The sequence below is a fragment of the Blennius ocellaris genome (genome assembly GCF_963422515.1).
Source record: "Blennius ocellaris genome assembly, chromosome: 15".
In the NCBI taxonomy this organism is placed as follows: Eukaryota; Metazoa; Chordata; class Actinopteri; order Blenniiformes; family Blenniidae; genus Blennius; species Blennius ocellaris.
Window position 1 is genome coordinate 1,896,012 of NC_137664.1, and position 144,179 is coordinate 2,040,190.

General features: G+C 43.6%; 4 protein-coding genes across 4 annotated transcripts in view; 3 read left to right on the forward strand and 1 right to left on the reverse strand.

The window, feature by feature from the left end:
• myo18b (myosin XVIIIB) overlaps positions 1–26,728 on the forward strand; it is a gene marked incomplete at its 5' end in the record, with an annotated part of 28,940 nt that extends 2,212 nt beyond the window's left edge. Inside the window, 30 exon segments of the mRNA XM_080509862.1 lie at positions 2,679–2,769; positions 3,504–3,696; positions 4,806–4,886; positions 5,186–5,306; positions 5,403–5,550; positions 6,115–6,298; positions 6,479–6,647; positions 6,998–7,107; positions 7,179–7,373; positions 8,260–8,403; positions 9,138–9,227; positions 9,298–9,417; positions 9,673–9,781; positions 10,128–10,252; positions 10,379–10,533; positions 11,580–11,703; positions 12,045–12,245; positions 13,560–13,670; positions 14,718–14,822; positions 15,023–15,184; positions 15,299–15,412; positions 16,293–16,409; positions 16,522–16,605; positions 16,769–16,906; positions 18,482–18,667; positions 20,907–21,040; positions 22,101–22,142; positions 23,559–23,726; positions 23,796–24,733; positions 26,609–26,728. Of these exon segments, the coding sequence (XP_080365988.1) occupies positions 2,679–2,769; positions 3,504–3,696; positions 4,806–4,886; positions 5,186–5,306; positions 5,403–5,550; positions 6,115–6,298; positions 6,479–6,647; positions 6,998–7,107; positions 7,179–7,373; positions 8,260–8,403; positions 9,138–9,227; positions 9,298–9,417; positions 9,673–9,781; positions 10,128–10,252; positions 10,379–10,533; positions 11,580–11,703; positions 12,045–12,245; positions 13,560–13,670; positions 14,718–14,822; positions 15,023–15,184; positions 15,299–15,412; positions 16,293–16,409; positions 16,522–16,605; positions 16,769–16,906; positions 18,482–18,667; positions 20,907–21,040; positions 22,101–22,142; positions 23,559–23,726; positions 23,796–24,723 (4,649 nt within the window). The 3' untranslated portion in view covers positions 24,724–24,733; positions 26,609–26,728.
• Positions 26,729–40,886: 14,158 nt separating this feature from the next.
• On the forward strand, positions 40,887–101,506 carry sez6l (seizure related 6 homolog (mouse)-like; the record flags this gene model as incomplete). Its single annotated transcript, XM_080509863.1, is given in 19 exon segments — positions 40,887–40,956; positions 70,580–70,605; positions 76,567–76,877; positions 78,114–78,129; positions 78,132–78,266; positions 79,334–79,529; positions 82,806–82,991; positions 83,855–84,026; positions 84,690–84,856; positions 86,699–86,893; positions 88,210–88,348; positions 89,603–89,799; positions 94,598–94,792; positions 96,067–96,258; positions 97,882–98,076; positions 99,096–99,131; positions 99,406–99,520; positions 100,340–100,445; positions 101,477–101,506. Coding segments are annotated over 19 exon segments (2,679 nt in total).
• Positions 101,507–106,968: 5,462 nt separating this feature from the next.
• On the forward strand, positions 106,969–109,204 carry ubc (ubiquitin C). Its single transcript, XM_080509614.1, has 2 exons — positions 106,969–107,032; positions 107,842–109,204. The coding sequence occupies exon 2, from the start codon at positions 107,849–107,851 to the stop codon at positions 108,992–108,994; it is 1,146 nt and encodes a 381-aa protein (XP_080365740.1). The 5' UTR covers positions 106,969–107,032; positions 107,842–107,848; the 3' UTR covers positions 108,995–109,204.
• A 3,124-nt stretch (positions 109,205–112,328) lies between these two features.
• slc4a5b (solute carrier family 4 member 5b) lies at positions 112,329–143,963 on the reverse strand (the record flags this gene model as incomplete). Its single annotated transcript, XM_080509864.1, is given in 28 exon segments — positions 112,329–112,581; positions 118,159–118,376; positions 119,248–119,421; positions 119,543–119,611; positions 119,688–119,760; positions 121,375–121,553; positions 121,691–121,842; positions 121,845–121,851; positions 122,807–122,920; positions 123,977–124,090; positions 124,730–124,786; positions 124,789–124,923; positions 126,185–126,243; positions 126,579–126,669; positions 127,685–127,865; positions 129,144–129,277; positions 129,360–129,534; positions 130,511–130,636; positions 131,652–131,806; positions 131,912–131,999; positions 132,921–133,078; positions 134,109–134,164; positions 135,285–135,392; positions 135,561–135,716; positions 136,241–136,401; positions 137,074–137,203; positions 142,442–142,657; positions 143,900–143,963. Coding segments are annotated over 28 exon segments (3,603 nt in total).
• Between the last annotated feature and the right edge of the window lie 216 nt (positions 143,964–144,179).

Here is a 144,179-nt window from a genome sequence, read left to right on the forward strand (position 1 = left end):
AGGAGGAGGAGGAAGAGGAGGTGAAGGCAGAGGAGGAGGGTGAGGAGGAAGTGGAGGAGGAGGAGGAAGTGGAGGAGGAGGAGGAGGAAGAGGAAGAAGAGGAAAAGGAGGGGGAGGAGGAAGAGGGGGCAGAGGAGGAGGAGGAAGAGGAGGAGGAAGAGGAGGAGGAGGGGGAGGAGGAGGAGGAGGGGGCAGAGGAGGAGGAGGAGGGAGGAGGAGGAGGAGGAGGAGGAGGAGGAGAGGAGGAGGAGGAGGAGGATGAGGAGAAGAGGAAGTGGAGGAGGAGGAAGAAGAGGTGGAGGAAGAAGAGGAGGAGGGGGAGGATGAGGAGGAGGAGGAAGAGGGGGCAGAGGAGGAGGAAGAGGAGGAGGCTGAGGAGGAGGAAGAGGAGGAAGAGGGGGAGGCTGAGGAGGTGAAGGCAGAGGAGGAGGGTGAGGAGGAAGTGGAGGAGGAGGAGGAGGAAGAGGAGGTGAAGGCAGAGGAGGAGGGTGAGGAGGAAGTGGAGGAGGAGGAGGAAGTGGAGGAGGAGGAGGAAGTGGAGGAGGAGGAGGAGGAGGAGGAAGAGGAAGAAGAGGAAAAGGAGGGGGAGGAGGAAGAGGGGGCAGAGGAGGAGGAGGAAGAGGAGGAGGAAGAGGAGGAGGAGGGGGAGGAGGAGGAGGAGGGGGCAGAGGAGGAGGAGGAGGAGGAGGGGGAGGAGGAGGAGGAGGAGGAGGAGGAGGAGGAGGAGGAGGAGGAGAGAGGAGGATGAGGATGAGGAGGAGGGGGCAGAGGAGGAGGAGGAAGTGGAGGAGGAGGAAGAGGAAGTGGAGGAGGAGGAAGAAGAGGTGGAGGAAGAAGAGGAGGAGGGGGAGGATGAGGAAGAGGAAGAAGAGGAGGAGGAAGAGGGGGCAGAGGAGGAGGAAGAGGAGGAGGCTGAGGAGGAGGAAGAGGAGGAAGAGGGGGAGGCTGAGGAGGTGAAGGCCAGAGGAGGAGGGTGAGGAGGAAGTGGAGGAGGAGGAGGAGGAAGAGGAGGTGAAGGCAGAGGAGGAGGGTGAGGAGGAAGTGGAGGAGGAGGAGGAAGTGGAGGAGGAGGAAGTGGAGGAGGAGGAGGAAGTGGAGGAGGAGGAGGAGGAGGAGGAAGAGGAAGAAGAGGAAAAGGAGGGGAGGAGGAAGAGGGGCAGAGGAGGAGGAGGAAGAGGAGGAGGAAGAGGAGGAGGAGGGGAGGAGGAGGAGGAGGGGGCAGAGGAGGAGGAGGAGGGGAGGAGGAGGAGGAGGAGAGGAGGAGGAGGAGGAGGATGAGGAGGAGGGGGCAGAGGAGGAGGAGGAAGTGGAGGAGGAGGAAGAAGAGGTGGAGGAAGAAGAGGAGGAGGGGGAGGATGAGGAAGAGGAAGAAGAGGAGGAGAAGAGGGGGCAGAGGAGGAGGAAGAGGAGGAGGCTGAGGAGGTGAAGGCAGAGGAGGAGGGTGAGAGGAAGTGGAGGAGGAGGAGGAGGAAGAGGAAAAGGAGGAGGAGGAAGAGGAGGTGAAGGCAGAGGAGGAGGGTGAGGAGGAAGTGGAGGAGGAGGAGGAAGTGGAGGAGGAGGAGGAGGAGGAAGAGGAAGAAGAGGAAAAGGAGGGGGAGGAGGAAGAGGGGGCAGAGGAGGAGGAGGAAGAGGAGGAGGAAGAGGAAGAGGAGGAGGATGAGGAGGAGGAGGGGGAGGAGGAGGAAGAAGTGGAGGTGGAGGAAGAGGAGGAGGAAGAGGATAAGGAGGAGGAGGAGGAGGAGGAGGAGGGGGAGGATGAGGAAGAGGAAGAAGAGGGAGGAGGAAGAGGGGGCAGAGGAGGAGGAAGAGGAGGAGGCTGAGGAGGAGGAAGAGGAGGAAGAGGGGAGGCTGAGGAGGTGAAGGCAGAGGAGGAGGGTGAGGAGGAAGTGGAGGAGGAGGAGGAGGAAGAGGAGGTGAAGGCAGAGGAGGAGGGTGAGGAGGAAGTGGAGGAGGAGGAGGAAGTGGAGGAGGAGGAAGTGGAGGAGGAGGAGGAAGTGGAGGAGGAGGAGGAGGAGGAGGAAGAGGAAGAAGAGGAAAAGGAGGGGGAGGAGGAAGAGGGGGCAGAGGAGGAGGAGGAAGAGGAGGAGGAAGAGGAGGAGGAGGGGGAGGAGGAGGAGGAGGGGGCAGAGGAGGAGGAGGAGGAGGAGGGGGAGGAGGAGGAGGAGGAGGAGGAGGATGAGGAGGAGGGGGCAGAGGAGGAGGAGGAAGTGGAGGAGGAGGAAGAAGAGGTGGAGGAAGAAGAGGAGGAGGGGGAGGATGAGGAAGAGGAAGAAGAGGAGGAGGAAGAGGGGGCAGAGGGAGGAGGAAGAGGAGGAGGCTGAGGAGGTGAAGGCAGAGGAGGGAGGGTGAGGAGGAAGTGGAGGAGGAGGAGGAGGAAGAGGAAAAGGAGGAGGAGGAAGAGGAGGTGAAGGCAGAGGAGGAGGGTGAGGAGGAAGTGGAGGAGGAGGAGGAAGTGGAGAGGAGGAGGAGGAGAGAGGAAGAAGAGGAAAAGGAGGGGGAGGAGGAAGAGGGGGCAGAGGAGGAGGAGGAAGAGGAGGAGGAAGAGGAAGAGGAGGAGGATGAGGGAGGAGGAGGGGTGAGGAGGAGGAAGAAGTGGAGGTGGAGGAAGAGGAGGAGGAAGAGGATAAGGAGGAGGAGGAGGAGGAGGAGGAGGATGAAGGTGTCTCTCCTCTCTCCAGGTCCCAGGTTAACAGCAGTTCAGTGTGTCGACGGTTTGGCCTCCGGACTTTATGAGGAACTTTTCACCGCCGTCGTTTCCCTCATCAACAGGTAGACACTCATTCATTCATTCATTGATTCATTGATTCCATTCATTCATTCATTCACTCGTTCATTCATTCACTCGTTTCAGTCGTTTGTTTGTTCATTCACTCGTTCATTTTGTTCATTCATTCATGCATTCATTCATTCATTACTACGTCCACTTCTTAATGAACTCATCTGTCATCAACAGGTATGTGCACATCTGTCTCAGGTATGTGCACATCTGTCTTTCATCCATCCATCCATCCATCCATCCATTGATTCATCCATCCATCATTTTATCACCATCCATTCATCTCCACATGCAACATTTCATTCCTTCATTCCTTCATCTACTCATCATCACTCCATCCATAACTGCATTCCTCAGTTTGTCCATTCCTCTTTTTATTCATTCATTCACTCATCCAGCCACCCATTGATTGATTGATTGATTTATTTATTTCATTCATTCCATCCTTCCTTCCTTCTCTGATCCATCCATCCATTAATTCCACCGTCTATGTTTCCGTCCCTCCACCCTCCGTCCATGTTTTTTTTGTTTTTCCTCCACTGAAGTGACAGAAGTTCAACATCGTGACGTCACACGAGTTTCCCCCCTCAGACTCACGAGACAGAACCTCGTTGTGTCAGTCAGCTGTGGAGCCACCTGTTGTTTTTCTGCCACGCGGAGGGGGGCGGGGCCTGCGAGTGACGCAATGTCTGTGTGTGTGTGTGTGTGTGTGTGCGCGCGCGTGCAGGGCCCTGAGCGGCCAGCAGCTCGCGCTGGCCTCCGTCATGGTGGTGGACACGCCGGGCCTGAGGAACCCCCGCCACTGGGCGGCGGATCGCGGCGCCGGCTGGGCGGAGTTTTGCCACAACTACCTGCAGGAGCGGCTGCTGGAGCGGCAGCACGCGCACACCTTCACTCACCCGCTGGAGCGGTACGCCCAGGTAACACACACACACACACACACACACGCACGCACGCACGCACGCACACACACACACACACACACACACACACACACACACACACACACACACACACACACACACACACACCGGGAGAACGTGCAGACTCAGCGAAAAAAAAAAAACACAAACTCGGCTTCACTGTTAAACAATCGACTTTATTATTTTAAAAACTTGAGATTTAAACTTCTGATTTTATTATTATATATAATCTCTGTGGATATTATTATATATTGGTATTTAGTTCGTTTTAGAGGGAGAACTTATTCTCTCTCTCATTTAATTATATATATATATATTTCTTTTTTTTATTTATTTTTTGTTTTATTTTATTTCTTTAAGCTTGAGGTTTAAGCCTCTGATTTTCATTATTATATATAATTTCTCTGGATATTGTTATATATTAGTATGCACTTTTTATAGGGAGAGCATGTAAACTCTTTCTCTCTGTATGTATATATATATATGTACACATACACCATATATTTGTATGTTTATACATATATATGTAGTGTGTGCATGCACACTCTATATATGTTATTTTTGTATTTATATACATATATGTATATATGTATGTATTCTATATATGTGTGTATATATATGTGTGTGCTTGTGTGTATATATATATATATATATATATATTTTTTTAAGCTTTTTAAAGCTTTTTTTTATCAATATATATTATTTCTGCCAGAACAGCCTAGCAAATATATATATATATATATATATATATAACTTGAGATTTAAATTTAAGATTTTATTATTAATAGTATTATATAGGAAGTAAAGAAACAGTTTGAATTCAGGACAATAGATCTGTTTATAAAATATTAATCTCAGGTTGATATAATAAATCAACCCTTCTTTGATTATTTCACTTCTAAAAACAACTTTTCTTAATTTCTATGTTTATTTTCATCCCGACAAACACACGATAGTTAAATCGCCATCATTTTCCCCAAATGCAGATTTTCTACGGTCTCAGGAAGCACTGACGTATGTTTGTTTTTGTTTTTTTAATAAAGACCCTCCTTCTTTAATTTTTTCTTCAAAACGTCAAGCTTCCATAAACATCCGCTGCGTTTCAGGAGAACGTCCAAGTGGAGTTCGAGTGCCCAGAGAGCAGCCCCACCGAGGTCGTGTCCGCCATCGACCAGCCGCCTCCGCAGGTAAAACGCCCGGGAACGACGGTGGCCAACGTGTATATATATATATATAGACAGAAATATCACAATTATTAACTCAACCATCTGCATTTCTAATGAAAGACCAGCGACGTTAAGACTCTCAGGTGACGTCACACCTGCTGTCGGAGTTCTGGGGTCTGAATTTCACCATCGACACCATGTTTATATGAAACAGCAGTGGGCCCAGTATAAAACCTTGAGGAACTCCTAATCTGTTTTTTTTCCCCCTTTTAGCTTTGATTTTGATTTTCTATGTGTGTGTGTGTGTGTGTGTGTTCCAGGTCCGCGCCGCAGAAGGAGACCCCAGAGGTCTGTTGTGGGTCCTGGATGAGGAGATGGCGACGCCGGCCTCCACAGAGAACAACGCCGTGGAGCGAGTCTGTCAATATTACAGCAACACCGGTAAAACTAACAAACAAAACACCAGAAGACGAACGTGTGCATGAGTGTGTGTGTGTGTGTGTGTGTGTGTTGACGCACGGCGCCCCCTGTCTGCAGTGCGTCAGTGCGAGCAGCCGCTGCAGTGCGAGGTCAACCACCTGATGGGCGGTGACCCCGTCCGCTACGACCTGACCGGGTGGTTCGGTCTGATCCAGAACAACCCGTCTGCTCTCAACGCCATCTGTCTGCTGCAGAACTCCACCATGTGAGTCCCGGCGCCGAAACCGCCAATCCCCCCCCCCCCCCCGGGGGCGCCGCGCTCCCAAGCGTGAAGTCAGATCTCTCAGCGTAACACCCTGCTAACAGCTCCACGCAGGAAGACGTCTGATTGGGGATTCGGGAATCAGCGGAGTGTATCGTCTTCTTTTATCGACCCTTTCAGGACTTTCCTGTACGTTAATATACTCTTTCACGCAAAAGCCTCGTTCACGCCGCAGGCAAATGCGACACAATAATGCAACCGCCTCGGAGGAAGCGCCGCCGGCAAAATGTTCAAAGCTGTGCCCTCGATTTTCTGGGACCCCTTTATCGCACAACCACTTGAAAATCAATCTACACGCCCTGATCAGCGTTGCCAGATCTGGCGCGGTATCCAGCAATTGGGGAGCCTAAGGGCCAGTCGGAGGGGGGGGGGTTCCATATCGTTTGGGCTTGAAATGGTGAGTCAGATCTGGCAACCCTGGATGAAATCGAGTCGTTATGTGGTCCCCGGAGCTAAGTTAGAATGTGAGACTTTTGTGGGAACGTTCCGCCTCTCGTCTCTCCCCAGCGACGCCGTGAAGGCCTTGTTCAGTCCCCGGATCTCGCTGCCCCCTCTGTGCCGGGGCCTGGGGGGTCTGGAGGGCGGCAGCCAGCGCTCCCTGCAGAGGAACGGCACCGTCAGGAAGACCTTCAGCGGCGGCATGGCGGCCATTCGACGGCACTCGGCGTGCATCGCCGTGAAGCTGCAGGCCGTGAGTGACCGACTCCGTCCCACAAAAATCTGACCAAACCTCTTGGTAAAGCGGGCCGAGAGCGGAGCCCTGAGGAACTCCACACGTTTATCCATTCTCTTCTCTGTGTGTTTGTCACCTGAGAGTTTCCTCCCCCACCCGTTCATTCTCTGGCTGAACTCTCTGGCCCCGCCCCCTCAGGACGCTCTGGTGAATGTGATTCGTCGAGCCCGGCCGGTCTTCCTGCAGTGCGTGAGCGCCAAGTGCGACGGCGGCGGTGGCGGCGGCGGCGGCAGCTTCGACGTGCCGGCTCTCCGAGTGCAGCTGCACTCCACTCAGATCCTGGCGGCGCTGCAGCTCTACCGCACAGGTCGGTGGTCGTCTCTGACGATACGTAACTAAACGGGTCCAGGATCTTAGGGGAGTGTTCACAATTCCCCGGTTTGGTCCGGATCACAGTCTCTTCAGAATTATAATAATAGTGGGAATTTGGAAAATATCTCGCGGAAATCTCTCGAGAAAGAAGTAGTGAGGAAGATTCTTATTGATTTCTGGAAGACTTTATATCGCGGTTGTTTGAGGCTACCCTTTAGCCACGAGCTAACTAGCCTAGCCAGTCCCGGATTATCAGAAAGTAAAAGGCCCCTTAAAGACTCGCCTGGTATTTTTTTTTTTTTTCTTCGTTTCCGTGGCTTGAGCTGAACCTTTTCTCCCTCGCAGGTTACCCCGAACACATGAGCCTGAGCGACTTCAGGTGTCACTTCCAGGCGCTGTCGCCGCCCATCATGAAGCGCTACGCCTCCATGTTCGTCAGCCACGACGAGAGAAAGGTGAGGCGGCGAGCGTGAGGAGGTTCTCCGACCATGGCGTGAATACGGTTCCGTGTGTGTGTGTGTGGCAGGCAGTGGAGGAGCTGCTGGTGGAGCTGGACGTGGACAAGAGGAGCGTGGTGGTGGGCGCCGGCAGCGTGTTCATGAAGCGCGGCGTGCTGCGCTACCTGGAGCAGCAGAGGGAGCAGCAGGTCTCCGGATGGCTGGTCCGCCTGCAGGCCGCCTGCCTCGGGCACCTCGCACGGCAGATGTACCGCAAACTCAAGGTGAGTGAGGGGGTGGTGGGGTGGGGTGCGGTGGAGGGGGTTATAATCAAGAATCAAGCTAACAAAAATTAAAAAATTAGCTCATGGTGATAGCATCTCTCATTCTTTTTCTTTGTTGTTTGCATCTTGTAGTTTTTTTTTTCCAACACACAACATGACAACCTGAGACATAAGTCAAAAATAAACATGCTAAAATTGCAACAATTTTTTTTAAATTATCCCCAAAAACAGCAATAATAATAATAATAATAATAATAATAATAATAACAATAATAATACAAATAGAAAAGAAATTCAAATGGCCCAAAAAATCTACAAAAAATGGCAAAAAAAACTACTTAAAATTTTATGAGTAACTTTAAAAAAAAAAAGTTTGAAATTGTTAAAACTGCAAAAAAAATTCAATTGAAAAAGTTGTTGAAAATATTTAAAATGGCAAAAAAAAAAGAAAAATAAAATACTTACAAACTTTAAAAATGGAAAAATATCTAAAAACAACCATAAGAAGTCACATGAACATATATAGAAAGATAAGTTCCTATTTTTACTAGAAAATAACGGCCAAGATGTTTCACACTAAATGGCTTAAAATAGTTGAACTTGCGAAAACAGCGAAATATGTTAAAAACAGTTGAGCATGCTAAAAACTGTTTAAATAGCTAAAAAATAATAATAAAACAGCTAAACATGTGAGAAATGGCTAGACATGCTAAAAGCTAAATGGGCTAAAAAATAATCAAACCTAAAAATGTTAAAATAGCTAAAAACCAAAAACTTAAACTTTGTTAAAAAAAAAATATATATTTTAGGTCGGTTAAAACAGCTGAACGTATTAAAATATTTTAACTCTGTGTGTGTGTGCGTGTGTGTGTGTGTGTGTGTGCAGGTGCAGCAGATGGCGGTCAGGTGTCTCCAGAAGAACCTGCGCGCTCTCAGGACGGCCTCCAGGTGGAGCTGGTGGAAACTCTTCTGCAGGATTCGCCCGATGCTCGACGTCAACATGGACAATGAGCGTCTCCGAAACAAAGAGGTTCGGGACGATTCACGACTCGTTTACGCCACATTTGAAGTGAAACAGACGTATCGTTTTTTGCACTTTGGCGATAGTTCGCGTTTTACACGGAAAACGTTTACGCTTTCGCTTGAAATCGCCGAGTGAGCGCAGCCTCATACTGAACGAATCCTAGATACAGCTCGGGGTTTTTGACCGATCATCGGCGGCGGCGCTTTAAGAGCCTGAAAACTGTGTCGTTTTGAAAAAAGTTGTGAAAAAAGAGTGGAGGAATTAGAAAACGCCGCCTCGGTTTTGACGTGCGGACGATGATGTCATCGCCCCGCCTCTTCACCCGATAGCCCCGCGTCCCTCTCCGCGACATCACTGAGTATTAGCCCAGCGATAGCATTAGCGTAGCAGCTTCAGCTAAAAGTCAGCTTTAGCATCATTGATGAATGGTGGGAACAGTTTTGGTTAAAGGTTAGCGTTAGCATCATTAAAGAAACTTCAATAGGAGCTTAGCGTTAGCATCATTGATCAATAATGGGCATGTTTTTACCCCAAATGTTGTCATTAATAAGTAGTTAGCTGGATTATTGCTGCGTCAGCATTAGCAACGGGCACAGCTACGACGTTAGCATTACTCATGAGTCGTTATTTCAGCCTTCAGAGTCATTATGGTCTAGCGCTAGTTTTAATATTTAATTGAGTGTGTGTGTGTGTGTGTGTGTGTGTGTGTGTGTGTGTGTGTGTGTGTGTGTGTGTGACAGGATGAGATTTCAGCTTTGAGACGGCGTCTGGAGAAGTCGGAGAAAGAGAGAAACGAGCTGAGACAGACCACCGACAGTCTGGAGACCAAGGTGACACACACACACACACACACACACACACACACACACACACACACACTGATCGGTTCCCGTTGTGCAGATCACGGCTGTGACCTCGGAGCTGAGTGACGAGCGTTTCCGTGGCGACGCAGTGGGTCAGGCTCTGGATGTGGAGCGGGCCGAGAGGCTTCGGCTCAGCAGAGAAAATAAAGACCTGCAGGTATTACTCTCACTCCTTCACTCTCACTCCTTCACTCTATCACTCCATCACTCTATCACTCTATCACTACTCTCTGACTCACTGCATCACTCCGTGACTCATTCTGTCCCTCTCCGTCACTGACTCTGTGATTCGCTCTGTGACTCACTCCGTCACCCTGTGACTCACTACCCCACTCCGTGACTCCGTGACTCCACCCCCCCACCCCCCCCCCCCGGCCGACTCTCACACCCCCCCGCTGACTCCTCCCCGCAGGCTCGTCTGGACCAGCTGAAGGTTGCCATGGAGACAGTGGAGAAGCAGCTGGACGAGGAGAAGCAGAGGGCGGAGCTCGCCGGGAGTCAGAGAGCAGGAGCGGCGTCAGGTAGGAGGAGGAGGAGGAGGAGGAGGAGGAGGAGGAGGAAGAGTCCTCCAATCTCCCACCATACTGTCAAAAACGCTCACAACACTTTGCGGACAAACGAAACTTTTCAGACGTTCATGCGATCAAAGTAATGGAAGAAAAAGAAACATTAATATTCATATTTAACGTAGATTGTAATCGTACCTGACAACGTTGACTTTACTTGATTACTCCTGGTTCGTGAAACGTTGACGTGTCAAAATAAGAGCCCAAAAACAAAACAAGCAAAAAAAGCCACTTTGAATATTTAAAAAAAGAAAAGTTTGTGTCCCGAGAGGAAAAGTAAATGTGCAGCGCCGCCCCGCAGAGAGCGAGCTGGCCATGCAGCTGGAGTGCTGCCAGACGGAGGTGGACTTCCTGCGCCGGCGGCTGAAGCAGACGGAGGAGAAGGTGGAGGCGGAGCGACAGACGCGACAGCAGCTCGACGCCAAGGTGAGGCCGGACGCCACGGAGGCTCGGCGGAGGGGGGGGGGGGGGGGGGGGGGGCGAGCAGGCCTGACACTGATGAAGCTGTGTGTGTGTGTGTGTGTGTGTGTGTGTGTGTGTGTGTGTGTGTAGGTGTCCTCGCTGCAGGCCCAGCTGGAGCAGTCCAGGAGAAGCGCGACGGACCTGAAGCGTCACTGCCGCCGTGTGACCTCTGACCTTCAGGACGCCCGAGTTCTCACCGACAACCTGCAGAGCCGCATGCATGAGCTGGAGCGCAAGCAGAGGAGGTTTGTGTTTCACCACTTCCTGTTTCCATTTTGCGTCACTACTTCCTGTTACTGCTTCCTGTTTACCACTTCCTGTTTCCATTTCAAGTTACACTTCCTGTTCACCACTTCCTGTTTTGATTTCAAGTTACACTTCCTGTTACTGCTTCTTGTTCACCACTTCCTGTTTCCATTTCAACTTATACTTCCTGTTACTGCTTCCTGTTCACCACTTCCTGTTTCCATTTCAAGTTACACTTCCTGTTCACCACTTCCTGTTTCCATTTCAAGTTACACTTCCTGTTCACCACTTCCTGTTTCCATTTCAAGTTACACTTTCTGTTACTGCTTCCTGTTTATCACTTCCTGCTTAGTCACTACTTCCTGTTACTGCTTCCTGTTTATCACTTCCTGCTTAGTCACTACTTCCTGTTACTGCTTCCTGTTTATCACTTCCTGCTTAGTCACTACTTCCTGTTACTGCTTCCTGTTTATCACTTCCTGCTTAGTCACTACTTCCTGTTACTGCTTCCGGTTTATCACTTCCTGGTTACTACTTCCTCTTACTGCTTCCTGTTTACCACTTCCTGCTTCCATTTCTAGTCACTACTTCCTGTTAACCATTTCCTTTCCCCACTTCTTCTTTCAACTTCCTGTTACCACTTCCCATTACCACCACCCGTTATCACTTCCTGTTTACACTTCATGTTGACTTCTTCCTATTTCAACCTCCTTTTTTCCAACGTTCTGTTTGCACTTCCTGTTTATTTAGTCCCTGTGTACATTTCCACCATATATATGGTCTGCACATACATAGCAATATTGTTGTTTATTTTACAAACATCAACCTGATTTTACATAATATAATATAATGAAATATGATATGATATGATATGATATATAAAATAACTGTGCAAATAACTTTTTTTTACTATTTTACCTAAGCTAACAGGATTTAGTCTTTGTTTGGAGGTATTCTACTATATATATATATATACGACCCGTTAGGACCTTCCTGGTGACGTGAACTGGTACTTAGCGACAGGAGTTTGTGTTTCTGCGTTCAGGTTTGACAGCGAGTTGACTCAGGCCCTGGAGGAGGCGGATAACGAACGTGAGCAGAAGGACAAAGCCCTGCAGGAGAACACGGCGCTGGGATTCGAACTCTACACCCTGAGGAACACCCTGCAGGTTCGGCCGCACGTTTGGATCGAGCGAGGCGTTTAAGGGGTCAGGGTCTATCCTGCTCTCTCTGCTTTAGCGTTAGCGTTAGCTTTAGCGTGAGTGGAAGCCTTTGTCATAAAATAAGATATCAAGTATTTCCCTAAATTCCTGTTTGCTTGAGAAATAGTACCTCATTGGCGTAAATAAAAACTGTAAAGGAGTCGGAGTAGAAATGAAGGCGACTGATGCTCTAACCTCTACTTCAGACTTCCATCTGTCCTTCTATCCTTCCTTCATCCATCCATTTATTCATCAATCAACATTCCCCCAGGAGTCTTACCGTCAACCGTCCCTGGTGTCTTTTTCAGGAGAGCCATTTGGAGGCGGAGCGTCTGCAGAAGCAGAAAGACGAGTTGTGCGCTCAGATCCGGGACCTCAGCCTGCCGGTGGACCTCGCCACGGAGTCGCTGCCCGACCTGAAGAAGCAGCTGCGCCTGCTGGAGGGTCAGTCCGGAGAGCGGGCGGAGGAGGTGACCAGGCTGGCCGCCAGGATCCAGCAGCAGGAGCAGGTCAGTGTGGGTCCGGAGAGTCTACGTACCCTGGAGTACTGTCCATCCAGGAGAGTCTATGTACCCTTGAGTACTGTCCATCCCGGAGACTCTACGTACCCTGAAGTACTGTCCATCCCAGAGCCTCTACGTACCCTTGAGTACTGTCCATCCAGGAGACTCTACGTACCCTGGAGTACTGTCCATCCAGGAGACTCTGCGTACCCTGGAGTTCTGTCCATCCAGGAGACTACGTACCTTTGAGTACTGTCCATCCAGGAGACTCTACATACCCTGGAGTGCTGTCCATCCAGGAGACTACGTACCTTTGAGTACTGTCCATCCAGGAGACTCTACGTACCCTGGAGTACTGTCCATCCAGGAGACTACGTACCTTTGAGTACTGTCCATCCAGGAGACTCTACGTACCCTGGAGTACTGTCCATCCCAGAGACTCTATGTACCCTGGAGCACTGTCCATCCAGGAGACTCTACGTACCCTGGAGTACTGTCCATCCAGGAGACTACGTACCTTTGAGTACTGTCCATCCAGGAGACTCTACGTACCCTGGAGTACTGTCCATCCCAGAGACTCTATGTACCCTGGAGCACTGTCCATCCAGGAGACTCTACGTATCCTGGAGTACTGTCCATCCAGGAGACTCTGCGTACCCTTGAGTGCTGTCCATCCCGGAGACTCTATGTACCCTGGAGTACTGTCCATCCCGGAGACTCTACGTACCCTGGAGTACTGTCCATCCAGGAGACTCTACGTACCCTGGAGTACTGTCCATCCTGGAGACTCTACGTACCCTGGAGTACTGTCCATCCAGGAAACTCTACGTACCCTGGAGTACTGTCCATCCCGGAGACTCTACTTATCCTGGAGTACTGTCCATCCCGGGGACTCTACTTATCCTGGAGTACTGTCAATCCAGGAGACTCTACGTACGAAGAAGAAGAAGAAGAAGAGAAACAGTCATCAGGGACGATGAGAGCTTGACGGTTGTGCAACTTTATGGATGCAAACTGCCGTTAAACCCCAGAAGAAGAAGTGTGGTGGTTATTTATGTTTATCTTAGGCAGTATTTAGGCTCATTTTGCTGCAGTTTCGGGCTTTTATCACATTAGATCTGCACTTTTAGGTGCTTTTGAACTGAATCTCTAGCTTTTCAATTGGAATCTGGCTCGTTTCTTAACCTGCTGAAGTGAATCTTCAGTATTAAAGTGGCAGGAGACAGTCGACACTTTGTCGAAAAACCGATTTCTTCATCTTTTACTGAAAAACTTTTGAAATGAGGACTTTCCACTGTGACGTGTCGTTCCCTCCGGCAGGTCCACATGAGGTTCGAGATGGAGCTGGAGAGGATGAAGCAGATCCACCAGAAGGAGCTGGAGGACAAAGACGAGGAGCTGGAGGACGTCCACAAGTCCTCTCAGAGACGGGTGCTGTCCTCTTTCTTCTATCTAAATAAATTTATTTTCAGCATTCATCCAGAGAAAAGCACTTAAACAAACACAACCAGTCATATGAATTTATCTGATGTACATGTTTGTGTTTTAATTTTATCAAGTGGTTTTACCTATTTTAGTCATTTTTTGCAGATTTACTGCTGTTAAGCCATTTTTAGCAATTTTAGCTGTTTTTACCTAATTCCTTTGAACCTTTTCTAGTGGTTTTAGCTATTTTGGCTTTTTTAAGCAGTTTTAGCATTTTACCTATTTCAGCTATTTTTATTTGAAGCAACTTTACTGTTGTGAAACATTTAATACATTTTAGCCGTTTGTTTGTTTTGCCATAAAGTCCCTCCAGCAGATTCCCAATTTAAAAAAGTACTTCCCATAAAACGAATCACTTAAAACAAGATAAAACAAGACACAACACTGATTTCCAACCAAAGTCCATGTTTTTACAAAGAAACAGGAATTTGTCTCCATCAAACTGTTTGTTTCGCTAAACTGACGCCATTTTGGGGAAACCTGCCGCAAGGGTTTCTGGGAAAATTAAAGATGGCATAGCGGCAGCTCCAGCCGGAATATCGACAACGTTTGACCGATTCAGCACAAAAAACAAACTGTTATTAGACATTTTAGCTGTTTAACTTTTTTGTGTTTTAACTTTTTCAATTAGAATTTAAGTCACTTCATCAATTGAAATGTAGTTTTTCTTCAAACCTTTTGTACTGGTTTGACCATTTTTAGCCATTTTACTGTTACATTTTGCTGTTAGCTACGTAGCGACTTAGCTGTTTTATCTGTTTGTGTTTGAACTTGTTGTAGTTTTTACATACGTTTAAGCAGTTTCGTCTATTTCCCTTTAAACTTTTCTAGTTGGTGGAGCTGTTTTAGCCTTATTATTATAAAAAAAAAAGATAATTTTCTCATTTAGTTCCTATCTTTGACAGACGTTGGAGAGTCGTCTGAATCTCGTGTGTGTGTGTGTGTGTGTGTGTGTGTGTGTGTGTGTGTGTGTGTGTGTGTGTGTGTGCGCAGCTGAGGCAGTTGGAGATGCAGTTGGAGCAGGAGTACGAGGAGAAGCAGATGGTGATTCACGAGAAACACGACCTGGAGGGACTCATAGCGACGCTCTGTGACCAGGTGCACACACACACACACACACACACACACACACACACACACACACACACACACAGGAAGTGGCCGTTTCTCACTCGCGGTATGCGATCTTGAACGCCGTATAAAACTCTTGTAGAGCCGCTGGCTCCTCGGCCGTCGTCGGCACAGTGTTTGGCGTAGCGCAGTAACGCGGCGGTGGCGTCCCCCTCCCCCCCCCCCAGGTGGGCCACCGGGACTTTGACGTGGAGAAGAAGCTGAAGAGGGACCTGAAGAGGACTCACGCCCTGCTGGCCGACGCCCAGCTGCTCCTCGCCACCCTGGACGGCTCGGGCCACGCCGCGCCCAACGGCAGCAAGGAGCAGCTGGAGAGGCTGCACTTCCAGGTGCGGCGGCCGCCTCCCCCTGCTCCCCGTGCTGGTTTTTGAATATCTATTTTTTGGAAAATATTGTTTTTTAACGCGTGACGCGTCGGGTGTGTGTTTGTCGCGTCCGGCCAGCTGGAGGAGAGCGAGGCCAGCCGGCTGGAGGCCGAGAGCATCCAGACCACGCTGACCCAGGAGCTGGACAACTCTCAGGTGGAACTGGAAAACATCTGCAAGCAGAAGAGTGTGGTGAGAGTTTTAGAAAGAGTGAAGAGCGTGGTGAGAGTTTTAGAAAGAGTGAAGAGCGTGGTGAGAGTTTTAGAAAGAGTGAAGTGAAGTGTACCTACCAACCTACCTACTGTACATTTCCAACTACCTACCTGACTACCAACTTACTGTACCTACCCGTCTACTGTACCTTTCCACCTACCTAACTACCGACCTACCTACCTACCTACTGTACCTACCTCTATCTACCTACTGTACCTTTCCACCTACCTACCTACTGTACCTTACACCTACCTACCTCCCTACTGTGTCTTTCCATCCACCTACCTACCTACCTACCTACCTACCGACCTACCTATTGTACCGACCTGTACCTACCTCTACCTACCTACTGTATCTTTCCACCTACAACCTACCTACCTACCTACTGTACCTACCTCCACCTACCTTCTGTACCTTTACACCTACCTACCTACTTACTGTAGCGTTCCACCGACCTATCTACCTACCTACCTACCTATCTACCTACTGTACCAACCTCTACCTACCTACTGTACCTTTCCACCTACCTACCTACTGAGCTACCCACTGTACTTACCCACCTACACACCTACTTACCTCCTACTGTACCTACCGACTGTACCTTCCTTCCTACCTTCTATTGGGAATCTGTGAACTTTGCGTGAACTTTGCATGTCTTCACGTATCCAGAAACGTTAAAAGGTTAAAATGTGACACTTGACGACACGTTGAACCAAGTGAATCTTTTAGAAACCCGGCCGAACCGGCCGGCGGACTCCCACTTACCGTCATTCCCACCTGCCGCCTTTAAATGTCACAAAATCGTAACGGCGGCCGTCGGTTCGGGGCGTCTGACCGTTTTTTTTACCCGTTGCTGCAGGTGGACGAGCAGCTGCTGCTGCTGCAGCACGAGAAGGCCGACCTGCTGAAGAGGCTGGAGGAGGACCAGGACGACCTGAACGAGCTCATGAAGAAGCACAAGGCGCTCATCGCACAGGTGCCCCGCCGCTTCCCCCCCCCTCCCCCGCTCGCCGATTCAGCTCGCGCCTCGTCGGAGCCCAATGTAAACCCCGCGCTCTCCCTCGCCCACCTTGTGTTTTACTCCCCAGTCCTCCAGCGACATCTCGCAGATCCGGGAGCTGCAGGCGGAGCTGGAGGAGGCCAGGAAGCAGAAGCAGTCGCTGCAGGAGGAGGTAACCCGCCTCACGTGATCGCAGGTTTATGGAGCAGCTCCTAATGGGTCGTTTTACCTCCCGTGTCTTGGTGTAACCATGAGCGTCCGCCGCCGCCCTAAAACGCAACGTCCGCTCCCATCAATTGGCTGTTCTGAGTGGCTCGCCTCTCGCTCCCCTGCAGCTCCAGCAGAGCGTGTCCAGGGTGCAGTTCCTGGAGTCGTCCACCGTGGGGCGCAGCATCGTCAGTAAACAGGAGGCCAGAGTCTGTGACCTGGAGAACAAGCTGGAGTTCCAGAGAGGACAAGTCAAGAGATTTGAGGTAGCGTCAGATCCCCCCCCCCCCCCCCCCCCCCCCCCCCCCCCCCCCCCACCCCCCCCCCCCCCCCCCCCCTTTATTTTCTTTTACTCCTTTCTTTATTTCTTCTATTCTTTTTTTCCCCTTTTCCTTTCACCTTTCCTTTTTTCTTTACTCCTTTTTTACTTTCTTTCCTTTTTTCCTCAATCTCTTTTTTCTTTTCCCCTCTTCCTTTTCTTTATCTCTTTTTCAATTATTTTCTTTTCTTTTCCCCTTTATCTTTTTTCCTTTCTTTTCATTTTTCTTCTTTTTTACCTTTAAAAAAATGTATTGTGGTTTCTGACCGCCATGCTGCATGGTGTGGTTCTGGCTGTGGCTCTTGGTGTGGCTGTGGGTGGGGTTCTGGGTGTGGTTGTGGGTGTGGCTCTTGATGTGATTGTGGCTCTGGGTGTGGTTCTGGGTGTGACTGTGGTTCTGGGTGTGGCTCTGGGTGTGGCTGTTGGATGTGGTTCTGTGTGGTTCTGGGTGTGGCTGTGGTTCTGGGTGTGGTTCTGGGTGTGGTTCTGGGTGTGGCTCTGGGTGTGGCTCTGGGTGATTCTGGGTGTGGTTCTGGGTGTGGTTCTGGGTGTGGCTCTGGGTGTGGCTCTGGGTGTGGCTCTGGGTGTCACTCTGGGTGTGGCTCTGGGTGATTCTGGGTGTGGTTCTGTGTGTGGCTCTGGGTGATTCTGGGTGTGGTTCTGTGTGTGGCTCTGGGTGATTCTGGGTGTGGTTCTGGGTGTGGCTCTGGGTGTGGCTCTGGGTGTGGTTCTGTGTGTGGCTCTGGGTGTGGTTCTGGGTGTGGCTCTGGGTGTGGCTCTGGGTGTGGCTCTGGGTGTGGTTCTGTGTGTGGCTCTGGGTGTGGTTCTGTGTGTGGCTCTGGGTGATTCTGGGTGTGGTTCTGGGTGTGGCTCTGGGTGTGATTCTGGGTGTGGTTCTGGGTGTGGCTCTGGGTGTGGCTCTGGGTGTGGTTCTGTGTGTGGCTCTGGGTGATTCTGGGTGTGGTTCTGTGTGTGGCTCTGGGTGTGGTTCTGGGTGTGGCTCTGGGTGTGATTCTGGGTGTGGTTCTGGGTGTGGCTCTGGGTGTGGCTCTGGGTGTCACTCTGGGTGTGGCTCTGGGTGATTCTGGGTGTGGTTCTGTGTGTGGCTCTGGGTGATTCTGGGTGTGGTTCTGTGTGTGGCTCTGGGTGATTCTGGGTGTGGTTCTGTGTGTGGCTCTGGGTGTGGTTCTGGGTGTGGCTCTGGGTGATTCTGGGTGTGGTTCTGTGTGTGGCTCTGGGTGTGGTTCTGGGTGTGGCTCTGGGTGTGGCTCTGGGTGTGGTTCTGTGTGTGGCTCTGGGTGTGGTTCTGTGTGTGGCTCTGGGTGATTCTGGGTGTGGTTCTGGGTGTGGCTCTGGGTGTGGTTCTGGGTGTGGTTCTGTGTGTGGTTCTGGGTGTGGTTCTGTGTGTGGCTCTGGGTGTGGCTCTGGGTGATTCTGGGTGTGGTTCTGGGTGTGGTTCTGGGTGTGGCTCTGGGTGTGGCTCTGGGTGTGGTTCTGGGTGTGGCTCTGGGTGTGGTTGCAGGTGCTGGTGCTGCGGTTGAGGGACAGCGTGGTCCGTCTGGGCGAGGAGCTGGAGCAGAGCGCCCAGGCCGAGGCCCGGGAGAAGGAGAACGCCCGCTACTTCCAGCAGCGTCTGCAGGACATGAGGCTGGAGATGGAGGAGCTGAGCCTGAGGGAGCAGGACAGCAGCCGCCGGCGCATGGAGCTGGTAGGACGCCGCCTCCTCCTCCTCCTCCTCCTCCTCCTCCTCCTCCTCCTCCTCCTCCTCCTCTAATTCAAACTTAGAACTCGTTATAAACTCCCCTTGTGACGTTCTGACCGGTACGGATGCTGATTGGCTGCAGGGACTGTCAATCATGACGAGAGGCTTCAATGCTCATTCGGCTAACGGCTAATGGCTAAAATAGAAATTAAAAAAACGACGGGGAAGTGAAACACTGCTGAATGAATGTAGGAACCTTAACGACTCGTCTCATTGGACGATTCCACGAAGCAACTCTGGATTTCCTTCTTTACGCCAGACGACTCACACGTCCCATCAATGACATGATAGAGAGAGAGAAGGAGGAGGAGAGAGAGAGAGAAGGAGGAGGAGAGAGAGAGATGGAGAGCATGAATGGATGAAGGAAAAATTTAATAAATCAATAAATAGAAATCAATGTAGATTTTCCATCGTACTCCTCCTCCTCCTCTCCTCCTTCTTCTTCTTCTTCTTCTTCTTCTCATTCACTGCAGATTTTCTCTGACCTCTGAGCCGAGCTGCCGAGACGGAGCTTCAATAATAATTATTCAGTTATGAGCACAAAGCAACTGACACAGACAGACACACACACACACACACACACACACACACACACTCCTCTTCCTCCTCGTCTCCATCATCCCTCCCTCATCCTGCTTTCTCTCTCTGACTGTGATTAATCCTCATTGTCTCTTCAAGGTTATGAGCACACACACACACGCACACACACACACACACACACACACACACACACACACACACACACACACACACACACACACACACACACACACACACACACACACACACACACTATCATAAATGCTTATGTGTCGCTATGACAACGGCTGCACCCACACCCGTCTCCTCAAAGCCAACGAAGCCAATAACTTTGAAAGCCTAGTGTGTGTGTGTGTGTGTGTGTGTGTGTGTGTGTGTGTGTGTGTGTGTGTGTGTGTGTTCGGGGGATCTAAGTCTATTCAAACACTCATACTGTGGACATTTCTCGTCCTTGGGGGACGTCAGTCCCTCATTAGGTGAATTTTTTTTTTTAAATGTTTGTTAAGTTGAAGACGTCAGAATGTAGAAGTTCTTCTCCCAGAATCCAGACGGGAAAACTGATGCTGCAGCGCCCCCTAGGAGAGCCAAAGCACCCCCAAGAAATGCGAAATGAAAATTTAAATTAATTTTTTTTAATCAGTGGTTTATTTAGATTATTTTTTAGGTGTGAAGATTCTAATTTGTTGCCTGGTTAATTAATCAATGCAGCAATAAAACATTTTTTAACTAAAAAGCCATGTGATGTGATTCAACCAATCGCTGCATTGACCTTTGAACTCACAGCTTCCTGTTAGTACGAGCACATCTTTCCTGGCGAATGGTAACTAATAGTGACACATGGAGCGCTTTTTGCAAAAAAAAAAAAAAAAAAAAAAAAAGTGAGAATTGAATTTGACATTGGAACTCTGACTCCTGGTTCTCTCTTATTTTTTTATAATTCGATCATTGAACCAGATATTTTTCCTTCCAGTGGAGCCTTGAAGACGTGTGTGTGTGTGTGTGTGTGTGTGTGTGTGTGTGTGTGTGTGTGTGTGTGTGTGTGACAGGGAAAGAAAATAAATCGGAAAAAAAATAAAGCGCAGACGAGATGACTGAATAAATCACTCCGTTCTCGCCATGTCAGCCTGGTATGTAACAGTTTCCCCTAAACGACCCTGACGGCGGTGGGTCACGGGGGTGGGGTGGGGGGGGGGGGTTGGTGGGAGGAGCTGAGCGCAGCGGCGGAGGAGGAAATGCCGCCGGGACGCTCAGAATTTGACTGATGAGGTAATATGGGCTCCAGTGGAGGTAATTGTTGAGGCGGGCTGAGCAGGTGGGGGGTGGGGGGGTAGGGGGGGTGGGGGGATGAGGGGGTGGAAGGGTGGGTCCTCGGTTGACCTCGGCTGAAGGTGGTGCTCGTCCTTTAATCCAGTGATTCCAACCCTTTTTCTGATTCCCGCCATCGTAAACTCACACGCCTTGACCGTTTGCCGATGTCGTGAGTCTGCCGGGCCACACGGGGGAGCTGTTGCTGATTTAAAAAAAATGAAATCTTAACTTTAAAATGGAAAGGAACTATTTGCCACGGCGGATGTGTGAGGTGGGGGATGGGGGGGTTGGAGCCTCTATAAAACAAAGTTTGGCGGTGCCGCTGGTTTGTCTGCAGGACATGCAGGTGGAGGAGCTGAGCGCCGTGCGGCAGACGCTGCAGGCCGACCTGGAGACGTCCATCCGCCGCATCGTGGACCTGCAGGCCGCCCTGGAGGAGGTGGAGTCCAGCGACGAGAGCGACTCCGAGAGGTGAGCGCCACCCGGGGCCGGACTCGCCGTCGGCGTACGTCAAAGGCGCCTCCATACTTTCCACCACCGCAGCGTCGGACACGGAACCGTCCATGCGAGATTTCAAGTTTTCACGTCGGCCCACGCGTTCAGGAACGTAAAGCGACGAACCTCGAAATGTTTCAAGAGACACCAAGAGATACAGAGCCGGTATCGCCGATATCGATCCGATCCAATACTTTTTAATTTATTTATTTTAAATTGAAAAATAGACATTTACAGTCATTCCAATGTGCTTTTATAGAGAAAATAGAAAAGCCCAACACTTTTTAATATTCAATGCATCATGGATTTACTAAATTTGGATACATTTTCATGACTTTGAAGTGTTCTTATTATTATCCTGTGGTTTGTTAATTATTTAAAACCGAGAACATAATTTGGGAAAAGTTTATAGGTAAGCAGAAAATACTTTCGTATCGTTCTAATCAGAATCAGAATGATTTTATTAATCCCCTGGGATGACTCCCTCGGGGAAATTCAAGTTCCAGCAGCTTTTTACAGGACAGGAGCCGCACACAGAGAGCAAAAGAATAAAGGATAAAATAAAATGGGATAATTCTAAAAAAAAATTATAAATAATAATTGTGTACAATATTATATAGACTCTTAACTAACCTTTACTAATGAGAAATAGCAAAAGAAAATAAAAACCCAAATATATAGAAGTGTAAAGTGACGCTTTCAAACATCAAACCAATTTTCTCTCATACATTAGATTTTTTAAATTTTTTAAACATTTTTAAATAAACAAAGTGTACAAATCTATGACGCTACAAATTATTAGAGTAGGTATCGATGTCATCAGTATTTGGACCAATCCGCCCACGACGAGGAGAAATCTATTGTTGTCCTTCGCGAGGGGGGGAGTAGGGGGAGGGGAGGGGGTGTTACGATATTATACACGATAATACAACGCGCTCCCGGCGGATGCGGAAAGTCTGAACTGGCCTTTACGTTTTACACCATCTGGTCTGTTTGGCGAAAACTCAACCTTTCACCGCTCTGTCCTTCAATGCAGCGTGAAAACTGCTGTGGAGTCCCTGACTCGCAACAAAGACCTGTAAGTGTGTGTATGCGCGCGCGTGTGTGTGTGTGTGTGTGTGTGTGTGTGTGTGTGTGTGTGTGTGTGTGTGTGTGTGTGGGCTGGTGCTCTAAAATCTGTTAAAATTAGCATAGAAGAGACTTTGGTTCCCTTAATGAGTAAACGTGATATACGGACAAAAACAATTGTGATGCACGATGTTATTGGCTCAAGCAGTTTTAATATAATTGCTCGATGTGAATGTATTAGCAGATGTAATAACAAGCTGCTGAAGTGGTGCTTGAAACTCAAAAAAAATTTTTTTTTAATGTGGCATGTTTTATTTAAGCTGAAAGGGGTGTAATTCCCTTACAATGCTAATTAAATGTTTGAAAAGTGTTTTTGTTTGATTCTGCTTCTGCTGCCGAGGCATGGTGACGAGAGGAGGGATAAAAAAAAAAAAAAAACATCTTCCAGACGCTGGAAAAATGTAGACATTGTTCTTTCTCGAGACTATTTTCCTTCAAAAAGTGCGTCATGAAAAACAACAACATAGGATGTATTTATTTACTTTATTTATTTCTCAGTTCCGAAGCTCTGACATTTTTCATGCTTTGTCAGTCAAATCCAGTCGTTATGTTGTTTACGTCTGCGTATATTTTTTTATTTTTGTAAACTTTTCGCAAAAACTACCAACTTAAATCGCATAAAGTCTTCAGGGATGATTTGTCGTCATCCATAACAAATCGATATATAGATTTTTTTTGTGGGGGGGGCCTCCAGGAGAGGTGAGGTATTTACACAGCGGAGCTCCGCGGTGAGCCACTCAGCCGCCGCTAGCCGCCGGCGACTAGCACATTTGCTAACTTAGCTCGTGGCTAATGTGTCGCTTCGGCAAGTATCGAGAAATACTGGTGTGAGAGTATTGACTCGGGTGGTTTGTTTACCTGTGATGTTGCTACCTGGCGGGCTAGCTAGCATTGAGACGAGCTAATGGCTAACATGCTAGCGATGCTAACTCGGAAAGAAATGTGGCGTTGGCGAAGGCCTGCGCTCTCCCGACTTTCTTTCTACGGTACTGTAGCACATCTTGGCTGGCATGCGAGCCCTCGATAGACCTGAATGAGTGCTCGCTGGGGTCAAAGGTCAGTAGGGATGGGGGGAGGGGTCACAATATTATTTTACAAAAAGTAGCAAACTGGACGATGTGGCCGAGATTCACAGCGGCGCCTGGTTTGTCGGATTTGTATCACGGTCCAGATCATGAAAGCCAGGGTGCCGTCCTGATTGTGAACCCCCAACCCCCACCCCGCCCCCCTGCCCCCCCAGCTTGCCTGATTGTTGGAGATGCGCCTGCATGCAGTTGATGCTGTTAATGCTGACTCAGCAGCGGAACGGCGGCAGCATTGAGCTCCTCCCCCCTTGCTCAGTGTTTTTTTTTTGTTGCTCCTGCAGCGACTCCGTGTCCAGCGTGGGCTCCGTCGGGACGGAGGACGTCGGCGAGGGGATCCGGACCCGGTTGGGAGTACCGAGGGGAGGATCCCGCGTCGGGGGCGGCTCCTCCTACGGCGACGACGGCGGGCGCCGGTCGGTCGCCGACACCACGAGCACCTACAGCTTCCGGTGAGTCCGGAGTTTCTCCGGTTCTCGTGAGAAAAGCCCCGTTACTCATTGCTCTTCCCGTCTGCACAGGTCCTGCGTGGACGACGACGGATCCGAGGCGGGAGCGGGAAGCAGAGGTCTGGGCCGGGCGCCGTCCTCGTCCGCCCTGTCCGAGCTGCTGGACGGCCTCCGGAAGCGCCGGGCCGGCGGCGACGCGTCCGAAGCGCCGGGCAGCGCCGTTTCCCTGCCGGTCTACCAGACCACGGCGGCCGCCGCGCTCAGGCGCAGGGCGTCGGCCGCGTCCCTGAGCCCGGAGGACGTCCAGGAGCCGCGGCCCGGCCCCAGCATCCTCAAGCCGCCCTCGCCGCTGCTGCCGCGCGCCTCCAGCTCCCGTTCCATCGCCGAATCCGCCGCCTCCGCCACGTCCGGAGTCAGACTCTCGCGCTTCAACTCCAGCGACTCGGTGCTGTCGCTGCCGTCGCTGCCGCGCCTCTCGTCCCTGTCGTCGCCCGTCGCCGCCCGGCACCAGCCGCCCTCGCTGTCCATCCCGGAGGAGGGTCCCGACGAGCCGCCGCGCTCCCTGACCGCGCCCGCCCGGCGCTCCCCTCAGGCGCCGCGGCGCTGCGTGCTCGCGGCAGAGAACGGCGGCGAGGGCTCCCTGGGGGCCGAGCCCATGGTCTTCCAGAACCGGCGCCTGGCGGCGGACCGCGACGACGCGGCGTCCGACATCCTGCCCGCCATCCGGCGGGCGCAGTCCGCCAGCAGCCTGGCCGGCTCGGTGCGGGGGGGCCGCCGGGCGCTCAGCGTGCACTTCGGCGAGCTGCCGCCGTCCACGCGCAGCAGGAGGGGCTCCGACACGGAGTCGTCCAGCTCGGGGGGATCCGGCGGGAGCTCGCAGGGCGGCGGGCCGAGGCGGCGCCTCGACAGGCCGCGGGGGGAGCGGCTGGAGGCGGAGGGCAGCGAGGGCGGAGACGTGGCCTCCGTCATGAAGAGATACCTGAAGAAGGAGGTGGACTGAAGCACATCAGGCGAGTTCTTTTGGGTTTTTGTTTTTTTTTCATTGTTGGGCAGGTCATGTCAAATACCGCTGCAATACTATCTGACACCACCAGGTGTCACTGTGTGACATCAGAACTTACTCGTCTATTTTAGCTAGGATTCTCTCTGGAGCGACTGGACGGAGCGATGAGCATCAGGAAACACTGAACCAATGAAATGAAAACATGTCGGAGGAAGAGATCGGAGCGTTTCAGCAAATAAATCTGAATTTGACCTTTAAAAGTAAAATCGTAACGTTTCACAAAGTCAAAAACCGCAAAAGAAGAGAAAGAGGAGAGATTCAGAAAAGATTGTCTGATAAAAGACGACAACACAGAATCACGTCCACAGATAAAGTAGGGTTGTATCAGGTAGTACGCTATATTAGAGTGCAGTATGATAAAATACAGTGAAATTGTATATTGTAGAATAGCATGATGCAGTGTAGTATAGTGTACAGTGTAATGTGGTGCGGTATAGTGTAGTATAGTCTAGTGTAGTATAATGTAGTGTAGCATAGTATGATTTTACATTGTATGTATGATGTAGTGCATTGGACTTCAGTATAGTATAGTGTAGTATAGTATAGTATGACGTTGTGCGGCATAGTGTAGTATAGTCTAGTGTAGTATAATGTAGTGTAGCATAGTATGATTTTACATTGTATGTATGATGTAGTGCATTGGACTTCAGTATAGTATAGTATAGTATGACGTTGTGCGGTATAGTGTAGTATAGTATAGTACGACGTGCAGTATACTATAGTACACTATGGTATGGTATAATACAGTATAGTGTAGTACAGTGTAGTGCAATATGGTATGGTTTAATAAAGTATAGTACAGTATGTTATGGTATAATACAGTATAGTATAGTACAGTATGATATAGTATAGTATAGTACAGTATAGTGCAGTATGTTATGGTATAATACAGTATAGTATAGTATGATATAGTATAGTATAATACAGTATAGTACAGTATACTATAGTATAGTACAGTATGATATAGTATAATACAGTATGATATAGTATAATACAGTATAGTATAGTACAGTATAGTGCAGTATGGTATAATACAGTATAGTATAGTACAGTATGGTATAGTATAATACAGTATAGTACAGTATAATATAGTATAGTACAGTATGATATAGTATAATACAGTATAGTATATTACAGTGTAGTGCAGTATGGTATAATACAGTATAGTACAGTATAATATAGTATTGTACAGTATGATATAGTATAATACAGTATAGTATATTACAGTGTAGTGCAGTATGGTATAATACAGTATAGTACAGTATAATACAGTATAGTACAGTATAATACAGTATAATATAGTATAGTACAGTATGATATAGTATGATACAGTATAGTATATTACAGTTTAGTGCAGTATGGTATAATACAGTATAGTACAGTATAATACAGTATAGTACAGTATAATACAGTATAGTACAGTATAATATAGCATAGTACAGTATGATATAGTATAATACAGTATAGTATATTACAGTTTAGTGCAGTATGGTATAATACAGTATAGTACAGTATAATACAGTACTTCATAGTAAACGTTGGTTCTGCGTTGAAGTTGTCGTTGTGAGTGTAGAGTAATGTGAGAACCTCCAGGTTCTCTCAGGAAGTCGAATCCTTCCAGGCGTCAATAAAGTGACGCTGCTGCTTGTGATTTGAGTCCAAACCTGCTGGTTCCTCCGGGACGTTCAACACACTGCAGGTATTTCCAGTCCAGACGGCGAGGTGTTTGATAGGAACAGGCTGAGACCTGCAGCGCACGCTTCCTTTATCACTTCCTGTTCCATCCTGACCGTCTGTTTTTTTGTTTTTTTTTTATCTCCAGCAGCCTCCAGCTGTGAGCCTCAGAGTCTGCAGGAGGCCGGACCGACCCCCAGCTCCCAGTCCTCCAATCAATTCTGTTTGTATAGGAATAATAATAAAAAAAATTTAAAAACCAAAAAAAAAACTCTTACATTATTGATTTAATCTGCGATTTCTTTCCATGTGGTGTCATTTCTTTAAACCCTCAAACAGTCAGGAGAAAATAAGAATGCAAAAAAAACATGTTTTGTTTCTTTCGCATTTAAATAATTTCAGCTGAGGAAAGAAAACGAGCCTCATCTAATTCTATTATTTATGTGGGATTATACTCCTGCATTATCTCTTGAAAAGAACAAAAAAAAAAAACTTACAGGAGCAACAACATTTAATTTTTGGCCAAACTAGTTGGTGACGGAAGGTCAAGTTTTGATAAATTAAATAAAAGTGCTGGCAAATCAAAAATTCCAAGATGGCCCCCATTTTTCCAAGATGGCTGCCACTGCTTGAAGAAAGCTGAAAAAAGAAGATTTTTTTTTAACATCTTGATGTAAAAAATGTAATTGTCTTTCTCAGCTTATTCCTTGATACACAGGCAATTTAATTCCCGAATATTTTTTTTTTTTACATTATGATGATTGATTAATACAAATATGAAATTTGGCAAAAATTGTTTATTGTTGGAGACGTTCAGAAAAAGTGCTAAAAATCCAATATGGCGGCCATATGCAATGTATGGCGGAATCTAAGATTTATTTTTCAAAATAAATCCCGTTCAACCTGATCTGAGGCAGAGAAATCTGAATTGTGGACGTACAGAATCCCTCTTTAAATCTGTATGAAATTACACAGTGTTTCAAGGTAACATCAGAAAGACAAATAATTCAATTAATTCACACCAAGATGTAAAAAAGTTTTTTTAATGGCCTCATTTTTTCATGCACAGGTGGCCATCTTGGAAAAATGGTGGCCATTTTGGAATTTGTGATGACGCGCACATTTAGTTTTTCTTTCGTTTTTAAATCAAAATGTGACTTCCTGTCTCCATTCACACCAAATGTAAAAAACTGAATGCAGCTGCTCCACTAGAGTCCAGTAGAGCGACTCTGAAAACGGGTAAAAGTATTTAAAAAATAAACAACACAAGGAACAAGAGAAACACCAGGGAAAAACAAAGATAAAGGTCTCGTTCACACTGCAGGGAAATGAGAATCGATTCAGATTTTTTTTCACTCACAGTGACTCATATTGTGAGTTAAATTCCAATTCCAGGTCTCGTTCATATGTGGAACCACTTTTGATATATATTTTGACTGCTTCTTCGTCTGAGTAGCGCCGGAGGAAGCAGCTCCTCCAGAATAAAAACTGTGCTCTTATTCCCCCCCCCTCATTTTCCTTCTTTCCCTCCTCAAGTGGTCTTGATTCTCTATTTAACAACCACTTGACAATGAATCTCCAGCTGACCTGAGTTGCCAGATTTGGCGAGAATCAGGTATTCAGGAGCCAAACTCTCTTTACCTTTTAACTTTATTTTGTGTGTTCATGGTGCGTTTTTTTTTTTTTTTTTTTAATTACACATATATTAGTTTTACAATACTACAATTCCTACACAGATTTGGGCTGTTTCTTTTTTTTTTTTTTTAATTGAGGTGTTTGAGTTTTTTACATTGTGGGCGGAGCCTAACTCTGGATCTGGCAGCTAAACAGCAGGAAGGGGAGGTGTGAAGAGGGGGAGAGGCAGGTGAAGCACCTGAGGCTGATGAACAGGTGAAAGAGAAGACAAGTGGATGATTGGAAGAGCAGAAGTACTTCAGAACCGACTATTCAGAGGTACTGTCAATATCTGCAGTGGTTGTTGTGATGTTACTTTAGCATATTTAAGTTATTCTTTCTCTCTTTACAATCATGTTGTTTTTCTTTCTCTCAGATTTCATGAAGCTCATTCCATTGATTGTTTACGTATTTGAACAGGAGCTAAAACTCAATCTTATATGCCCTCTTTCTTCAAAACACAAAAGAAAAAAAATTTAATTAAACATATATATAAACTCAAGTATGGGTATCGAATGGCTAAAGTTGATTATTAATTAAAAGTGGTAGAAAGAAATATAGACGTGCTTCTTAATACTTGGATGTTAAAATTCCGTATGAACACACACACAAACAAATATGTATTTATAAATAAGCGAGTCTGGAGGGTAGAGAAGTGCTTTGGAAATGTTTTCACTATTTAAAAAAAAAAAAAAAGGAAACTCGTCGCCCATCTGTTGTTGAGTTCATCTGGAGGAAAAGTTCTTGAATAAAACGATCCAGTTAAAAAAAACAATCTGCAGCCGGGAGTCGTCTGAGAGCAGCAGACGACCGTCTGGCCAAAAAACAATCCCAAATCTGTTCATCAAACTTACCTGGAGAGAAAATATGTACATATAGATTTTAATTAGTTATAAAAATTATGAGATGGAAGCTTACAAGATATGCAAAATAAAAAAAAAACAAGAAATCTATCTTTGTATCACAAGCCAACATAAAGGTTATTACTCATCAAATGACGTTTACATTAAAATATCTAATTAATGAAGATGATTGTTGTGCATTTAGACCGAAAAATGAGATTACCGTATTGTCTGTAATGTACTTTTAGTTTATAAAACTGGTCAAATCAACCAAACGCATACAGTGGTATCGAGTATGTATAGATATTTCTTAAGTATAAATCACTTCTGAAAAGTCACATGATCAGCCTGACAGGAAAAAAAAGTAACTTCTAGTCCAGGAAATACGGTAATTACACCAGACTACCATGTTCCATGAGATACTTCATTGTACTCCGTCGCCTCATTCACTCGAGGTTAACCGATGTCGCTAAATGTCCAGTAGGTGTGAATAGGATTGTATATAGTCGTATATAATTTACGTCACGAGCCAACCTGAAAACAACAAGTACCTTATACTCTGGAAAATACGGTAATTGATTCCGAAGCCAAACTAACAATATTAATTAATTTGATTGTATTTAAAGTTTGTATAATATTACTGGTTTTTCGAAACACTAACAAATATTAGCATGTGCTCATATTAGCAACAAGCTGTTAACTGATAACTAGTAAAAAGTGAGAAAATACGTAATTCACTCAAGTTTAGTTGGACACGTTTATCATTAAGCTTTCACTAAATTATACGTGTGTAAACTTTTTATCTTAATTTCATTCTTAATTGTATAATTTTTTTATTGGGGGGGTAAAAATGTGTAAAAACTGGTAAAACAGCTTAAAGAAAACCTACAATTAGTATTTCTAAAAGAAATAAAAAGCTGTAAAAATGAACCTGTAAAGCTGCTTTTTAAATGTTAAAACAGCTAAAATATTAAGTTGTCTCAACAATGCTGGAAATAAAAATCAGATGAAACGACTAAAATCAGGTTTTAAAAAATCTAAAAATGCAACGTGAATCATAATAGAAAGCTCTTTAAAGTTCTTCTGCGGGAACTTTAAAGGTTCGACGTGTTTTTATTCCGGCTCTAGTTAAATTCAGATTTGGTTTAAAGTGACAGGAAAGGCTTCGGACCTTCAGAGCGACTGATCTACCGTCACACATCTTCTATTAGAAGTGTGACGTGACGCAAAAGAGTTTCGTGTTTAGTTTTTTTCCTGCCTGAGAGCAGCAGCGATCGATCCTCCTTTATTTTTTTTTTTAACCACAAATAGAAGAGAAGGAAACACACTGCGGTGTAAACGACACGTCCTGTCGCTCAGAAAATGCTTCATCCATCTCTTCGGCTGCTGCTGCAGCTGCTCCCTCCTCCTCCTCTTCCTCCTCCTCTTCCTCCTCTCTGATCATCTGGCGCAAACAGATTCATCAAACGCTAATCGACTGATCAGAAGTCCCATGGTGGAGAGAGGGAGAGAGAGAGAGAGAGAGAGAGACTGATGATCGGATCAGATCTTCCACTTCTTTGTCTTCTAGCAGCATCTTTGTTCTGGATTCCGTCTCTTCTGGATAATTACTGGCTTGTTGTTTTTTTTTTAAATTTTCCCAGTGATTCTGACTTTTTTTTTCGTTGTTTTTTTTGGTTTCCCTCTCCAGAAACTCCAGTTCCACTGCAATATTAACCCTTCACGCGACGCGCCACATTTTGTTCTGGTAAATATCGTCACCGTCAATCACATCTCTCTCTTGAAAAGCTGGAGAAGGAAATCGGACACAAATCCTCCTTTCTTCAATAGTTCTTGTTGAAATATTTATTTATCTTTTCTGGTTTTTGGTTCCCCGATTTTCACCCCCATGGACAATTAAATGTCTTGTGTTTTGTTATTTCAATATTAAAACGTGGACCTATAGTCTGGACAATACGGTAATTTGAAGGGCTGCTATATTTTCAGATCTACAAGTTGCACTTTTCCTTTAGTAGCCTCGCTGCTCATACAAACGAGGATTAAGAAGCAAAGTATATATCAAAATATTGCTGTAAATACCATCTGGAGCCACTAGATGTCACTGTATGACAACCGAGGATAAATAAAACAACCGAAAAACGAAGACGATGATCAAAGGAAATTCGCAGAAGGTTTGTTTTGCAGCTGCTAGGCGAGTATTTTTTTCGGTTTACAAATGTGTTTGTAGAACGATTGAAGCACAAATGGACTTTTAGGAGCAGAAAGCCAAGAGAAAGGGTTTCAAAGGCGTCGAGCCCGGGGAGAGCCTCTCCACTTCGACGGGGGATTAGGATTGGGATTGAACCTCCAACCCCTGGAATTGAGAGGCGATCCACTCCAACAGCTGCGCCGCAGCAGCGCTTTCAATTTTCCATCCGTCTTCTTGACGGGCTTCATCCAGGTCAGGGTCACGGATAGTTGGAAGTCTATCGCCGCTTCCGTCTGGGCAAGTGGCCAGTCTATTTTACACACACACACATACATACACACGCACACACACACACACACTGAAGCTTGCAGCCAATTTAGTAACAATTACGTTTACAAGCATGCCTTTGGATTGTTGGAGAACAAAAAAAACTGCTCATGCAAGAAAATAAAGCATTTATATTTCAGAAAAATAACGCACCTTTTTGAAGTGAATCCAATGTATATGCCAGAAAGAATATATATTATGTAATATATAAGGTCCACTAATAATAAATTCTGAGAGGTGCACTGACTGCAAGCTTCTTGAGTTACCGTATTATATAGACTATAGGTCACCCAACCAGCCCAAAAAACTGAGCTTTGTTTCTAGAGCACTTTAAAAAACAGCCGGGACAAAGTGCTGTACATAAATAGACATAAAAGTTAAACAAATAAATAAATATGAGCTGCCATCAGTTAAAAACAATAAAAAAAAGTGCTATGAAATGGCGACAAATAAAACATTCTCAAGCTGGTGTAAAAGCCAAGGAATAAAAATGTCTTAAGATTAGTTTCATGAATAAACCGTGAAGGGGCCGGTCTGATGTACGGTGAGAATTAATTCCATAACTTTGGGGCGTCAACATAAAAAAAAAAAAAAAAAAGTGCAACTTGTATTCCAGAAAATATGGTAAAATCGTACAACTGCCACACGGTAGCAGATACGTCTAGTTGAGTCGTCACCTGGTATTGACACGCATCCAGTCTCCCTTAAATCGGCTTTAAATGTGTATCTATATATAAAATACTTGCGGGGGGCTATGCTATCGATAGCATAGCGATAGCATATTGATAGCATAGCTGTCGTTGTAAAAATAAAAATTAAAAACCATAGTGGAGCCGTCTACAAACATCGACGCCGCAGAGCAACGCGGAGATTTAAAATTAAATATGGGGTCGTTTGTAAATCATATGGGGGGGGGGGGGGGGTCGAAGTTCATACTGGTACCGTTGGCGGTTGAATTTAACACTTTATGATATTAGCCTCTTGTGGCAACGAGCACAATCAAAACCTCCCATTTTGGGGGTGGCGCCCCCTTGTGGGCGATTGCGGATTGAAACAAATAGCCCACACACACACACACACACACACAGAAAAACCTCTTTAACTTTCAAGCTACAGATTTTTAGGCAACTTTCAACGGAGGACCGAAGCCGTTATTCTTGTTTTGACGGGGAAACCCCGGGATTCCCGTGTCATGACTCCTTTAACGAACTTCGAAAGCTCAAATTTAAACGGTTGTTGGCACAAAGCCAGAATCGTACCATCGGTATTCCGCACGGGGCCGCTCCTGTACAAGAAGCGAGACCCTCCGGTTGCCGGGCGGAACAGGCGCACAGCTGCCACATCAGTAGGAGACCTTCCTCTGTGATTACACCTCGTTGTCGCCGCTCCGTCCAGCCGGCGTGAGCAGAAATCATGTATATTGAGCCTGATTGTCCTCCCTTGTAATTGCCTCATGATTTACAGCGATACCCCTCCCCACCCCTCCTCCCCCCCCTTCACCGCTGCTTGTTTCGCTCACTTCCCGATGCCTCTCGGATGGACTCGGCGTGATTGAGCGCGCCAGCGGCGGCTAACGACCTCAGATAAATTCCCCCCTTGATGTTTTCCGCCGAGCCCTCTTAATGAAATTGATGAGGGAAGGCAAATAAAATTAAAATCCCCGGCAATTAATAATTGAAGCATCTGCCGCACGCCAGCCACGTCCGCAGACCTTTTTGTTCAAGGCAGGGGGGGGGGGGGGGGGGGGGGATGTTGGGTCGCGGCGCTGCCACCCCCCATTGTGCGTTATCTGACTGCTGCAGGCCGCCGCAGTCACACGTGGCTTGTTGGGGGGAATCTTAACAATAGAGGAGCTGCACAGGATCTCCACTTTAGCAAATCTCCGCCGCCTCGGGGCGTCTTAACTCGGAGCACACACACGTTTTCAAAAGCCCCAGACAGGCGGCGGGTGAATCGTGTTGCTCAATGACCTAAAATATCGACAGGCTTTTGTGGGACGCGTCATTGTGAACACCGGCGTAATGCGCCTCCGCTTCCTCTTCTTTTCTTTCGTTCTTTTTTTCTCTCTCCCCGTTAACCCCGATGTTCCGCGTCGCCTCTTCGGAGAGGACGTTGCCCCAGAAATTATGTTTCTGTGTCACTGATTAGTTTTTGCAAATTTTCGTCCCGTTTGTGAGCCACACTTCAACTTCAAAACCCTCCAGATGGAGTCGCTCTTAGATAATAATAATAATAATAATAATAATAATAATGCATTCGTCACCACCGTTCAACACCAGGGGGCAGTGGAATGCCGATGTTACCGTACCGAACCGTACCATAATGTACTATATCGTACTGTACTGCACCATACCGGAACGTATTGTACTATACCATAGTGAAGGTACCATAACATATATCGTACTGTCCTGTACTGTCCTATACCGAATCGCACCAAACCGTACCATAACGTACTGTACTCAAGCACATCGATGTAAATTGTGAAATATAGTCCGACTGGAATGGCGTGTGGAAACGCAATGCGTAAAGTCTGGAAGGGCCGAAAACGTGGCTGAACTGTGATTCCTAGAAATAAGATCATTAAATGTGATAAAAAAAAAAAGAAGAGTGTCAGTGTCATAGAGTGGCGGTAACGCTTTATTTAACGGCGCGTCTTGTTGCTCCAGAATCGAAAAGTGACCTCTGAACCTCTGAACCTCTCGTCACGCAACAGGAAGGAGAGTCGGACCGTAGAGGCAGGCTGTCGCTAAGCTCTGGTTCACTGCAGAGGCTTTACTCCCCCCCCACCCCCTACCCCCCTCCCCTTCCAATCCTCGCCTCCCTCGCATGCCTCCGTGAAGAAAACACACACCAGCAGCGTGAGAACCAGAAGGGATGGCAGGAACGTAGAGAGATAAAAGAGATGAGATCTGGGGTAAGATGGGGGGGGGGGGGGGGGGGGAGATTACCGAGCGAGATGCTCTGAGGACTGATGACACAGCGAGCCGGCCGGGAGAGGCTGGTGGGGGAACGATCCCTCCCTAGAATAATGGTATTGCCTCTCTTTCGGAGGCCGTTGTCCAATCCTTTCATTCTCTGCCGATCAGAGATGCTGGGCAGACGACCACACTGCTCACACGGGGCACCAAAAAAAAAAAAAAAACCCCAACAACAATAACACGAGGCTGAATAAGGGTTTGCTGTCTGTGTGTTTCGGAGGATACGATCCTCATTTCTGTCGGTTATGTCAACTTTTCACTCGGCACAGTGGGAACGGAGCGGAGCAGCGGGAACGACTGAGCACGAAAGACAAAACCTTTGGAGGAAGATACACACTGACAGGAATGACGGCCGGAAGCTACTGGAACTAACAGGGAAACGTCGTCGGCATGAGAGTCGACTTTAAATCAGTGCAACTAAAAAAAAAAAAAAGTTTTTTTGTTGTTTCATCAGAAAGTGAATGTGGGTTGAAGGCGGTGAGCAGCGCCCCCTCTGGCAGGTGTGAAGGTTGTCGCAGTGAAAGTGACAGTTTTACGTGTTACTTTGTGGTTTTACGCGGCAGTTGATAGTAGAGAAAATAGTCGTAGTGTTTTGGGAGTGTGTTTACTTGAAGCCACTGAAAATACAACTTTTTGAAATCGGCTTTCAAGGTGGAACTTATTGAAAAACGCGGATTTTGTGAAACTGCTACTGTGTGTGTGCACCACGGTCGTAGTTAAGAGTTCTTCTGCACGTGCTCATTAGAAAAATGCGGCTTGTTAAAAATGCTCCGTCTCCATGAAGGCGGTAACAGCACAACTTTTTGAAAACGTTCCGACTAAAAAGCTGCATGGAAACTGGGGAAAACTCCACTATTTGAAAATGCTTTCATGCCTAAGTATAAACTGGGCAACTTTTTGAAAATGATCTGTCCTTCACAGGGAAACTGGGGGAAATGCAACTTTTTGAAAACACTCCAACTCTGTCTTCAAGGATACAGGGAAAATGTAACTTTTTGAAAAGTATTTGTCTCTGTGGAAACGGATATAATGCAACATTTTGAAAATGCTCCGTCTCCATGGAAATAGGATAAAGCTATGCTGCATTTGTGTGTGTGTGTGTGTGTGTGTGTGTGTGTGTGTGTGTGTGTGTGTGTGTGTGTGTGTGTGTGTGTGTGTGTGTGTGTGTGTGTGTGTGTGTGTGTGTGTGTGTGTGTGTGTGTGTGTGTGTGGTTTCAATACAAAAGCAAACACTGCCAACTAGTGGCCTGGCATGCTAACTACATCGTTTTCAATGTTTGTCATTTCGATGCAAATTGGCATTGTCTTTTAAAATGTCAGTGTAAATGCAAAATAGCAACATTTCAGCAATTAATTCTACATTCCTTCAATTTTTTTCCCCCTCCCGAATGGAAACATCTTCAAAACAAGTTGATTCAAGATCTTTTTCTCATCTCTTCCTCTCATGTTTGAGCTTTTCTTAATTTTTTGGGAGGGGGGAGGGGTGTTTGGTCTCTTCCGGCTTCTGAGGGAAATTCGAGGCTCTTTAGCTGCTTAATGTTCCACTGTGTTCTCCGGCGAGCGTCTGACTGCGTCCGTCTGCCGCGTGTGAACGGCAAGCGTTCAAACACAAAGACGGGGGGGGGGGGGGCAGCCGAGTCACAAACGAGAAATAATGAGCTGGAAGACGCTCAAGTGCTCCGCAGACGTCAGTTGTTGATCACTTCCACCAGTCATTTCACGGATTGCTTTCATTCCCCCATAACAGACACACGAGTATAATCTTCTGCAGTATCACGGTGGCATCGCGAGCTGCGCCTGGATACGATGCGTAGCTGAGGATTATTAATGATTCAGTGTTATCGCATTAAAAATGAAGCCTTCAGACACACATGAGGGGAACCAGAGGAAGTCTGTCCATCTGTCTGTCGGCGTTTCTCGAGGTTTTTTTTTTTCAAAGGGAAAAAATAATAAATATAAACATGCTCATTAGATGCTGCTGTGACAGATGTCTCACTCCTCCCGGTTGTTTTGTAACTTTGAGTTACTGACGCATCTGGAGGAAACGACGAGACATGAAACCTCTCAAGACGGGGGGGGACGCCAACGCTGGACGGGGTCGGACAAAATGCCACTGAAGAGACGATTCCGGCTCGGCAGTGTTCGTCTTCAACTCACTACGACGGAATAAAAGAACCTTCAGGAGAAAACCTGGGAATCCAGAACCTTTCACATTCTGACAGTCCAGGACTCGGTTCACTTGGGAGGGGGCGGAGCCAAGAATCTTCATTTGGTGAAGGCCGGATCAAAGCGCTTGGGGAAACGTCCTGCAGTTACACCAGCCACTGGCTAGGGGGTGCTGTCACCTGAAACAAACACTGACCAGAGAGGAAGTAAAGAAAAAAAAAACACTCATTGATTGGTCTGGACCAACAGAGGAAGTGTTTATCCCGTCGTGGCTAGGCTAGTTAGCTAGTGGCTAATGGGTAGCCACAAACACCCGCGATATAAAGTCTTCAGACCCTAAAATCAATGGGTCTTCAATCGATGAGATGTTTTCCAACTTTTAGTAGGTCAAGTCCTCTCCCTCCCCCCGCTGGAAACGAACTGAGGAATGAGAACACGCCCTCAAGTCTTGACAGATTTCAGGAGTGGCAAAAATTACTGTAACTTTGCTTAAAAGTAATTAATACGTTTGTTCCGTTTCAGTCTTACACGAAACTGATCCGACAGGAAAAAACAAAACAAACCTTGGTTCTGCAGAAGGGACTAGCATCAGTAGCAGGAGGTCCGCCATTGTTGATGTGAAGTGGCGTCGCGGAGAGGGTCTGTAGGTTATCGGGTCGGAAGGCGGGGCGATGACGCCTTCGTTGTCGGTGAATGTGCGTCTTGTCCGTCCACACGTCAAAGCCGAGGCGGCATTTTTAAAAAACGTCCCTACTCTGGAACCCGTTTTTCCTAAACGCCACGCCATGTAGACGATCGGACAAAAACGATGCGGTTACACGAAACGACCCGGTGGCGAAGACGAGGACTGATTTAGACTCCATTCACTCAACACCCCTCCAAGATGCCGCCATGTTCGGTACTTGGACCACAAGAAGTATCTTTGATGGCGGCGAAGGGTCGGGAGCAACAAAAAGCTTCTTCCTTGGCAAGCCGGGTTGGAAAAAGTGACGGTTGCAGTGACTCCGACAACCGAAACACGATGAAATAGACGGTTTCACTCTCTGACAACGGATTCTGTGGACCGGACTCTACCTGGACCGTACGTCTGACGCCCCTCCAGGGCCAAAGGGGGAATACCTCCCTAAAGATGGAAGGAAAACCAAAATGGATGAAGGGATCCTCTCCGTCCTGCCTTCCTTATCTCGCCGATACTCACTCGGCCCGTTCGAGCTGCGATTGGTCGGCTCCCAAACATGTTCGCCTTCATGTTCTTGCCAAGAATTCGGGATGTCGTAATCTCCTAATCTGACACAGTGACCATCTTATCAGGCAGAAACACGGCGCCACATTAGATCCGCCACTCGCTGGATTTACTCACGTTACGCTGTATAAAGTGGATTTCGGGCTTTAGCTACCTCCGCTGATTTCCTTAAGCCTCTCTGGGACGCTGATAGAAATACATGGAATTTAACCCCCTTTTGTAGGACTCCGATCAAAAACTGTAAATGTGAAGAACTGACGAGAATACTTTTTTAAAGCTTCAAGTCTTTCAACGCTTTTCAAGGACGACTTAATTTACCGGATCCGACCTCCGTGGCTTCTTCATTCCACAATGAACGGTTTCAAAGTGCATCACATTGTTACCGTCTATCACATTCACCCGTTCACTGGCGGTGTTGTAGTACTCTGGGGTGGCCTTGGTTTTCACACCACATTTTCAAGGTCTGGACTTCGTCGGGGTTCCTTAAAGACTTAGTTTCGGGTTTGACTTGGTTTCTGTCTCATAATGTCTTGGTCTTGGGTTTTTCTTGGTCTTGGCATACCCTGGTCTTAGTCTTGGCCCCATAAAGTCTTGGTGTTGACTTGATGGTGGGATGTCCTGGTCTTGGTCTTGACATGATTTCAGCTCCTTAAAGTCTTCGTCTTTGGATGCTCTAGTCTTGACTTGGTCTTAACCCCATAAAGTCTTGGTCTTTACTTGATCCCTGCCCCAGAAAGTGCTGGTCTTGCCATGCCCTTGTCTTGGTTTTAACTTGGACTTGGGGTGCTCTGGTCTTGGTCTTGGTCTGGGTCTTGACTCAGCCCTTAACATCTTGGTCTTGGCTCCTTAAAGTCTCTGGTCTCGATATTTATTTTGCATTAAATCCAAAACATGTGATTTGATCAACAGTTCCATGAACCAAACGGGGCAAAAGTACAGCAGCTGAAAAGAAAGTAAAAGTACCACCTTGGATTACTTTAAAATAGTAGTTGATGCCTTTATGTTGAAATCCTTACTGTTGTAACCATGGTAATTGTGTTGTGATGTCAGTGTAGACACGCCCAGAGAACCCTTTATGGTGCCCCGATTTAATGAAAAAAACCAGCATAAATAACTTTTCAAAACATATAAACATAATATAATTTGACAAAAATGAGTTGGAAAGTGTAAAACCAACCAGTCATATATATATATATATATATATATATATATATTATCTAAACACTACAGAGGGCTGTGATTCCACCTTATGATGCATTAATTTGCCCATAAAAGACACATTTGAGTGAGTTTAAGCCTAAAACAGTCATCGTTACATGTATAGTTTGTACAATCAGGGTTTGTTTTGTGGAAACCATTTTTTTTTTTTTTAAACTAAACATCCACACTGCGAAGACGCAGCAACGACAACGCGAGCGTGAAATTAAACTTCAAAACACGGGAGGGGAACGTGACCTCCCCCCGACCTTATCTCCAGAATTAAACTTTTAAAAATCCTCTCCGACAAGCGTGCAAACGCAAGCTGTGCTGCGTTACAGTGAAATTAAAACATCCGACGAGCTGGAAGAAGGAGAAAAAAAAAAAGAAAAGGGAAATCGTCTCCGCCGAGGCCCAGTGCGACGTCAGTTTGCGGCTTACAATTGATTGCATCAGTGCTAATAATCTAATAATGGAAAAATAAAATTAAAAAAACAGAGGCTTTTTGTGCACCGGGAGCAGGAAGTGTTGGCGTCGGGCCACGCGACAGAAAACAAAGAATTTTGTATTTAAACAATTCTCGTCATTCCGTTTGAGACTATTTAACGATCTTGTGTCATTTTATTGCACTTTTACATTTTTCAACGCAACTTCTTTGACATAATTCGCACTGAATTCTGCTTCTTCTTTATGCAGAAAGTTTCCTTTTAATTGTTGTTTAAACTAGTTATTTTTGTCCTTTGTATATCGTCATCCTGTCTTCAGGAACACTGGATTGTGGGTTTTCTAGTATTTGGTGTTTTAAAACAGCGAATTAAACGGTGTAAAGATAATGAGATTTTTTTTTTTTGTTGTGTGGATGAATTTTTAAAAAAGTGACTTAAATTATTCACGCTCTGAAAACGAATGTCTGGTAGTTTGAACAAATATTTTTGACTTCATTGCTCGATGTATTAGTGGCGAGACGACTAGCTTGAATTTTTATTGTTGATTTCACAGATTCAATTCTCTGATCATTGGTGGTTGTGTTACCAAGTTGTCGTATCCATCCCTCCATCCCTCCATCCCTTCTTCCACTTTTTTCTGGTTTTGGTGCTTTTATTTTGACAGTCACAGTAACAACAATCCCGCCTGGTCTCTGTCCACAAGAATAACCTTGTTAGTGTGTGTGTGTGTGTGTGTGTGTGTGTGTGTGTGTGTGTGTGTGTGTGTGTGTGTGTGTGTGTGTGTGTGTGTGTGTGTGTGTGTGTGTGTGTGTGTGTGTGTGTGTGTGTGTGTGTGTGTGTGCGCGCGCGACATAAATAAATTCTGCAAAAAGTTGCCTTATCTGTGCCAGAAGATGCAGTGGAATATTTTTATCAGTGTAGTGCTCACACACACACACACACACACACACACACACACACACACACACACACACACACACACACACACACACACACACAGCAAAAGTTTCATTATCATTAAGGTCAGGCTTTCTGTGTGTGTTTATGTGTGTGTTAGAGAGAGAGAGAGGAGGGGCGGGTGAGAGAGAGCGAGAGAGGAGGAGGAGGAGAGAGAGAGAGTGAGGGAGGGAGGGAGAGGACAGGACAGGAGAGGAGAGGAGAGGAGGAGGACAGCTCGGGAGTCTGGAGGAAGCTGCTCTGACATGCGGAGCCTCTTCCGACGGCTCCTGACTGCAGCAGAGCACCGCGCGCCCCGCTGAGCCCACCCTCTCCTTCCCCCCCCGGTTCCTCCTCCTCCTCCTCCTCCTCCGGTACCCCCCCACCCACCCCCCCTGCTGCGTCTGGACCGGCCCCGGTGCCGCCGCCATGCCGCTCCGGTACCGGCTCCCCGCGCTGCTGTGGATCGGACTGCTGTGGAGCGGCGGCGCGTCGGGAGGTAACGGCTCGTTTTTTTTTTTTACGCACGTCGTTTTGAAGGAGGAGAAAAAAAAGAAAGAAAAAAAAAACAACCCCCAAAAAAATTCCTCCTCATATTGATGATTTTGAAAGTCGTCCTTCCAGGGGATCCCTCGGCTTGTTGTGGATCAAATCTCGTAGGATGGGAGAGAGAAAAGAGTGTGTGTGTGTGTTTATTTATGTGTGTGTGTGTGTGTGTCTTTGAAGTCTAGAAATAAAACGCCGTTGCGGGCTATTTACTGTGCGCGCAACCCAGTTTGGCACAACGCACGCGCCATGTGGACCGGAGCCCACGCGTGTGCGTGGGAGCCGCGATCAAGCGTGGGGGGAGAGAGGGAGAGAGAAAGGAAGAGAGAGAGAGAGAGAGAGAGAAATCACCTGTCAACAAGCTCTGCAGACGTTTTTTTTTTTCTTTCCCTTTCTTAAACACGCACGAGGAGACGTGAGGAGGAGGATGGATGGATGGATGGAGGAGGAGGAGGAGGAGGAGGGGGGGTGGATGGATGGATTGAGGGAGGGGGGGGATTCCTCCAGTCTGAGCGCGTGCACGCAGCAAAGTTGATGTTTGAGGCTGGCAGATGGACGTTTTCCAGGTTTCCTCTGAAGGAAGAGGAGTGGAGGTTGGGTTTTTTTTAAACAGTGTGTGCGTGTGTTCGTGCGTGTGCTCGTGCGTATGTGCGGGGGGGGGGGGGGGGGGTGACCTTGGTGATCTGCAGGGACTTCACACGCTCCAGGTTTTCTCATGGGATCAATGCATCGGAATTCTGGTTTCAAACGGCACAATGGAGTAAAAGAAAAACAAATATATTCTGAAAACCTGAATTAACGAGAAGAAAAACTTTTATATACAACTTGCAATTAACCCTTTTTTCAAAAAGTGTGATCTTAAATATATATACATATATATATATAAGCTACAATCGTTGAAAGTGAACATTCATTTGCGCTCAGCGTTTGCGTTTGTACTCTACATTCTTTACATTTGTTTTTTTGATATAGAGCAAACATTGCAGTACCACCAGTGGCCATTAGGGGGCAGGGTTGAGAGTAGAAGAGTCACAGAACTAGTGGAAGAACCTTGATGTGTTAACCTACGTGAACAGGCGCCATTACTTTAGATTATTGTGATTTTTTTTCCTGTTCTTCTTGGCCTGAACGTTGATCCAGATCGGGAAGCGTGATGTTTGTGAAAATCGATTTATCGGCGACGTCTCGCCACGCCGCCGTCGAACGTTAATGGATTCTCTCTGTTTGTCGGGATTGGATCGTTTGTTTGTTTACATCTTGAGCTCTCGGCGATGCAGAGACGTTGGCTTGTATCTGTTTTTGCTTTTTCGTTTCTCTTGTTTTGATCACTGTTGTTACTTTTGCACCTCTTTTAGTCATTTTATGGATATTTTTCCTGTTTTCTTTCTCCTTTTTTGCTTTTCCTTGATCACTTTGCCTCATGCAGATCAGTTTCCATTCATTTTGGGTTTTTTTAGACTCCATTTGTTGCAGTACTTTGCTTCATTCTTGTCATTTTTTACAGTGTTTTCGTCTCTTAGTGGCCGATTTTCATCTGCTTTGAGTTTTTAGTGGTAATTTGTACATTATTTTCTGATCAGTTTTAGGGAATTAGTTTTTTTTCTTCATATTTTTGTGCTTTATTTTGGTCATTTTTGTATATTTCTGCTCATTTCTTGTGCATTCTCGGTGTTTTCAACCTTTTGGGGTGGATTCTTATTATAACTAGATCTTTGAGGTCATTTGTGTTTCGTATATTTGAGATCTTTTTTACTAGCTTGTTGCCGTTTTCTGTTCATTTTACGATTCATTGGCCATTTCTGTGTCCTTTCTGCATCATTTTGCATTCTGTCCCGTTGCGATCGACAACAAATAGTCACACTTTAATTCCCATTTTGGTCTTTTGTGGCTTTTTTTTGCTTGTTTTTCTGTCTTAATTGGGAATCTGATCTATTTTTACGTCTCCGGTTTGAATTTCACATCTCTTTATATTGTGATTGACAACAAGCGCCCACACTTTCATTCCCGTGGCTGGTTTTGACTCATTATATGTGTTTTAGCCCATAATTGCATTATAACAGACATTTGGAAAACATAATTATACTCGAGGCGAACGTTGTAAACGTTGCAAACGTTGCTCTTTTAATTATTTTGACGTGATTCAGAGGTTCTAATTGACCGTCGGTGTAACTTGCGATGTATTTAATTCTCTCCGAGGTTTGAGTTTGAACGCGTGAACTCCCATCTACCGTCACTAGAAATCCAAGGAGTCGCGAATAGACCAGCCTTTATTTTGAATCAACATTTCTTCTTATTTTTTCTGCCCTTTTTTTTTCTTTCGAGGGAAAAAAAAACCAAACTAAAGGAAATCAATAAATTTAGCTTTTACTGGACCGAAGTCGTTTTTATTTTCTGCTTTTGTTTGGGCAGAAAATTGTCAACGTGACCTGTGTGACTTTTACTTCGCTGCGGCGTGTGGAGGCCGTTAAAAAAAATAGAAGGAGAAAAAAAAAACAAAAAACAGACTCCTTCGACCTTCAAGGTCCAACCGTCACAATAAGGAAAATGTCCTCCTGACGCACACACACACACACACACACACACACACACACACACACACACACACACACACACACACACACACACACACACACACACACACCAATCACTTCCCAGCAGGCTTCAGTTTTCTTGTTAATCCTCGTCACTCCTGTCTGTCCCCGTGCTCATGTACAAGTGTTCGATCTTCTACACACACACACACACACACACACACACACAAACACACACACACACACATACATGTACCTACACACACACACACACGTACTCATTGACATGTGCTGCCTCACTGGTTTCATCTCTCGGTCGGGGATTGTGTTTAATGAGCTTCCCCACCAGAGATGTAATGTCACAGCCGCATGTGTTCACTTGTGTGTGTGTGTGTGTGTGTGTGTGTGTTGTTTTTTAATGCACAGATTGTTGTGTGTGTGTGTGCTCGGGTTTCTCGGGGTGAGAGATGTAATCTGCGTTGAAAGACAGGCCGACGGTGGAGATTCGCTCGCCGCCGAGACGCCCTCGTCTGAGGAGAGATAGATCCTCTCCTCCGTCCTCCGACCACCGTCCATCTTCTAATCCGCCTTTCTCCTCTCATCACATCACCTCCCCGCTCGTCTTCCTCGTCCTCGGTGTGTGAGAGAGAGAGAGGGGGGGGAGAGAGAGAGGGAGAGTTTCCTCTGGCTAGAATAAGCTGGGACTCATTACTCCAGCAGATCCCCGGGCTGCAAACTTTCGGAGGTTTGGTTGCCAACTCGGCGTCGGAGGGGAAGTTTGAGGAAGAGCCGCTCGGAATATCAAACTGTTCCCGACAACGTGAGGCTCTTCCAGCTCTCTGAGGCTGTTCTGTCCCCCCCCCCCCTCCCCCGGGGCCACGCTCCGGCTTTCTGTGGTTTTGTTTTGTAGATTTGCTTCAGATTGGATTGTTCAGCCCGCGATGCTGAAAATCACATTGTTACAGGAATCAGTGTGGTAAACGGAGCAAAATATACAATGTACTGAAAGAAGCCAGATATACAATGTACTGAAAGTAGCAAAATATACAATATACTGAAAGAAGCAAAATATACAACGTACTGAAAGAAGCAAAATATACAATGTACTGAAAGAAGCGCAATACAAAATATACTGAAAGAAGCCAAATATACAATGTACTGAAAGAAGCCAAATATACAATGTACTGAATGAAGCGCAATACAAAATATACTGAAAGTAGCAAAATATACAATATACTGAAAGTAGCAAAATATACAATGTACTGAAAGTAGCAAAATATACAATGTACTGAAAGAAGCGCAATACAAAATATACTGAAAGTAGCAAAATATACAATATACTGAAAGTAGCAAAATATACAATGTACTGAAAGAAGCCAAATATACAATGTACTGAAAGAAGCGCAATACAAAATATACTGAAAGTAGCAAAATATACAATATACTGAAAGAAGCAAAATATACAATGTACTGAAAGAAGCCAAATATACAATGTACTGAATGAAGCGCAATACAAAATATACTGAAAGTAGCAAAATATACAATATACTGAAAGTAGCAAAATATACAATATACTGAAAGTAGCAAAATATACAATGTACTGAAAGAAGCCAAATATACAATGTACTGAATGAAGCGCAATACAAAATATACTGAAAGTAGCAAAATATACAATATACTGAAAGTAGCAAAATATACAATGTACTGAAAGAAGCGCAATACAAAATATACTGAAAGTAGCAAAATATACAATGTACTGAAAGTAGCAAAATATACAATGTACTGAAAGAAGCCAAAAATACAATGTACTGAAAGAAGCCAAATATACAATGTACTGAAAGAAGCGCAATACAAAATATACTGAAAGTAGCAAAATATACAATGTACTGAAAGAAGCCAAATATACAATGTACTGAAAGAGGCGCAATACAAAATATACTGAAAGTAGCAAAATATACAATATACTGAACGTAGCAAAATATACAATATACTGAAAGAAGCCAAATATACAATGTACTGAAAGAAGCCAAATATACAATGTACTGAAAGAAGCAAAATATACAATGTACTGAAAGAAGCCAAATATACAATGTACTGAAAGAAGCCAAATATACAATGTACTGAATGAAGCGCAATACAAAATATACTGAAAGTAGCAAAATATACAATATACTGAAAGTAGCAAAATATACAATGTACTGAAAGAAGCGCAATACAAAATATACTGAAAGTAGCAAAATATACAATATACTGAAAGTAGCAAAATATACAATGTACTGAAAGAAGCCAAATATACAATGTACTGAAAGAAGCGCAATACAAAATATACTGAAAGTAGCAAAATATACAATATACTGAAAGTAGCAAAATATACAATATACTGAAAGAAGCAAAATATACAATGTACTGAAAGAAGCCAAATATACAATGTACTGAAAGAAGCCAAATATACAATGTACTGAATGAAGCGCAATACAAAATATACTGAAAGTAGCAAAATATACAATATACTGAAAGTAGCAAAATATACAATGTACTGAAAGAAGCCAAATATACAATGTACTGAATGAAGCGCAATACAAAATATACTGAAAGTAGCAAAATATACAATGTACTGAAAGTAGCAAAATATACAATGTACTGAAAGAAGCCAAATATACAATGTACTGAAAGAAGCGCAATACAAAATATACTGAAAGTAGCAAAATATACAATGTACTGAAAGAAGCACAAACAAAAATACAATATATACACTGTATATACATGTATATATACATGTATATATACAACTATACACTGATTATACAATATAATAAAAGAAGCCAAATTTATCGTATACTTGAAAAATATGAATTTAACAGGAAATGGAAACTATGAATGAAGTGTGCAAAAAAATCTTTTGAAGCAGCAGTATGTAGGTAGAGGTGTGTAACAAATACTGCACATGGTAACGATGCTGGATATAGATATAGATAGATAGACTTCATTGTCGCCCCAAACCAATGACGGGACAGAATCTCTCTATAGAAAACTCACAAGTTGCTGTCAGAAGGACTTGAGCTTTTTCAGGGTTAAAATATCTTTATTTCTAATGCTACGTTTAAGAATGCTAACCTATAGCCATGTTTCCAGGATAAATAGTTGTAAAAACAGAATTGTTAAAAAAAAAAAAAAAACAACTCGTGACTCGTTTTGTTTTTTGTATTTTTTGCTCAGCTTTTGGTCTCCACCACATTCACACTGTAAACAATGGAGGCCAAATATGAGTTATGAACACTAAATTTGAGATGAAAGGTACATTTTGCTTGGGGAAAACTCTTAAGATAACCTTTTTAAATCTTGATCAAGACGATACTGTGAAATCAAGGACGAGAAATAAGTATAGAACTTTTAAAATTATCCATCATATCTACATATAATTAGCAGTTCACTTCCACGCACTGAAAGGTTAATTAATTTTTACCGGAACTGGGAATCAACGTAATTACCTTCACCAACAAAAGTTGGAAACAAAACAGTTATGTTTTTTTGTCTGCATTTGTTTATTTCCTGGCTTGTACGTGTGTATTTTTTTACCACCTTCTCTCAAAAGCTATTGACCCAAGTTTTAATGAAATATTCAGAGGTTCAGGTTCCTTTTAAATTCTGAGCGCGACCGAGTCAAAGGTCGAAATCACAAAAAGGTCAAACAAGTATCTTCACCATTACGTATTCCGTTTCTGTCCCGCTGATGTCGAACCGACGCCAGAATGTTCAGTTTTCCATTCCCTCTCCTCCGATATGTCACATGATGCGGTGATGTCACTACCCCGGTCGGTGGTCGGGGGAGGGGGGGGGGGGTGGGCGCCCCAAGAATGTTTGTACGCGTTGTACATCGGTGTCAAACGTGAAGTAATTCAAAACGACCACGACGAGTAACGCAAGGAGCGGCGTGGTGGATCACGTAACCTTCTATTAAAGTCTATTGGTTTCCATGGTGACAAATGTGGCGTTGGCGACGGTTCTGCGCTTCGGTAATGTGTTTTAAATATCGATAAATCCGACTGCAAACATGCTGGTTGTTTACTTTCTTCTCTCTTTTTTTTATTTCAAAGTATTTTTCGACCTCAAATTGTCTGAATGTGTTCGCGGGCGGCGTAATTCAAAAGCGGCGTTCCTGTGAGACAAAAGCAGGAACGAGTGGCGACAGAAAGCGGGAGGAAGTTTGGAGGTGACCCCGTTTTTAATCAGCGCCGCTCTCGTCCCGGCGGCGGCGGCGGCGGTGGCGGCACAGGTGGGCTTAGAGAGGTTTAACCTTTCGTTTCTGGGAGCGCTCCCCGGAATACAAACTGCTGATTAGCGCCGGCGTACCGATCGCTGTGCCGCTAATGAAGCGCTAACGTCGTGTTTCTCATCATCGCGGCTCGGCGGCTTTTGAAATGCTTTCAGCTCATTATTTAGTACAGAATTGTAGAACGTTAATATTTAGGCCATGTTTACGTGATGTTCTTAGGAGAAAAAACAGTTTACATGGAAACGGCAGAACCGCTGTGAATGATGTCGTTAGCATGTTGGGCCATGAGTCGGCGCTGTTGTTTCTTTTTATAAGGAAACTACAGATTAAAACGCTGTTAGCATTAACAATGGTAGAACACGGACATTCTAGTGGACAAGTTGGATTGTTAATGTGGTGACTGTCAAAATAAAACTACCAGGTTGGATTGTTATTACGGTGACTGTCAAAATAAAACTACCAGGTTGGATTGTTAATACGGTGACTGTCAAAGTAAAACTACCAAGTTGGATTGTTATTATGGTGACTGTCAAAATAAAACCACCAAGTTGGATTCTTATTACCGTGACTGTAAAAATAAAACTACCAAGTTGGATTGTAATACGGTGACTGTCAAAATAAAACTACCAAGTTGCCTTGTTGTTATGGTGTCTGTCAAAATAAAACCACCAAATTGGATTGTAAAACGGTGACTGTCAAAATAAAACTACCAAGTTGCATTGTTGTTATGGTGTCTGTCAAAATAAAACCACCAAATTGGATTGTAAAACGGTGACTGTCAAAATAAAACTACCAAGTTAGATTCTTATTACCGTGACTGTAAAAATAAAACGACCAAGTTGGATTGTTAATAAGGTGACTGTCAAAATAAAACTACATTGTCCCAGGAGAACCTGGACCGGGAGTCATGACACCACGGAGGAAACATTGTTCCGATTGTCTCTACTGAGCATGTGCAGAACAAGTAATCATTTCCACAGAGACGGAGTCGGAGCATTTTTTTCTTTTTCTTTTTCTTTTTTAATTGTGTTTTCCAGCGGCTCCGAGCTCCAACAAAAGTTTTCCAATTTGACTTGAAAATGTGTAAACGGAGCCTGACTTGACGTGTTTTTAGAGGCATAAAATGCTAATTTGGCGGCACCCCTTGTGGAAGTGCTGTGTCGGTTTGAAAAAACAAAAAAAAACCCAAAGTAAAAGCTTTCCTTCCCTCCAGACGGCTGCAGGTGAGAGATCAGCCCGGCGGCGCGTCACAACTCACCTGCAGAGACTCCCGGAGTCACGTCGCTCCATTAGATCGCATTAAAAAACCATGTTATCATTGAATTATAATTACCACTGTGAGAAGGGACTTCTTTTAAAAAAAAAAAAAACCCTTGTCTTGTTGCATTTAATTAGATTCCGAGATCTGAGGCGGCGGCGGCGGCGGAATAAAACAGCCATGAGCTGTCGGGTTCAGGCGTAATGGGGGCACACAAAAAAAAAATCTTTCTGGTTATTAAAAACGTGTCAAAGAGTCAAACGCCACGTCTTCCTCCACTCTTCCGCTCTGCAGAGCCGCTCACTTCTTCCTGCTGCCCTGGATACTCACCAGAGCGCTAAAAACTGCAAGTCGGTTCAATTCCTGACACGTTCAGGGGGGAAAAAAGTATTTTCTGTGAATTATATGTCGTGTTTTGTGTTATAGCATTAGTGTTAGCATGTTAGGCTAGTTGCTATTTTTTTAACAGGAGACGGAGAAACATTAGCATTAGCATGCTATGCTGCTTAATAGTGAGGGAAGGGGAAAGAAAAGTAGCTGACACACACACACACGCACGGTTGGTAGAAAGGTTAGCACATTGTCACTTTGATCTTTTAATCTGCCTTTTTACGGGATTTGCTGACTCATCACAAATCCCACAAAGCCGTCGTCCTTCATCCGAACGGCATTTTGTTTGCAGATAAACGATCCGGCTCCAAATCAAACTCCCCTCCGATCCTTCAAACTCCAGACCGTCGGCGTTTTTTTTTTTCCGCTCTCTGCATTAAAAAAAAAAAAAAAAAAAAAAAACGAGCCACTTTAGGTGGATTTGTGCATAGCGAACGAAACCGTCGTCTCCCTAGAGTCTCCGGAATCGATGTAGGAAGTCGTGTCGAGCTTTTCAGAAAATAAAATGCACACGTCAATGAAACGGTTTGCAAAAGAGTCGGAGGGAGGGGGGGGGGGGGGGGGGGTGCAGGGTGATGGCGATTGATCAGACGGATAAGTAAAAGACGTTTTTTTTTTTTTTTTTTTACAGTCGATGCTGAACATAGAAATCAATACATTTTAAAACTGTACTGCTACGTTTTTTTTCCGTTTTTTTTTTTTTTTTTAATCCGGCATATTATCTGAGATGCGTTCAATGAGGCTTCAGAGTGTCGGTCATCGGAGTTTTTTAATTTCTATTTTTTATTTTTTATTTTAGTGATGCACATTACGAAATGTCAGCTTTAGTGTTTGACCAACTTTAATGCAGCGCTTGTGAGGCGTTTATGGACCGTTCAGAAAGTCCGTCATTTGGGTTTTTGTAAATTTTTGAGTGAGGATCTGACGACAGTTTTGGGAAATTCTCAGTGATGCGTTTAGGGACGGCTTAAAGTGTTTAAAGACTTGTTTGCTGCTCGGTCAAGAAAAAAAAAACTCAAACCGTTAAGTCTTTTGGAATCTTTCAAGTTTACCACCTGAGAGACGGAGTCGTAATGTTTTCAAAACCACCCCCCCCCCCCCCAGTTCCATGGAGACTGTTTCTAAAAAGTTTCCCACGGAGACGGAATCACGGCTTGATTTTCCAGCTTGCGTTTTTACACCGTTTCCGTGGTGATGGGTCTCCGAAAAGTTGCATTATTTCCCATTTACATGTCGATGGAGTCCAAGAATTTTCGAAAAGTTGTCATTTTCAGTGTGTGCGAGTGCCGTTGTTGTGGAAACGGGCCAAACGTCTGCAAAATCTTCGTGTTTTTACGTAAAATATTTGTTTGAAAAAAACAAAATGCGACTTACGGCTCAAAATTTCAAACAAATTCAGGTGTGATGTATGTATGATGAAATATAGATTACCTATATTGTGTAAAAAAAAATTTTCTAAAGTACAAATGTTTAGGGTTCATGTACAGGTATATATGTGCACTTGAATTGTCACGTGCATGAAATTAATTAAATTAATTAATTGCTAAAGGTGGAATATGAGTAGAAAAATATAGTTTCTTTAATTACGTGTGTGTGTGTGTGTGTGTGTGTGTGTGTGTGTGTGTGTGTGTGTGTGTGTGTGTGTGTGTGTGTGTGTGTGTGTGTGTGTGTGTGTGTGTGTGTGTGTGTGTGTGTGTGTGTGTGTGTGTGTGTGTGTGTGTGTGTGTGTGTGTGTGTGTGGGCGCGCGCGTGTGTGTGTGTGCGTGTGTCCTGCAGCTGGATGAGGGTCGTCACTCATCAGAACCAGAAGCTGCAGCCTCCTGGTTCCTCACACACTCCGACATATGGCCGCCGGCTGCAGACGACAACATGTGGCTGAATTATTCAGAGGCGGGGGTTGGAGCTGTGGTTGTTTTTGAAAGGGGGGGTGGGGGGGTGCTAACCTCCCTCCTCCCTGCTCGGCGTCGACTTCTAAGGACGCCTGGAGCGCCGGCAGGTCTCACCGACCGCGATGCTCCACTGCTCAGACCTCTGTGCAGCTATGCGTGTGCGTGTGTGCGTGTGTGTGTGTGTGTGTGTGTGTTTGTTGTCGAGTGCGAGTTATCGTTGGCCGCCTCAGTATCCGGGATTATCCTCTCCAGGATGACTGCAGGACTGCACAGATGCTGCTGACACTCCTCTACAATGGAAGCAATTAACTGAAGCTTAACTTTGTGTATGTCTGTTTTAAGCCGCGTGTGTGTACGTGTGTGTGTGTGTATGTGCGTGTGTGTGTGAGAGAGACGGTTTGATTTCGTCCATTTAATGTGCGGTTGTGTTTTTTTTAAACTTTTTTTCTTAACTCAAGCGCAGTGCAGAATGTCGAGCCGCTGTCTCAGATCTTCTGCGTTCTGTGTAGCTGAATATTCGCAGTTTGAGTAGTGTGTACTGGTGTGTACTAGTGTGTACTGGTGTGTAATTACAAAAAAAAAAATAAGGGATTAAGTTGCTTCCTCATTCCAGCACAGAAACAGGAAGTGGTTTTCTCAGTGGGGTTGCGGCACAGCAGCATACGGCATCAATCACGGCTAGAATATTGGATCAAATTGCACCAAAGCTACTCGATTATGTATAAAAATCTGAGTTTTCTTTCCGTTGAGCGTTAGCACCACGGCGCGCCGTCGAAATGGCGCTTCAAGGACACATCAGAGTGTCGTCGTCATGGATGTTGGAAATCCCGACGTGGTATTTGAGGAAAAGTTCAGACTGTTATTTAAGCTTGGGGGAGGGGGAGTTCAACGGCGTCGGCCATGTAGCGTCAGAGGCTAGGTTAGCGGCGGCAGTGTTTTTTTTTTCGTGTTTCCACGGCAACACGCTCTACATATGTTACTGCTCAGAAAACACAATTCCAGTCATTTAGCGTCATCAGTGAGGCGTTCAAGGACACTTCAAAGTGTCGGCCATTCGATATTTTGTAGATTTTTAGAAGGTTGAATTGAATACAGAACGTCAGTAACTTAGCATTAGCAGTGTGGTTAGCGACGGCTGTGAATGCGCCATCTGAGAGGCGTTCAAGGACAGTTTGGAGTGTCGGCCATTCGAGATTTTGTAAATTTTTAGAACGCTAAATTGAATACAGAACGTCGGTCATTTAGCATTAGCAGTGTGGTTAGCGACGGCCGTGAATGCTCCATCTGAGAGGCGTTCAAGGACAGTTTGGAGTGTGGGTCATTTAGGATTAGGAGGTGTTTATGGACCGTTTAGAATATATGATTTCAGTTATTTAGCATTAGCACCTTTGTTAGCAACATCGGCAGTAAAAGTGCAATCTGAGAGGCGTTCAAGGACATTTTGAAGTTTCGGTCATTTAAGAATTTGGATGTTTTTAGAAGGTTAAATTGAATACAGAATGTCGGTCATTTAGCATTAGCAGTTTTGTTAGCGGCGACGGGGAATTCTCCATCTGAGGCGTTCAAGGACAGTTTGGAGCGTCGGCCATTTGAGATTTTGGAAGTTTTTGCAAGAACAGCTCAGAATATAGAATATCGATCATTTAGCATTAGCGGCTTGGTTAGCATTGGCAACGGGAGACATTTACGAATGTCGGGTAATTTGATAAATTAGCGCTTTCGGATGCAGAGATTTGTTGATTTGCATTTTAGAAAAGGCCATTCCCTCGTCATTCCAGGTAAAATAAGTGTGTCTCAGTGTGTTCTGCTGCGTAACAGAGCTCCCATAACAACGGTCCATTTGCCCGGGAAAAAAAAAAAAGAAGTGTTAAACTGCAGCAAGTGAAACTGGAATGTAGCGGCCGGTTTAATAAGCTGCGGTCGTTTCCGTCTCGGAGGTCTGCTTCTGCAAAACTATTCGTCAGTTTCTTTCATTTCAGCGCTCGGAGAGATTAAAGGCAGATTTAGTGGAGCGGCGATCTGCAGTGTCGATGTCGCTGAGCTGCTGGTGGGGAGGTGGTGAGGTGGTGAAGTGGTGAAGTGGTGAGGTGGTGAACTGGGGAGGTGGTGAGGTGGTGAAGTGGTGAGGCGGTGAGGTGGTGAAGTGGTGAGGCGGTGAGGTGGTGAGGTGGTGAGGCGGTGAGGTGTTGAAGTGGTGAGGTGGTGAGGCGGTGAGGTGGTGAAGTGTTGAAGTGGTGAGGTGGGGAGGTGGTGAAGCGGGGAGGTGGTGAGGCGGTGGGGTGGTGAAGTGGTGAGGCGGTGAGGTGGTGAGGTGTTGAAGTGGTGAGGTGGGGAGGTGGTGAAGCGGGGAGGTGGTGAAGTGGGGAGGTGGTGAAGTGGGGAGGTGGTGAAGTGGTGAGGTGGTGAAGTGGGGAGGTGGTGAAGTGGTGAGGTGGTGAAGTGGGGAGGTGGGGAAGCGGTGAAGTGGGGAGGTGGGGAGGTGGTGAAGTGGGGAGGTGGTGAAGTGGGGAGGTGGTGAAGTGTTGAGGTGGTGAAGTGGTGAAATGTTGAGGTGGGGAGGTGGTGAAGCGGTGAGGCGGTGAAATGTTGAAGCGGTGAGGTGTTGAAGTGGTGAGGTGGTGAAGCGGGGAGGTGGTGAAGTGGTGAAGTGGTGAGGTGGTGAAGCGGGAGGTGGTGAAGTGGTGAGGTGGTGAAGTGGTGAAGTGGTGAAATGTTGAGGTGAGGAGGTGGTGAAGCGGTGAGGCGGTGAAATGTTGAAGCGGTGAGGTGTTGAAGTGGTGAGGTGGTGAAGCGGGGAGGTGGTGAAGTGGTGAAGTGGTGAGGTGGTGAAGCGGGGAGGTGGTGAAGTGGTGAAGTGGTGAGGTGGTGAAGCGGGAGGTGGTGAAGTGGTGAGGTGTTGAAGTGGTGAAGTGGTGAAATGTTGAGGTGAGGAGGTGGTGAAGCGGTGAAGCGGTGAAGCGGGGAGGTGGGGAAGCGGTGAAGCGGGGAGGTGGTGAAGCGGGGAGGTGGTGAAGTGGTGAGGTGGTGAAGCGGTGAAGCGGGGAGGTGGTTAAGTGGGGAGGTGGGGAGGTGGTGAAGCGGGGAGGTGGTGAAGCTGTGAGGTGGTGAAGCTGTGAGGTGGTGAGGTGGTGAAGTGGTGAGGTGGTGAAGTGGTGAGGTGGTGAAGTGGTGAGGTGGTGAAGTGGTGAGGCGGTGAGGTGGGGAGGTGGTGAAGCTGTGAGGTGGTGAAGCTGTGAGGTGGTGAGGTGGTGAAGTGGTGAGGTGGTGAAGTGGTGAGGTGGTGAAGTGGTGAGGTGGTGAAGTGGTGAGGCGGTGAGGTGGGGAGGTGGTGAAGCGGGGAGGTGGTGAAGCTGTGAGGTGGTGAGGTGGTGAGGTGGTGAAGTGGTGAGGTGGGGAGGTGGTGAAGCGGGGAGGTGGTGAAGTGGTGAAGTGGGGAGGCGGTGAAGTGGTGAAGTGGTGAGGTGGTGAAGCGGTGAGGCGGGGAGGTGGTGAAGTAGTGAAGTGGTGAGGTGGTGAAGCGGTGAGGCGGGGAGGTGGTGAAGTGGTGAAGCGGTGAGCTTCCCGGGACGAGGCTCCCTCCTCGGTCTCTGTAGCGTCGTTCCAGGTCTCATTGTGTTTCTCCCACATTTCCCCCGTTTGCTCTCCTCATTAGCTGCTGATTATCTCCAGGAGAGTCTCTCACTTTGAGTTCGGCGGGCGATTAACTGCCGGGCAAGGTGGACGTTAAGATAACCAAACAACGTGTAACGACGACTAGAAATGTAGCGATGACTCAAAATGTGACGACTCAAACTGTTACTACGACTCAAAATGTAACAGTGACTCAAAATGTGACGACGACTCAAAATGTAAGTGACTCAAAATGTAACAATGACTCAATGTAACAATGACTAAATGTAACAGTGACCAAATGTAACAGTGACCAAATGTAACAGTGACCAAATGTAACAGTGATTCAAAATGTAACAATGACTCAAAGTAACAATGACTCAAAGTAACAGTGACTCAAAATGTGACAGTGACTCAAAATGTGACAGTGACCAAATGTAACAATGACTCAAAATGTAACCACAACTCAATGTAACAATGACTCAATGTAACAGTGACTCAAAATTTTACAATGACTCAAAATATAACGACCTAAAATCTAACAATGGCTGTAGTTTCACGCTGGTTCTGGCTGTAGTTTCACACTGGTTCTGGATGTAGTTTAACACTGGTTCTGGCTGTAGTTTAACACCGGTTCTGGATGTTGTTTAACACCGGTTCTGGCTGTAGTTTCACACTGGATCTGGCTGTAGTTTAACGCTGGTTCTGGCTGTAGTTTAACGCTGGTTCTGGCTGTAGTTTCACACTGGTTCTGGCTGTAGTTTCACACTGGTTCTGGCTGTAGTTTGGGACGGCTCATGGATGTATTCCAGGGAATCTCTGCGCTGCCGGTGGATGTTCTCCACTCGTTCATCGACTCCGACATGTTTTGAGAATATCGACGGTCTTTGAGAAAACATCAAGCTCCTCCTCGAGGCTGGAGGATCCTGGCTGGAGGAACCAGTTCAGAGCCTCCGAGGCTCCGTGACGAGCCGAGCAGCAGCCGAGACAAAAAAAACAAACGATGAAATCCTCGGAGGAGGAGAGAAATATCTCCGCGCTCCAAGACAAATCTATATTTAATGCCCGACGCTGCACAAGCAGCCAAGGAGAGGCATTGAAGATGTTGTTCATTTTCTGCTCGGCGGCAAATGATGGATTGTGATTCCGGGGAGAGATTTGATACGGCTGCCTGGGATTAGAGTGACAATTTGGATTTTCAGTGCGACTGAGTAGCGCGTGCACAAAACTCGCCGCCACACTTTGCCTTGTCAAAGTCACTCAGAGCAGATTGGCACAATCAAGAGTGTCTTGCCGCCAAAGCCTGCATAAAAAAGGTTAATATTTCAGTTCCCATTTGCCTCAAAGCTTTACGCTAAGCCGGCGCGCCGCTCCCTCGTCTATCTGCCTTTGATACAAGGATCCCGCTGAAGCAGGTCTGTCGACGGCAAAAGGGTGTGTGTGTGTGTGTGTGTGTGTGTGTGTGTGTGTGTGTGGTAATCCACGATGCTCGCGGCGGCGCTGATAGCTGCGCCTGTCAGGCTGTTGAGTCGCCGCGTTTGTCTCCGGGCTGCAGGCGAGCCGAGCATGCTGGGATTGAGAAGATACGTCCCGTCTCGTCTCTGCGATTGGCCTGTGATCCAGCCCAAAACTACCTTAAAATACCCCCAAAACTACCTTAAAATACCTCCAAAACTACATTAAAATACATCTAAAACCAGCCCCAAACTACCTTAAAATACTTCCAAAACTACCTTAAAATACCTCCAAAACTACCTTAAAATACCTCAAACTACCTTAAAATACCTCCAAAACTACCTTTAAACTACATCCAAAACTGCAATAAAATACATCCAAAACCAGCCCAAAACTACCTTAAAATACATCCAAAACTGCAAAAAATACATCCAAAACTACCTTTAAACTACATCCAAAACTACAATAAAATACATCCAAAACTACCTTAAACTACATCCAAAACTACCTTTAAACTACATCCAAAACTGCAATAAAATACATCCAAAACCAGCCCAAAACTACCTTAAAATACATCCAAAACTACAATAAAATACATCCAAAACTACCTTTAAACTACATCCAAAACTTCAATAAAAAAACATCCAAAACCAGCTGAAAACTATAATAAATCACATCTGAAACCAGCGCCAAACTACCCTAAAATACATTATAAAAAAACAGCCCAAAACTACAATAAAAATACATCCAAAACGAAAGTTTGCCCATAACTATGATAAAATACTTTAAAACCAGTGCAAAACTGTCTTAAAATACATCCAAAACCAGCTCAAAACTATAATAAAAAAACCATCCAGTTGCAGTGAAGCAGGTCTGTCGATCACAGAACTGTCTCTGTGTGTGTGTGTGTGTGTGTGTGTGTGTGTGTGTGTGTGTGTGTGTGTGTGTGTGTGTGTGTGTGTGTGTGTGTGTGTGTGTGTGTGTGTGTGTGTGTGTGTGTGTGTGTGTGTGTGTGTGTGTGTGTGTGTGAGCACCGTTGTTGTGGAAACGGACCAAACGCCTGCAACAGTTTCGTGTTTTTACTTAAAATATTCATTAAGAAAACAAAAAAATGCAACTCACGGCTCAAATATGTAAAACGAACGAGGGGGACGATATTAGACGCGCTAATCCGCGGCGCCGCGTTTGTCTCCGGGCTGCAGACGAGCCGAGTATGCTGGGATTGAGACGCTGCTCTCTGATTGGCCGTCGGTCTGAGCTGCGAGGATCGACGGTGCAGCGCTCCAACGCTCCAACGCTCGGGGGAGGGGGGGTGTTGATTGATTGATTCCTGTCACGGGGGGGGGTGCGTGTGCAGACTCCTCACACCAGCCAAAGCTCCTCGGAGCTTTTGAAGAAATTCACGGTCCGACAGTTTTGCGGCTGCGCGATGAATTCCAAGGCTGAGGAGAGACGACGGCGGCGGCTTCCTTCCAGACGACGGCTGCCGGTCACGCTCTGATGTGGACCACGCTGGTACGTGTCAGACTCAACCACTGTTGCAGGGAAAAAGAGAGAAAAAAAAAAGTTTTTTTTTTTTCGCTCTTCGTTTTAAACCTCCATGAAATCAGCCACAATATTAAAACTGGTCCGACATTGTGGAGGGAAAAGTTTTCAGCCAGAGGATCCCTGACGAGTCGTTGATCCCTGGTGGAACCTGGAGGCCGAGTCAGCACTTTGAGGTGTTTCTCAAGCATTTTATCTTCACCCAAAACCAGTCCAAAACTACCATAAACTACATCCAGAACCAGTCCAAAACTACCATAAACTACATCCAAAACCAAACCAGTCCAAAACTATCATAAACTACATCCCGAAACAGTCCAATACGACCATAAACTACATCCAAAACGAAACCAGTCCAAAACTATCAAACTACATCCAAAACCAAACCAGTCCAAGACTACCATAAACTACATCCAAAACCAAACCAGTCCAAAACTACCATAAACTACATCCAAAACCAAACCAGTCCAAAACTACCATAAACTACATCCAGAACCAGTCCAAAACTACCATAAAATGCATCCAAAACTAAACCAGTCTAAAACTACCATAAAGTACATCCAGAACCAGTCCAAAACTACCATAAATTACATCCAGAACCAGTCCAAAACTACCATAAACTACATCCAGAACCAGTCCAAAACTACCATAAACTACATCCAAAACCAAACCAATCCAAAACTACCATAAATTACATCCAGGACCAGTCCAAAACTACCATAAACTACATCCAGAACCAGTCCAAAACTACCATAAACTACATCCAAAACCAAACCAGTCCAAAACTACCATAAAATGCATCCAAAACCAAACCAGTCCAAAACTACCATAAACTACATCCAAAACCAAACCAGTCCAAAACTACCATAAACTACATCCAAAACCAAACCAGTCCAAAACTACCATAAACTACATCCAGAACCAGTCCAAAACTACCATAAAGTACATCCAAAACCAAACCAGTCCAAAACTACCATAAACTACATCCAGAACCAGTCCAAAACTATCATAAAGTACATTCAAAACCAAACCAGTCCAAAACTACCATAAACTACATCCAGAACCAGTCCAAAACTACCATAAACTACATCCAAAACCAAACCAGTCCAAAACTACCATAAACTACATCCAAAACCAAACCAGTCCAAAACTACCATAAACTACATCCAGAACCAGTCCAAAACTACCATAAAATGCATCCAAAACTAAACCAGTCCAAAACTACCATAAAGTACATCCAGAACCAGTCCAAAACTACCATAAATTACATCCAGAACCAGTCCAAAACTACCATAAACTACATCCAGAACCAGTCCAAAACTACCATAAACTACATCCAAAACCAAACCAATCCAAAACTACCATAAATTACATCCAGGACCAGTCCAAAACTACCATAAACTACATCCAGAACCAGTCCAAAACTACCATAAACTACATCCAAAACCAAACCAGTCCAAAACTACCATAAAATGCATCCAAAACCAAACCAGTCCAAAACTACCATAAACTACATCCAAAACCAAACCAGTCCAAAACTACCATAAACTACATCCAAAACCAAACCAGTCCAAAACTACCATAAACTACATCCAGAACCAGTCCAAAACTACCATAAAGTACATCCAAAACCAAACCAGTCCAAAACTACCATAAACTACATCCAGAACCAGTCCAAAACTATCATAAAGTACATTCAAAACCAAACCAGTCCAAAACTACCATAAACTACAGCCAAAACCAAACCAGTCCAAAACTACCATAAACTACAGCCAAAACCAAACCAGTCCAAAACTACCATAAACTACATCCAGAACCAGTCCAAAACTACCATAAAATGCATCCAAAACTAAACCAGTCCAAAACTACCATAAAGTACATCCAGAACCAGTCCAAAACTACCATAAATTACATCCAGAACCAGTCCAAAACTACCATAAACTACATCCAGAACCAGTCCAAAACTACCATAAACTACATCCAAAACCAAACCAATCCAAAACTACCATAAATTACATCCAGGACCAGTCCAAAACTACCATAAACTACATCCAGAACCAGTCCAAAACTACCATAAACTACATCCAAAACCAAACCAGTCCAAAACTACCATAAAATGCATCCAAAACCAAACCAGTCCAAAACTACCATAAACTACATCCAAAACCAAACCAGTCCAAAACTACCATAAACTACATCCAAAACCAAACCAGTCCAAAACTACCATAAACTACATCCAGAACCAGTCCAAAACTACCATAAAGTACATCCAAAACCAAACCAGTCCAAAACTACCATAAACTACATCCAGAACCAGTCCAAAACTATCATAAAGTACATTCAAAACCAAACCAGTCCAAAACTACCATAAACTACAGCCAAAACCAAACCAGTCCAAAACTACCATAAACTACAGCCAGAACCAGTCCCTCTACACTGACGATGTGTGAAGGCAGGTCATGATGAAATGTGATTCACTGCTGATTCGTCAACAATTCCCTGGACTTCATAAACTACCCTGATCGTAGCGTTGAACAAGTTCTACAGTGGAAAGATGTTCTTCCACATCTGGTTTTCCATCGCTGCCCAATCCAATGCTGGGGTGTTTGACCTTTGACCCTTCGGCCGCCGCCATGGATCCATTTCTTTCTTCGATCGGACGTCGTGAATCAAATTCTTCAGGCGTTTCCATCTTTTACAGACGATTCCTGTCGGATATTTTTCCCTCAAAGCGACGACGTTTGATCGTTTTCTCACAAAGCTGCTGCTTCAAAATAAAAGAAGATAAAAAGAGAATAACAGCGGGGTCGTCGACCGAGAAGGTCGACTGCGATCGATCCACGTCTGGCTGCACATCCTGGACTATATAACTCCTCGTCCTATATATCAATACATACGTATATAAATATATAAATATATATATAAAGCCCATAATAGACATGAGGGACATGTAAAGATGGAAGAATGTGGATCGGCTGCTTTTAAAGCGCATAAAGAATTCTGTACGGTGAGAGCTGGAGCGAGGCTGTTCTGGACGGGTCGTTTAGAAATCTCAACGAGGAGGAAGAGGAGAAGGAGGAGGAGGAGGAGGAGGAAGAGAAGATTATTAATTGACTTTTCACACAGAACAGAAGTTTGTTTTGTTTCGCTCTATATTCTGTTGCTCTCCGTGTTGACATTTGGCTCATGAACACCTCCAGGTTCAAGCCCCTCCCCCGCCCCCTCGGTGACCCCCCCCCCCCACTCTCTCTCTCCTCCACCCCTCAGTGCTGCTCGCTCGCCCTTCTTTCACTATTGATGGAGGCGGCGGAGAAGAGACACGTCCACCTTTTCTTTTATTTATGAATAAAAAGCTGAGAGCTGCGCATACCTGCGAGAGACACACACACACACACACACACACACACACACTCGATACTGTGAAATACTCTCACAACGTAGTACTGCCATTTTATCGACAGTATTGTATTAGTTTAATGTTGTTGTGTAGTAATTGTAATAGTAGAAGTAGTGATATTAGTAGTTTTCGTGGTATTTATATTAGTAGTAGAAGTACTGATATCAGTAGTAGTAGTTTTTGTGGTATTTATATTAGTAGTAGTTGTAGTAATAGTAGAAGTAGTGATATTAGTAGTAGTAGAAGTACTGATATTAGTTGTAGTAGTTTCTGTGGTATTTATATTAGTAGTAGTTGTAGTAATAGTAGAAGTAGTGGTATTTATACTGGAAGTAGTTGTAGCAGTAATTGTTGTAGTAGGAGTAGTTGTAATAATATTGGAAGTAGTAGTAGTAATTGTAGTAGTAGTTTTTGTGGTATTCATATTGCTAGTAGTTGTAGTAGTAATTGTAATAGAAGTAGTGATATTAGTAGTTTTTGTGGTATTTATATTAGTAGTAGAAGTAGTGATATTAGTAGTTTTTGTGGTATTTATATTAGTAGTAGAAGTAGTGATATTAGTAGTTTTTGTGGTATTTATATTAGTAGTAGAAGTAGTGATATTAGTAGTTTTTGTGGTATTTATATTAGTAGTAGAAGTAGTGATATTAGTAGTTTTTGTGGTATTTATATTAGTAGTAGAAGTAGTGATATTAGTAGTTTTTGTGGTATTTATATTAGTAGTAGAAGTAGTGATGTTAGTAGTTTTTGTGGTATTTATATTAGTAGTAGAAGTAGTGATAATAGTAGTTTTTGTGGTATTTATATTAGTAGTAGAAGTAGTGATATTAGTAGTTTTTGTGGTATTTATATTAGTAGTAGAAGTAGTGATATTAGTAGTTTTTGTGGTATTTATATTAGTAGTAGAAGTAGTGATATTAGTAGTTTTTGTGGTATTTATATTAGTAGTAGAAGTAGTGATGTTAGTAGTAGTAGTATAAGTAGTGATATTAGTAGTTTTTGTGGTATTTATATTAGTAGTAGAAGTAGTGATGTTAGTAGTTTTTGTGGTATTTATATTAGTAGTAGAAGTAGTGATATTAGTAGTTTTTGTGGTATTTATATTAGTAGTAGAAGTAGTGATATTAGTAGTTTTTGTGGTATTTATATTAGTAGTAGAAGTAGTGATATTAGTAGTTTTTGTGGTATTTATATTAGTAGTAGAAGTAGTGATGTTAGTAGTTTTTGTGGTATTTGTTTGTAGTAGAAGTAGTGATATCAATAGTTTTTGTGGTATTTACATTAGTAGTAGTTGTAGTAATAATTGTACTAGTAGAAGTAGTGATATTAGTAATTTTTGTGGTATTTGTTTGTAGTAGAAGTAGTGATATCAATAGTTTTTGTGGTATTTACATTAGTAGTAGTTGTAGTAATAATTGTACTAGTAGAAGTAGTGATATTAGTAGTAGTAGTGGTATTCATTTATATTAGTAGGAGTTTTATAACAGTTTTATTTCAGAACATGTAAACAAACATCAACACATCAGGAACGTTGGTGAGAGAGAGAGAGAGAGGAGAGAGAGAGAGAGAGAGAGAGAGAGAGAGAGAGAGAGAGAGAGAGAGAGAGAGAGAGAGAGAGAGAGAGAGAGAGAGGAGAGAGAGAGAGAGAGAGAGAGAGAGAGAGAGAGAGAGAGAGAGAGGAGAGAGAGAGAGAGAGAGAGAGAGAGAGAGAGAGAGAGAGAGAGAGAGAGAGAGGCCCCCACCCCCCCAGAGAGAGAGAGAGAGAGCCCCCCCCCCCCCCCAACTGGAGGCATGCAGGAGTGTGAGGAGCGTTTCAATGACTTGTGGCTGCGAAGGAAGTCACACTGCAATGTTTCTGCTCAGCCAAGCGGCACACACACACACACACACACACACACACACACACACACACACACACACACACACACACACACACACACACACACACACACACATTAGTATGACTGCTGCGTACTCGTTAAGAGACCTCATTGACTGTACCCCCCCCCCCCCCCCACACACACACATGACATTTGCACTTAATCCAGTCTTAATTCTTAATCTGAGCTCTAAAACCTCTAAGACCTTCAACCCTTCGTTCATCAAACTCCTGAAAAGAAGAGAAAATGTTGCGGCTCCTGGAAAAAAAAAAAAAAAAAAAAAAAAATGTCTTCCTCTTCCTTCTTTTCTTTTTCGGGACATTTAATCCTCCTGGGGATTAAATGTTTTTTGCGTAAGAACACACACACACACACACACACACACACACACACACACGAAAACTTCTCTACTTTTTCTTTCCGTTTGTTCTCCGCTACACACGTGCACGCTCTCGCCACACGTGCACGCTCTCGCCACACGTGCACGCTCTCGCCACACGCGCAAACGGGAGAAAATACAACTTTTCGTAAAGTCTCCGCCTCCGTCTCCATGGAAACGGAGGAAAACGCTCTCTCCCCCGAAACCCTGCTGCTGCTGCTGCTGCACGTCGTCGTAGCGACCAGTTCTTCTCGCACACGCTCAGTAGAGCCAATCAGAGGCGTCTCGACCCCCGGGCTTATGTTCCCCTGGGACCTGGTGCTTTTATTTTGACGGTCACCGTATTAAACAATCCAATTTGTTCGCCTGTCTAATCAAGTGTCCGTGTTTCCCCCCCGGTGTGGATGTTTAGAACTTACTGTTCTCTGCTGCTTGTGTTGTTGTTGTTGTTGTTTTTTTTCAATTACAAAACCAAACAACTGGTTTTTTTTAGACGTCGGAGGCTCTTTGCTCAAAACTGATCCGAGGCAGATCTTTGTACATTTTTCACTAATTTATTAACTGCCTGACATTAAAGTCCTAATGAAATGAAAATTCGACCTCCAAAACACTCCAGAGACATTTTCTATGCCAACTGGCTGAAGGATAAAATGTTAAAACACGGCAATCTGCGAGAAAATAGCCGATAAATGGCGCTATTTCCTCTGCTGGGCGGAGCTTCTGACAATAATAGAGTGACATCACGAGTTGTGCACACGCCCAAGTTGTGTTTACATTATGGAGGATCAGAGTTTTGACCACGAAGAGGCTGAATTTAACCAGATTTCATCATCATCGTGAAGAAGACAGAGAAGGTGGTTCTGCCATCAGTGACCCCGTCTGGAACATGTTTGAGAAGTAGAAGACGCTTCGTCCTCCATTCGTCCTCGTCTCCTCGCCTCAGCAGCCGCCAGTTTTCACCTTTGAGGCTTTGAGGCTCCGGACTTTTGGCAGAACGACCGGCTTCCTGGATCCAACACGTCCAAGAGCTTTTCCCACTGCGGAATCACCGAAGATGAGTCCAGGTATTACTTTATCGTCTACTAGCCGCCTGAGCTAGCGGCTTCCGCTAGCCGCCCGAGCTGGCGGTTCCCGCTAGCCGCTAGCCGCCCGAGCTAGCCGCTCCCGCCGCCCGTGCTCCTTTTCTCCTCTCTCGGTCTCTTCCAGGCTCAATCTTTCATCAAGGCTCATAAAACGCCGACTATAACTTCAAAACACTGTAAAAACTTGGATATTTAAGAGGAAACAAGCCGATATAAACACAACAGATCGAGATCTGCACAACTCTTGACGTCACACATAGGCTCCGCCCACAACGGCCCATGAAGAAGAAGGATTCCCCCGACTTCCTCGGCTGGAGATTGAAAATTCAAATAACTTTATTATGCGACAACCGTGGCGGGGCAGAGTCGGAGGAACCTTACAAGTAGAACCCCAACTGTCGTTTTTTTGCAAAGCGGTGTTTTACATTTCACTGGGACTTTAAGACGTACTTTGTTCAACGCTCAAACTACTGTGTTTTTTTTATCCTCGTTTTTAGTTTCGCTTTTGAAGCGAAACCCTTCCGGATAGTCCTCCTTTACTCAGCCTGGTTTTATTTCTCCCCTTCCAACATTTCCGACTTGTAAATGGACCAGTTATTTGCAGCTTCCAGGTCACGTTGGGAGACTTCAAAAGCGGAATCAAGGGTGAATTTTGTTTTTTGTGGCAGAAATCAGGCTTAGAAAAAATGTTAATAAATAAATAATGTAGACTGAACAAATGTGAGAGTAAATTACAGGCAAAAAAAAAAAAGCCTCACTGGTAAATTTTAATAGTGATGTTTTATTTAGCGGGTGCGTTCTACAGTGAGAACGTTTCCCCATCAGGCCGCGGACGCAGAGCAACAAAGCGGCATGAAATGAAAGTACAGAACTTGAATAAATACTCTTCCCTCGCTGCAGCAGGAAAGAAAAAAAGAAAAAAAAAATCAAAGCTTGTGTAACTTTCTGTCTGCCGCATGACGAGAGAGAGAGGGAGAGAGATGGAGAGAGAGAGAGAGAGATGGAGAGAGAGAGAGATGGAGAGAGAGAGGGAGAGACTGTTCAATCTGAGTGTTTGAGACAAACAGTGTTTGACGGTGGAATCGGGAGCAGTAGAGGTTTCAGAGATGAGAAGAATCAAATCGGAATCATGAGAGATGATGTAGAACGCAGTAGAAATGATGTAGAATGCAGTAGAAATGGTAGAACGTAGTAGAAATGGTGTAGAACGCAGTAGAAATGGCAGTAGAAAGCAGTAGAAATGATGTAGAATGCAGTAGAAATGGCAGTAGAAATGATGTACAACGCAGTAGAAATGGTAGAACGCAGTAGAAATGGTGTAGAACACAGTAGAAATGGTAGAACGCAGTAGAAATGGCAGTAGAAATGGTAGAACACAGTAGAAATGGCAGTAGAAAGCAGTAGAAATGATGTAGAATGCAGTAGAAATGGCAGTAGAAATGGCAGTAGAAATGATGTACAACGCAGTAGAAATGGTAGAACGCAGTAGAAATGGTGTAGAACGCAGTAGAAATGGCAGTAGAAATGGTAGAACGCAGTAGAAATGGTGTAGAACGCAGTAGAAATGGCAGTAGAAAGCAGTAGAAATGATGTAGAATGCAGTAGAAATGGCAGTAGAAAGCAGTAGAAATGATGTAGAATGCAGTAGAAATGGCAGTAGAAATGGTAGAACGCAGTAGAAATGGTAGAACGCAGTAGAAATGGCAGTAGAAAGCAGTAGAAATGATGTAGAATGCAGTAGAAATGGCAGTAGAAATGGTAGAACGCAGTAGAAATGGTAGAACGCAGTAGAAATGGCAGTAGAAAGCAGTAGAAATGATGTAGAATGCAGTAGAAATGGCAGTAGAAATGATGTAGAACGCAGTAGAAATGGCAGTAGAAAGCAGTAGAAATGATGTAGAACGCAGTAGAAATGGCAGTAGAAAGCAGTAGAAATGATGTAGAATGCAGTAGAAATTGCAGTAGAAATGGTAGAACGCAGTAGAAATGGTAGAACGCAGTAGAAATGGCAGTAGAAAGCAGTAGAAATGATGTAGAATGCAGTAGAAATGGCAGTAGAAATGATGTACAACGCAGTAGAAATGGAAGTAGAAAGCAGTAGAAATGATGTAGAACGCAGTAGAAATGGTAGAACGCAGTAGAAATTGTGTAGAACACAGTAGAAATGGCAGTAGAAATGGTAGAACGCAGTAGAAATGGTAGAACGCAGTAGAAATGGCAGTAGAAATGGTAGAACGCAGTAGAAATGGCAGTAGAAAGCAGTAGAAATTATGTAGAATGCAGTAGAAATGGCAGTAGAAATGATGTAGAACGCAGTAGAAATGGTAGAACGCAGTAGAAATGGTAGAACGCAGTAGAAATGATGTACAATGCAGTAGAAATGGTAGAACGCAGTAGAAATGGTGTAGAACGCAGTAGAAATGGCAGTAGAAATGGTAGAATGCAGTAGAAATGGTAGAAAGCAGTAGAAATGGTGTAGAACGCAGTAGAAATGGTAGTAGAAACGATGTAGAACACGGTGGTTTTGGAGATTTGGGCCTCGATTGAAGAACTCGTATCCTGTGTTTGATCAGAACTGCAGACAAACACATCCATCACGTGTGTGTGTGTGTGTGTGTGTGTGTGTGTGTGTGTGTGTGTGTGTGTGTGTGTGTGTGTGTGTGTGTGTGTGTGTGTGTGTGTGTGTGTGTGTGTGTGTGTGTGTGTGTGTGTGTGTGTGTGTGTGACCACTGCTGCAGTTTTCACTTTGTCGAGCGAAATGACAGTTTTATTTTATTTTATTTTTTCTTTATTTATTTTATTATATTTAATTTTATATTTTAATAGCTTTTTTTAATACATTTTTTAATTAATTAATTAATATAAAATGTTCAGAGCAAATCAAGAGGAATTTATATATATTTACAGTGGAAATAAATAATAATTTTGGCTTCACAAAAAATTACAATATGACTTAATATTTTTGCGCGGTAGAATAAAATGGAAAATGTGTCCCATGAAAATTAAAATGTTACAAAAAAAAAAAAGAAGACCGGGAGGGTTTTGATTGGTGACACTGAAGTAATTCCAACGCAAAGTCCTCAATATATTTCTGGTAATGGATTTTTTTTTTTTCTAAGCCGGGTTTATTTCATCAGCATGTTTTGACGTTAATTAAAGTGGATTTTTTTCAGGCCTGGAAACTGTTTCCCCTCCGACTTGTTCAAACTTCTGGACGGATGAAACACACACACTTCATTTATTCTCATTTAACAGCAGCAGATGAGTACAAGTACGCTTCTGTAAAGGAGGGAGGAACATTTACTCTTGTCAGGAGGGAAATATTGAGAGAATATTGAAGATGAAGAAAGCAGGTTTCAAATCCACACTGGAAAAAATGAAGAAAAACCCCCAAAAAAAGTCGGATCCAGTTTTAGTTGTTGACGTTTGTCTCAATGAACCTTCCTGAAGTAAAATCCTCATTCCTCGTCCCGACTCGATCGAACGTCGTCGATACTTTGAACTGCAAGACGCCATCTTGAATTTCCCAGAAGCCCCGGCGGTCCGGCGGTCTGACCTCGGCTCCCTGGGTCAGGAAGTGAAATGAAGCAGACGGGCTGCTTTTTTTTTTTTTTTTTTAATGTTCGTTCGTTCTGTTCGCTGGAACAAATACGAGCGTTCACGTAGAATTCAGTCGTTGGAAACACAATCGAGGATAAAATCGGTGACGAAAAGAGAAAGAGGTGAAAAGAGACGAGACTCGATGAAGGACGAGTCGATTGTTGTTCTCCGAACGTTTGTCTGCTGAGTTTAGAAAAGATTGAAATACAGGAGAGAGAGAGAGAGAGAGAGAATGAGATGAGAGAGAAATGAGAAGAGAGGGGACGAGAGATAAATGAAGGAATGAGAGATGAGAGAGGGAACAAGAGAGGAGAGAGAATGAAGATTAGGAGCGAGAGAGGAGAGGGAATGAGAAAAGGAATGAGAGAGGAGGGAAGAATAAGAGATGAGAGGGGACGAGAGGATTGAGAGATGAGAGAGGGAATGAGAGAGAGGGGGGATGAAAGATGAGAAGAAGCGAGAGAGGAGAGGGAACGAGAGATGAGAGAAGAATGAGATGAGAGGGGACGAGAGATAAATGAATGGGAGGGAATGAGAGAAGGAATGAGAGATGAGAGAGGGAACGAGAGAGGAGAGACGGAATGAGAGATGTGAGAAGGAACGACAGAGGAGAGAAGAATAAGAGATGAGAGGGGACGTGAGGGAATAAGAGATGAGAGGAACGAGAAAAAGGGAGGGAATGAGAGAAGAGATGAGAGAGGGGATAAAAGATGAGAAGGAGCGAGGGGGGAGAGGGAATGAGAGATGAGAGAAGGCTGAGATGAGAGGGGGTGAGAGATGAATCAAGGAATGGGAGGGAATGAGAGAAGGAATGAGAGATGAGAGAGGAGAAGGAACAAGAGAGGAGAGAGAATGAAGATGAGGAGCGAGAGAGGAGAGGGAATGAGAGATGTGAGAAGGAATGACAGAAGAGAGAAGAATAAGAGATGAGAGGTGACAAGAGGGGATGAGAGGAATGAGAGATAAATGAAGGAAAGAGAGGGAATGAGAGAAGGAATGAGTGAAGGGATGAGAGCGGAGAAAGAATAAGAGGAGAGGGGATGAGAGAAGGAATGAGAGATGAGAGGAACGAGATAAAAGAAGGAAAGGGTGGGAATGAGGGATGAGAGGAACGAGATAAAAGAAGGAAAGGGTGGGAATGAGAGATGAGAGGAACGAGATAAAAGAAGGAAAGGGTGGGAATGAGAGATGGGAGGAACGAGATAAAAGAAGGAAAGGGTGGGAATGAGGGATGAGAGGAACGAGATAAAAGAAGGAAAGGGTGGGAATGAGAGATGAGAGAGGGAACAAGAGGAAAGAGGAGAGGGGATGAAAGATGAGAAGGAGCGAGAGAGGAGAGGTAACAAGAGATGAGAGAAGGGATGAGAGAGGAGAGAAGAATAAGAGATGAGAGGGGACAAGAGAGGGAATGAGAGATGAGAGGGACGAGATAAAAGAAGGAATGAGAGAAGGAATGAGAGAGAGAGATTAAAGTTTCTTCATCAGGCTGAAGACGAGAAGCAACAGTTTCTGGAACTTTCTGTCTGTTCCCTGTGATAAACACACACACACACACACACACACACACACACACACACACACACACACACACACACACACACACACACACACACACACACCCTGAGGAGCAGCAGTAACGGCCTTCAGCTCGGCGTTTCTCTGCAGAGTCTTCATCACCGGATCGTTCCGGATAAATCCCAGGCAGCACGTTTGTGTAACTCGACACTGTATCGTTTTCTATACTATCGTTTTCTACACTGTATCGTTTTCTACACTTTCGTTTTCTACACTGTATCATTTTCTACACTGTATCGTTTTCTACACGAGTCACAGTCGTTTGGTAGTTTGACGCTCAGATTTGCTCGACAAGCCGGGATCCCGTGTTTTGTTTTTTGTTTTTTTATCGCAAGTTGAAAATGGCGTCGGAGGAAAGAAGAGCAGGTGGTGCTCGGTACTTCCAGGAAATGGTTTGTCGCCTCAGGCGACACTCTGAAGTACTTCTGTGTCTCCGCAGTGGAAGAATGTCATAAATAAAAACAAAAAATAAAAAACAACAACCTGGCAATAAGTTTCACACTTTCAGGTTTATATGAGCAAGTCTGGAGAAAGTGGGGAAAAAAAAAAATGCTGATGACGCGTGTTTTTTTGTTTCGTATGCACACGTATGCATCATTACCGTATTTGCTGGACTATAGTTCTTAGTTATTTGGCCGAGTCGTGGAAAAATGCGCATCACAAAATGACAAATGTATTTTTCCCCCTCTTTGTGACGCCTTTCTTTTTAACAGGTGTGACCTATAGTCCAGGAAATACGGTAATTTGTGGTTAGTACATATAAAGGGATGTTTCACTACCATATTTTCTGGACTATAAGTTGTTTTAAAAAAAATTGTTTTTTCATGCCACTTATAAAAGGAAACAATACATATCCAAATATACAGTTTATATCATCTGTGAAATCTGCAAGAGTTAAATGCAAATTATACATGTACTTTTCTGCTTTTCCTTTTTAAACATGTCTTATAATCTAGAAAATATGGTATTTGCTTCACTACCGTATTTTCTAGACTACATTTCTGTTTAGATATTTGGGTGGTCGTGTGTAAAAATGCTAAAATGTCCATCGGGAAATTAGAATGCAGTTTTAACAGATGTGACTTATAGTCCAGACAATATGGTAATTCATGGTTAGTACACACAAAGGTATACTTACAACTGGATTGTAGTTCTGTTTAGTTATTTGGCCATGAATTTTTATTTTTTTTTAATGTGCATCACAAAATGACAATTGACTTGTTGTACATATATTTTTCCTCATCATGACACATTTTTCAACAGATGTGACTTATAGTCCAGAAAATATGGTAATTTAATGAAAAAGACCAAGTCCATGGAGGGATTGTGTTCCGGGGAGCTGATTTATTTATTTTTTTTTAATAATAACTATCAGAATAACAATACACAAAAAATTATATCTTACAAATTGACACCCAAAATTTGCCTGGAATGCTAACTACACGGCTTTCGTCGTGCCAACGCAGAACTTTACTAAAACGATCGAGATTTATCGGTAGTAACGACGACGACGGATGATGGCTAGATGTACCGGTATGGACGATAAAATCAGGATACCGCAAGTCGTGCCGCTACGTTCTTCTTCTTGGAGAGGTCGCCCGCTTTACTGCCCTTTTTTCCTTTGGACCTTTGAAACATCAAAGCATTCAGCAGTCATAAAGAGAAAAAAAACCATAGAGGTTTGATCTCACCACCCACCAAGTCGTGGCGGTGGTCTGACCTTTCGCCCGCGCAGGTTCTTAGCTAAACGGTCGATGGCGGCGTGGGCGTCGGGGATTCGTCCTCGCGGTTCCATCAGCTTCTCCATCAGCTTCTCCATCCAGTCCCTCCAGCGGAGGTGGCGTTGCTACGCTTTAATAGGCTGAAGTAGATCTTGTCAAAAAAATGAAAACTTTCACCTTCGTGCCTCTGTTGTTGTTTTGTTTCACCACACTGTAGTGATTTTTTTTTTTTTTTCACTTTTTGGGAATTCCTTCATCATAGATTCATAAAACTCTCAGCACAGATTCTTAGCATTCATTATTTAGACTCCCAATATTTTTCTGTTCTTGGAGCCGCAGAGGAAGATTCTAGCGAAACAGTGGAGCCAAAAGCACAAGACGTTTCCGGGATCTGCTCTAGTTTGTGAAAGTGTCTCATTCTGCTGTTATTTCACGTACAGTAGCTGTGATTAGCAATAGCATTATCCTACATCCCAAATAACTGTGATTATCATTAGCATTATCCTACATCCAAAATAGCTGTGATTAGCATTAGTATTATCCTACACCCCAAATAACTGTGATTATCATTAGCATTATCCTACATCCACAATAGCTGTCATTAGCATCCTCCTTCAGATTATGGAGCATCTTCCTCCTCTAACATCAGGTTATAGAGCATCTTCCTCATCTAACATCAGATTATAGAGCATCTTCCTCCTCTAAATTCAGATTATAGAGCATCTTCCTCCTCTAACATCAGATTATAGAGCATCTTCCTGCTCTACCGTCAGATTATAGAGCATCTTCCTCCTCTAACGCCAGATTATAGAGCATCTTCCTCCTATTAACATCCAGATTATAGAGCATCTTCCTGCTCTACCGTCATATTATAGAGCATCTTCCTCCTCTAACGTCAGAATATAGAGCATCTTCCTCCACTAACATCCGATTATTGAGCATCTTCCTCCTCCAATGTCACATTATAGAGCATCTTCTTCCGCTAACGTGAGATTATAGAGCATCTTCCTCTTCCAATGTCCGATTGTAGAGCATCTTCCTCCGCTAACGTCAGATTATAGAGCATCTTCCTCCTCTAACATCAGATTATAGAGCATCTTCCTCCTCTAACACCAGATTATAGAGCAGTATCAAACAGAAGAAACAACTAGTTTTCTTCTGCACGCGAGGCCAATCTAAGTTTTCAGATTAAAGTACGTAGAACCAAAGTTTCCAGGAAAAGAAAAGCAGTGATGTAATGAGGGGCTGCGGCTCTTTCATCCAGACGAGCGCTTCTCAGACGGCGGCGGCGGCGGCGACGAGTGTTTTATCTCGGACCTCGCAGGCGGAGACCTTCATCTCCCACAATCCCACCTACTTGGCTCTAAAGTGTTTAATCTGCCGCTTCTCTTTCGCGGCTCCGGTTGCGTCACGTGACCTCGGCGTTATTATTCCACGTTTATCGCCTCCCTGTTGTCGTCGTCGTTGTTGTTGTTGTTGTTGCTGCTGCTTTTCTGCTGCAGCGCCGCCACACAGCGCCGACTCATCGCTCTCCGGGGCCTTTTGAAAAGAGACCTGAAGGTTTTTCAGATAATCTTCACGTCGTCGGCTGGAGGCTTCCACTTAGTTCAGGGCTCTGCAGACCTTTATGAAAAAATAACTTTTGTCTGGAGCTGCAATATTTGAAAGGGGGAAAAAATAAGAAAAACTGTCTGATGTTACATGACTGGAATTTAGAACATCAGGTGTTTTTCTTTTAAGTATATTTTTTGTTCATTTGAGGTCACTTGTGTAATAATAATAATAATTATTATTATAATGATCATAGTGACAATAGTAAGAAGAATTATTTATTAATTATCGGTTTTTATTGTAGATTTTTTTTGGTCACATTTTTTTACTGGAGCTATTTTAACATTAGAAATTAGAATTTCTAATAATTGCCAATTTTTTCCCTTTTTTGTGCTGATGTATGTATTGATTATCAATATTGGCAATAATAAATAGTAGTAATAATAATAATAATCTTTTTATTTTATTTTTTTGGGATGTTTTACTTTTGCTTTTTTGGTTAATTTAGTGCATTGTTTACTCTTTATTGATCATTTTTTTTTAATTTGAGCTATTTTTACTCTTAGAAATTAGAATTTATAATAATGGCCAGTTTTTCCTTTTTTGTACTGATTTGAGGTTTTTATTTATTTATTTATTTATTTGTTTATTATCGATGATGGCGATAATCATAATACATAGTAATAATTATTATTTTCTTTTTTGGGATTATTTACTTTTTTATTTATCGTTTACTTTTTTTAAATTTAAATTTTAGAAATTTGTATTTCTAGTATTTCCAGTTTTTCCTTTTTTTGTACTGATTTATTTATTTGCCATTGTAGCCCTTTCAATTTTTTTATTTTTTTTGATGCAATTTCTACAAGTTCGGCTGTTCTACCTTTTTTTCCAGCTAACCTTTTTTTTAACCCAGAAGATAAAAGTCCTTTAAAAAAAAAAATGACTTCTTCACTTCTTTTTTTATATATTTTGGTTTGTGTTTCTGGGCCGTCGGCCGTCACAACAGCAAACGTCACGACACGTTTCCCTCAAAAGAAACAAACAACAACTCCACATCTGGGTTTCAATTATTCACCCGATGAGTGACGGCAGCATGAAAACATGACGGGGAATTAATGATACAAGGTTTTTCCGGCCGGATCTTATTAAAGAATATAAACTTCAATAGATGTAAAAACAACAACAAGAATTGAATTGAAAACAAAACAAAACAAACCACATGAAGTCAAGTCAAATTCTTCAACTTTAAAACAACAGTGTGAATGCTGAAGTATTTTCTCTTTATTTTAATGTTGTATAAGTTTTTCGTTTGGTCTCTTTATTGTCATTTTGAGAAAGTTTTAGCGTCATTTTCTATTTCTTTGTCGTCAGTTTGTGTCTTTCAAGGTCATTTTATATCATTTCAAGGTTATTTTGTTATATTTTAGGTTGTATTTTCTCTTGTTTCTTCTCTTTGCAGTCACGTTGTTGTTTTTATATTTATGGTCGTAGCGCTGAGCGTGCCGGAGGACCTTATTGGATTTGTTCTTTTTTTTTGTTTTTTTCTGCCCGAACACGTTTTTGACACCTTGGCATTCATAACTTTTTGAAAATGTCGATAATTTGTCAAGAGTTACACTCGTGACTTGTCAACTGGCTCAACGGCGCCACCTGCAGGACGACCGGCAACAAGTAACTTTTCCCTCCGTCGGGTTACAAACATTGGAAAACAAAACAAAAAAATAAATAAATAAAACGTGTTTTTCGTTATTTGACTTAAATTCCAGGCCTCGTCTCAAATGAAAACATGTTGTAGCGTCTCTGTTTCAGGAAAGTTTCGCATTCACACGGCAGCGTTTTGCGAACGATGTTGGTTTCCATGGAAACGGCAGAAAATGCTTGAAAATGATGTAGTTTGCATGTCGGGCCACTAGGGGGAGCCGTGCACATGCAGTCGTCTTTTTTTTTTTTTATGTAATTTTTTTTTTTTTTTTTACAAAAAGTTTATGTTTAAGTTTCTTTGTGTTTATATATTTTGGCGTATTTGTGATTCTTTGTGTGTTTTGGGGCTCAATTTCAGTTTCTCGTCACTTTGTTATTATTTAGTTTCTTAAATTTTCCTTTTCCGCCAAATAATAATCTCTTTTTTTTGTCATTTTTGTCTCTTTTTATGGCCACTTTATTTCAATTTGTAGTGATTCGGTGTCTCTTTATGGCCGTTTCCTACTGACGTGTGGCCGTTCTGCGCCTCCATGTCCCGTTTTTTTAACGCCTTTCTGGGCCGACTGGTCTCTTTGTGGTCGACCTGTGCCGTTTTACGTTCGACGTGCGTGTCTTTGTCACTTTTACATTCTGAAATCTGGCCGATATTTTTAGGTTTTGTGGCTTACAAAGCCACCAGGGGGGGGGGGGGGGGGGGGGGAATCATAAAATAGTTGGAGGTGATTCTGTGTCTGCAGGAGGTCACTGTATGTGGACGACTCTTTATTCTCCTCTTCGTCGCCGTGGAAAAAGCCGGCGAAGTTTTCGCCTCCGAGCTTCTTTAACACTCGTATTTTAGACGACAGATCTGTTCATTAGGAGGAGAGTGGACTGCAGTGTGTGTGTATGCGTGTGTGTGTGTGTGTGTGTGTGTTTGTGTGTGTGTGTGAGTGTGTGTGTGTGTGTGTGTAAGTGCTGCTGTGTGCTGTTTTTGAACTAAGCTGCTGGAGATGGCACTTTAGCATGCACAGCAGAGCGCAGTGCCTCTCTGTGCATTTCTTACCCCCCCCCCCCCCCCCGTGTGTGTGTGTGTGTGTGTGTGTGTGTGTGTGTGTGTGTGTGTGTGTGTGTGTGTGTGTGTGTGTGTGTGTGTGTGTGGAAGACCACTGCTGCAGTTTTCACTTTGTCGTTAACACACTTCAATAATCAACACGTAGCAGGGTCAATATTACCTGAGCGAAATGACAGTTTTATTTTATTTTATTCTATTCTATTCTATTTTATTCTGTTTAATTTAATTTTATATTTAATTTAATTTTATTTAATTTTATTTTTAATTTTATTTATTTTTTTATTTTATTTTTTATTTGATTTGATTTGATTTTTGATTTTATTATATTTTATTTTTGATTAAAATGTTTGATTACATTTAATTATTTTTTTATTAATTTATTAATTTATTGATTTATATAAAATGTTCAGAGCAAATCAAAAGCAAATTTATATATATTTACAGTGGAAATAAATAATAATTTTGGCTTCACAAAAAATAATTTGGTCGAGCGCAGTGCCTCTGTGCACCCCCTCCCCGTGTGTGTGTGTGTGTGTGTGTGTGTGTGTGTGTGTGTGTGTGTGTGTGTGTGTGTGTGTGTGTGTGTCAGTAACAGAATCAGTGGCTCTTCTCTCACATCATTTTCTTTCTTCCTCTGATGTGTTTCGGTCATTTATTTCCTCCTCACCCCCTCCAGATGCCGAAGCCCCCCCGGCCCCCCCCCTCCACGGCGGTGGTGCCCCCGCAGGGGTCCCCGAAGGAGGGCTCCCCCCGCGGCCGGGGCCCCGGCCTGCTTCAGTCGGTGCTGGCCCAGAGGGGACGCCTGGTCCCCCCCCAGAGGGGGGACGTCCTCCCCTCCGCCCTGCCCCACAACCTGCTGCCCCTCCTGGGCAGAGGCCTGAGCGTGGGCTCCCTCCCCGGCGGGGCTTTGCTGAGGAGGGCCAAAGCCCCGGCGCCGGCTGCGGCGCCGGCTGCGGCGCCGGGCCCCACCGACCCGCCCCCTCCCCCGCCCACACACACAAACACACACTCCACGCCCACATACACACACACAGCCGAGGAAGAGAAGGAGGAGGAGGAGGAGGAGGAGGAGGAAGAGGGGGAGGCGGAGAGCGCCGCGACGGGCACGATGGCCGACCTGGACACAGAGACTCCGTCAGCAGGTAACCATGGTAACACTCACACCTGATCAGGGAGTAACGAGTGTAATCCCATTACTTATAGCTACATCAAGTAATATAAAATTAAGTAACTTGAGTAATCCTATTACTAGTAGCTACATCAAGTAATAAAAAAATGAAGTAACTTAAGTAATCCTATTACTTATAGCTACATCAAGTGATGAAAAAATGAAGTAGCTTGTGTAATCTCACTACTTGTAGCTACATCAAGTAATAAAAAATGAAGTAACTAGTGTAGTCTCATTACTTGTCGCTACATCAAGTAATATAAAATGAAGTAACTTGAGTAATCCTATTACTTGTAGCTACATCAAGTGATAAAAAATTAAGTAACTAGTGTAATCCCATTACTTATAGCTACATCAAGTAGCTCTGATTGTTAGCTTCAGCATTAGCACAATACTGCTAACAATAGCATTCACGCTATCCAAAGTGCCGTATTGCCCCATCTCTGTTAGCTGTTGGCATTAGCATCCTTTAGAGTTGTCGTCTCTCCATCTCTGACTGTTGTAATGACCATTAGCTTCATCTACACTTTGCTGTTCCTCTCCACCTCCGATGGTTAGCTTTAGCATTACCGCCGTCCACAGCTGCTGTTTTAGCGTTGCGCCGTTGTTGCTCGTGAACGTGGAGCGTTGATTCCTGATAACTGGAGACGGTGACGCGAAAGGTGGCATTAGCGTTAGCGCGTTAGCTGAGGCTCACAGTAGCAGCTTAATAAACACGTATTTTCATAGGAAGATGAATGTCGAAACGTTAAAAGAACAAAATGCGGTTTAGGAACAATAAAGATATGAATAAGCAGCAGAGTGCGATTGTTGAAAAAAAAAAAAAAAAAAAAGAGTCCGGGCCGCGTGGCGCTTTAGCTCCCTGTAATTTCCGTCATTAATTATACGCGGCGGGGGATTTCCGCCGCGTTCCCAGGAAGGCTCACATTAGAGGGATTACAAGGCCGAGCGGCGGCGAACAAAAACACAACAAAATGGCAACAATGGCGGCTGAACTTCTCCGCTCGCTCGCTCTCTCTCTCTCTCTCTCTCTCTCTCTCTCTCTCTCTGTCTCTCTCGCTAACTCAGCCGCCGCCAGCTGCTCGCTCAATTTCTCCGACGCCGAGGGCTACATCGACTCCGCTGACGAGCCGCCGCCGCCCGACGGCACCACGTTGCGCTGCATCTACACGGTGACCGTGTACACCGGGTACGGCGTGGAGCTGCAGGTACACACACCACACACACACACACACACACACACATGCACACACCACACACACACACACACACAGCTGACTTGTAAGGATGTTTTCCACCGAAGTGGAGATGAACTCGGCCTCCTAGTGGAGGTCGAGGATACTGCGCTGGAAAACACATGAAAAAAAGTTGCTTATATATATTGTTTTTTTTTGTTGTTGTTTTTTTTTTTTTTTTTTGCAAAATTGTGTATTTTTTTTACATTTTTATGTACTTTACTGCCCGCCCCAAATGGTGATGGAAATTCCTCTTTAACACAACAACACATTTAAAACGCACTTAAGACATAAGTACGTAAAGGAAATGTTAAATGAAAATAGGATATGGTCGATATATTGCCAAAAACTTTTGAAAAAAAGTCATAATTAATTATCATTATTATGAAAAATTGTTGAGATAATAGTTAATTTCATAATTAATCCTAACGTGCGGCATAAAAATATCGGCTGACTAATGAAAAAAGAGCATTTGTAGGAAGAAATCATGTTAATTAGGTAGAAATTTGCAAAAAAATTTAAATAAAAAAGGATTCAAATGATTCATGACTTATCATTTGAAATGACGATAAATCAAAACAAAAATATTAAATAAAGCTGCGAAAAAAAACGTCTTTGGTAAAATTATCTTATTTCATATTTAATCGTAAAGTTCTGCATAAAAATATGGAATGATTAATGAAAAAAACTATTTGTAGGAAAAAAACATGTTAATAAGGTAGAAATTTGCTAAAGATTAAAATTGTGGGGAGAAAAAAGGATTTTAAATCACTTTTATTATTTAAAATGCTGATAAATATAAACAAAAATATGCACCATATTTTTTTTTAAAAAAAGAAAAAAGATAAAGCAGAAAAAAGTCTTTTTTAATTTAAGATAAGATAATTTTTGCAAAGAAATGTTTTGTCTGAAGATATAGGAACAAATATGATATGTTTAAAAAAAATTTTTTTTAAATATCATATTCATTCCCATAAGCGTGAAACTCAATCTGCACGTGGTGCTTTATTTTGGAATCCTGCATGACGTTTTATTCGCAGGTGAAGAGCGTGAACCTGTCGGACGGCGAGCAGCTGTCCATCCGCGGCGTGGACGAGCGCGGCGCCCTGCTGGTCCTGGCCAATCACACGCTGCTGGTGGAGGGTCAGGTGATCCGCAGTCCCACCAACACGCTGTCCGTCTACTACCGCTCCTCGCCGGAGGGGAGCCTGGGCGTCTTCCAGCTGCACTACCAGAGTGAGAAACGAGCTCCGGCTCCGGAGTCACGGCCGCGTTTTACACGCAGCCCAGGGTTTTGTTAAAAGGGACATTTCCAGCCTATAAGAAAGGATCGTTTTAAAAAGTCTTCATTTATGCTGTTTTCAAAACTATCTACTATTAATTAAATAAACTATTTACGCCAGATCGTTTTAAAAAAAAACATTTGAATTTTTATGCGAGATCGTTTTCAAAAAAATCTTTATTTACACCAGATGTTTAAAAAAAATTTTTTTTTACACCAGATGGTTTTCCCCAAAGACATAATTTAAACTACATTGTTTTTTTTGTTTTTTTAGTCTTAATTTACACCAGATTGTTTTTGAAAAATCTTAATTTACACCAGATGTTTGAAACTAATTTTTTTTTACACCAGATGGTTTTCCCCAAAGACATAATTTACACTAGATTGTTTGTTTTATTAAATCTTAATTTACACGAGATGTTTAAAAAAAAAAAAAGTTTTAAAACAGATGGTTTTTGCAAAAGACATCATTTCAACTAGATTGTTTAAAAAAATCTTAATTTACATCAGCTCGTTTTCAGAAAATCTTTATTTACACCAGATTGTTTAAAAATAAGTTGGGTTTTTTTTTACACTAGATGGTTTTCCCCAAGACCTAATTTACACTAGATTGTTTAAAAAAAAATCTTAATTTATATCAGATTGTTTTTGAAAAATCTTCATTTTACACCAGATCATTAAAAAGTAATAATTCAATAATCCCAGCATGTTTTCCAAAAATCTTCATTCACACCAGATCGTTTTTAGAAAACCTTCATTTAAACCAGATTGTTTTTCAAATATATTCATTTACAAGAATCCACATTAAAAACCTGCTTCAGGGTTATTTTAGTTGCCAGTTGTTTCCTGTTCAGCAATAATGATGCAATTTGTTTGTTTGTTTGTTTGTGTGACGAATGAAGCAGAGAGATTCTGATTGGCTATCGTGGCTTTGTGCTTCTCGCTACACTGCCCCCTACAGGCCTGGCATGCTCACACCAGCTCCTGTATATGCAGGAAGGAAGTTTTTAATTTTTAATTTTTCTTTCCGGAAGAGCGGGGGAATCCTAAGACACCGGCTCGTTTTCAGATATCGTCATTTTTAGCCGCGCTTTAAGCGTAAAAGGGCTTTGGAAACACCCGGCGACGTGTGAACGAGTGAAACACAAACACGCCATTGAGCTCCAATAAAAGCACAGCGCCGTCATTAGGCCGTAAGAGGATGTCGGCGCTCCGCATACGCGCTTAATTGCATAATCAGAAATCTTGTGGGCTAATCGCTCTGCATGGTGATTGAATCTGTCGTGTGAATTAGCTGATTAGAGGTCTGATTAATCGGCTCTCGTCTCATTAGGAGTGTGTGTGAGCGCGCTTGTGTGTGTGTGTGAGTGTGTGTGTGTGTGTGTGTGTGTGTGTGTGTGATGGCTATGACAAAGTGTTGAAATCCACCGCCGCCATTAATCACAGCCGTCTCATCCTCTCACGTCAGCAGAGGAAGTGATTGAGATGAAAGGAAGGAGGGGAAAACAACAAAATCATCACAATGAGGCCAAAACGTCGTTCATCCCTTCATCATTTCCTCCTGTCATCATTTCATCCCTTCATCATTTCCTCCTGTCATCATTTCATCCCTTCAATATTTCATCCCTTTATCCCGTCACAATTTCGTCCCTCCATCATTTCATCTCTTCATCATTTCATCCTGTCATAATTCCATTCTATCATTTCATCCCTTCATCATTTCATCCCGTCATTATTCCATCCCTTCACTCTAATTATTTCATCTCTTTATCCCGTCATAATTCCATCCCTTCATTTCATCCTGTCGTCATTCCATCCTATCATTTCATCCCTTCCTTATTTCATCCTGTCATAATTTCATTCTATCATTTCATCCCTTCATCGTTTGATCCTATCATTTCATCCCTTCATCATTCCATCCTATCCCTTCATCCCTTCCTTATTTCATCCTGTCATTATTTCATCCCTTCACTCGCTAATTATTTCATCTCTTTATCCCGTTATAATTTCATCCCTTCTTCATTTCATCCTGTCATCATTTATCCTATCATTTCATCCCTTCATCATTTCATCCTATCATTCCATCCTATCATTTCATCCCTTCATCATTCCATCCTATCATTTCATCCCTTCCTTATTTCATCCTGTCATAATTTCATTCTATCATTTCATCCTATCATTTCATCCTATCATTTCATCCCTTCCTTATTTCATCCTGTCATTATTTCATCTCTTCACTCGCTAATTATTTCATCTCTTTATCCCGTTATAATTTCATCCCTTCTTCATTTCATCCTGTCATCATTTATCCTATCATTTCATCCCTTCATCATTTCATCCTATCATTCCATCCTATCATTTCATCCCTTCATCATTCCATCCTATCATTTCATCCCTTCCTTATTTCATCCTGTCATAATTTCATTCTATCATTTCATCCTATCATTTCATCCTATCATTTCATCCCTTCCTTATTTCATCCTGTCATTATTTCATCTCTTCACTCGCTAATTATTTCATCTCTTTATCCCGTTATAATTTCATCCCTTCTTCATTTCATCCTGTCATCATTTATCCTATCATTTCATCCCTTCATCATTTCATCCTATCATTCCATCCTATCATTTCATCCCTTCATCATTCCATCCTATCATTTCATCCCTTCCTTATTTCATCCCGTCATAATTTCATTCTATCATTTCATCCTATCATTTCATCCTATCATTTCATCCCTTCCTTATTTCATCCTGTCATTATTTCATCTCTTCACTCGCTAATTATTTCATCTCTTTATCCCGTTATAATTTCATCCCTTCTTCATTTCATCCTGTCATCATTTCATCCTCTCATCATTTCATCCCTTCACTCTGTAATTATTTCATTTCTTTATCCCGTCATAATTTCATCCTGTCATCCAGTTTAATTTGCCCCAGAGAGGGTGAGACATTTAAAATATAAATTTACCAACACAAATGTAAAATGTGCAATATATACATATATATATGTATATATGTGTGTATATATATGTACGTGTGTGTGTGTGTGTGTGTGTGTGTGTCTGTGTGTGTGTGTGTGTGTGTGTGTGTGTGTGTGTGTGTATATATATATATATATATATATATATACACACGAGGTACAATCAGTGTGTATATGGGTGTGTGTGTGTGTGTGTGTGTGTGCGTTGCCACAGTGGTGGGTTGCCGGTTCACCGCCCCGTTATGTCGTCCCAGTCTTCAGGCTGAGCTGCTCGCTCCCCAGGAGGCCTCACTTCGGCGAGGTGTCGGTGCTGGACCTCCTGCCGGGCGGCACGGCCCGCTTCCACTGCCACATGGGCTACCACCTGCAGGGGGCGCCGCTGCTCACCTGCATCAACGCCTCGCTGCCCACCTGGAGCGGCAAGGAGCCCAGCTGCCGCGGTGAGCGCATGACCAGTTTTTAGTTTGGTTTGTTTGTTTGTTTGTTTTGTTCAAAAATGGGAAATGCCCAGATTCCGTTTCCATGGAAACGGGGGTGGGGGTTGGGGGGGGGGCACTTCTACTTTGTCCGTTGACTACAGTTGTTGTAAATAGTTGATTTTGAGCAGTGGGAATGGTTATGGACGAGCTGGAGCCAGCAGGTGGCGGTAGTGCAACTTTGAGCCCAAGTGAAGACGAAGAGGAAGAAGAAGAAGAAAGGAAACAATCATCAGGGACGAGAGCGGTGGGAAACCATGTACATAGATAGATAGATAGATAGATAGATAGATAGATAGATAGATAGATAGATAGATAGATAGATAGATAGATAGATAGATAGAAAGAGTGAGAGACCGATAGATAGATATATAGATAGATAGATAGATAGAGTGAGAGATAGATAGATAGATAGATAGAGTGAGAGACAGATAGATAGATAGATAGATAGATAGAACCAGCAGGTGGCAGTAGTGCAACTTTATGTATGCAAACTGCCGTTAAACCCACAAGAAGAAGAACAATGTTTGTAGAAAACGTAACTTTTTGAAAACGTCTTCACTGAAACGCTACTAAAGTTCCTGCGCCGTTGTAAAATAGTCGTTCTGCACATGCTCAGTCGGAGGACGATGAGTAGAACGTTTCCTCCTGATTATATCGTATTGTTCTCGTGTGTGTGTGTGTGTGTGTGTGTGTGTGTGTGTGTGTGTAGTTTCAACAACAGCACCCGCTAGTGGCCAAACATGCAAACGACATCTTTTTTTGTTTTGTTTGTTTGTTTGTTTTTTAAAACCTCGTCGTGTGACCGTGTCCCTCTCCCTCTGCAGCGCTCTGCGGCGGCACGGTGAAGAACGCCACCGTCGGTAGGGTCCTGTCTCCGTCGCCGCACCACGGGCCCAACGCCACGCTGGACCGGTCCTGCTCCTGGTCCCTGGAGGCGCCCCGGGACCAGAGGCTCCACCTCCACCTGGAGAGGCTCGCCCTGGGACCCACCGACCGGTAACGTCCTCCTCGTCCTGACGTCGGTCTCTGGGGGAGGGGGGTAAAATATACGTCGAGCAGATCAACGGCGGTTAGCTGAGATCAGAGTAAAACGTATAGAACTAGAACTACGGACACCTTCGCCATCGCCACATCTGTCGCCATGGAAACCAACGGATTACAAGGTCATATGATCTGCCACTCTACTTCAATCATTTGACATGATCGTTTGCATTTCTTCATGTTTTCACTGTTTCACAGTTTCATTTCTATGTGACCCCCCCCCACCCAACCTTTCACCCCCACCCCCACCATCAACCAAGGTGATGACATCACTGCATCATGTGACCTATCCAAGGATAGGGAATTGAACACTGAACATTTTGGCGTAGGTCTGACGTCAGTTGGATTAAAACTGACGGCGTCACGATGAAAACAGGCGAATTGGACCTTTTGACCTTTGACCCAATCGCTCTCTCAATATTTAACGGCACGAAGACAAGTAATCCCCCGAAAACGTCTGGCACCGTTCCAGTAGTCCCACCGTTTCGGCGCTCGCATCATGTGGGGCCTTGTCAGGGCGTGTCGTACATACGCCCGGCCTCTCGGGGGCGCCAGCGAGACGACAGGAAGTGGGAGCGCCGGTTTGATTCCCTTTCCCCGCCCGTGTCCCCCTTTTAGCCTGGTGCTGTGGAGCGGGCTGGACGCCGGCTCGGTGGTGCTGTTCGACTCCGGCCGGGGGGGCCAGATCCCCTTCGAGGGGGTGATCAGCGAGGGCCCGGCGGTGAGGATCCAGTTCATCACCGACCAGCCGAACCACAACACGGGTTTCAACATCCGCTACGAAGGTACGACATTTCCGCGTTACGTAATCGCTGGATAATCGTGTGTAAAGCGTGAGATTCTCACCTCGCCTCCTGCCAGACGGGGAAAAAGCTCGTCCAAGAAAAACTGTGTCCGCGGAAACTTTCCAGGTTTTTTTTTTTTTTTTTTTTGGCGACGGAGGATCGAGAAAACAAGTACTGGGAAATTTTCACGGATGAACGCGGCGAAAAAACACAACAAAAAACAACAAAGATCTGCCTGAATATTGAAAGAAATGCTGTTGTTGATGCCTGATTCTTTAAAAAAAAAAAATAAAAAAAACTTTTATTCATTAAAACCTGTTGGGAAGTCAAATCAAGTGAAAATGTTGGGAGAAACGCAACTTTTTGAAAATGCTTCAACTCAGTTTCCATGGGAATGTGTGTGTGGGATTTTTTATTTTTTTTTTAAACTTGTTCTCCATGGAAACAGGGTGAAAAACGCAACTTTTTGAAATTGCGCTGAGTGTGGAAACGGGGGAGAAAAACACCAACTTTTTCACAGTTCATTGTCTCCATGGAAACGGTAGAAAACGTAACTTTTTGAAAAAAAAAAAAGCTCCAACTACATTTCCGTGGAAATGAGTGGTGGTGGGGGGGTTGGGGGTACAACTGTTTGAAAAAGCTCTGTCTCCATGGAAACAGGAGGAAATTGCTACTTTTTGAAAATGATCTGTCTCCATGGAAACGGGGGGGAAAAAACGCAACTTTTTGAAAATGCTCCGACTGTAAAAACGGGGGAAAGGGGGTTTTTGGCCGTTTTTTGTCTCCATGGAAACGGTGGAAAATGCATCTGTGGAAACGGGGGAAATGCAACTTTTTGAAAATGCTCTGACTCCCTTTCTATGGAAATGTGTGTGTGTGTGTGTGCGTGTGTGTGTGTGTGTGTGTGTGTGTGTGTGTGTGTGTGTGTGTGTGTGTGTGTGTGTGTGTGTGTGTGTGTGTGTGTGTGTGTGTGTGTATGAGGGGGATGAAAATTTTTGAAGAAGCTCTGTCTCCATGGAAATGGGATGAAATTGCGACTTTTTGAAAATGTTCTGTCTCCATGGAAACGGGGGAGGCCTCCATGAAATTTTATGGAAAAATGCTCCAACTCTGACTCCATCTAAACGGGGGTACAGAACTTTTTGCAAATGCTCTGTTTCCATGGTAACAAGGAGGAAAAAAAACTAAATTTTGAACACTCCAACGCTGTCTTCGTGGAAACAAGAAAGTGCAACTTTTTGAAAATGTTCCAGCTCCATGGAAATGGAGCAAGTTTTCCGAAACGCTTGCTAACTGCGTAAGCACGGCCACGGGCGTAATTTTCAAAACGTGTAAACGTGAAACTTTTTGGAAACAAAACATTTTCAAATGAGACCTTACACCTAAAAAAACCCAAAAAAACCTCTATATCGCTCAACTTTTTTAAAATTCTTTATGGTATCTATGGTATGCTATGGTCTATACTAAAGTGTGTGTGACAAATCTCACTGTGATCGGAGTGAAATAGTAAAAGGGAGGAAAAAATTAAAAGAAACGATGTCTTTGAATTGTTTTCCTGTGCCGGATTTAAAAAACTGCTGGTACTTTTCCTCGTCAAAGAGTGAAAGCCGAGTCGCTGGATCCCGGCGACGAACAGACAAGAGCAGAACAAATAACGGATCTGAGCAGCAAATAAAACATCTCACCTCACATGAGCCTCCGTTTCTTTCTTCTCCGGCGTCGCTCCTTTTTTTTGGAAATTACTCGGCGGCTCCACGGAGATAATGGAGATCAATGAAAGGGATGAACTTATTTAATTCCTCTTTCTAAAAAAAAAAAAAATTTCTTTTTTACTTCCTGCAGCGTTCGAGCGAGGCCACTGCTACGAGCCGTACCTCCAGAACGGGAACTTCACCACCTCGGACCCGCTGTACGGCGTCGGCGCCGTGGTCCAGTTCACCTGCGACCCGGGTCACGCGCTGGAACAGGGACCGCCCGTCATCGAGTGCGTCAGCGCCAGAGACCCGTACTGGAACGACACTGAGCCGCTGTGCAAAGGTGACGCCGGACTGACGGCACACATTTTCAACAAATCCCCCCCCCAACAAAAAGCAAAAGAGCCACAACTACGAGAAAAAAAAACCCAGACAAAACGGAAACAGACACTGTTATCACTGCAGACGAAACCACAAAACATCCATAAAACAGACAAAACAACCACAAAACATTCAGAGTTATCAATAATGGAGACAAAATTACCACAAAACAGACACAATTCGAGACTAAATTACCCCAAAAACTGGGCAAAACAACCTACAAAACACAATTATCACAACTACAGACAAAACAACAAAACTACCACAAAAATGGACAGAACTACTACAACTACAGACAAAATAACCATAAAACTACCACAAAAACAGGCAAAACTACCACAACTACAGACAAAATAACCACAAAACTACCACAAAAACAGGCAAAACTCCCACAACTACAGACAAAAAAACCACAAAACTAATGCAAAAACAGACTGAACTACCACAACTACAGACAAAATATCCACAAAACTACCACAAAAACAGGAATAACTCCCACAACTACAGACAAAATAACCACAAAACTACCACAAAAACAGGAAAAACTCCCACAACTACAGACAAAAAACCACAAAACTAATGCAAAAACAGACTGAACTACCACAACTACAGACAAAATATCCACAAAACTACCACAAAAACAGGAAAAACTCCCACAACTACAGACAAAAAACCAAAAAACTAATGCAAAAACAGACTGAACTACCACAACTACAGACAAAATATCCACAAAACTACCACAAAAACAGGAAAAACTCCCACAACTACAGACAAAATAACCACAAAACTACCACAAAAACAGGAAAAACTCCCACAACTATAGACAAAAAAACCACAAAACTAATGCAAAAACAGACTGCACTACCACAACTACAGACTGAACTACCACAACTACAAACAAAACTACTATAACTACAGACAAAATAACCACAAAACTACCACAAAAACAGACAAAACTACCACAACTACAGACAAAATAACCACAAAACTACCACAAAAACAGACAAAACTACCACAACTACAGACAAAATAACCACAAAACTACCACAGAAACAGACAAAACAGACAAAAATACCAGACGAAACCACCAAAAACAGAAAATACAACAATAACAACAAAACTTCAGAAGAAAACTACCAGAAAACTCCAAATTACCAGCTAAAACAAACAAAGTCCAGTTTGTGGTTCTGGTATTAGATGTTGATGATGGTTGGTGTTGACGATGGTTGGCGTTGACGATGGTTGGCGTTGACGATGGTTGGCGTTGTCTCCCTGCAGCTCAGTGCGGCGGCGACCTGTCGGGCCCCGGCGGCGTCATCCTGTCCCCCAACTGGCCAGAGTGGTACGGCGAGGGCGAGGACTGCAGCTGGAGGATCCACGTCGGCGAGGACAAGCGCGTCCTGCTGGACGTGCAACTGTGAGTTACTACAAAATAAGAGCACAAAACTCCTGCTGTGATCCAGAGTTCGGCTACAAAAATACCCCAAAAAACCGACCTTCATTAAACATGCATGGCTGGCGAAAGAAAAAAAACAAGCTGATAGTTCCATATTTATTAGAAACAAGTTTCTGCAGGACGTCTCTGATGTCATGTTTGTTTGCAGGGAAGTGAAATGAGTCGTTTTCCTTCTCCGGTTAACGTAAACATGTGAATCATTCATAAACAAGCGAGGCAGGGAGCTGGTAAACAAAATAATAAAATAAAGTCAGAGGGAGAGTTTATTTTATTGCTTTAATAAGGCAGAGAAAAATATGTCGATATTTCATGTTTCTCAACTTTTTCGTTGAAACTTTTAAAACTATCCCAGATAAATAGACGCTAACAGCTACATTCAACAGAACAACAAAAGTCACACAACAACAACAACAACAACAATCCGCACCAGTCAAATCTCCTCACGTTTTCTGGCGACAGGAAGTTGCAGGATGAAAAGATGTCAGAAGCTCCATGGTTGATTTTTTAAAATCCTGATATAGTTTAATAATTGATTTAAAGGGAGATGTGACGATACCAGGTGACGGTACAAGTTGTCAATGCCAGGTGACGATGCCAGGTGACGATACCAGATGACAACACCAGATGACGATACAGGTGACGATACCAGGTGATGATAAAAGGTGACATACAGGTGACGGTACAAGGTGACTATGCAGGTGACGATACCAAGCAACAATACCGGTTGACGATGCAGGTGCCGATACCAGGTGACGATACAGATGACAATACAAGTGCCGATACTAGGTGACGAAGCAGATGACAATACAAGTGCCGATACCAGGTGATGATGCAGATGACAATACAAGTGTCGATACCAGGTGACGATACAGATGACAATATAGGTGTCGATACCAGGTGATGATACCAGGTGTCGATACAGATGACAATACAAGTATCGATACCAGGTGACAATACCAGGTGATACCAGGTGACGATACAGATGACAATACAAGTATCGATACCAGGTGTCGATACAGATGACAATACAAGTGTCTATACCAGGTGACAATACCAGGTGTTGATACAGGTGACAATACCAGGTGACAATACCAGGTGTTGATACAGGTGACGATACCAGGTGACGATACCAGGTGGCGATAGTGAAGCTGTTGGGTGTGATATTGCCTGAGGGGTCCAGCAGTACCTCCTCTCCTCCTCCCCTCTGTGCTTCAGGCTGAACATCAGCGACAGCGACATGCTGACCATCACCGACGGCGACGAGGTCACCACCCGTATCCTGGGCCGCTACGTCGGGGGCAGCAGCCCCTTCAAGCTGTCGTCCTCCACCCCCGACCTGACCGTCTCCTTCCACTCCGACCCCGCCGGCCTCGTCTTCGGCAAGGGGGAGGGCTTCATCATCAACTACATGGGTGAGAGACACAAAACGTCCTCCTTTTAGAACAACTGCCCCTTCTGTTAGACCAACCTGTTGGAATGTCCAACAGCTGGCCGTTGTCCTACCCAGGGGCAATTGTTCTAGCAAAGAACAAGGGGTAGGTGCTTGAACCAAGGGTAAGGATACTGATAGGGGCAGTTATTCTAGCAAAGAACAAGGGGTAGGGGTTTGAACAAAGGGTAGCGGTACTAATTGGGCATATGTCCTAACTAGTGACGGTTCGGCAGCAGGGGGCAGTTATTTCAACAGCTGGCAGTTGTCCTACCCATGGGGCAGTTAATCTCGCAAAGAACAAGGGGTAGGGGTTTGAACCAAGGGTAGCAGGACTAATTGGGGCAGTTATCCTACCCAGGGGCAGTTATTCTAGTAAAGAATAAGGGGTAGGTGTTTGAACCAAGGGTAAGGGTACTGATAGGGGCAGTTATTCCAGCAAAGAACAAGGGGTAGGGGTTTGAACCAAGGGTAGCAGGACTAATTGGGGCAGTTATCCTACCCAGGGGCAGTTATTCTAGTAAAGAATAAGGGGTAGGTGTTTGAACCAAGGGTAAGGATACTGATAGGGGCAGTTATTCTAGCAAAGAACAAGGGGTAGGGGTTTGAACAAAGGGTAGCGGTACTAATTGGGCATATGTCCTAACTAGTGACGGTTCGGCAGCAGGGGGCAGTTATTTCAACAGCTGGCAGTTGTCCTACCCATGGGGCAGTTAATCTCGCAAAGAACAAGGGGTAGGGGTTTGAACCAAGGGTAGCAGGACTAATTGGGGCAGTTATCCTACCCAGGGGCAGTTATTCTAGTAAAGAATAAGGGGTAGGTGTTTGAACCAAGGGTAAGGGTACTGATAGGGGCAGTTATTCTCATATATAACATGGGGTAGGGGTTTGAACAAAGGGTAGCGGTACTAATTGGGGCAGTTCTCCTACCCAGGGGCAGTTATTCTAGTAAAGAACAAGGGGTAGGGGTTTGAACAAAGGGTAGCGGTACTAATTGGGGCAGTTGTCCTAACTAGCGACAGTTCGGCAACAGGGGGCAGTTATTTCAACAGCTGGCAGTTGTCCTACCTAGGGGTAGTTGTTCTAGCAAAGAACAAGGGGTAGGGGTTTGAACCAAGGGTACCAGTACTAATTGGGGCAATTGCCCTACCCACGGGCAGTTAATCTCATAAAGGACAAGGGTGAGGGATTTAAACTAAGGGTAGCAGTACTAATTGGGGCAGTTATTCTAGCAAAGAACAAGGGGTTGGGGTTTGAACAAAGGGTAGTGGTACTAATGGGGGCAGTCGTCCGAACTAGTGACAGTTTGGCAACAGGGGGCAGTTATTCCAACAGCTGGCAGTTGTCCTACCCATGGGGCAGTTAATCTAGTAAAGGACAAGGGGTAGTTGTTTGAACAAAGGATAACTCTGGGTGATCCTAATTGGGGCAGTTGTCCTGACTAGTGACAGTGATGCCAGCAGAGGGGCAATTATTGCAGTCAAGGACAAAAGGGGTAGTTGTTGTAACTGGGGCAGTTGGCTGCCACAAATTGCATTTTCACCAGCAGCCAAAGAGGCTCCCATTATTTATATATTTCATTTTACTCGGGGTAATCTCCACCACCTGACGCCAATTTGGCCGAGGAGCGCCGCGCCGGCGCCGCGCCGGCGCCGCGCCGTTGCCCCCCGGCGCCGCGCCGTCGCCCCCAGCGGGGTAAATCAAGTACACGGGGCATGAATATGGAGACGACTCCTTCTGATTTTATGTGTGTGTATGAGTGCGTTTGTGTTGGAGGAATACATTTCCAGCACACACACACACACACACACACACACACACACACACACACACACACACACACACACACACACACACAGTGGAGGAGGTAGAAGCGAGTCAATAGAAAATGAATAATTGATCCTGGAAGTCGGGCTTTACAAATCCCGGCGGGCCGATTACACTATACAATGTAGAGCAACGCTGCACGCTGTCCAATCAGTCATCACACACACACACACACACACACACACACACACACACACACACACACACACACACACACACACACACACACATCCTTGAAAAGGTGTAGGAAGTAGTAAAACTTATCTAACCTAACTCATCCCCAATGTTCAATACTCATCTTATATAACGATCTACCTGTATTGAAAATATATCGTTTTATATATTCGAATTCATACAGTAAGAATATCATATAACATCAAAGACACACACACACACACACATAGACACACACAGCATTCATTTTATTAATGTCTATTCAAGTATTTTCTTTTTGGCTCAAGCAGCTACAGGAGTTTCTTTTCCCCTCTTCTTCACTGGAGACGTCACAAACCTCCCAACGACTCCAATAAATGCAGAATGGAAGGAGGAAAAGCCATAAAAAAAATAAAAGAAGAAGAAGAAGCGTGTAACAAAAGGACGATTTGACGCGACTGTCATAAAGTCTCTCGGTGCGGTAAAGTGAGAAGCACGACGGTGGAATATGTATGATGCATCTCATCATCATAATCCTTATTTATGGCGCATTCCAAGTGAAGCAGCCAGTTAAAAACAGACATTTCTTTTTTAAGGGATCTGTATTTTTTTTTTTTTTTAAAGCACTTTAAAACAAATAGATTGGAACAAACTGTGCAGGGAGGAAATTATCAAAACTGGATTTAGAATGAAGTGGTTGTAACTCTTTACTTTGTCAGTTTTTAATGGGGAAAAACACGGATTGTGAGAAGAATTAAGCAAATATGTTGTTTTTTCCTTATTTGTCCTTAAAGTGGCAGCACAACGTTCAAAAAGGAAGTTAAAGGAAAGATAGCAATAATAAAGTTGAAAACTTGTATCCATTAAAAAGACATTTTCTGAAACTTGATGAAAAAAGACAAACATGATTTATATTCCCAAATTTGTCTGCTGTTCTACTAAAATGAGGTCGTTAACTGGCCAGCAGGGGGCAGCAGTCCCTCGCTGGGAACCTGTATTAACTACAATATTCTGTTAAAAAAAAAGTTAATTAAAATGAAGATTTTATTATAATTTTCTTTTTTGTTCTCCGTCACCATTAAGCCAACCCGATAACCTGTTTTTACTTTGTGGCACTTTGAGATTTTCTAAATATAAAGTGAGTTCCAAATAAATAAGCATCTCTGATCATTGCAATACCATATTGCACCAGTAGGTGGAACAATGAGTCAGGTCTGTCTTCAGCCTACGGGGGATGGAAACTTATTCCTCGTTCACACGGAAACAAGTAAAACCCGTAAAAAAAGCAACTTTGTGGCGTTTTGGCTGATAGTTAATGTGCAAGAAAAAACATCCAGACTTTACAATGAATGAGCAAAAATTCTTTTGTTAGAATAGTAATGCTACAATAGTAATGCTACAATTGTAACACTACGGTAGTAATGCTACAATAGAAATGCTGCAGTACTAATGCTACAAGAGTAATGCTACACTAGTGATACTACAATTGTAACTCTACAATAGTATTGCTACAATAGTAACGCTACGATCATAACGTTACAATAGTAACACTACGGTAGTAATGCTACAACAGCGATGCTACAATATTAATGCTACAATAATAACGATACAATAGTAACACTACGGTAGTAATGCTATAATAGTAACACTACAATAATAATGCTGAAATAGTGATTGTACAGTGTAATGCTACAATAGTAATACCACAATAGTAACCCCACAATGGTAATGCTACAATAGTAACGCTACGGTAGTAATGCTCTGGTAGTGATGCTACAATAGTAATGCTGCAGTAGTAATGCTACATTAGTGATGGTACAGTGTAATGCTACAGTAGTATTGCTACATTAGTGACGGTACAGTGTAATGCCACAATAGTAATGCTACAATAGTAATGCTACATTAGTGATGGTACAGGGTAATGCTACAATAGTAACGCTACGGTAGTGATGCTACAATAGCGATGCTACAATAGTGATGCTACAATAGTGATGCTACAATAGCGATGCTATAATAGTGATGCTACAATAGCGATGCTACGGTAGTGATGCTACAATAGTAACACACAGTCACAGTGAGAAGTAACTTTAATCTGATTACTGGTTTGGGACTAGTAACGCGTCGGATCGCTGGTTACTGAAAACAGTGGTCACGTGAGAGTAATGCGCTACTTTGAAACACGTTAATCAGAGTTCAGTACAAAGTAAAGCAAACAGTAATAAATATCTCTTCCCGTTGCCCTTGGAGATTCAGCGCGTTTCTTTTTTATCACCATTGTAGAAACACTGAAGCCAAACAAAGGATAATTTTGTTAAAGAAACTCCTTTATTCTCTCGGTGCTTCACATCTGACAGCTACATAACACCGCCACAAACAACGGCCGTCCCCCCCGGCGCTGGCAGGAAGCTGACAGCCTGTAATCTTTTCATTTCAGCGGCAGTCGGAATTGAAACCGAGTAGTTTTTGTAAGAAAAAAACCCCCAAAAACCCACAATGTCTTCAGCGCTGAGCCGTCCTTGTCGAGGTGGTTACGCAGCCGAGGTGATATTTGAAGACCATCCGACAACAGATGGAATCCATCATTCTGTCTCACGGTCAAGTGGTTGCGCAATAAGCCCATCGGTCTCGTTCCGCCGCCGCCGCCTTGTTTATCTCGATTGCCTCTCCACCTTTTAGTCTCCGGGAAACGTTTCCCCGCAGTCGAACCCGGACCGTGATTCTGCCGTAATGAGAGTCATTAATCAACCCTATCCTCATGTTTTCCTGGGGGGGGGGGGGGGGTTGTTTTTTTTTCATCACAGAAGTGTCCCGGAACGACTCGTGTCCAGACCTGCCCGAGATCCAGAACGGCTGGAAGACCACGTCCCACGTGGCGCTGGTGCGCGGCGCCCGCATCACCTACCAGTGCGACCCGGGTTACGACCTGGTGGGACGGGAGACGCTCACCTGTCAGCTGGACCTCTCCTGGAGCTCGCAGCCGCCCTTCTGCGAAAAGAGTCAGTTCTTCCAACGGAATGATGAAACTTGGTGAAAATTGATTTGTTGACGACGGAAAGCTACGCTAACGAGCTAAAACTACTGCGTTCAAGACATCTGATCAGCAACGTAGTAGTTACATTGAATATTTGTTGGTACTTCGGTCGCCTTGCAAGAAGGGAAGCGCCTTTCTTAATGCTAATGCTAAAGCTAACAGTGAGTAACAACTTTAGTGACTGAGTGAAATACTGTATACTCTCATGATAGTTAATGATGCGTCGATACGAGTACTGACCTTTAGCTACCTGCTGAAACAGAGTACTGATACGAGTACTGACCTTTAGCTACCTGCTGGAACAGAGTACTGATAAAAGTACTGACCGTTAGCTACCTGCTGGAACAGAGTACTGATGCGAGTACTGACCTTTAGCTACCTGCTGGAACAGAGTGCTGATACAAGTACTGACCGTTAGCTACCTGCTGGAACAGAGTACTGATACGAGTACTGACCTTTAGCTACCTGCTGGAACAGAGTACTGATACAAGTACTGACCGTTAGCTACCTGCTGGAACAGAGTACTGATACGAGTACTGACCTTTAGCTACCTGCTGGAACAGAGTACTGATACGAGTACTGACCGTTAGCTACGTGCCAATACTGAGTATCGATACTAAGTACTGATCATCAGCTACTTGCCAATACCAAGTACCGATACGGATTCTCACCTTTAGCTACTTGCTGACACTGAGTACTGATACACTTACTGACCTTTAGCTATTTCCCGATACTGATTACTAATACAAGTACTTATTTAGCCATAAAGCCTAACTTGTACGTCTATCTACACGCTACCCAATACGTACACGCTCTTAATGAGCGTATCAGTCATACTTTGATTATGTTTAGCATGTAGCATCACTGGTATGTGAGCCCCGAAGCTATGTAGCATATAGCATGTAGCACGGCTACTGGATTAACTGAGCAGCTCAACTCTGTCGGTGGTTAAGTTGCTGAATTTGCACAAACTATCTCTATCTTCCTCTTGATATTTCGGCAAAACTTAATCTACGATCTGTCTTGTTCTCGTCGTTCTCATTAATATTAAAGAAACTCCAAACTGCTGACGACCTCTCCTGTTTAACTGCTGTTGATGTTGATGGACGACATTGCGTAATGGCCCGTTGGGTCGTATCAGTACTTTTGCAGTATCAAAAATTTCCTCGACTTTAAAAAGCGGCACCGTCCTACTTTTACCCAAACTTTTACATTTGACCTTTTGTGTGATCTCCTCAGTCATGTACTGTTCGGACCCCGGCCACGTGGAGCACTCCACCAGGTCGCTGTCCGACCCCAAGCTCCTGGTGGGGACGACCATTCAGTACAGCTGCAACACCGGCTTCGTCCTGCAGGGCGGCGCCACCATCACGTGCTACGGCCGCGAGCCGGGTACGCCGGTGTGGACGTCGCGGCTGCCTCACTGCGTGTGTGAGTAACGTTTCAAACCATTAAAAAATAAATTAGTAAATAGAAATCCCCCGGAGGGTTGGTTTGTTTTACGCACCTGGAGAAGCTGGAAAAGCTCGCTGGGAGTTGAATCCACCGGCACGCCGATTTCAAAAGCCTCTCGTGGAGACAGACAGTCGCACATGGCGAGTTAAGTGAAGATGAAAGGCTCTTTCTTTTCTTTTTTTTTCTCCCCCTGCTGCTGTGAGATCTAACATGAGTGGGTTTGTGTGATTTCTGGTTCTGGAATGTAAAAGAGAAGGCCTGGCTCGTTTTCACTCTCTCTTTTCTTCTACCGACAAAGATCACAACCACTCCGCGAGCCAGAGATGATGCTTCATTTCCCGCATTTCATCTCATGACTGACGATGCAAGCGTGTGTGTGTGTGTGTGTGTGTTTTCAGGGTCATTAATGTTTGTGAGGAGTGTTTGATATGCAAATTCATGCTAATGCACCATTCCAATCAGCCCTCAGCCACCTGGAGGAGGGGGTGGAGATTATCCATGAGTCATGTCACCTCAGCCGGAGCTCGTCAAATCTGTCAGTCCAGCTCTGATTTAAAAAAAAAAAAAAAAAAACAACCTTCATGGCCGAGGATAAAGAAATTTCTAGCAACCAAGAAGACTTTCAAAAATAGGCCCAATGTCTAGAAACCTCTAGCAACCAAGAAGACATCCACCACCAAGCCCAGGACCCAGTAACAGCTTGGTTCCATCAAGGTGCAGGGTCACCTGAATGATTTAGCTTTTGCTGGGCCGTCGATCCATGAGGCCCACGAGCCACGATCCACGAGGCCCATGACCTACTAGGCCCACGATCCATTAGGCCAAGCGTCGAGCAGCACCAGGCCCGGAATGATTTAGCTCTCGCAAGGCCCACGATCCACCAGGCCCACGATCCCTTAGGTCCACGATGTACGAGGCTCATGATCCACGAGGCCCACGATCCATGAGGCTCATGATGTACTAGGCCCACGATCCACTAGGCCCAAGATCCATTAGGTCCACGATCCAGTTGGCCCACGATCCATTAGGTCCACAATCTAGTAGGCCCACAATCCACTAGGCCCACGATCCACTAGGCCCAAGATCCATTAGGTCCACGATGTACAAGGCTCATGATCCACAAGGCCCACGATCCACTAGGCCCAAGATCCATTAGGTCCACGATCCACGAGGCTCATGATCCACAATCAGAATCAGAATCAGAATCAGAATCAGAATAGTTTTTATTGCCATTGCTTGTAAACAGGTTCACAAACTAGGAATTTTTCTTGGTGAGATGTGCAACATTAAACATAAAAACATATACATCGATCCACTCGGCCCACGATCCACTCGGCCATCAATGTAGAGCAACGCCAGCGCTGGGCCCAGGATCCATTAGCCACTCACCATCACCAACCAGGCCCACTATACGGGGGCTCCAGTCTCCTCAGGCCTTTCGCTCCATCGCCCCAAATTCCTCTAGGAAGCGGCGACCAGATCTTTTCCAAGAAGCTCTACATTCTGGCTCAGATTTTCACCGCGAACCCAACGTCGACACCGACGTCATGTCAAATCTCTCATTCCTTTCCTCTCCCTTCCATCCATCCCTCCATCCAGCCGAGGACTCTGTTTCCTGTGAGAACCCCGGCCTCCCTGAGAACGGCTACCAGATCCTCTCCAAGAGGCTCTACCTGCCGGCCGAGTCGCTCACGTTCGTCTGTTACCAAGGTTACGAGCTCATCGGAGAGGTCGCCATAAAGTGCATCCTGGGAAACCCTTCGTTCTGGAGCGGCCCGCTTCCTCTCTGCAGGGGTGAGAGTTCCTCTGACACTTCTTTTTAGTTACTGGTGCCGTTTTGTTCAACGGTTTTCATGACTCTAGATCCAGGATAATGACACCAACTGATACAGAAGTACTCGCTTTACCCAGAGGAACTGAACCCTACCTCAGCACGCCAGATTCTATCCAATTAAAGACTTCTTAAGCTGTTACTCCGACACCCCGATAATATGGAATTGCAATAGTTTTACTCTGGAGGAAACAAATACTAAAATATTTAGGATTTGCAAAAAACAGATACTTTCCCGGCCCCGTATACAAACCTGGTTCAGAGCTGCTATGAGCAGCCAAACCTGGAGGGGGCAGTGTAACGAGAAGCTTGAAGCCTCGATAGCCAATCAGAATCCTGGGGGAGAAAAAGCAAGGACGTCACGAATTGTGTGAGTCATTTCCTGTTCTTTCTGCGATAATGGCTCACGGTTCATTTGTTTGGACTGATAAAGAAGCGGAGCGCCTCCTACAGGCGGCGTTAGCGCTTTAATAAATAATTAAAATAAATAATAATAATAATAATGATAATATTAAACAAAATTAAATAAATAATAAAAAAATTCAATTAATAAATAAGAAGAAGAAGAAGAAGAAGAAGAAAATAAATAACAAAAATTGAATGAGCACTCGTATTGAATGAAATGAGTGCCAGTTTTTCTTGGTTCAGTTTGTTTTTAAATTTAATTAATTAAAAAAATAAAATAAACATGTGTTTGTTTTTTCCTGATTAATCACAATTAATCTACAGCAACTCTGTGATTAATGCGATTAATTCTAATCATTTGACGGCACCATTTCATTTATTTACTTTCCACAAATTCCCATATACAACAATGATTTAGATTCTCAAAAATTATCAAAAAAATTGACCCCCCCCCCCCCCCCCCCCAAGAAAGCCTGGAGCTTCTCATGTTGGTCCACCAGTTTATACGCAAAGATTATCTCATATTTATTTATTTTTTTTATTCAAATGCACTGACTGACAGAATGATGTCTTGCAGCCAACCACGAATGCTTTGGCAACCATGCTTTGGAAGGTGAGTCTGTGTGTGTGTGTGTGTGTGTGTGTGTGTGTGTGTGTGTGTGTGTGTGTGTGTGTGTGTGTGTGTGTGTGTGTGTGTGTGTGTGTGTGTGTGTGTGTGTGTGTGTGTGTGTGTGTGTGCATCTGCCTGCCAGGTTCATGTGTCCGTCCCTCCGTCTGGTCCAGCCGTCCTCCAATCAGACGTCCTGTCGCTCGTCCTCGTCATCGTCCCGCTCGTTCTCCCGCCGCCTTGAATCCGCCTTGACTGTGGTCGTGTTTGTTTTGGTCAGTTGCCGAGGCGACGGCCGGCTCCCCTCTGGACGGAGGCAACGTGGCGCTGGCCATCTTCATCCTGGTCCTGCTGCTGTCCGTCCTGCTGGGAGGGGCGTACGTCTACGTCACACGGTATCTATCTATCTATCTATCTATCTATCTATCTATCTGTCTGTCTGTCTGTCTGTCTGTCTGTCTGTCTGTCTGTCTGTCTGTCTGTCTATCATCTATCTATCTATCTATCTATCTATCTATCTATCTATCTATCTATCTATCTATCTATCTATCTATCTATCTATCTATCTATCTATCTATCTATCTATCTATCTATCTATCTATCTATCTATCTATCTATCTATCCGTCCGTCCGTCTCTCTATCTCTCTGTCTCTCTCTCTGTCTCTGTCTCTCTCTCTATCTATCTATCTATCTATCTATCTATCTATCTATCCGTCCGTCTCTCTGTCTCTCTGTCTCTCTGTCTCTCTCTCTGTCTCTATCTATCTATCTATCTATCTTTTCAGACTAGCATTCCTGTGTTCCAGCCTTTCTTTCTTTCTTTCTTTCTTTCTTTCTTTCTTTCTTTCTTTCCTTCTTTTCCTTTTCTTGTCTGTTTGGCATTCCTTGTCAAAGCACTTATTATTGTGATTATTATTATTACTATTATTTATTATTATTATTGTTGTTGTTGTTGTTGTTGTTTTCCATCCAAGATTACTTTATTATAATTCATAACTAATCAAGAGGTTTCTGTGGATTTAGTCGTATGAATTGAGTCACTTTTCTTTGTCTGATCCTATTTTGTGGTTCCGAGTCTGAAAACTCTCGTAATAAAAAGCCTTTTTGGTTTCGGCGCCAGTCGTCCCGAAGTTCCCGTCGTCACGTTTCCCTTCCTTCGAGTCTCGGCAGAAGTCTGACCGGAGGTGTTTCTCTGGGCTCGTTGTTCCTCCAGGTGCAGATATCACTCCAACCTGAGGCTGCCGCTCATCTACCCTCATCCCTACCGACAGATCACCGTGGAGACGGAGTTCGACAACCCGCTGTACGAGACGGGAGGAGTGAGTCACAACTCTTAACGTCTCGTAGACTCGTTCCTTTTTTTTTTTTTTTATTTGTCGGTCTTTAAATTCAACCGTCAGACGACGCAGCCGTGAAGTTGGACAGAATCTTTCATTGGTCCCACAAGTTTTAGTTACAATTCTTTTATTTATTTGTTTTTTCTGTGATTTTCAGTTCTTTCTACACCCTCTTAAGTTTAAAATAGTACATTTCTTGCTATTTCGGGGAGTTAAATCTTCCAGAATCACAAGAATTTAAGTCTGGAATTTTTTTTTATTGGACGCCAGCGCCCCCTCATGGCTGGAATTATTATAATGTTTGCTTTAAGCTTCGTTAACTGTGATTTCAAGTGAAAACACATCTTTTTTTCTTCTTCCATTTTCTTTTCAGGAAAGTTTCACATTCACCAAAACAATGTTCGTTTACGTTTAAATAGCAGAAATGATGAAAACGTAGTTTTCGTGTTGGGCCACTCGGTGGCGCCATTGTTTGTTTTTGTAATGAAACCACACACACACACACACACAAGCAGATTAAGCTATAAAGATAAACAACGAGAGAAGACAGATATTCTAGTGGAGAGACCACCAAGTTGGATTGTTAATACGGTGACTTTCAAAGTAAAAGCACCAAGTCCCAGGACACTATGGAGGAAACATTGCTCTGATTGTCTCTACTGAGCATGTGCAGAACTACTAGTCATGACAGCCGTGGCGACCACGAGCAGTAGAAGCGTTTCAGTGTTGTGAAAGACACTAGCTTCCGCGGCTCCACCCGGAGGACGTCGTCCGCCATTGTTGAGGGAAGGGGCAGGGCTATGACATCATCATTTCCAGCTAATCAGCATCTTGTCCGTCAACGCCGAGGCGGCGGCGCTTTAAAAATTCTCCCATTTTCAAAGCAATGGGAGATGGTCGGATAGAGAAAAAGATGAAAGGAAATGGTGGCGGTGCCAGCGGCATGTGGGCGGGGCTTAAGAAGGAAACTAAAAAAAGACTAACGCTGCTTCCTTTCTCCCTGATCTCACCAGGACTCCCGTGAATACGAGGTATCGATATGAAGAACCCATCCCCAGAGACATTTCCACCCAGCAGAACTCTTCGTCCTCCCTCCTCTTCCTCCTCGCCCCTCCCCCCCCCCCACTCCCTCCCCTGCTCCGCCCAGGAGGAGGCCATGTAAATACCAATAATGATGTCCAGCCCCCTTCTGCCGCGAGACGCAGCGACCCAACGCTCGAGGGGAGGAACCCGGAACGACGGACTGAGACCCCGAAGACCATCCGAGGACAAAAGAGACAAAAAGGGGTGACGGAGGGGAGGAAGGAAAACCGGCCCGGGACGGGATGGATGGATGGATGGATGGAGGCGTTGCAGCGCTTTTTAGTCGTTCACTCTGTTTAGTTCAGTTCTGAAGGCTCAGATTCTTAAGGTTCCTCCACCAGAACCACACAGGAACGAATGTCGGAGCCACTTTCTAAAAGTTCTCCAGCAGTAATAATTGTCCCCGTACCTGGAACGACGCCCCAGAAGTGAAGAAAGTGTGTCCTCTCTCTCTCTCTCTGGCTTGTTTGTTTTCAAAAAATGTGTTGCTCCAACCGGCCAATCAGCAATCAAACCCTATATAGTGTCATCGAGGGGCTTTAGCTAATCACAATCAAGGTAGGCTCCTCCCCCTTTTGGACTCCTCACACAATCAGGCAGCTCTGCTCTGGCACATGGCACCGCGAGAGGAAGTACTTCCTCCATCTTCCCATAGATGGGCGTGTGTGTGTGTGTGTGTGGGCGGAGCCAGTCCGGCTCACACAGACACAGCAGATTGTGAATGCAGCTCCTAGGATCAGTAAATATCGAGGAAGTCGAGTTTTCAGCAGCTGGAGGAACTTTAATACAGTTTCAAAATCCTGCAATTTAACGTTGTGCGTTTGGAATCCAGCGCGGCAGACATAACAACGAAAACAAAAAGCCGTTCATACGAGTATGAGAAGCTTGTTCTTACAAGTTAACGCTACAGAATGTCTGCAGAAGAAGAAGAGCGTTGGAAATGACAGTTTAGACGAGCAGAGAGCGTTAACTAGCGTTAGCATTAGCCTTGTGGGTCAACCTAACGACTGATTGATTGATTGGATTTAACTAAAGTTTCCAGGTCAGATCCTTCTTCTTTTTTTTTTTTTAACCTTCATTTATTCACATTGAGTCTTTATGTTTGATACGAGGTGAAGCTGCCCGGAGGACATCAGCTGACGTCTGTTCTTCCTCTGCTCCTTCATCTTCCTCTTATTCTTTGTCTCCTTCACCTTCTTCCTTTGTCTTTTTTTTCTACTTTGTCTTCATCTTTTTTCTTCTTCCTCTTCTGCTTCTTCTCCTTCATCTTTGTCTTCTCCTCCTCCTCCTCCTCCTCCTCCTTCATCTTCATCTTCATTTTGTCTTCTTTAACCTTCCTCTTTGTCTACTTTCTTATTCTTCACCTTCTTCTACTCCTCTCCTTCATCCTCTTATTCTCCACCTCCTTCTTTTTCTTCATCTTCTTTGTCTTATTCATCTTCTGCTTTATCTTTTTCTTGGTCTTCTCTATCTTCTCCTTTTTCTTCATCTTCTTCTTTGTCTTATTCATCTTCATCATCGCCTCCTCCTCCTTTATTTTCTTCGTCTGTCTGTCTTCTCCATCTTTTTCTTCATCTTCTTTGTCTCATTCATCTTAATCTTCTCCTCCTCCTTTATCTCCGTCTGTCTTGTTCTCTTTTGTCTGTCTTCTTTATCTCCTCTTTCATCTTTTTCTTTGTCTTCTCTAGCTTCTCCTCTTTCATCTTCTTCGTTGTCTTATTCATCTTCATCATCTCCTCCTGCTTTATCTTCGTATGTCTTCTTCTCCTCCTCCTTTCTCTTCTTCTTCTCCCTCTCTTGTCCTCCTGTGTCTCTACTGTCTCTGCTCTCCTTCCCGTCTTCAGGCTGTAGTTGTACTTTCTATTCAATTCTTGGCCGACGTTTTCCTTCCTGACACTCGGAGAGAAATGGCAGCTGGCCGGCGGTCGCACTTCCTCCGGGGGGCCTCCGGGGGCCTCCGGGGCGTCACAGGGGGCCACCGGGTCCTCGGGACCCTTGGGGTCCTTGGGGGGGCCCCCGGAGGGCGTCAGACCGTCGGAGGATCTTTACGGGGGCGAGAAGCTCGCCGGCGTCTCGCCGCAGACGTGGCGGCCGCAATGTAAAAAGCCGTAGCCGTAGTTGAACCCTGGATCGATCGTCGACTTTAAGCTCAGCGGAGCCCCCAGATGACGTATTTATTTTGATGTACTGTACATGTGATGTTTTATGCAGATTGATAAATGTACATTTTCATTCTGAGACGACAAATGTTGACAGTTTCCCTAAATAAAGAGTAAAACTTCCATAAAAAAAAGTACAAAACGAGATTTATAAACTCTGTCGCGTCCCCTTGGATTTATTCCGTGTCTGTGTCTGTTTTTAATAAGTCACTTGTGTTTTCACTCAATTAAATCAGATTAATTCTAATTCAATTACACATTCAATTTAAAATAGTTTATAACTAAAGTTATTTAAGAAGACTCGGATCATTTCTAATAAACTTGAGTGAACATCGATTATTTAAAGTTATCTTGAAATGACCATTAAATAAAATAATTTAAATTAACTGAAATTATCTCAATAAGTTCAATGAACTCATTACTTGAATACATTAAATGAAATCATCTCAATGTATTTTAAGTTACCTTGACTTTAAGATGTATTTATTTAATTAACTTTCAATGTATTTCATATATATATATATATAGTTTGTTAATTTGAATTTATACTGAGGCACTTAATGTGTAAGAACACATTGTTTTGGAGGTTTTTGTTTCACAAACGTTTCATGTTTACATGGAAACGAGAGAAACGCTGACGACGCAGTTTTCATGTTGGGCCTCGAGTGGGTCTTGTTTGTTTGTTTGTTTTGTTTTTTACTGGGAACCACAGAGAACAAAACGCTTTAAACATCATTAAAAGAAACGAAAAACATCCCATAAGTGCGTCTTTCCAAATGTTTCACTGATGGTGGAGGAGAGTCCGGGTGTGTGTGTGTGTGTGTGTGTGTGTGTGTGTGTGTGTGTGTGTGTGTGTGTGTGTGTGTGTGTGTGTGTGTGTGTGTGTGTGTGTGTGTGAGTGCGTTCGTGTGATTGCGTGCGTGAGTTAGTGTGTGTGTGTGTGTGTGTGTGTGTGTGTGTGTGTGTGTGTGTGTGTGTGTGTGTGTGTGTGTGTGTGTGTGTGTGCGTTTGTGAGTGTGTGTACGTGGATGAGTGTACGTTCGTGTGATTGCGTGTGTGAGTTAGTGTGTGAGTGCGTTTGTGTGTGTGTGTGTGTGTGCGTTTGTGAGTGTGTGTATGTGGATGAGTGTACGTTCGTGTGATTGCGTGTGCGAGTTAGTGTGTGAGTGCGTTTGTGTGTGTGTGTGTGTGTGTGTGTGTGTGTGTGTGTGTGTGTGTGTGTGTGTGTGTGTGAGTGAGTGAACGTGGGTGTATGTGTGTGTGTGTGAGTGCGTTCGTGTGATTGCGTGCGTGAGTTAGTGTGTGAGTGTGTGTGTGTGTGTGTGTGTGTGTGTGTGTGTGTGTGTGTGTGTGTGTGTGTGTGTGTGTGTGTGTGTGTGCGTTTGTGAGTGTGTGTACGTGGATGAGTGTACGTTCGTGTGATTGCGTGTGTGAGTTAGTGTGTGAGTGCGTTTGTGTGTGTGTGTGTGTGTGTGTGTGTGTGTGTGTGTGTGTGTGTGTGTGTGTGTGTGTGTGTGTGTGTGTGTGTGTGTGTGTGTGTGTGTGTGTGCGTTTGTGAGTGTGTGTACGTGGATGAGTGTACGTTCGTGTGATTGCGTGTGCGAGTTAGTGTGTGAGTGCGCGTTTGTGTGTGTGTGTGTGTGTGTGTGTGTGTGTGTGTGTGTGTGTGTGTAGGTGTGTGTGTGTGTGTGTGTGTGAGTGAGTGAACGTGGGTGTATGTGTGTGTGTGTGTGAGTGCGTTCGTGTGATTGCGTGCTTGAGTTAGTGTGTGAGTGCGTTTGTGTGTGTGTGTGTGTGTGTGTGTGTGTGTGTGTGTGTGTGTGTGTGTGTGTGTGTGTGTGTGTGTGTGTGTGTGTGTGTGTGCGTTTGTGAGTGTGTGTACGTGGATGAGTGTACGTTCGTGTGATTGCGTGTGTGAGTTAGTGTGTGAGTGCGTTTGTGTGTGTGTGTGTGTGTGTGTGTGTGTGAGTGCGCGTGTGTGAGTGCGTTCGTGTGATTGCGTGCGTGAGTTAGTGTGTGAGTGCGTTTGGGTGTGTGTGAGTGAGTGAGTGCGTGTGTGCGTGTCTGTGTGCGTGCGTGCGTGTTTAAAATGTGTAAGTAAGTAAAGGTCCTGACACAGAACCCTGTGGAACTCCGTGTTTAACTTTAGTAGCTGAAGCGCGTTAACATTAAGTAATTCCCCGTGAATTCAATATGTGTGCGTGCATGTGTGTGTGTGCGTGTGTGTAAAATGTGAAACATATAGGTCTTAACACCTAATATAATATTCAGGTTATAATATTCTTCAATTTAATAGTTTCTCTTTGCTGCTTTTTCATGACTTTATGGTCATTTTCTAATTTATTACCTGCATTTTTTAAATTTTCTTACTTATGTGTGTGGTTTGTTTATGTAATCCTGCATCTTCTCTTAAGGTTTATTTTTCCTCTCTTTCCCATCATGTCAATGTTTTCATGCTTGTTGTTCAATGTCTTTCTCTTACTGCAGATTCCTCGTGTTAATAGTGTTTATTGGCGTAGTTCTCTTGATTAATTCTGTGTCTCATTCCCCTGAATTTTAATGTGTGTTTCCTGTAGCGGCTCCAAATGAGAGCTGACGTTAAGAAATGATTTTGTTTTTCTTTTTTTTTGAGAGGTGGATGGATCATTGAAGCCCAATGAGCTGCAGGAGGATGCAAATGTTTCTGTGATGATCTGAAATCAAAAAGCAATTAGAGAGACGGCGCCTTCGACAGACTCCTCTGTGCAAACTTAATAATGTGGAGCCTGTCATTAGCGTCACACTGGTGGAAGATGAAACGTGAAGTTTTCCTCCGGTTCCAGAGATGTTTATTTATTTAGTCATTCATTCATGTATGTATTTATTTATTCATGCGTCCATCTATCTATTTTATCATTTAACTAATACTGACCTCATAATCATCTGTCTTTATATTTATTTGTATTTGCTTTCATGAATGCTGAGAGAAGTAGAAAAACAATAATAGTTTAATTTAATGCACACAAACGTATTAAAAAAAGACCCTAAAAGTAGAAAAACTGCTCATTATAGCGATGTACAATAAAGATAAAAGAGACGTTTGTTTGAAATAAACAAGAAAAAACATAGTCCAGAGTGAATAAAGAACATCGGAGCAACTTTATAGACTTTTTAAATGCGCAAAACCTGCGTTTGTGTCTTTTCCGTTGGGGACTACTTCCCGTGATGCGCCAGCGGAAGGATACGCGCGTCGTCGTGTATAAAGAACCGCTCCGCTGCCCAGTTCCCGTTAAAACGCAGCAGCGTCACCAGAAGGAGAGACTCTTAACGAACGGAAGCTATTTGTTTGTGAGTATTTGTGCCTTTTTTATGACTGCGAAAAACATATTTAGTCACCTTCCATATCTACGAGGTCTTACGAGTGATTGACCCTTTCATTTGGTGGTTGTTTACGCGTGAATCTCGAATTACGTCGTCGGTAGCTGCCAATGCTAACCGGGCCGAGCTAACGGGAGCAAACCGCCAACAAAGTAGTTTTTAGTCGCAATGACGCTTTACTTTATCGGTTCGGAAGTCCTAACATTGATATCTTATCTTCCACTACATTCGAGGGGGACGCGTGCGGTCCGGTTAACGTGTTTTATCGTCAATAAGCGGCCCGGCGTTTTCTCGCGGCTTCCTGGTTAGTTTAGCAACATTAGCATGTTAGCGTCGCCGGCTTTGGCCTTTTTAATGTCAATACCGCCTCATTTATTACGGAATGACTTCCCGACGCGGACCGTGTGTGTACCAGTAAGCGTCCAAAGTTTTTATTTTAAAATTTTTCGGGAGTTTGTAAGCTTCGAGAACAAAGTGGCGGGTTTGACCCAGTTTAAAGGAAGCTAGCTCGGCCTCGCAATGCTAATCAGTGACGTCATACCGTTGAGACTTATTTTCAATCTCTTATATTGGCAGTACATTTCATATCCATAACTGTGGACTTGAAAAAAAATGTTTGAGACTTATTTAGTTTACAAATACTAAATGTAAATCAATAATCACTGGAGATATTTAACAGTTAAGCTGTGACACGGTGCTAAACCTTGTAAAATTATGATTTCTTGGTCAGGTTTCAAAACAATTGACACGTTTTCATTAATTGTATCCTTTGTTTTTAGTGTCAAGATGCAGATCTTTGTCAAGACCCTGACCGGTAAGACCATCACCCTGGAGGTGGAGCCCAGCGACACCATCGAGAATGTGAAAGCCAAGATCCAGGACAAGGAGGGAATCCCCCCCGACCAGCAGAGGTTGATCTTTGCCGGAAAACAGCTGGAAGACGGCCGTACCCTGTCTGACTACAACATCCAGAAGGAGTCCACCCTCCACCTTGTCCTCCGTCTCCGAGGAGGCATGCAGATCTTTGTCAAGACCCTGACCGGAAAGACCATCACCCTGGAGGTGGAGCCTAGTGACACCATTGAAAACGTCAAGGCCAAGATCCAGGACAAGGAGGGAATCCCCCCAGACCAGCAGCGACTCATCTTCGCCGGCAAACAGCTGGAAGACGGCCGTACCCTGTCTGACTACAACATCCAGAAGGAGTCCACCCTCCACCTTGTCCTCCGTCTCCGAGGAGGCATGCAGATCTTCGTCAAGACCCTGACCGGAAAGACCATCACCCTGGAGGTGGAGCCTAGCGACACCATTGAAAACGTCAAGGCCAAGATCCAGGACAAGGAGGGAATCCCCCCAGACCAGCAGCGACTCATCTTCGCCGGCAAACAGCTGGAAGACGGCCGTACCCTCTCTGACTACAACATCCAGAAGGAGTCCACCCTCCACCTTGTCCTCCGTCTCCGAGGAGGCATGCAGATCTTCGTCAAGACCCTGACCGGAAAGACCATCACCCTGGAGGTGGAGCCTAGCGACACCATTGAAAACGTCAAGGCCAAGATCCAGGACAAGGAGGGAATCCCCCCAGACCAGCAGAGGTTGATCTTCGCCGGCAAACAGCTGGAAGATGGCCGTACCCTGTCTGACTACAACATCCAGAAGGAGTCCACCCTCCACCTGGTGCTCCGTCTCCGAGGAGGGATGCAGATCTTCGTCAAGACCCTGACCGGCAAGACCATCACCCTGGAGGTGGAGCCCAGCGACACCATTGAGAATGTGAAAGCCAAGATCCAGGACAAGGAGGGAATCCCCCCAGACCAGCAGCGTCTCATCTTCGCGGGCAAACAGCTGGAAGACGGCCGTACCCTCTCTGACTACAACATCCAGAAAGAGTCCACCCTCCACCTGGTCCTCCGTCTCCGAGGAGGGAACTGAGCAGCTCCTCCTGCAGCCGCTCCACCCAGTTGTTCAAGCAAAGTTATGAACGTTCCACTATTCAGCTTTTCTTTGCTTCTGAGGACTTTTGCTTTGAAATGTTTGATGCTGAAATTAGAGTTCTGGTGGTGAAAATACTCCCGACGAGATTTGCTGCAGTTTGTTTGGTTTTATTGTGGCTTTGACGACAAATAAAGAAATCTTCATTCACCTTTTGTCTTTACTCGTTTTCAACTTTCACATTTAAACTTAAGTCAACAGATTGTCACTCAGTATTTACACTACTATTTTGTTTGCTCGGTTTGTGAAGTCAACAGCTAAAACTAGTGGTTTTACATAAAAGCAAAATGGTAGGAATTTGTAACTTCAATATTTGTTTAGAACTTGTTCAATATCTCTTTAAATCATTGTTTTCTCATATCACATTGTAAAATTAGATTATTTAAGAGCCCAAATGAATTGAGACTAAAAGATACCTAACCCATTTAAAGAGATTTAAATATTAAGCTTACAATTGACTTGTGTGAAAAATGCTGGTCTAAAGAAACGTTTGTTTGAACTTAACAAAAAAAAAGTCAGATTATCCAAGCAAGTTTTGTCTTTTCCGAGAGGACTACTTCCTGCTGAGCCAGCGGAAGGATACACTTGCTGTCCCAGAACCACTCCGCTGCGGCGTCATCAGAATGAGGGATTCTTGACAAACGGAAGCTATTTGTGTTTTTGTAACTTAAAACTTAAATATTTCGTCACATTCCATCTTTTCGAGGTCGTACGAGTCATTGCCGCTTTAATTTAGAGAACGTTTCCGCGTCAATCTCGGAACTACGTCGTCTTGTAGCTGACGACGCTAACCGAGGAATAAAACCCACCACAAACTGTTTTTAAAAAAAATTATAAATAACGTTTTAACTTTTTGGTTCGAAGTCCTGATATTGTATCTTATCCTCTATTACATTCGAGGAGGACGTGTGCGGTCCGGTTAACGTGTTTTACTCAGCGGTCCGGCGTTTTCTCGCAGCTTCCGGGGTATTTGAGCTACATTAGCATGTTGGCTTCGCCGGCTTTGGTCATTTAATGTGAATTCCACCTCATTTATTACGAAATAACTTCCCGTATGCGGACGGTGTGTGAACCAGCAAGCGTCCAAAGGCTGTTTGTCGTAGTTTAAGGCTTCTGGAAGTGATTGACGGGTTTGAAGGAAGCCAACTTAGCTTATCAATGCTAAGCAGTGACGTCATAGTAAAGCGACTTGTATGAAAAGCAATTGTGTGTTTGTTAATTGCTGTTTTATTGGAAAATGTCACATTGTAGCGCGCAGGAACGGGAGTCGTAGGCGGCGTGTCAAAAGACAGTGCCAACGTCGGCAGTTTTATTGACATAAAGCCAGGTAATAATCAACAGGAACAGAACGTGACTTGTTACTCTGCGGTTGCTAACTCACTAGCCACATTCGCTTGTGCACCAGTATAAACCGTCCCACCGGAACCAATCTACGTAACACAGTTTCCGCAGGTGAATTATGTAACGCCCACTACAACATCCATAAATGTGAATTAAAAATGTTTTACTTAGTATTCAAGCTGTTTCCGATTCGGGTTGATTATTACATTTTGAATATTTCATTAAATGTTACGCAGGCTGTCAGTTTTGTGGTTGTTTTTGTTCTTCTAACATTTTTCTCTGCCATGTTGCTGTCAGTAGTTTTTATTTTTGGATAAACTTGCCGCTGTGAACTGGATTTTTACAGGATTTACTTACTTGTTTACCTTTGGACACTTCAAATTTTAAATATTGTTTTCAGAAATACAATAGTTAACTTGTATCTAGTATTAAGCTCGTCATTCTTTAATAACTCATGGATACAAATTGAAATATTAGGGTGAAATAACAATGATTGTAGAACTATAGCTTTTACTTAATTTGGCAAAATCGGAAGAATACAACTACACAAGTGTGTGATTCCTGCTTTAAAATGTTTGGATTGTTTTTTCCATTAATTGTGTCCTTTGTTTTAGTGTCAAGATGCAGATCGTTGTCAACAAATAAAGAAATCTTCAGTCACCTTTGTCTTTCTCATTTATCGTCTTGTGCAAAATGTGTAAACTCTGAAAACCCAGACGTGGTAGAAAGTAATGTTCTGAAGAAAGAAATGGTCACGACACTAAATAAAAAAATAAAGCACTGTTGATGAAACTATTCTCTAGTATTGCAAAGGAGAATTTGAAGGAAAGAATGTGACAAAAATGACTTTAAATAATTTATTCTCTTGTTTTCTTCAGGAATTTACATTCATCATTTACATCATGTAAATCTCTGACTAATACATTAAATTCACAAAAATAAAGAAGGAATCCCGATGAATCGCAGGCCAGAGGACTTTTATCTCGTTTGGTTGTTTCTTTCTACACAAAGGGAATTTTTGTTTCTTTTAAACAAACAACCTGAGAATTCGGTTTAATTTATAACCACATTTAAACTCCACTTTGTTTTTTTTTGTAGGTAAATAAAAAATCATTCACTTTTCTCAGTGAATTGATGGAAAGGAAGTGGTCACTTCTGAAAATGGTGACTTTAATGTTAGACTTTCAGGAAAGAAATGGTAAATTGAGAAAAAAAAATGTGCCTGGAGAAAAAAAAAAGTGAACCGACAGGAATTTTGAGATTCTGGAAAAAAAAAACAAAAAAAAACGAAAGGTTTGTAAATTAATAAAAAAAAAAAAAAAAAAAAAGTAAATCCTCCATGAATTGTAAAAAAAAAAAATCTGAGAAAAAATATCAAGGGAACATTTTTTATTAAATTCTGAGCAGGGAAAAAAAAATTAAAAGGTTCCATTAAAATGGGGGAAAAAAAGGATAACTTGTAAATTTTGTAAAATAAAGTTGATTCTGTGAAAAAAAAAAAAAAAGTTAAATCCCAGAAGAAAAAAAAAAAAGAACGATCAGAAAAAAAAATTGGGGCGTCGGTGAAAAAATTTAATTTTTCTGAGTAAATGGGAAATTTTTTTATTTTTGGGGGGGAAAATTCTGAAAAAAATTGGGGCGTCGGTGAAAAAATTAAATTTATCTGAGAAAATGGGGAAAAAAATTTATTTTTTTGAAAATTCTGAAAAAAATTGGGGCGTTGGTGAAAAAATTCAATTTCTCTGAGTAAATGGGAAAAATGTTTTAATTTTTTGAAAATTCGGAAAAAAATTGGGGCGTCGGTGAAAAAATTTAATTTCCCTGAGTAAATGGGAAAAAAATGTAATTTTTTTTTGAAAATTCTGAGGGAAAAAATACAAACTTTTCCCCATTTTGTGGCCTTGCGGTGTGTGTGTGTGTCTGTGTGTGTGTGTCACAGGATGGTTTCATCACAGGAGTCTTCAAAGTGGGCTCTCAGGTGTGTGTGTCGAGGCTCGGCGGGGCGACGGTGTTGCTGCTGGAGTTTGTGTTGACGGTCACGTCGCTGCTCCTCGCAGTCCGACTCCACCCTGATGCTGACCTGGGCCTGGGGGGGCCGCGGCGGGGTCGGGGGGTCCGTGGAGGCCAGGCTGGTGTGAGAGTGGGCGGGTGAGGGGGGGCAGGAGATCTTCAGTCGCAGAGTGATGCTGGAGGGGGAGGAGGTGGGGGTGGGGGAGGGGGGGAGGAGTGAATTCTGCTTCATGAAATAGGAGTGAAGAAGTAAAACACCTAGAAACCAGTAATTCCATGTTTGAGCCAAAAGAAACAACCAAAACCTCGTTAAAGAGGAACCAGACTTCCCGTCTTCAAACCGGCCAAAAATGTGACACGGAAAAAAGAAAAAGAAACAAAAAATCGACTTACAGGCAGTGTTGAGCAAGTTACTGATTACATTCCTTAGTTACTTTAAAGTTACAACAAATTTTATTATTTTAGTGGTAGCATTAGCTGAGCTGTTAGCGCCGCGTCGCACAACGTAAACTCTGATTGACCTAAGATCAATTACAGGAGGAAGATGCTCTATAATCTGGATTAGAGGAGGAAAATGCTCTATAATCTGGAGCAGATTATAGAGCATTTATCTATAATAAATCGTACGATGCTCTATAATCTGGATTAGAGGAGGAAGATGCTCTATAATCTGATGTTAGAGGTGGAAGATGCTCTATAATCTGGATTAGAGGAGGAAGATGCACTATAATCTGGACATTAGAGGAGGAAAATGCTCTTTAATCTGGACTTTAGAGGAGGAAGATGCTCTATAATCTGATGTTAGAGGAGGAAGATGCTCTATAATCTGCAATAACAAGTGACAAACTATCAGTGTCCAGCTAACCGCTACTTGAGCATGCTAGTCACAAGCTAACGCGACTTTGTGTTCGACGTCTTCAATGGCGTTGGTTCAGGGTGACTCAGGTGTCTCTACTCCGTGAACAGGAGTTTAGTGAAATCATAACAGCTGATTTTCACTCGTGCGTTGCTTGAAAGCTAATAGTGGCAGAGGAAGAACTTCTTGTACCGCTAGTGCTAAAGCTAAAATGACGTTAAGAGCTTTGGAAGCTAATGCTAATGTTCATTAAAAAAAAAAAAACTTAAATCACCAAGATACAAACTATATATTTGAATGTGTTTGTGCGTGACGGCTAATGCTAACGCAGACGCCTTCATTTAAATGATCAGCTAACTCGCACAACACTGCTAGCATCGGTTAAAGTGTCGACACAGAAGTATATTTAATTGCGCGATTTAATAAATCACACGTTGAAAAACGTATTTCAAGTTTCCTCTGTCATGTTTTACAGTTGAAATTAGCGGCTGACGGCTAATTCACGTACGTTAAACGGTTCCATTTCACATCGCAGCGTGAACAAACCCTAAACAGATCGCGGGCCGTTGTGTCGCTTCACTGAAGCATCATGGGAAATGTAGTCCTGACACACAAAAGATTAGATTTCCGGAGCCTCTGACCTGCGAAACGCTCGTTTTTCTGTCAATTAGTTTTTTCTCTACGTCGTTTTTACTGTACAAAGATTAATTCTACAGTCACAAATGCTCTAATATTACATCCTGTACATATATATATATAAATATATATAAATACACGCGGTGTTGACTCTTAAGCGTGTGTGAGCTGGAAGGCGGCAGCGGCGCTCCGGCCCGGCGGCTGTAGGGAATCGCTGTAGGGAATCTGCAGCTTCAGCACACAATACCTGTGGTCCAGATCATCAGGGTCGGAGGTGATGGCAGCATACGGGTTGGCCTCCTGTGGAGAGAGAGAGAGAGAGAGAGAGAGAGAGAGAGAGAGAGAGAGACAGCGAGAGAGAGAGAGAGACACAGAGAGAGAGAGAGAGACAGAGAGAGACACAGAGAGAGAGAGAGACAGAGACAGAGAGAGAGAGAGAGAGAGAGAGAGAGTGAGAGAGACAGAGAGAGAAAGAGAGAGAGACAGAGAGAGAGATAGCGCGAGAGAGAGAGAGAGAGAGAGAGAGACAGAGACAGCGAGAGAGAGAGAGACAGAGAGAGAGACAGAAAGAGAGAGAGAGAGAGAGACACAGAGAGAGAGAGAGACAGCGAGAGAGAGAGAGAGAGAGAGAGAGAGAGAGACAGACAGAGAGAGAGAGACAGACAGAGAGAGAGAGACAGAAAGAGAGAGAGAGACAGAGACAGAGAGAGAGAGACAGAAGAGAGAGAGAGAGACAGAGACAGAGAGAGAGAGACAGCGAGAGAGAGAGAGACAGAGAGAGAGAGAGAGACAGACAGAGAGAGAGAGAGAGACAGAGAGAGAGAGAGAGACAGACAGAGAGAGAGAGACAGAGACAGAGAGAGAGAGACAGAGAGAGAGAGACAGAAAGAGAGAGAGAGACAGAGAGAGAGAGACAGCGAGAGAGAGAGAGACAGAGAGAGAGAGAGACAGACAGAGAGAGAGAGAGACAGACAGAGATAGAGACAGACAGAGAGAGAGAGACAGACAGAGAGCGAGAGACAGAGAGAGAGAGAGACAGAGAGAGAGACAGAGAGAAAGAGAGAGACGGACAGAGAGAGAGAGAGAGAGAGAGAGAGAGACGGACAGAGAGAGTGAGAGTAAGAGAGAGAGAGACAGAGAGAGAGAGAGAGAGAGAGACAGGAGAGGCGACAGGAAATGCGCCGTGGCGCCGACGATCGCCGCCAACACCACGGGAGCGCACACACACACACACACACACACACACACACACACACACACACACACACACACACACACACACACACACACACACACACACACAGAGAGAAGGTGAGAGGACGGTTTTCATCATTTCTGTGTTTCATTTTAATAAAAGTTTTGGAACCTGGACTCCCTTTTATCAATCCCCTTTCAACATCTGCGGTTTGATGTAGGGAAGCGTTCTGCATTCATGTGAAAAAATTATTTTTCTGAATTAATTAAATAATTATCTCAGAATTCTGAGATAAATCATTAAAAAAAAAAAAAAATTGGCTCCATTTTTTTGGAATTTATGAGAAACTGTTTTCTGAAAAAAAAAAAAATTGTCTCTGTTGTTCTGCATTAATCAACGATTCTGTATTGAAGGCTGCCAAAACTCAGTTTCTCTTCTTTCTGCGATCGAGACTTAAATAGATTAATAAATAAATAGATAGATAGATAGATAGATAGATAGATAGATAGATAGATAGATAGATAGATAGATAAATAAATACTTGTTTTGTTACATTGCGAGAAAGTTAATTTCGACGTAAGTATTTAGATTTGAAAGACTCTTCAGGGTTTTAAACATTTTTAAAGGTCGATTAATCTGCGTCATTGACTGAGACGCTAAAGCAACAAACCATGTTTATTGAACAGTATTAAATAACACAAACAACAACAACAACAACAGGAGGAGGGGGGAGGGGGAGGAGGTAAGGCGTACTCACAGTCACAGGTTTGGGTCGGAGGGTTAATGTGGGCGGAGTCTGGATCTGAGCGAGGCGTTAAGGCCTCCATGGGAATGTCCACCGCCACGGCGGGAGGAGGAGGAGGAAGAGGAGGAGGAGGAAGAGGAGGAGGAGTGGAGGAGCTGTGGAGCTGAGCGACATGCAGGACAAAGCGTGAGCTGAACGGACGAGGCCGAGAAGTGAAGTGACATTTCAGTTACTGTTTTTTTTTTTTTTTTTTTCGAAAAGTGGCTCAAAAAGTTCTGGCGTCACGTCGTCGTGTCGTCGCCTCGACTAAATCAAATCTAATATATAAATACGACGCTAAATAATTCATTTAATGTGTCATTAGGTAATTAAAATGTGAATCAAATATATAAATGTGTCATTAATTAAATTAAATATGAATTGATTTGATCTGTCAAAGCTTGTTGTCTATGAGCTTTGACTGAAAAAATTTATTCATATTTTATTTTTTATTTTACTGTCAAAGCTCAAATATAATAAATAGATTTAAAAATAACTATATATATACAATTATATAAATAAATTATTTATTTATTTTATTTGTTTTTCTTGCCATATATATATATATAAATGTGTGTGTGTGTGTGTGTGTGTGTGTGTGTGTGTGTGTGTGTGTGTGTGTGTGTATATATATATATACTATGGCAAGAAAACAATTTGTAAATAAATTATGCATACATATTATTTAAAAAAAAAATATATATATATATTGTGTGTGTGTGTGTGTGTGTGGGCGGGGCCTGATTCGACATCCATTTAAGCGACAGAACCAAAAAAGCTCCGTGAACGAATGAATGAACGAATGAATGAACGAATGAACAAATGAACAAATGAAGCTTCGTCTTTTAAAGGCTGAACGTTCAAACAAAACCACACGGACACACAGTTGAGTCGAGTCGCGGGTCTGCAACCTCTTCACCTCCCGAGTCGCCAGAAACTTTTAGAAAATTTTGTGTTAATAAACATTTTGCTTTCTGCCATTTTTATTTTCTTTAATTTCATTGCATGTGCATAACGCACTGATTTTCAAAAAAAAATTGGATTAATCTCCTGATGAAAATCAGCTCCACAAGGCAAAAACTGGGAAAAACAACTAAAAATGGCTGAAATGATAAAACCACTAACAGTGAAAAAAAGCTTAAAATGGCTAATATAGCTAAAACTGTTATAAAACTGCAACTATAAATTGTTAAAATGGCAAAAAAAAATAGTGTTTACATGTGTAGAGCAGCAAAAAAACAATTAATTTATGTTTTTTAGTTTTTTTTTATTGAATTAACTGTGGAAGCTTAAAAAAAAAAGTAAATGAATTTCAACTGCTGTTGAATTTTTTTTTTCATGTTTTTTTGTTTCTTTTTAATGCAACAAGGGAAAACAAATAAAGCCTTTAGAAATGCGGAGAAAATTATTCTACGCAATATGAAACTTGGAAAAATTAAGGACCAAAAACAATAATTATTAATGTAAATAGTCCACTGATTTTTTTTTTTTTCATTTCATGTGCATAACACACTGATTTTCAAAACTTAGTTTAATCTCCTGATGAAAAGCAGCTCCACAAAGCAAAAACAGGTAAAAAGAACAAAAAAATTTGAAAAATGGCTGAAATTATAAAATGGTGAAAATTTTTTTTAAATGGCTAATATAGCTAAAACTGTTATAAAACTGCAACTATAAATTGTTAAAATGGCAAAAATAGTGTTTATATGTTTAGAGCAGCGAAAAAAAAAATTAATTTAGTGTTTTTGTTTTTTTTAATTGAATTAGCTGTGGAAGCTTTAAAAAGAAATAAATGGATTTCAACTGCTGTTGGATTCTTTTTTTTTTTGGTTTCTTTTTAATGCAACAAGGGAAAAAATAGCCTTTAGAAATGCGAAGAAAATTCTTCTAAACAATATGAAACTTGGAAAAAGTGAGGACCAAAAACAATAATTATTAGTGTAAATAGTCCACTGATTTTTTTTTTTATTTATTTTTTTTTTATTAAAATAAAAAAAAAAAAAAATACAAGACAGTCATTCCTTGGTGCTTTTAACATATGCTGTTGAATTCTAGCTATTACATTTAATAAACACATTTTATTCGAGAGCAAAATGCCCAAAAAATCTGGCTAAAGGTTGCAGAACCCGGGGCTGAAGGAAAGACAAGAGGAGGACAGGAGGACAGGAGGACAGGAGGACAGACTGTAGAGAGTGTTATACAGTGCCTTTTCAGCAACACTGTGGAGCAGAGAGGAGAAACAAAGACATTGTTAGTCAGAACGAAACCGAAGGAAACGAAACCCCACGGAGAGACGAACACCGGCGGCCGTCCAGGGGGACGAGCCGTCTGTCCTCACCTCCTCGTCGCTCTCCGCCTCGCCGCCCTTCCTCTTCTTCTTCGTCTTGTCGTCCTCCTTCTTCTTCTTGTCCTTGTCCGGCAGGATGTCGTCCAGCCAGGCCAGGTCGTGCTGCGAGAACATCAGGTCCAGGAGCTTCCGGACGGCCATCAGGCCCAGAATCTGCAACGGCGCACCGGGACGCGCGTTTCAATTTTTTTTTTTTTTTTTTTTTTAAAGTATGAAATACGTCAAGCTAGAAAATGGCCGCTGATGAGGAATTTAGAAATTAACCTGAGATTCATGGAAAATACAACAAGACAGGTTTTACAATGTAGATGTGTATTTCTTGTTTTGTTTTGGGGTTTTTTAAACGAGACAATTTCTTTCCCCAAACGTTCAGCAGGTTTTTACCAGTGAGCAATAAAGACGCAACTTTAGTCTGATTCTTTAGTTTGTTTTGCTTTTTTTCTAATAGAAAACTCGTCGTTTACCAAAAACTATTGATGAAGTCAAAAAAGCTAGAGCAGGGAACCTGAAAGCTAAAGCTACTAGCCTTCAAGCTAAGACAGTTATTTTTAAGCTAAAGGCGTTATCCTTAACGCTATACAAGTAGCATTGAAGCTAAAGTTATTATCCTTAAACCTAAGAGTTATTTTCAAGCTAAAGGTGTTATGCTGGATGCGAAACAAGTAGCATTGAAGCTAAAGCTACTAGCCTTAAAGCTAAGACAATTATTTTTAAGCTAATGGCATTGTCCTTAACGCTAAACAAGTAGCATTGAAGCGAAAGCTACTAGTCTTAAAGCTAAGACAGTTATTTTTAAGCTAAAGGCATTATTCTTGGAGCTAAAGCAGTTAGCGTGAAAGCCTAAGCAGTTAGCCTGAAAGCCAAAGCCAAACCAGCCGAAGCTAAACCAGTTAAAGGAACAAAACAAGTTCCGTATTACTTGTTAGCGACTTTACTTGTCGGCCACTTGTCAATTTGCGACAGCTGTCCTCTCATGCTGGAATAAATCGTCACGAACAGATGAAATCTCAAGACAAGGACCGACCATGACGGGGAAGATGATGGCGAGGAAGGTGGACTTGAGGATCCAGAGGACGGCGAGACAGACGATCTGGACCAGGGTGAACAGGTGGACTCGTCTCAGGGGGACGTGACGCAGGAAGGAGAAGTCCGGCTGGTGTTTGGCCGGCATCAGGTACAACTTGATTCGCTCCCAGAACTGGAAAAAGCCACGAGAAAAACGGAGACATTTGCGACTCTTAGTCTGGGAAATACGGTAAAATTACGGTAAAAAAAAAATAAAAAATCTTCATTAAAAAGCGTCGTGAGGATTTCCGCACCTGGATGCCGCTTAGTGAAGCCACGCCCATGTAGAGGAAGACTCCGTACAGGACGGGCATGGGAATAAACTGGACGAAACAATAACCGTGAGTCTCGGGTAAAAAAAAAAATCCAAATCGGGATGAAACAAGATGCGGAACCGACCTGCAGGACCGGAGCCAGGAAGATGGAGAGCCCGGTCAGAACGAACACCAGGATGCCCGTCAGCCGCTGCTCTCTGCACACAAATCAAATTATCATTACTACTACAGCTACTGCAGTACAACATCAAATTATTATACAGTACAATACATGATTTTGAAATAGTATCTTAACAGACAGAGAGCAAATGTATTATCAATTAAATTAACTGCAAATTACAAATATACACTTATCCACATTTTTTAAAATTGAAACTAAATGTACCTTTTGAAAAAGCACAAATTAATCATTAAGTATTTTTTTTTTTTTTAAACTGTCCTTATTTTACCGTGGACTAAAACTGAGAATTATATACCGTATAAAACTTTAAAAAAATAATGTTAAAATTGATTTTAAAAGTGTACCTGGATAGTATGATTACAAAAATAAAGAAATAGATTTTACAGTTAATTTAATCATTCTAATTGGGAAAATTTCACATTCACAAATGCAGATTAGCAAAGGTAAACCATAATTTTGTAAAGTTCTATATTGAATTTAAAGAACACATTAAAACATTAAGGAACATAAACACACACAAAAAAGGCAATAAAACTCTTGAGATGTTAAATGAACTTTTCGAAAAAGAATAATGAGACCTTGTGCTTCATGGTCTCTTTTGTATTTTTATTATTTTTATTATAATATTCTCATTTTTATTCATTTTAGTTACAAACTTTATAAGTACCTGTTATAAAGCTTAAGATTATATTAATGTATTAGTTTTGACCATTATGTGTTAAATTTGTGTTGTTTGATGTTTGTTTGACAAAGCTGTAATTTAAAACAAGCCAAAGTACAAACCAGTGAATCTAAATGCATTATCAGTCACGTTAATGGCCGCCATCTTGAAAGCTGGCGGCCATTTTGGAATTTGTTTACCACTATTGAGCTCTTCCCGTCAGTTTAAGCTCATTTTGATGTTCGGATCATCAAATTGTTTCTGTTCATCTGAATTCTACCTTGAAAATCTTTTTTTGTTGTTGCATTTAATGAGGCGGCCATCTTGAAAACTGGTGGCCATTTTGGAATTCGTTTGCCATTATTGAGCTCTATAGGTTCATTTTGATGTTCGGATCATCAAAACGTTTCTGTTTATCTGAATTGTACCTCAAAAATCTGTTTTATTTTACATTTAATGAGGCGGCCATCTTGAAAACCGGCGGCCATTTTGGAATTCAGCCGCCACTATTGAGCTCTTCCCGTCAGTTTAAGCTCATTGTGATGTTCGGATCATCAAAACGTTTCTGTTTATCCGAATTCTACCTCAAAATTGTTTTATTTTGCGTTTAACGAGGCGGCCATCTTGAAAAACCAGCGGCCATTTTGGAATTCACTTGCCACTGTGGAGTTCTTCCCGTCGGTATACATTCATTGTGATGTTCGTATCGTCAAAACCTCTCTGTTCATCCGAATTCTACCTCAAAAATATAGATATATATTTTTTTGCATTTAGCGAGGCAGCCATCTTGAAAACTGACGGCCATCTTGGCCTTCCAGTTGAATAACGTAAGATTTTTATTTTGAAATTCTGACGGAATAGTGACGTAATGTGCCCCAGGAAGCCCCAGGAAAGACGGGAAGGCCCGAAGACAACGTCAAACGGAGACACCCCCCCCCCCCCCCCCCCCCCTCCCCCGTCGGTTCCCACCTGACTCCGAGGAACTGCGGCTGCTCGCCGGGCGCGCTCGATTCGCTCTCCATCTTCAGCGAGTCGATGTGCGCGATGGAGATGACGGTGGCGGCCACGTACCAGGGCAGACCCAGGAAGGAGCAGGCCGCCATCAGCACGCCCACCCAGAACAGGTCCAGGTGGTAGCCGCAGCCTTTCTGCCGTGGACACAAAGACCGAGACGTTGATCCAAATCTACATTTTCAACAACCAGCAACAACAACAAAAAATCCTCCTCATCAACCCGAATCACAGAGCGCCTTTCATCCCCCCCCCCCATTGTGACGCGTCGGACCTTCAGCTTGTTCTCATTGCGGTTGACGATGACGGCGCTGATCTGCTGGTCCATGAAGATGAGGATGGTGACCAGCAGAGCCGGCACGGCGCTGGCCAGGTACCACCACCAGGGGTTCTTCCCGAACGGCATCACCAGCCAGCCGCGGTCCGACGCGTCGGCTGCAACACACACACTCATATAACGGCACGTCCAGGGAATCTCATCTGTGGGCTAAATTATTATTTTTTTTTTAAATAAAAGGCACTTAATAAAAATTGAAAAAGGGTAAAATCACATGTAAATGGGAAAATAAAGGCAAAAACTGCTTTGAAAATAAAAATGCTAAAATGACTAGCATTACTCAAGGAAATTGTTTTATTTTTTAATTACAAAACTAATAATAATAAAAAAAAAAAATAAAAATAAAAAAACAGCTTTAAAATTTTTTAATGACTACGATTTCTGAAAGGAAAAGAAATCTTGAAAATAAAAATACTAAAAATATACAAAACTAACTAACAACAATAATAATAATAATATTAATAAAAATAATAACACATACAAAATGCAAAAACATTTTTAAAAAGCCTTACAATGACTAGAATTTCGAAAAGGAAAAAAATCTTTAAAAATATACACAAATTGAATAATAATTAAAAATAATAATAATTTAATAAAATAATAAGATGAATATATAAAAAAATTAATTAACGATGGAAAGAAAACTGCCAAAAAGAGGAGCCAAAAAGATTTAAAAGAGTATTTTGCCCAAAAAAATTCTAAAAATATGTTGTGAAACTGCTGTAATCAGATTAAAAAAAACAACAAAACAGCTGAAAACATAATGGAATGCTTATTATCCTGAATTATAATTAAAATTTCAAAAATGTAACAAAGAAAGATTATTTATATCAAAACTATAAACATATAATTTCAAAGATTTAACATGTTTTGTGGCTCCAGTTAAATACAATTTGGTAGAAAATGCAGATTAAACATTGAGAAACATGAAGTTTTGCAGTTTGCATGGAATCAGTCAACATACTTTAAAAAAAAATTTGGACGGTTCCAATTATATGTGAGAAGAAAATGCAACGATCATGACAGAATGAAAGCGAGAGAGAAATGAAATACCTTGAACTCTGTGGGAACGATTAGTTTGGGCGTGTCTAAGCCAATCAGCATGTCCAGACCCACGAAGGACATGATGGACATGAAGATGGCAAAGTCACTGATTAGCTTCCTCAGCTAGGGGGCGACGGAGAGGGCGGCGTGAAACAGAGGCGGGAGGAAAAGAAATAGAAAAAAAAGGTGGCAGAAAACGAGGAGGTCGAGACGGAAAGAAGAGAAATGAGATGATTTGTGGAGCAGAAAAATAAATAAAGTGATTTATTTTTTTTTTAAACGTTCACATACTACGGAAGCGTGTTGCATTCATATGGAAAAAGTACATATTGACAGTTTTCACATCTTGAGAAAAAATATTTTTTAAATATTAAAAAAACATCTGGTTTTCTGAAAAAACAACAACAAAAAAACAAAACAGAACAAAAACAAAAAAACCAACATTAAAATCGTCTGTTCTCAAATTAGGCATTTTTTGTGTTTATTCAGAACACAGCAATTTTCCCCCAGAAAATTATTATTATCTCATTAATTCAGAAAAAACAGAGTAACAATTTTTTAAATAATTTTTTTCCTCAGAATTATGAGATTATTACCTCATTAATTCAGAATTTTTTGATTTTTAATATAATTTATGTTTTCTCACAATTATGAGATTATCTCATTAATTTAAAAAAAAACATTTTTTTAATATAATTTATGTTTTCTTACAAGTATGAGATTATTACCTTATTAATTCAGAGAAACTGCCTTTTTTAATATAATTTCTATTTTCTCACAATTATGAGATTATTTTTCATTAATTCAGAAAAACAGAGTAATTTTTCTCATAATTATCTGATTATTATCTATTTGATTCAGAAGAACTGAGTAGATATATTTTTTCATGTGAATGCAATACGCTGCTGTAACAAACCTGCACAAAACAGTTAATTTTGAAGCAAAAAAAGCGATTCGTGGTGTAAAATCAATAAAGAAATTTGACAAATATGATCTTCCATGCCGAATAACTTTAAAACAGGAATGCAAATGTGTTTTCACTGATCATTTTCTACATGTATTAGTGCCGCGAAACCTTGGTTATGGACATGCGCCCCCTGGTGGATGCAGGAAATGGAAACAGCGTGTTAAATATCTACAGGCTAAACGGAGGAGGCGAGTCGGGAGGCGTTCAGGGACCTTGATCTGAGTGGGAACGTGCAGTTTGGGCGTGTCCAGCTGCAGCAGGAAGTCCAGCCCACAAAACAGCAGGATGGAGATGATGATGGAGAAGTCGCTAACGAGAGTACGGAGCTGGGGGTGGGTGGGTGGAGGGGTGGAGGGGTTGAAGCAGAACCATGGAGGGGGCATTCAGGTATAAACAGGCCAGTAAAGATTTTGTAGCTTTAACGGCAGGATGGGCGATATTTCCAATCTGAAAGGTTCAACTTAAAGTGGAATTCCTTCGCGACGCTATGCATGAAGCTAGCTTGTAGCCCGTTGCTAAGGCCGCTTGTACTCAAAGATCAAATTTGCAGCGTCACTGTCCATCTTCAAAATTGCTCATTATGACCGGAAAAGAAACACTACCAACACTGGTAATATTTAAATCTTACGTACTGTACCTTTAAAGGAGTCATCATCTGATAAATCCCAACGTAGAATCACCCACAAGGGGGCGCCATCCCCCAAAACGGGAGCTTTTAATTTGTGCGCCTGTGTTGTCGGCACAGGAGGCTAATATCATAAACCTACCTCTGTTAAATTTAGCGGTTAGCTGCTAGCGGTTAGCTGCTAGCGGTTAGCCGCTAACAGTACGAGTATAAACTCTGAATCATCCAGAATGTTTCAGAAGCTCATTAAAAATATACAGTTAAAGCTACAAAAACTTGCAACGTGCAGGTGCGTTGGTGCAGCAGGAAGTACGACAGTGCGACCGCGCGATGACCTCACCTTGGTGGGGAAGTAGCGGCTGAACTTGAACTTCTTGAGAGAGACGGTCATGGAGTAGGGGTGCCGAAGAAGAGGATGAAGGACATGAGCGCCAGGTCGGGGACGTACTTACAGGAAGAGCCCAGCAGCGAGCCGCCATACTTCACACACTCCTTCTTACTCAGCTGGCTCCAGTCCATGTCTGTCAGGTTGAACTGCGGGGGAGGGGCAAGGCGGGGCGAGGCGGGGGAGGGGCGACAAGAGAAAAGCCATAACGGAAGAAAGAAAAAAAACAACGCAAACTCTCCGAATATAAACTCCTGTATTCATGAAACACTTCAGGGTCGGTGAACCAGGTAATTACGAAGAGTAATGGACTACAATCATGTAGTGGGGGGAACAAACAAAGATAAAAGCGAGGCTAAAGCTAACAATGTCTTTTTGAGAAAATTTTATACGTTTTTCAAAATATTTGATTTTGAATCCTTTTTTTTTTATCCCTTTGGTCAATTGATATATATATATATATATATATATATATATATATATATATATATATATATATATATTTGCTCCCATGTTCAGATGTGTGTTGCTTTGTGTTGTGGATGTTTGTAGACGGCTCCACCATCGTTTTTGTATTTTTATTTTTCAAATGAGCAAAGGACCGCAATGCTATCGCTATGCTATTGCTATGCTTTTGCTATGATTGACAGTTCTTTGCTACTAATATCTATACATCAATTTTTTTTACTAATAATATATATATACATATATATATATAAAAGTGTTTTTTGGGATATTTTTCTGCATTGGTTTGTACATATACTAATACTAGATACGCTTTCTAATTTGTGATAATTTTTCCATTAGAATTTGGTATTTTATTTTCTAGTTTTAGCTCCAGTGTGTTCATCCAGTATTTGAAAATGAGTTAATTATTGTGGAACCACATAGGTGAGGTTGCGCTGGGAAAAAATAAGAAGACGAGTATTCAAGTTAAATAGTTTGGTTTCTGTTAGAGGAAGTTTTTCCTTTCCACAGTCGCAAATAAACCTGCTTGCTCATGTGGATATGTTGGGCTTTTCTCATTTCTCTGTTAGCAGCACCTTGGAATGACTGTGTTGTATTTAAAAATGTAAAAAAAAAAAAAAAAAAGACTTAAATAGTCCAAAAAAATGAGAAAAAATTTGAAAAAAATAGGGGAAAAATTAGAAAAAAATAGGGAAAAATTAAGAAAAAAAAAGGACCCACCCACCACCTCAAATCAAATGTTGAGCCGCGCGTCTGAATAATTGTAAACTCCTCCCCTTAATCGCTTCATGAATACAGGCCGACGTGTCTGCGACTCAGACCGCAGCGAGAAAAACAAACTCCAGTTGCTTAATGGCGGCGCGGCAAACTCCAAAACAAACGAGGAATTTCCGAGACGCTCGTCTCTCCCCGCCGCCGCCGCCGCCGCCTGGCAGGACTTACCAGCAGAGTCATGTTATCGTCTGCGAGCGGAGCTGAAACATTCAAGCCCAGCGCAGATGCTGCAGGAGGAAACAGACCGAATGGGCGAATGAGTCTCATGTGACAGGATTCAATGTGAAGGAGTGGAAATTACTCTCATTGGAAAAAAAAAACCATCTGTTAGCATTTAGCATTTAGCATTCATCGGTCCGTACACGCAAACTCACTTTTTCAGACAGCGTCCAAAAATGAGGCAGAAACAGAAACAAAATACACAATTATCACAGAGTAAAAAGAGATGTTTGTTTTTATTTTCTTATCATTATGAAAGAGTCTGTTGTTGTTGTTATTTTCTATAATTTATCGTGGCGCCACGAAGGCGCGACGACGGGGAAAACAAAGGAAGAAGACTCACCCTGGTCGGGAGCGATGCACTCACACCGGTAGGACGTGATGAAATCAGGTTTGAACCCTCGGTTGATTGGGTAATACTTAAACGATCCCACCTGTTCAGGAGAACAAAAAGTAAACTTTTATTGCAATATCTTAAAGACAAAGTTTCTATCCACACGCCGTCGGTGCAGGAGAGTTTACTTTATTAAGTCACATTCACACTGACTTCAGGGTGTTTACAGCTTTTCCAGAGGCTCATACATTAGCAAGGCTACATGCTAATGATTATTGGGGTTCACACAGGAGCGAGGCTACATGCTACATGCTAATGAGCTTCATGGCTCACACAGTTGCGAGGCTACATGCTACATGGTAGTGATTATTGGGGCTCACACAGTAGCAAAGATACATGCTACATGCTAATGAGTTTCATGGCTCACGCAGTAGTGAGGCTACATGCTAATGAGCTTCATGGCTCACACAGTAGCGAGGCTACATGCTACATGGTCGTGATCATTGGGGCTCACACAGTAGCAAAGCTACATGCTACATGGTAGTGATTATTGGGGCTCACACAGTAGCGAGGCTACATGCTACATGCTAATGAGCTTCATGGCTCACACAGTAGCGAGGCTACATGCTACATGGTCGTGATCATTGGGGCTCACACAGTAGCAAAGCTACATGCTACATGGTAGTGATTATTGGGGCTCACACAGTAGCAAAGCTACATGCTACATGCTAATGAGCTTCATGGCTCACGCAGTAGTGAGGCTACATGCTACATGCTAATGAGCTTCATGGCTCACACAGTAGCGAGGCTACATGCTACATGGTAGTGATTATTGGGGCTCACACAGTAGCAAAGCTACATGCTACATGGTAGTGATTATTGGGGCTCACACAGTAGCGAGGCTACATGCTACATGCTAATGAGCTTCGTGGCTCACACAGTAGCGAGGCTACATGCTACATGGTAGTGATCATTGGGGCTCACACAGTAGCAAAGCTACATGCTAATGAGCTTCAGTGCTCTTACTGAAATGAGGCTACATGCTAAATGCTACATGCTAATGAGCTTCCAGGCTCACACGCAGTCCCAGTGGCGGGTACGGGATGTTCACGCACCATCTTCTTGATGGCGTCGGAGATGAAGATGAAGGAGATGAGGCTGGAGAAACCCTCCTCGGTGAAGCGCGTCATGTATTTGATGATGTAGCTGGCGTCCGACACCACCAGCAGGAAGCACTGCAGGCAGGAGTGGAGGCCGATCCACAGACGAAGCTCCATGTAGTCCACGTCGTTACTCCTGAGACAAACACATAAAAAACTAGCATTAGCATTAGCCAAGCTGTGACAGCATTAACAGCATTGGCTTGCCTCTGGAAAAGCTGCTACCTTCACATTGGTGGGTTGGAACTTTCAAACTCCTGCTTCAGAAAGAAATGACTCATGATTGTTACCTGGGGCAGTAACTATAGCAACTATATCACTAAACTCCTGTTTACTGTTGGAGTAAACAGGAGCACGCAGTAAACATGACTCATTGGTCCGAACATGAACGACAACATGGATCAAGATCAGATGTTTTGTTGAGGTTTCTTCTCATTCTCATTAGTTCATGAACAAAGAACTAACATCCAGATTATAGAGCATCTTCCTCCTGACATCTAGATTATAGAGCATCGTCCTCCTCACTTCTAGATTATAGAGCGTCTTCCTCCTAACATCTAGATTATAGGGCATCTTCCTCCTCACTTCTAGATTATAGAGCGTCTTCCTCCTAACATCTAGATTATAGAGCATCTTCCTCCTAAAATGTAGATTATAGAGCACCATCCTCCTGACATCTAGATTATATAGCGTCTTCCTCCTGGCATCTAGATTATAGAGCATCTTCCTCCTGACATCTAGATTATAGAGCGTCTTCCTCCCGACACCTAGATTATAGAGCGTCTTCCTCCTGACATCTAGATTATAGAGCATCTTCCTCCTGACATCTAGATTATAGAGCGTCTCCCTCCTCACTTCTAGATTATAGAGCGTCTTCCTCCTCACTTCTAGATTATAGAGCACCTTCCTCCTAAAATGTAGATTATAGAGCACCCTCCTCCTGACATCTAGATTATATAGCGTCTTCCTCCTGGCATCTAGATTATAGAGCATCTTCCTCCTGACACCTAGATTATAGAGCATCTTCCTCCTGACATCTAGATTATAGAGCGTCTTCCTCCTGACACCTAGATTATAGAGCATCTTCCTCCTGGCATCTAGATTATAGAGCCCTTCCTCCTGACATCTAGATTATAGAACATCTTCCTCCTAAAATGTAGATTATAGAGCGTCTTCCTCCTGACATCTATATTATAGAGCATCTTCCTCCTGATATCTAGATTATAGAGAATCTTCCTCCTGATGTCTAGATTATAGAGCGTCTTCCTCCTGACACCCAGATTATAGAGCATCTTCCTCCTGGCATCTAGATAATAGAGCAACTTCCTCCTCACTTCTAGATTATAGAGCATCTTCCCCCTGACATCTAGATTATAGAGCGTCTTCCACACACTGAAAGGGAACTTTTTCTTACTTGCTGAAGTCGTAGAGCAGCTTTTCGAAGATGAGGATGGGTCCAGTGGAGCTGAGGATGATGAGCGGCTGTCCGCCGAACACGCAGAAGACGGTTCCAGCCAGAGCGGTTCCGAGGAAGCTCTCCATCACACCCTGGCCGGAGGCCAAAAAAAAGCTGAGTCAGTTTTTTTTAAAAACAAAACAAGATGGCGTATCTCCGGCGGCTCCCACAGACCTGGTAGTTGTCGGTCGCGTCTCCCAGCAGCCCGCCGAAGGTGATGGCGTTGGTGATGCAGCCCAGGTAGATGAAGAGCACGGCGGAGATGGACTGGATGTGGAAGCCGTCGTAGATGTCGCTGCAGTACCACGGGATCTTCCTCTTGATGTCCAGCCACAGTCCACCACAAAACCTGGCCGGAGGGGGGGGGTTATGAAATAACAATAATAAATGAAAATGGTAAAAGTTACTCTCGCAGAATCCCTATTTTAAAAAACTTTTCACTTTAAAAACTAGACCATTACTGCTCATTTCTACCACAGTAAAGGTGGTTTGTTTACAAACACACATCCATCAAACTGCATTTATGTTTCGCGAACTGACGCCATCTTTGGGAAACCCGCTGCAAGGGATTCTGGGAAATTAAAGATGGCGTCACGGCAGCTCAAAATATCAACGTTTGACTGATTCAGCCCCAAAACGCCTGCAAGCCACAAGAATAGTCTGAAATGTTGTGAAAATGGGGGGGAGGGGGGATCACAGAGGAGAAAATGGGGGGAAAAGAAAAAGAAAAAAGGAAAAAAAGATTCAAGAAAATAGGGACAAAAATGGGAAAAAGAATAAGGAAAAAAGGAAAAGAAAAAAAAGAAAAGGGGAAAAAAGGAAAAATAAGAAAAAAGAAAAAGGGGAAATAGAAAAAGGTGGGAAAAGGAAACATGAAAAAGAATAGAAAAGAAAAAGGGCAAAAAAAAAATTTTACATGAAAAAAATGGGAAAAAGGGGAAAAAAATTAAAGGGAAAAAAAAGGAAAAATGAAAAAAAGAGAAAAAAGAAAAAAGAGGAAAAGGGAAAAATGAAAAATAATTAAAAAAGAAAAGGTGAAAAAATGAAAACATGAAAGAAAAAAGGGGAAAAATGAAAAAAAGAAAAAAGGTAAAAAAAAAAAAAAGGAAATATGAAAAAAGGAAAACTGAAAAAAAAATGAAAAGGGAGGAAGCGGATGAATGACAAAAGAAGAAAAAGGAAAAAAGAAAGAAAAATGTTCATTGGGTTTTTTCCAGTTTCAAACGGAGATCTGGGGAGATCCAGTGTTCAGACGTGTTTCCCCCGTCTGGATTCTGGTGGAGCAACTTTAGAAACAGACTCTTATTTTGAAATATCCCTCCTACCTCCCGGTGAACTTGAGCTCCTCCCCCAGCTCGTGCGGCGCAGGAAACTCCTCGTCCTCGCCTCCGGCGGCGCCGGCGGCCGAACCGTTCATCTGACCCAGTTCGTTGAGGTTCAACACCGACTTCCTGAAACGGAGGAGAGGAAAATAAAGAACCGCCGGATGATTTTCCAGGTCTCCTCAGACGATTACGCAACTTTTTTTTCCCAGCAGTCGTCCGGGATTTGCTTCTCATTCTGCATTAATAATGTAGGCGGATGGAAATCCACACATTTTAACACGTCGGAGCAAATCGTGGTCATAAATGAGTAATTAACCGTCACTGAGAGAAAACGTTTGGTATAAATATATGTAAATATTGTTTTTACTGAAAAATCCTTCAATCTTGACATTATTACTTCTTGGTGGTGAATTTATTTTATTTTCTTCTCTTTTCTTTTTCTCTCTTTTTCCTTTTCTTTTTATTTCTTCTCTTTTTATCGTTTTATCTTTTTTCCATTTCCTTTTATTTTTAATTTTTTTTCTATTCTTCCTTTTTCCTTTTTCCCCTTTTTTCTTTTCTTCTCTTTTTCCTTTTATTCCTTCTTTTTTCCATTTCCTTTATTTATTTTTTGTCTTTTGTTCTCTTTTTTCTATTCTTCCTTTCCCCCTTTTTTCTTTTCTTCTCTTTTTCCTTTTATTCCTTCTTTTTTCCATTTCCTTTATTTATTTTTTCTCTTTATTTCTCTTTTATCTATTCTTCCTTTTTTCCCCTTCTTTTTTCTTTTCTTCTCTTTTCCTTTTCTTCCTTCTTTTTTCCATTTCCTTTAATTTTTTCTCTTTTTTCTATTCTTCCTTTTTTCTTTTTCCCCTTCTTTTTCCTTTTTCTTTCTTATTTTTTTCCATTTCCATTTACTTTTTCTCTTTTTTTTCTATTCTTTCTTTTTTCCCCTTCTTTTTTCTTTTTCTTCTCTAACTTAATCAAGCCACAGATATTTTCATGATTGCGCGAACATTTCCAGGTGGCGCTGTGGAGCCACTTGGCCCCGCCCCTTTTCTGAAACCAATTGAAATCCACACATTTTCACCAGGCCTGTTTTTTTTGTGGGTTTTTTTCCTGCCAAATTAAAAATAAAATTTAAAAAACGACGTCTGCTTCTTGCCTCATTTCTGCTGACGGGACCTTCTTGGGGGGCTCGATGCGGATCTTGGGGTCCCACTCCCCGGGAGGAAGGACGATGACCTCGTCCAGAAACTCGTCCACGCCGGCGATCAGGTCGTCACGGTCCCTGGATTTGTAGGCGACGTCGCTGAAGAGCTGGTGGAAAGAGACGGGGGGGCGGGGGGTGGTGAAACTTTCCTGGGTGGGGGGGGAGGTGGGGGGGGCTGTATTGGGGGGGTCGGGGGGGGTTTGGACACTTACGTCGTCCACCATGAGCGTGGCGATGGCTCTGCCGATCTCGTTGTAGGATTTGGTTTTTCCGTGAGGCCCCAGCAGGATGAAGAGGAACCTGCCGGACAGGAAGTGAGATCTGTAAAGACTGTGGGTGCATCCTAATAGTCCATCCTATCTCCTTTCCTATCCACCTTTCCTTAACCCCGTGGCTGACGGAGTTATGGAAAGGTGTTAGGAGACTTCCTAAAGGAATTAAGGAAAGGTGTTAGGAGGCTTCCTAAAGGAGTTAGGAAAGGTGTTAGGAGACTTCCGAAAGGAGTTAGGAAAAGTGTTAGGAGGCTTCCTAAAGGAGTTAGGAAAGGTGTTAGGAGACTTCCGAAAGGAGTTAGGAAAAGTGTTAGGAGGCTTCCTAAAGGAGTTAGGAAAGGTGTTAGGAGACTTCCGAAAGGAGTTAGGAAAAGTGTTAGGAGGCTTCCTAAAGGAGTTAGGAAAGGTGTTAGGAGACTTCCTAAAGGAGTTAAGGAAAGGTGTTAGGAGACTTCCTAAAGGAGTTAGGAAAGATGTTAGGAGACTTCCTAAAGGAGCTAGGAAAAGTGTTAGGAGACTTCCTAAAGGAGTTAGGAAAAGTGTTAGGAGGCTTCCTAAAGGAGTTAGGAAAGGTGTTAGGAGACTTCCTAACGGAGTTAAGGAAAGGTGTGAGGAGACTTCCTAAAGGAGTTAGGAAATGTGTTAGGAGACTTCCTAAAGGAGTTAGGAAAGGTGTTAGGAGACTTCCTAAAGGAGCTAAGGAAAGGCTTCCTAAAGGAGTTAAGGAAAAGTGTTAGGAGACTTCCTAAAGGAGTTAGGAAAGGTGTTAGGAGGCTTCCTAACTGAGTTAAGGAAAGGTGTAAGGAGTCTTCCTAAAGGAGTTAAGGAAAGGTGTTAGGAGGTGAACAGTTTGCCTCGTAATCTGGGCCAAAGACAAAAAACACAGAGGGAGGTGAGAGGAACAGGAGTCGGGGGGTTGGGGGGTCAGGAGGGTCAGGGGGGGTCCCACCTGGTGGGTACGGGGACCTCGGTCAGCCCCCCCAGGGTCGTGGCCTGAGCCAGACGCACAAAGGAGACGAAGGGTTTGTCCAGGAAGTCCACCTCGCCGATCAGGACGTTGGAGGCCTCGGCGTCCCGCGGGATCTTCTTCATGAACTTGTTCTTGAGCTTTTTTTGGGGGGAGGGGGGGGGGGGGGAGACCTGAGCAGGAGTCGTATGTGTGTGTGTGTGTGTGTGTGTGTGTGTGTGTGTGTGTGTGTGTGTGTGTGTGTGTGTGTGTGTGTGCGGCTGCCCTGCACCCAACCCTCCCCGAGCTGCTTATGTTGTGATCAAACGTCACGTCATGTGAGCCGGCGGCTCGGCAGGAAAACAACAATAAGAAAACACTGAACTTTACCTGAAATAATATTTTGTTCTCATTTGTTCTGGGGTGATACTTTTGTGTATTTAAGAAAGAAATCCAGACATTACAATGTGTAGGAAATTGCTTTTTTGAACATTTCCTTTAAGTATTTTCTGTTTACTGACAAAGTTTTTAACTAATTAATAAACGGAAGGAAAAATCTAAATAAAAATTAAGGATCAGGAAAATCCATCCAGATTTAGTACTTTGCTGTTTATTAACCCTGAAAGTGTATAAATTAAATTAAATTAAATTAAATTAAATTAAATTAAATTAAATTAAATTAAATTAAATTAAATTAAATTAAATTAAATTAAATTAAATTAAATTAAATTAAATTAAATTAGTTCATACATTTTGTGACTCATTATATTTTACACAATTTTGTATATTCCTGTTAAATTTAATGAAATACAATTGAATAAAATTGAATAAAATTTAAATAATATAACATTAACTTAGATTTAATTTAATTTAATTTAGTTTAATTTAATTAAGGTTATAATTTCCAATTTATTTTTGTACAAATGTACATCTTTCATCATCTTTTTTTTTTAAATCATTCCTAATTTTCTGCTTTGAAAAATTGAAATGAAATAGTTTTTCATGTTTTATGTTTTAGTTCAATAGGAGCTTGTGTGCTTTGTTGTAGTTTGCCCTTTTCTCACTGGTCTATCCCAATTAAGTGTTTCAATTTAATACAAACGCTCAATAATGTTCTTCTTCTTTGTGTATTGAGCTGACGGGGGGAACGGTGGTAAAGTATGAATGTGAAGATCGTCACTTTGACTTTACCTGATCGGTGCTCGGTGTGTCTGAAATATCGTTCATGCTCCGGCTCTGTGCGTGATCTGCAAAAGAATCACATTTAAAAAAAGAAAAAAAGTGAGAATAATGCTTTTTCAGTAGCAGCAGAAATAATTACATCTGATGTGAAAATGGTCCTGAGTGCCGGTTTAGCCGGTTTTCTGTGCAGGATTAAACCCGTGAATCATTTCTCGAAACTCCTCAAAGCAGATTTGGGAACAAATAAAAAAAAAAAAAAAAGGGAAATGAAGAAAGAACAAGAACAAGAACAAGAACATACCACACAGAGCTCAGAAATCCTCTAATAATCCCCCTAAACACCCGCATGGATTCACAGAAATAAGGAAAGGGTTCATATAAAAGGTCCGGAACAAAAGAAACCCCCCCAAAGTAAACACACACACACACACACACACACACACACACACACACACACACACACACACACACACACACACACACATGAGGTCAGAAGCAATTGAGTGAGGAAAAAGTGGTGAACATTCGTGAAAAATGAGAAATGTGTGTTTTGGTTTTGGATTATTTAGTTTTGTTCTTTGAAGTTGTCGCCTCGCCCCGTTTACACAACGTTTCACGTGAAAACGCATTTCCAGGTCATCAAAGGTCATCCTCTGTGACTACCAGTGGCGAAACTTCAGGATTAACTCTGGTTTTCCAGATATAAACACTCGATGCCACATGGCCTGTTGACGCAACGTGCCTACAGCGCCGCCATCTTGGAAAGGTCTGTCTTGTGGAAGACTTTCCCCCCCCCCCCCCCTAATCATTTTTCCATGCGGATTCCACAGAATAGAGCTTTTCCTCAGCTTGAAGATGAGGTATTACTCGTGTCGCTACGTGGACTAGCAAGCGAGCTACGAGGATCTTCTCGCCTGGGATTTTCATGTTTAGCAGGAGCAGGAGACCTATCCAAGATGGCGGCACCGTGGGAACATCACAGTGAGTGTAAAGCTCCGCCTCCTGACCAATCAGATCTTTATTACTGGACTACCTGTTATGTTTTTTGGGTTTTTTTTTTCTTAATTGGGGGACATTAAAGGGACAGTACAAGAGGAAGGTGGTGTTTGTGTTGTTGTTGTTGTTGTTGTTGTTGTTGTTGTTGTTGTTGTTGTTGTTGTTGTTGTGTTGTTGGTGGAGACTCACGCAGGCGCCCAAGGCTGCTTGACTGCCGAGAGCGCAGGTCTTCAGAGGAGCGATGGATCCCGGAAGCTGAACTAGTGCAACGGCTCAGATTAGCCTGAGGACTACGGTCTGACAGAGCGGCGGCGGCGGCAATGATGAGCACAGAAGAGTTACGAGGGGAAGATCAAGCAGGCGGCGGCGGCGGCGAAGCAGGAAACAAAGCCAGGAGGAAGTCAGAAGGTCAGACGAGTTTAGCTGATTAGTAGATGAAATACACACACACACACACACACTCACTGGAAGACGTGTTGGAGGACTTCCCGATGTCCGCCAGCGAGCGGTGGATGGGCTTCTTGGTCTGGTGACGGTGCTTCCTGAGCAGGACGAAGATGATCTTCTCCTTCAGTTCCGGCGCCACCAGGCCGTCGGCGATCTGACGATCTACGATCTCCTCTGGGGAAAACGACGTTCACAAGGGTCACGTTCACAACGGTCACGTTCACTAACGTATCGGCTTCGACGCTCAACGAATCCAGCAAGTCGTAGCACATTTTAAAGGGTCACGTGATTCTACTAAATCTCAGTTCCTGAAGGTTTTCCAGCAGAACCGATCGTCTCCCGACCAGGGATTTCCCAGAAGGGAAGAAAGTGTGTCGTCTCTCTCCCTGGATTGTTGTTGTTTAAAAAGTGTGTTTCTCCAACCAGCCAACAGCGACTCACCTACGACCTGCAACTGACCTACGACCTGCGACTAACCTGCGACTGACCTATGACTGGTGACACCCCTACGATCTGGGACTCACCTATGATCTATGACTCACCTCCGACCTACGACTCACCAACGACCTGCGACTCCCCCCACGACTCCCCTATGAACTGCGACTCACCTACAATATGTGACTCACCTGTGACCTACGACTCACCTACGACCTACAACTTACCTACGACCTACGACTCACCTACGACCTGCGACTCACCTACGATCTGCGGCAGAGAGTAGCCCTCCAGGTCCAGCAGGATGCTCCCGGTCTGCAGGCAGGTCCGCAGCTCAAACAGGCTGTGCAGCGTCAGCGTGGAGACGTGGGGTTTGCTCCATCGCTCTCCTCCCTCCTCCACCTTCTCCTCAAACTTCACCCACCTGCAGGAGGAGGAGGAGGAGGAGGAGGAGGAGGAGGAGGAGGAGGAGAAGCTCTGACCCAGGAAGAGAAGGAACCGCAGCTTTATGGAGTTAAAGGAGCATCTTCCTCCTCTAACATCAGATTATAGAGCATCTTCCTCCTCTAACGTCAGATTATAGAGCATCTTCCTCCTCTAACATCAGATTATAGAGCGTCTTCCTCCTCTAACATCAGATTATAGAGCATCTTCCTCCTCTAACATCAGATTATAGAGCATCTTCCTCTAACATTCAGATTATAGAGCATCTTCCTCCCACTCATTATTGTACCTTCAGATGACTTTAACGAGTGAATCAGTCGTTAATCTGACCCACTAATTTACCACAGTAACAACAGCCTCCTGACTTGAAGACACAATGAAAACAATCTGAGAATCGTCACCAGTAATCCTAATCTATAATCTATAATCTATAATCTATAACGAAGCAGCTGCTGACTGCAATCTGGTGCCAGATCAGAAACACCTGCAGCCACATTGTGCTTCAAGTTCAACCTCCGACGTCTTAATCTGACCTGAAATCCTAAACTAATGAAAGCGCTGACCTCCTGACCCCTGCAGCGTGTGTGTGTGTGTGTGTGTGTGTGTGTGTGTGTGTGTGTGTGTGTGTGTGTGTGTGTGTGTGTGTGCGTACCGGGCCGACTCCTTCCACTCCAGCTCGCCGCCCTCGTGCTGCAGCGTGTCCATCTCGGTGAAGATGGTGGGCGTCGGCTGGCCGTCATCGTCGCCCAGGATGTGGCGCAGCCGCTCGGCGGCAGGAGACACTGCGGGGAGACGTGGCGAGGCGGCGGCGTCACGCGCGGCATTAACAGGGTTCAACGCGAATGCTGCCACGTCGACAAGTACCAAGGTTCGGAGTTGCGGGGCACAAAGGTTTAGGGAGGTTCAAGGCGTTTTGGTTTCAGAAAAGTTTCTTGTTTACGTTCTGAAAACGATGTTTGTTGACATGGATTTGGATTGTTATTATGGTGACTGTCAAAATAAAACCACCAAGTTGGATTGGTATTATGGTGACTGTCAAAATAAAACTACAAAGTTGGATTGGTATTACGGTGACTGTCAAAATAAAACTAACAAGATGGATTGTTATTATGGTGACTGTCAAAATAAAACTACAAAGTTGGATTGTTATTACAGTGACTGTCAAAATAAAACTAACAAGATGGATTGTTATTACGGTGACTGGCAAAATAAATCTACCAAGTTGGTCAATTATTATGGTGACTGTCAAAATAAAACTACAAAGTTGGATTGTTATTACAGTGACTGTCAAAATAAAAGTACAAAGTTGGATTGTTATTAGAGTGACTATCAAAACAAAACCAACAAGATGGATTGTTATTACGGTGACTGTCAAAATAAAACTACAAAGTTGGATTGTTATTACAGTAACTATCAAAATAAAACTAACAAGTTGTATTATTATTACAATGACTGTCAAAATAATACTACAAAGTTGGATTGTTATTACGGTGACTATCAAAATAAAACTAACAAGATGGATTGTTGTTACGGTGATTGTCAAAATAAAACTACCTAGTTGGTTACTTATTACGGTGATTGTCAAACTAAAACTAACAAGATGGATTGTTATTACGGTGACTGTCAAAATAAAAGCACCAAGTCCCAGGAGAACATGGACTGGGAGTCACGACACGACGGAGGAACCTTTGCTCTGATTGGCTCTACTGAGCATGTGCAGAACAATTATTAAAAATGACGGCAGCGTTTCGGGAAAAGTTGTGTTTCCCCCCCGTTTCCATGGAAACGTTTTGGACAGAAACAGAGCATCTTCAAATCCGACTCCATCTCTCTCAACTGTCACCACAAGATGTACCGATTCGCTTGTTATCTGAGGGTCATTTGACTTTGATTCCTTTCAACTCAACTTTATTAATCCAACTTTCAACACATCAAAGTCACTTTGACAAAGAAAAGCCCCACAAAACGTGTAATTCATCCAATCAAATAAATCCCTTTGCTTCCGACCGTTAGGAATTCAGTGAGACTCATCTCCCTAATGACGTTCTACATAATCTATTGGCCGACACCTTTTTTTTTTTTTTTTGTGTTGTTCTAATTTGACACTGCAGGGATCGATGTGCATTAACAGCCTGAGCCTGGAGGCGATGGGTGTCTGTGCTGCTCTTCGTTTCTCCGCCCTCCCTCGACCGCCACGGGGCAAAAAAGAGCCCACATCACTTCCCCCGTCGCCCACATTGTTCCTAAAAACCTCCCCTAAAAAAAAAAACATTCAGAGGAGCTAAACGAGTCATGAAGGTCGTGGATCAGAGCTTCGGTTTCGGAAACGACTGCGATCCAATCGACCGCTCGGGGGAGGGGCGATTATGTAATCCCTGTTAATTGCAGCGCGGCGTGTAATTATAACACGACGCAATGTTTCCACCGCGTTTCCATGAGCGTCTCGGGCTCGTCGCCGAGAGCGTCGGAGGTCAGGGAGCAGCGCTAATAACTGGCTAATCCCACCGGGAGGAATCTAGTTGTTGTAGATCCGCCGAGTTATGAGTCATTTTCAGGCCAGTGGGTGAAGCTCGTCGCCCTCCGACCGCTGTACACTTTGATTTAAGCTGTGGTTTTTTTTTTTTTTACACAACTGTAGTACAACAGGAGGGCCGCAAAGGATTGTGGGAGTAGGAAGTTGACTGCAGAGGAAGTGAACTCCGGTGTGTAAATCTGAAGTTAACGAAGTTTGATTCTCTCAGACGGAAAAAACGTTCATTAGTAACGTGTTTCTCTCATATGAACACTTTTTTCAGTAACAAGTTACTATTGTAGCCTTACTATTGTAGCCTTACTATTTTAGCCTTACTATTGTAGCGTTACTATTGTAGCCTTACTATTGTAGCCTTACTATTTTAGCCTTACTATTGTAGCGTTACTATTGTAGCCTTACTATTGTAGCATTGCCATTTTAGCGTTAATATTGTAGCATTACTATTGTACCGTTAATATTGTAGCGTTACTATTGTAGCAGTACTATTGTAGCATTAATATTGTAGCGTTACTATTGTAGCATTGCTATTATTGCGTTACTATTGTAGCCTTACTATTGTAGCCTTACTATCGTAGCGTTACTATTGTAGCGTTGACATTGTAGCCTTACTATTGTAGCATTGCTATTATAGCGTTACTATTGTAGCGTTACTATTGTAGCATTGCTATTATAGCGTTACTATTTTAGCGTGTCTATCATCGCGTTGCTATTGTAGCATTACTATTGTAGCATTACTACTGTAGCCTTACTATTATAGAGTTAATATTGTAGCATTACCATTATAGTATTATTAATATTGTAACATTACTATTGTTGCGTCTTGCAGGATGAGTTTCTTGTCTTAAACAGAAACAGCGCCACTTCCTCCAAAAACACACACACACACACACACACACACACACACACACACACACACACACACACACACACACACACACACACACACACACACACACACACTTTTGGTTTGTATGTACTCTACTAACTTTTTCACAGAAACTACCCCCCGAATCCCATTATAATCTTCAGGGATAATTTGTCATCATCAAAGGACCAATCGATAAAATTTTAGGACGTTGAATGATTCTGAATAAATCAAAAAAATAAAAAAATGCGGAAAAGAATATTCCCATACAAAGTGGAAGAGAGGCGCCACACGAATGAGATCAAAGGAGATCTGTTGCCACGGGGACGCCGCTCCCTGCTCAGCGTTTCGCACGGCGACGTAGCTACCAAGTTAGCGTTGATATGAGCAAAGTGCTAACATGCTAAATGTTCCGCGTCGTTGGCGACGGCGCGCGCTCTACCGAGCGTTGCTCTAGTTTATTATTGAAATCATGAGTCAGCAAAATATTCCGGTGGATCTTTTGAGTGAATGAAGCTTCAGATTCAATACATTTTATTTCCGATTCGACCGACATGAGCTATCGCGCCAGTGACGCTAACTCGGTTTCCGCGGACAGACGCCGGCCTGCACTCTACCGAGCGTAGCTCTAGTTTATTATTGAAATCATGAGTCAGCAAAATATTCCGGTGGATCTTTTGAGTGAATGAAGCTTCAGATTCAATACATTTTATTTCCGACACGACCGACATGAGCTATCGCGCCAGTGACGCTAACTCGGTTTCCGCGGAGAGATGACGGCCTGCACTCTACCGAGCGTAGCTCTAGTTTATTATTGAAATCATGAGTCAGCAAAATATTCCGGTAGATCTTTTGAGTAAATGAAGCTTCAGATTCAATACATTTTATTTCCGACGCGACCGACATGAGCTATCGCGCCAGTGACGCTAACTCGGTTTCCGCGGAGAGATGACGGCCTGCACTCTATCGAGCATAGCTCTAGTTTATTATTGAAATCATGAGTCAGCAAAATATTCCGGTAGATCTTTTGAGTAAATGAAGCTTCAGATTCAATACATTTTATTTCCGACGCGACCGACATGAGCTATCGCGCCAGTGACGCTAACTCGGTTTCCGCGGAGAGATGACGGCCTGCACTCTACCGAGCGTAGCTCTAGTTTATTATTGAAATCATGAGTCAGCAAAATATTCCGGTAGATCTTTTGAGTAAATGAAGCTTCAGATTCAATACATTTTATTTCCGAAGCAACCGACATGAGCTATCGCGCCAGTGACGCTAACTCGGTTTCCGCGGAGAGACGACGGCCTGCACTCTACCGAGCATAGCTCTAGTTACCTATCAGGGAGCCGGGTAAGGAGGGGAGGGAAACTCCAGAGTCCTGCATGGCGACCTGGATCTCTGCTACACGGAACCCGAACCGAACGGCGACTCCGGATCCTTGGGGGTTCTTTTGCGTCGGTCGGGTTTTCGGAGGTCAAAGAGTCAACGACCTCGTCCCGCGGCGACGTGGCGACTCTGGATTCCGCGCCGTCGTCTCACAGGTCGTCCCGCTCAGAAAAGCCAAGCGGAGCAGCAAACAGCCCCGAGGCTTTTAAGAGGGTCGACACACACCACGGGGCTCTGCAGTGCTCTCCTCCCACACACACACACACACACACACACACACACACACACACACACACACACACACACACACACACACACACACACACACACACCACACACACACAGCTTGGAGTTCCTCAGCTCTAATCAGCTTACGGCTTCAGACTTCACGGGGCCGCGCCGCAAAAAAAAAAGAAAAAGAAATATTGGTCACAAACACGTCGAGGAGTTTTACCTCGAACTAGTCCGGCGTCACAAAAAAACACAAATTTGAGTTTTGTTTTTACTCGAACTAACTTCCGTTAAATTTCCTCGACGTGAATCCAGACGGGGAAGAAAAAAGAGGTCAGGATCCAGTTTTCGGTCGTCTAAAAGTTTCTGAGGGAAATTTATCGTCACAGTCGTACAAACACGGATTTTAAGCTTATTAATTTGATGGAATTTCTCTGTTTTGTTACCGAGCATCACTGAAACTGCAGATTATAGAGCATCTTCCTCCACTAACATCAGATTATAGAGCATCTCCCTCCTCTAACATCCAGATTATAGAGCATCTTCCTCCTCTAACATCAGATTATACAGTATCTTCCTCCTCTAACATCCAGATTATAGAGCATCTTCTTCATCTATCATCAGATTATACAGTATCTTCCTCCTCTAACATCCAGATTATAGAGCATCTTCCACCTCTAACACAGATTACAGAGCATCTTCCTCCTACTAACACCAGATTATAGAGCATCTTCCTCCTCGAACATCAGATTATAGAGCATCTTCCTCCTCTAACATCAGATTATAGAGCGTCTTCCTCCTCTCACATCAGATTATAGAGCATCTTCCTCCTCTAACACCAGATTATAGAGCGTCTTCCTCCTCTCACATCAGATTATAGAGCATCTTCCGCCTCTCACATCAGATTATAGAGCTTCTTCCTCCCATACAAGAGAACACCAGGGTTACAGGTAACTAGTAACTGTAATCCCGTGCTCGTTGCGAGGCAGCAGGCGACCTCTGACCTGAGGGGTCGGCGAGCTCCTCCCGCTCGCCGCCTCCGTCCTCGTCGTAGTGCTCGTCGCGGTCGTGGTGGCGCCCCCGGTGGCCGTGCTCGCAGTGCGCGTGGTGGTCGTAGTGGGCGTGTCTGGCGTCGCGCTCGCCGTCGCTGGCGTAGGAGTGGTGGCGGCGCCGCTTCCGTCTGTGTGACGCCGGGACGCCGATGTAGAACGGCTCGGCGTCTGGGGCACAGCGACGGATCGACAGTGAGGCTGCTTTAATCTGCTTTAATCTGCTTTAATCTGAACTTTAAACTCAATATCGTTGTCGTTGAAATTCACAAAATTATCTAGGAAGTACGAACTCGGCGAGTACATACTTTGACGTACGTACTCGGCGAGTACATACGTGGAAGTACGTACTTGGCGAGTACATATTTGGACGTACGTACTTGGCGAGTACATACTGGGACGTACGTACTTGGCGAGTACAAACTTGGACGTACGTACTTGGCGAGTACATATCTGCACGTACATACTTGGCGAGTACATACTTGGACGTAAGTACTTGGTGAGTACATACTTGGACGTACATACTTGGCGAGTACATACTTGGACGTACGTGCTTGGCGAGTACATATCTGGACGTACGTACTTGGCGAGTACATACTTGGACGTACGTACTTGGTGAGTACATACTTGGACGTACATACTTGGCGAGTACATACTTGGACGTACGTACTTGGCGAGTACATACTTGGACGTACGTACTTGGAAAGTACAAACTTGGACGTACGTACTTGGCGAGTACATACTTGGACGTACGTACTTGGCGAGTACATACTTGGACGTACGTACTTGGAAAGTACAAACTTGGACGTACGTACTTGGCGAGTACATACTTGGACGTACATACTTGGACGTACGTACTTGGTGAGTACATACTTGGACGTACGTACTTGGCGAGTACATACTTGGACGTACGTACTTGGAAAGTACAAACTTGGACGTACGTACTTGGCGAGTACAAACTTGGACGTACGTACTTGGAAAGTACAAACTTGGACGTACGTACTTGGCGAGTACAAACTTGGACGTACGTACTTGGAAAGTACATACTTGGACGTACGTACTTGGCGAGTACAAACTTGGACGTATGTACTTGGAAAGTACATACTTGGACGTATGTACTCGGCGAGTACATACTTGGACGTACGTACTCGGCGAGTACAAACTTGGACGTATGTACTTGGAAAGTACATACTTGGACGTATGTACTCGGCGAGTACATACTTGGATGTACGTACTCGGCGAGTACACACATTTCCCAAGAACCTCCGTGCTTGGCGAGTATGTAGCTGTAAGTAAGGACTCGCCAAGAACCTCCGTACTTGAAACTGAGGATCAGCCATAAAACAACAACAACAACAACAACAACAACAACAACAACAACAACAACAACAGCATTTGTTTGTTTTGGCTCACCGTCGTCGTCGTCGTAGCGTCTGTGTCCTCTGCTCCTCGACCGCTGCCAGTCCTGGTGGTCCATCCTGCGACAGAGATGGCGAGCAAGGTCAGGCCGCCATGGACGCCACACATGTGTGTGTGTGTGTGTGTGTGTGTTTCCTTGGCGAGGGAATCCTCTTGACCCGGCGGCGACCCGTCCGGCGGCGTGCGGGCCGCGGAGCCACATGGCAGCACATGTGCTCGCGGGCCGGCCTCGATCGATACGTGACGAGAGGAAAAGTCGATGGAAAACTGGAGG

Excerpts from the sequence above, each read along its gene's own strand:
- ubc (XM_080509614.1), top strand. The coding sequence starts at position 107,849 with ATGCAGATCTTTGTCAAGACCCTGACCGGTAAGACCATCACCCTGGAG.